Source organism: Rhinolophus sinicus, linkage group LG07 (genome assembly GCF_036562045.2).
Source record: "Rhinolophus sinicus isolate RSC01 linkage group LG07, ASM3656204v1, whole genome shotgun sequence".
In the NCBI taxonomy this organism is placed as follows: Eukaryota; Metazoa; Chordata; class Mammalia; order Chiroptera; family Rhinolophidae; genus Rhinolophus; species Rhinolophus sinicus.
This window is the reverse complement of record NC_133757.1, coordinates 32,557,102-32,664,123: the sequence shown is the minus strand read 5'-3', so window position 1 is coordinate 32,664,123 and position 107,022 is coordinate 32,557,102. Positions and strand designations below refer to the sequence as shown.

The 107,022-nt window shown below is 34.6% G+C and overlaps 1 protein-coding gene across 2 annotated transcripts; it reads left to right on the top strand.

Moving 5' to 3' along the window:
• Nucleotides 1-2,467: 2,467 nt before the first annotated feature.
• On the top strand, nucleotides 2,468-86,806 carry PTEN (phosphatase and tensin homolog). 2 transcript variants are annotated; one of them, XM_019738851.2, is made up of 9 exons: nucleotides 2,468-3,429; nucleotides 27,245-27,329; nucleotides 50,067-50,111; nucleotides 55,822-55,865; nucleotides 57,628-57,866; nucleotides 72,779-72,920; nucleotides 77,453-77,619; nucleotides 80,171-80,395; nucleotides 83,337-86,806. In XM_019738851.2, the coding sequence occupies exons 1-9, from the start codon at nucleotides 3,351-3,353 to the stop codon at nucleotides 83,520-83,522; spliced, it is 1,212 nt and encodes a 403-aa protein (XP_019594410.1). In that variant the 5' UTR covers nucleotides 2,468-3,350; the 3' UTR covers nucleotides 83,523-86,806. The 2 variants fall into 2 exon arrangements, with proteins under 2 accessions (XP_019594410.1, XP_019594401.1); XM_019738842.2 differs by lacking the exon at nucleotides 50,067-50,111 and having other exon boundaries at nucleotides 2,668-3,429.
• The last annotated feature ends 20,216 nt before the right edge of the window (nucleotides 86,807-107,022 follow it).

Genomic DNA, 107,022 nt, shown 5'->3' with positions numbered 1-107,022 from the left:
CTCTAAGAACACTTTAAATATCCCTGGTTTAATTAGTAGTTTTGGAATTAGGTAATGGCCTGTGGCTTCTAAGCTAGGTCTCTTGGGGTTTCTAGTCTTCAGGGGCTGCATGCAGCTATGATGTGCTCATACAATCTTCTGTCTCATAAATTGAATAAAATCGTCTTCAGACTTTCCCAAGCACCTATTCTCAATTACTGCAACACACATGCAAATTGATCCCTACTCTTCCAGATCTAAGGAAAAAAAGAACCAGTGCCTCAGCCTAGATCTCAACTCAGATACTTTTGGACTCCAATTGTCTGTCTCCTTGAGTTCTACTTCCCAGGGGGAAAGAAAAGGAAGAAATTCCTAGATTGGGGCCCATTTTCTCTAAGCAGAAGGTGCTTAGAGAAAATGGGCATCAACTCGCTTTGCAGCTGATCAACGTCGGGATAAATGCGCTCCAGTTCTCAGCATTTCTGAACCAGCTCTCTTACCGAGATAGGTCAACTAAATCGACGCTGTAACCAGATTTGACAGGTTTATTCTGGGCTGACGGCCATTGACTAGGTTCTCCGACTAGATAAGTCACTTGGCTGAGTTTACAGTAGGTGGGGCGCGCTCACCAGCTCATCAGCTCAAGGGTAGTGACTGGAAGTTTGTTGCAACATCGTTGAATCCAAGCAGCGGGCTGCAGCAGGAGATACCCTTTTGCCCCGCGAGCAAGGCACTAAGGAAAAGGTTCGCCCTAGGGAGCATCGGGCACTAGCACGGGAGAGGCACCGGACCCCCGGTGGCCCAGCCCCTTCTCCCACGGTTGGGAACGCGCAGTTGTAGCCGACTCAGAGCTAGGAGTCTCAGGTCTCGGCCGTTTAATTTGTTCTGTGGGTAGCAAGCGGAGAGTGGGACCAACTTGGGAACTCTCGCTCTGTGGTCTGCAAGAATCAGCGGCGGCAGCCACTGGTGCGGGAGGCGGGGGCACGTGCTTGGATGTGGGTGCTTGTGTAACCAACTCCCAGGCGTCAGCCCCGACAGCGCTCCGGTGGGTGGCTCGCCTGAGTCACTGTTTCCGCCGCGACCCTGTAGGCTCTGGGGTCCCTTGTCCGAACAAGGCGGGAGCATCCCGGGCGAAATAAGCGAACCACTCGCCTTGTGCAGCTATCATAGGGGAGTGGGAATTTGGAAAGTTCCCCGACTAGGAACACACGTGACCTCCTCCTGAAAGTAGTTCCGACTGTGGCCGTGTATCCCTCCACCTCCTTTTGAACCCTCCTCTGTCTCTCTGGCCCCGCCTACTCGCAGGGGCTGCAGCTTCCTATCGACCGGTACTTCACACTTGGGCCAGCAACCCCGGCCTCCAGCGTGCACAACCCGGCTTGGGGAGCACGGAACCTGGCCCTGGGGCGATCCCGTCCGGGTTTTCACAGCGGCCCAAAAGGGGCGGGGCGAGGTAGCCTCGGAGGCCCGAGCTTGAGTTCGACGCGGTGAATCGTACTGGAACCCCGAGGGGGGGGAAGTGCTCAGCCCTCCAGGGGGCGATGCACGGTGCAGCCCACCTGGGGATCCGCTTTCAGTCCGCCTGGACAGTTGTCTTTTGGGACCTAGAAATTCAGGGGCGATGCGCTCACACTCAACGTGCTTGGCCGGGAGCTCACTTTTAGGGCAAACGAGCCGACTCGCCTTGGAAGCGGGAGGTGGGGCGGTGAAAGAGAGCCGGATGAGGTGATACACACTGGAGACACAATAGGGGGTTGTTCTTTGTGCGGAGAATGACACCTTGAGAACACGGGGGCGGGGGAGGAGGGGAATGGAGATGGGTTTTCTCGGAAAGGCTGCTGCAGTCAAATCCCTGCGAACGACAGTGATCCAACACCGGTGTAAAAGGACAGAGAGGCTGCCTGCAGGCCGTGTCGGGGAAATCTGGGGGCGCAGGCAAGCGGAGGGGGTGTCATCGCTGCAGGGACCGTTCCTGCGTTTCCCTGTACACTGACCAGCACTGTCACCCGCTCCTTTGCACCTGTACACAGGTAACCTCAGACTCGAGTCAGTGACACCGGCTCAATGCACCCGCTTCAGCTTTCACCTTCAGCCCACCCCTCCCCCCACAACAGCCTACCCTGCCTCTGGCTGGGTTTCTGGGCACAAATCAAGGATTAGCTAGTCCCCCCGTCCTGCGTTGATGAAGAAGCAGCCAAGGCAACTGCTGCTACTGGCGAGCGCCTCGGAACGTGCCCGAGCGAGCCCTGGGCAGTCACACTGGGCATGCTCAGTGGCGCCTGCAGGTTGGGGGCTCGGAGCTCTTACGCGGAGCTGCCGCTCCTGCCCCCTCCCCGCTCCCCCTGCCCTACGCCGTCCTTCCCTCCCCCGGCGCGATCGCGCCTGCCTCCCGCCTCCCCACGGACTCCCGAGGCACTCGGGCTCCCCGCGCGTCGGCGGAGGGGGCGGGCAGGCCGGCGGACGGTGATGTGGCGGAACTCTTTGTGCACTGCGGCAGGATACACGTTCGGACGCCGGGACGCGGTTGCGCTCAGTTCTCTCCTCTCGGAAGCTGCAGCCATGATGGAAGTTTGAGAGTTGAGCCGCTGTGAGGCGAGGCCGAGCTCAGGCGAGGGAGATGAGAGACGGCGGCGGCCGCGGCCCAGAGCCCCTCTCAGCGCCCGTGAGCAGCCGCGGGGGCAGCGCCCTCGCGGAGCCGGCCGGCCGGCGGCGGCGGCAGCGGCGGCGTTCCTTGCCTTGTCTTCGTCTTCTTTTCTAACCGTGCAGCAGCTTCTTCCTCGGCTTCTGAAAGGGAAGGTGGAAGCCGTGGGCTCGGGCGGGAGCCGGCTGAAGCGCGGCGGCGGCACCTCCCGCTCCTGGAGCGGGGGGGAGAAGCGGCGGCGGCGGCCGCGGCGACTACAGCTCCGGGGAGGGAGTCGGAGTCGCCTGTCACCATTTCCAGGGCTGGGAAAGCCGGAGAGTTGGTCTCTCCCCTTCTACTGCCTCCAACACGGCGGCGGCGGCGGCGGCACATCCAGGGACCCGGGCCGGTTTTAAACCTCCCCTCCGCCGCCGCCGCACCCCCCCTGGCCCGGGCTCCGGAGGCCGCTGGAGGAGGCAGCCGTTCCGAGGATTATTCATCTTCTCCCCATTCCGCTGCCGCCGCTGCCAGGCCTCTGGCTGTTGAGGAGAAGCAGGCCCAGTCGCTGCAACCATCTAGCAGCCGCCGCAGCAGCCATTACCCGGCTGCGGTCCAGAGCCAAGCGGCAGCAGAGCGAGGGGCATCAGCTACCGCCAAGTCCAAAGCCATTTCCATCCTGCAGAAGAAGCCCCGCCACCAGCAGCTTCTGCCATCTCTCTCCTCCTTTTTCTTCAGCCACAGGCTCCCAGACATGACAGCCATCATCAAAGAGATCGTTAGCAGAAACAAAAGGAGATATCAAGAGGATGGATTCGACTTAGACTTGACCTGTATCCATTTCTGCGGCTGCTCCTCTGCCTTTCTGTCACTCTCTCTTAGAACGTGGGAGTAGACAGATGCGAAAAATTTTCCATAGTCTGGGTGACTATAACATATAACCCTGGTCGAGTTTCTAGCTTATGTACATTTTGTGCCTCTTTTGAATGCATTGAACGGAGGGTGTGTTCTGCTAGACGGAGCTCTTGCCTGGTTGCAAGTGTCAAAGCACCGATTGGTTTCTTAGCCTATGTATGGGGTCTCTTCCTAAGGGCTATTGTCCGTTAATACAGAATACAGTACGCTGTTAGTGGATTAGTGAGCTCGGTAATCCGGTCTACTAAATGAGCAGAAAAATAGACGCTTTGAGGTTGAGCATATCTCGATTAAATCTTGGCTTTAGGCCCTAGATCAAGGGTATAGATCAGATTAAAATGAAAATTAGTGTTGCACGTACGCATATTGCATCAGAATCTTGCAGTGATTGTTCTTAGTTTTCTGGGTTGCATTGATAGACTCTTAAAATGTGACTTGGGAGCTGATTTGCATAATTTTAGAAGCAGACTCATTTTTAGCATATATGGTGCTCATTGGAGGACAAAAGTAGGGTTTGTATGTTTAAACTAAGTTAATTACAACTTTGACCTGTATTTAGGAGTTTTGTCGTTTCACATCAGTAGTGTCATACCTCATAAGGCGCTTTTATTACATCTTTGTTAAATTTGCCTTTTTCTCTCTTGATGGGGTGATGTAGCATAAGGTATGAAATTTGCAGTTCAAGTAGTATTTTATATTCAGTGCTCGTCACACGTAATAGAATGGAGATTGAGTGGTTTTTGATCCCAATGATAATGTTGTGTAGGTTCAAGAGACTGTAACAAATGGTGATTGCAGAGATTAAATTTCAGTTCTCACTTGAAATTTAAGTATTGTGATGCCAGAACTGCTACTCACCTTTTGTAGACTTCAGGTCCTCTGACACCTTTGGGTTTCCCTTAAGTCTACTCCGAGTTGTGTAGAATGTCAACTATGATTTACCTGCTAATAACCAGAAATGCTGGCAAGAGTGGATTACTCCAGCTTCAGATTGTAGGTGTGTTAGCTTTTTTTCCATAGTGTTAAATTTACTGAGTCAGCTTGTTGAATAAGATAGAAACCCCAGAAATTTTAACTGTACAGTTTTGGTTGTCTAAAAGTTAGGCCTTTGTACTTCAAAAGGTAGTGGTTATTGAAAGGCGTTAGTCCTTGTAGTTTCAGATATAATAAACTGGTTTTAATCAAGGATGGAGAGCTCTCCTTTTTGTAGAATTGGAAGTATCACAGGAATTGAATTATTGGTAGGTCAGTGTATAAGGCATGAAAAACAGAATTAAGTTATTGATCTGAGGTGACTGGAGCACTTTATTAAGGCCTCAAATTTGGTGGTGTGAATTGTAGCAATGGACAATATTTAGTTGAAATTATGTAATTGCAGAAGTATTAATATTCTTAGTAAAAATTATTTCTTAGCAAATATCAGTAAACATTTTGCTTAAAGGTGATACGTGTATATGTCCTAAAAATTATGGGGGAGGTTTCTTTGTTTGTTTGTTTTAAGAAAACTTTATATCTGAAGAGGTTTTATTCCTTTGGATTATGTAGGTGCACATAAATAAATGTGCACAGCTACTGTTACCTGAGTTTTTGTTTTAAAATGATGATAAAAGTTACTGAAGAAATAGCTTTACAACGTACAAAATGTAACAGTTTTCTAAGTTAAAAATAATACTGAAAAAAGAATTGGAAATTTTTGGGGAGATTGCATTAATTGAAAACTTTGCTAAGGCTGAACTTGACCCGCTTGCCTAGAAGATATTAGGTAAAAACTCTTCTGATTTGTAACATTGCAAAAATAGTGTACTACTGGTGTGAATTGACAGTCATCTAGATGTATAAGGACAAATTAATTAAATGCTTATTTAACTTTTTTTTAAAAGCCCCAATTCAAAAAAATTTCTAGAATGCTGTTTGGTAGACAGATTGTTTTAGTAATCAAAGTATATGCATGCTATTTTTACTTTATCCATTTGATTTAAAATTATCCGGGTTATAAGACTAAAATTATTCTGTCAGGTTCTTCTCATATGTGAGTAGTGAAGTAAGTGGTTGGCCATTTCTCCCTTCATTTCAGAGTATGTGTACCTCTATGTGTGAAATTTATGTGACTTAAAACTTTCTCTAAAACTGTATTTTTCGTTATGGTATGCGTAGAAAGCAGTATCAAATATTGCATCAGATGAGTAATAACACTTAATTCCTAGAGTTGTGGTTTTATTGAGCCAAATGTTGATAAGAAAAAAAAATCACTTAGGAAAAAGTCAGTGAAGGACTTGCTTTTTCACACTTCCAATAATTTTGATACACCAAAGCACTTTGGTTTGCTTGGTTTCCCCTAGTGTTTTGTGTTTATTGTGGGGGGTGGGGGTGGGGATTAAAATGTCCATTGAAGACTCTCTGGCAGGTTGTAGGATCTATTTCAATAGTTAGCCTGTTGAAAAGTTAATTTCCTTTATGAAAGTAGTGACTGGAGTATTTTCATCTGTGATTTCTCAAAGGAAAATTGAAGACTATAATTCCGTTGTAAAAGATTTTTGCAAAATTGAATTATTCTAAAAATAATTTGTTGCTAGGGTTTTATTCTTAATGTTAGTCTGGAAAGTAGTGCTGAACATGAGGCTATAAAATATTTAGTGTCTTTAGACACTATTTAGTGTCATGGAAACTTTAGGCTTCTGTTGTATTTTTATCATTTGATAAGTTTATGTCTTCAAATATTAACCTTCATAGGGAATATTTTTAACTTGTAAAGAGTACAGTGACTACTGAAATTAACTGTATTATCTTTTAAGATTAGTGATTACTGAAATAACTATATTTTCAAGTGTTTTTTTTTTTAATTCTATTTGCAATTTTTATTTTACACTGTTACGTATCTGCTAAGTTGTATTTCTTCCCTGAACAACATGACTGGCCCACCTAAATGCTATATGATAATTTACAAACTTCATTTTTATAAAGCTTACTCTAGACTAAACCCATCTGAAAGGAGAGTAATTTATAGTTTATATGACTCTTACTATAAGGAAAAAGGGATTTTATTGCTGTCCTTTGTAAATGTTTGCATAGTAGTACAATCATCAGTGCAGATTTACATTGCTTATAATATACTAAAATACTAAATGAAAAAACGACATAAAATATGTGAGATATAACTATCTTAATTGTAAATTTAGTTTTAGAAAGAAAGTAGAGAAAGTTGCATTTGTGTGTATTATTTTTAGAATTTTAACAATAGGAGAAAGGTAGCTGGTGAGTTATTTTAATTTTTATGTGGAACAGTGTATCTGCTTTTTTCAATAACCACCTACAATATACAAATCTCTTAATGATACAAAATTCCTTACTTTTTTGGAAGTGAAATCTTCAGTTCTTATTTTCAAGTGTTCTCATTTTGAAATTTGGTATTTGTTTATTTGGTGATAGCTTAATACTTTTTAATAATTTTCAAGACACTTAAGTAATCACTTCAGTGACTTGTGATGCAGGAGTATTTGTTATGGGAAAATCAATTCATAAAGTTTCAACATTAATTCACACTCAGTAAACATTCTATTTTAAAATTTTTACCTCGGCTTTTTTAGTAAAACAAAAGTATAGGAAATGTTTTCATATTAATGTCGTACGTGAAGTTGGAGTTTGTAAAGAGAAATTTAGAAGTGTGCATGCATATGACAGGTTTTCAATTACTTAAAATGTTAGGCCTTGGCTGTACTATAAGGATTTAGCTTCCAGAAGATATGTATAAGAAATTTATTTGGTATATTTTTTCCTATAGAGACCATTAGTTCTGAATTTTTATTTCTATTTCATACAACCTTCATTCTTATCTTTTCTTCTCTCTCTCTGTTTTTCTGTTAGATAAATTTGATTTTAAGCAAAGTCAGTATTGGAGAATTCTTTTGTGGCCTGAATTCAATAAGAAAAGGTGTTAGGATTTGTTCTAAGGATAGTGACTTAAGACATTTGTATCATCTTGTGAGATTGGGGTCAATAATGATTTCAGTAAATATTCACTTCTGTTTCACAATTGCTTTTTATCTGGTATCTTTGAAATTAGTGCAGTTGCTATCAGAGGCATCAGTAATGTTGAGGTTAGACTGAATAACCTTAAGTTAGTAAGGATTTGTTGAGCAACCTGGTATCCTTAATTCTTTTACATAGGCCACATTACTGCTACATACATTCTTTGCTAGGTGGTCAGAATGTTTTGGTCTGTGAATAATGAGTCCTTGTAAGTGTTGAATGTATGCACTTACTAACATAAAATACTCTTCATTTGTCAGGAAAAGTGAAATTAGTATATTGGATTTGACTGTATTCACCTATCCCCTAATTTTTCAAATTTATTTTTCATTGGTTACAGAAAAGGTATTAGCAATTTGGGTCTTTTAAAATAATTTGCTCTGGAAATAAAAAGGCTGTTGGAAAAATATGAATCTAAGAAGAATAAACATAATTTAGGTATGAATTAATTTTGGATGGGAAATTTTACTTTAGTTCAAGTGTAGTTAAGGCAGGTTGTCTTCATTTACAACAGTTGGCATTAAAGAGCTGAGTGGACATCTTCAGGTTGTTAGGTATACACTTGTTGATAGTGTTGAGAATATCAGCAGGTGAATACTGTGGCCGCACCTGCCGGCAAAAGGATATTCTTAACCTGTCTGTACATAGTGTGGAAAAGAAGACTGAATACACAGAACATTCAAACACAGTGGTTATAAATAATGTGTGTAAATAAATACAAAGCTAACTACCATAATATTTCTTAAAAAGGAACATTTTTTTTTCTCTCTAACGAAGAGGATACGTTGGTGGATATTAGAATTTTCAAATAAGGTTAATTCTGTTTTAAATTACATTAATATATTGGGTATTTGTTTTATCTACACATTGTGTATACACTGTTTCATTTTAGATTTTAGGATGGCAGGGTAAGCTCTGGAGCCAGACTGCCTGTGTTGGAATTCTGGCTCTGCCCCTTAGTAGTTGGATGACTTTGAAGAGGTTAATTAACCCTCTTAATTTATTTTTATCTGTAAAATGGAGATAATAGTAGCTACCCAAATAAAGTTTTTCTTGAAAAATAAATGACATAATACAAGTAATTCAGTTAGCATAGTACCTGTCACTTTGTAAATGCTATTTAAATGGTAACTGCTTCTCTTAAAAATTATGATTTCAGAGTACCCATGTATGAGAAGTTATTTGTATTTTCATTTGTAGGAAGAGTAGTGATTATGACTGAGTTTCCTCAATTTTTGGTATGTTAGAATTTTAATTGGTTCAAGCTCTGAGTATTTTTTAAACTAGGGGTATTCCTTTAGAAGCTCTGAGTATAAAAAGTCTGTGATTTTGCTGTTTAATCACTAATAGAATGTAAAGCTCTGCTTACTCATACTGTTGACCAAAGAAGTTAATCATGTTAATCAAAAAGTATTTGCTTTAAAATACTAAGGGAAGGTGAAAACTTCCTATTATGGCATACTAAAATTGAAGTTTTAGAATAAAAATTTGTTACAATATTAAATGTTTCTTAGTGTTGAAGATAGGTCAACTTAAATATGTATTTTTAGTCACGAAGAGTAATCTCTGCCTCAAATGAAAGAAAACGTTTAATGTATGATATAAGAGTTATGTAAACTTTTTATCAAAAGGTATATTTCTTAGCATTTCTTTCCAAGTTCAGATTTTGGAGGAGTCATGCAACTTTAAATGTCAGTTACATTTATTACAATACAATTTACACTTAATGTAATCTGGTAGTGCATTAATATAGGAATTTAATTTTAGTGTTAAACTGTTGTATTATTGTGTCTCATTTTCACATTTAATCAAGATTCTCAATACAATTTTAAGCCCTAGAAATGGGAAGAAGGAGCTAAAGGATTTTTCTTCTTCATTTATTCTTACAAGGTATGGAGAAGGATGGAGACCTGCTTAGTAAAGACTATTACGAGTGTATAGGGGTCAGTCTCTTTTTTTTTTTTTCCTTTGCCTGTGCTGGTTTCCCAGCTGTGTCATAGTACCCTCAATAGTGAAGCACTTGATTTCCAGTGAGGTTTTTTTATTTGTTTAGCATTGTGGAATGAACGGTGCCCTGTCTAATTACATATGTGACATCTGATTATGTGATTTTTGAATATTTTGTTATGATGTAAAAACTGGCTATATTTTGATCCATGTCTAGGTTGTAGAATTGAACTGTGCATTTTGACATCTTCTGGGCAAATTGAGTTGTCTGAAACTCTCTCTCTCTCTCTCTCTCTGTCTCTCTCTCTCCCCCCTCCCTCCCCCTGTCCCTCTCCCTCCCCCTCTCCTTCCTCCCCCTCTCCTTCTCCCTCCCCCGCTCCCTCCTCCTTCCCTCCCTCTCCCTCTCTCTAAATGCTACAGGTACTTATGTTTTGCTTTATATCACTACCCAAAGAGTTCATTTATTATTGTTAAAGCCCTTCAGAATAATTTTCAATTTTGGTTCCTTTGATTTTTGTAGATTTTCAGGCTAAAATATGATACGGTTCTCTTTAGTAATAGTTGCAAGGATTGCACTCTGCTATTTTTATATGTTTAATATTTCTGATCTTTTAAAGAAGATGTGATTATTTAAGGCATTGTGATTTGAATTAGGTATTCTTCAAATCAGATGTATTCTTAAAGTGATTTATAAATATAGCATACATGATCAAAGTTGCAAACAACTGCTTTAAAATGTATGCAACTTTTTTCATTTAAAATTCATTTCCTCATGAATTAGTGAGACTGGTTATTCTGAACTGATTGGAGATCAAATAAATAGAATTGAAAACTTTTTTTTTACTTTTAAAATGAAGTTTGGGGGATGTTACTAAGGGTGATTTTAGGTATTTATTTTTAAAATTTGTATTTATGAATTACTTTCAGTTTTTCAGAGGTAAAATGGGATGATGCCTTGGCTTTTCTGTTTTGTTTTTCCTTCATAAGTGAAAACAGTGCTTTTCCAGACTTAATTTAGCCATGTTGTAAAATTTATTTAACATTTTTATTTTATGAAATATGAAAAAATGACTTGGGTCAGAAGGATTTTTTTTCTTTTTAAATGTAATAGAATTAGCTAGCGTGTATCTAACAGTGTCTTGTATTTAATATATATATATATATATATATATATATATATAAATATATATAAATATTTATTATCAAAGCCTTTTCTTAATCATTAGCTTATTTGATTTGGCAAAGAAGAAAAGATACAACCTAAGAGTTAGGGCAAGCATTACTTTTTTTTCTTTTTTTTTTTGGTGGTATAGGGATCATAGGTCCAATAGAGTCAGTTGCTTGTTGAAAGCTGGTAGAAGATTGAGTCCAAAGAAGGATGCAGGGTTTTGGGGCACCTGGTGCAGTATTTCTCAGATTATGTTACATCAGTGGTTCTCAACCTTTAGGGGTTACAGAATAACCTGCAGGGCTTGTTAGACCATAGATTACGTGCCCCACCTACAGAGTTTCTGATCATTAGGTCTGGATTGGGACCTGAGAATTTGTGTTTCTAACAAGTTCCCAGGTGATGCTGATGGTCGGTGATCCCACTTGGTGAACCGTTGTAGTACAGTGTCTCCCATCAAGCAAATCCTCAATGTGTTAGCTCTTTTAGGTTAGTAGAATTTATACATATATTTTCTGATTTGATCTGTAAACCCTAAATAGTTCAGCATGGCAAATGTTACCCTGATTTTGTAGACAAGGCATTGAGTTTAGAAAGGCAATATAGTGGAATGGAAGAAAACTAGATTTGGGAATCAGCTAGGCCTAAAGTCGAGCTTAAATTCTTGCTCAGTCACTTTATCAGTTATGTAATAAAAGATGTACCACTTAACCTTTCTGAACCCTAGTTTTCACATCTCTAACATAGTAAAAATCCTTAGCTTGTAGGTGGTTTTTTCTGGTTTGTTAGAAGAATAGTTTAGATGTTTTTGGATTTGTTGCCAACTGGAGGTGATCCCCTCCCACCTTGCCTGGGCATTTGACAATGTCTTGACATTTTTGATCGTCGTAGCTGGGGAATCAAGCGGGTAGGGATGCTATTGGCATCTAGTGGGTAGAAGCCAGGGCTGCTGCTCAACATCTTACAATGCACAGGCCAGCCCCTCCCACAATAAAGAAATATCTGTCCCAAATTGCCATTACTGCTGTGGTTGAGAAACCCTGGTTTAGAGGTATAAAGTATCTGGTAGATAATAAGTATAATACGCAATAAAAGTCAGTACCTTTGCCCTTAGGTTGTGGTATTTAAGATCAAATTGCCAATAAATGATGGAGCTAGGCTTTTAATATCTAGGTTTTCTGACTGTTGCTAGGCCAGTATTCTTTATAATAAATACTTTGTCCACAAAGGATATCCCTGGTAACAAAAAAGGTTTATTTGAAGAAGTCTCATGTGTTATTAGGCTGATTGTGAAATTGTTGCTTTCAAATTCTGCTAGAAAAGTCTGAGGATGCTTTCAACAAACGTGTAAGTGTAATGCACTGCATGAGTTATTGAGAAGGATGTTGCATAGAACTGCTCTAACAGGATGGGTATGCTTTATGAAAAGAAAGCATGTATTTTTTTTTTTTTTAACTTTTTATATTGCCAGTAGTTTTTAAAATAACCCTTAGCTTGTTTCCTTTAATTATGTAGAGGGGAGATACTTTGCTCCCAGTATACTTGTTTTTTGTTGTTTAATGCATTCCTTAACCTTTTACTTTTTTATTCTAAAGCTGCTTTTGTTATAGTCAGATTTGATGGAATTAAATGTGTTGATGGAAAATGGCAAATTTCGACAAGTTATAAAAACTTCTCATATCTTTCCCAATAAAGAAAGTAGGGTTGACTAAGGCATGATGCATGTGTTACATTCTTTTCTAGACCCTAAAATTGCTATGTCAGCCTGTTGAATTAAAGTGCTTTACTTATTTAAATTAAAAACTTGCATTAATGTGAAGTTTTTAGAAAGGTTTGTGATGGAGTCTCAGATTAGTTCAGATATGAGAAGATGCCAAGGGAGTAGTTTAGTGGATTCAGATTTTTTTTTTTTTTTTTTTGCTTTGTTTTGTTTTTTTAGGGCAAACATAATTACGAAAGTGTTCTAGGAATAGATTGTTTGTTATGTTTTTTTCAGTTTGCTTCATTTTACGATTTACTTTGCCTGTCACTTTGCACAAGCAGAATAAAATGCCAAGGCCTATTTTTAAAATCCTTAATGAAATTTAAGTTTTGACTGTGTTACGATTCTTTCTGAAATTACAAGAGATAGTCAGAGGTACTGATAACCTATTTTAAAACCGAGATTGCTAATCACATGATACCTTCAGATTTGTTAAGAAAAAGAGATAACATCTATTGCTGTACTTTAATTGAATAAGGCTTATGGTGTTTATTTTATTATGAATAAAAAACTCCACTTGCTTATTATACTTAAGAAATTTTTAAAATAAAAACATGATTAATTAAAGAAAATTTTAAAAAGTACCCATTGTTCTACTTCTCTGAAACTTCATGTTTCCATATTAGCTTCTAGTTTTGTTCCTAGGCGTATGTTTTAACATGTAATTTATTATTCTGAACTTAAAGGGGGCGGGGGATTTGTGTTTGAAGAATTTCCAAAGCACAGCTTCATAATTGTCTAAAATAATGATTTTTTCTTTTTTTTTAATTTTATTGGGGAAAGGGAACAGGACTTTATTGGGGGAACAGTGTGTACTTCCAGTCCTTTTTCCCAAGTCAAGTTGTTGTCCTTTCAATCTTAGTTGTGGAGGGTGCCGTTCAGCTTCAAGTTGTTGTCCTTTCAGCCTTAGTTGTGAAGGGCGCAGCTCAGCTCCAGGTCCAGATGCCGTTGCTAGTTGCTAGTTGCAGTGGGCACAGCCCACCATCCCTTGAGGTTGTTGAACCGGCAACCTTGTGGTTGAGAGGATGCATTCCAACCAACTGAGCCATCCAGGAGCTCAGTGGCAGCTCAGCTCAAGGTGCCATGTTCAGTCTTAGTTGCAGGGGGCAACTAAGTGCAGGGGGCCACCATCCCTTGTGGGACTCCAGGAGTTGAACCGGCAACCTTGAGGTTGAGAGCCCACTGGCCCATGTGAGAATCGAACCGGCAGCCTTCGGAGTTAGGAGCATGGAGCTCTAACCGCCTGAGCCACCGGGCCGGCCCTAAAATAATGACTTTTAAATGATGAAATCATCAACAATGTTTTTTCCCCTGAAGTTATGCATTAAACTTGTTTCCAATATTTGGCTAATATTTTTTTCTGCTATTGTCTGATTTTTCTTTGCAGTGTATTTAAGATGGCCTAAATATTACGAAATGTTTTCATGATTTTGAGTCATAAAATTGTAATCAGTTACACAAAAAAATAGCTAAGTGTTTTAGTTTTGAAGTTTTTTTTCTTACTTATAGGAAGCTATTAGATATTTAAAGTTTTAAGCATATTTTACTTAAATGAAATGAAATAAAATTTAAACACTTTTGATCTGTCAAATTTCTTTTTGCTATTGTAGGAATATTGTGTTGAAATTAAAGTGGATATAGAAGTAATTTGAATAAATTGCCACATCATTTTATACTAAAGTAGTTATAACCTGTTGCTTTCCTGTGTTTAATGAGAAAGGGTATATAGCTTTTGATGTTACTGTTATCTGGAGCATATTTTGAATGATATAGTTTATATTTGTATAGTAGCCTCGGTAATTAGTGATATTACTTGATGAAGGTTTGCTCTGTATTTGCATTTATGATTAATACTAATTTTTGTGGTCAAAGTTTCATGCTACTTTATGTCAGATGCTTTTTTTAAATGTCAGATATTATAAAAAAGGGAAATAATTTTAACCTTATTCACTGACAGTTCTTTCTCAGTGAAATTTATTATTGTAGTTAGAATAAAAACTATTGCGGAAGAAAAAAATTCTTCTCTTTTTCAAATAAAATTGTTAGAGTAACATTTTTCCAGATGAGGTAAAGTTGTTTTAATTCTTAAGAAAATTTTGATCTAGGTGTGGTGTATATGCCTTCTTGGGTGCTAATGAAAACATCGTCGAGGCAAAAATATTTTGTGTAGGAGTGTATACATGTATGTTTTTTGAAAACTAGCAAAACAACCTAACATCTGAATAGTTTTCATGGGCTAGTTGTAGGAAATCAATATAAAATAAATAATTTAGTACATTGAAAGTATGATACAACTTTGCATACCTAGATTCTGTCCAATGTGATTAAGATTATATCTAATACTGTTAAATGCGCTAAGGTGCTAATTATTAAGGCTATTTTGGATTCTTTTTAATACTGAAAAGGTCACACAGATTGTGATTATTGTGTAGTGTCCAAGAACTAAGGCTTGCCATCTGTTACTTAAATATAGGAAAAAGTTAAGATAATCTAGTGATATAAGTGATTCTGGCACTTCTGTTTTTGGAATTATCTATTACGATTTTTAAAGACTAATCAAAATTTTAAGCTTGTACAAAAATAAAACTTAACGGCTCTGCCAGTGTTTATATTTTTTACCAAAATGCAAAGATACTGGTTGAGAAGGAAAGATTATGTAATGAAAGTCTGGCTTTTAGTCATTTACAAGATTGTTTAGATATTTAAGTGGAAACATGTTTTAACTTGAGATATTAAGTTATATAAGATTTTGATATTTTTAAACTGGTTTTCTTAACAGTTGATATTTCAGAATTCATTATTGTAAAAATCAGGTAACTGATTTAGTAAGTATTCCTTAAAAATTTGCTTTAAATATTTTTCAGGTTTTCTTTTTTCTTCTTTTATAACTCATTTCTTGTGTGTGTGTTAGTAAATGAATTGCCCCATTTAAAATCTTGCTGTTGTAGTTTCAGCCGCTAGAAAGGGTGTTTCTGTAACTTAATTTCTTTTTACCCCCAAGCACTTGGTCTTGCCAAGTTGCATGAGTCTTTAAAATCATATATTTGGCTTAATAGGATCTGATAAATTTTAATCTACTTTGTTTTATTTATTACATTGACATTTTTTATTGAGAAGTTTGTTTTCATGCCAAATGATTAATACAATCAGATACAATATGTCAGTTTAGATGTGTTTTTTTCTTTTTTTTAAGATTTTATTGGGGAAGGGGAACAGGACTTTATTGGGCAACAGTGTGTACTTCCAGGCCTTTTTTCCAAGTCAAGTTGTTGTCCTTTCAATCTTAGTTGTGGAGGGTGCCGTTCAGCTTCAAGTTGTTGTCCTTTCAGTCTTAGTTGTGGAGGGCGCAGCTCAGCTCCAGGTCCAGTTGCGGTTTTCTAGTTGCACGGGGCACAGCCCACCATCCCTTACAGGAGTTGAACCGGCAACTTTGTGTTTGAGAGGATGCATTCCAACCAACTGAGCCAACTGGGAGCTCTGCGGCAGCTCAGCTCACGGTGCCGTGTTCAGTCTTAGTTGCAGGGGGCAGAGCCCACCATCCCTTGCGGGACTCCAGGAGTTGAACCGGCAACCTTGTGGTTGAGAACCCACTGGCCCATGTGGGAATTGAACTGGCAGCCTTCGGAGTTAGGAGCATAGAGCTCTAACCACCTGAGCCACAGGCCGGCCTAGAGGTGATTTTGAATTTATGTTTTCAAATGCAACTTTGTGTCTGGGGCCTCTACTTTTTGTATGAGAAACATCTTGCCAATTTCAAATTAATGTCTGATGAGAGTAGATTGTTTTACTAGCATCAGTTTATAGAATTTGTTCAGGCCTGAACTGTAGGCCCTGAAAAGAATGATGCCTTTTAGACCTTTTTGGATAGACGGATAATATGTACATAAATTATATTGCTTATATTAAGTGAAGCACATATGTAGGTGAGATTTTTATACAAATACTAAAAGTTTAAAAGTCTTTACCTGTTTTGTTTGCTTTATAGTACTTAAAGGGTGTGAAGTGTTAAGAGTTCCTTTTCCTTGTTTTCATTTCTTTCCCTCCCATCTAACTGTTGGTATTTTTGTCTTTCTATATATTAAATTTTGTTTTTTAAGTTTGTTTACTGGTTGAAAAAGTTGACTCCTTAATTAATTTTTTTCTTTTACATTTCATCTTAATTATTTTCAAAGAATTTTAGTATGTTCTCCTTTGAATATGAAGATTCCACAACTAATCGTGCTTAGTAATTGTGCTTTTTTCCCCCAGTTGAAATAATTGTATTTATACTAAAATGGTATCTCCAGAAACAAACGTTTATAGGTAGCTGACTAAAATTAAGTGTAATCTGTTCAAACCAAGTAATGTAGGTTTTCATCTGTTAGAATATTTTACAATTACTTATTAAATTTTAAAATACGAGTTTTAACTGGTATTTTAGTATATATAATTTCAGATTGCTTCATAAATCACTTATTCAAGTGATTATAAAGTTGATCTAATGATTAAAATATCTTCAGTGGGAATATGAGTCATTTTGCAATATGAGGATAAGGCAATTATAAAATCAGTAGTATGATTTTACCAGTAAAGTAATTAATGCCATTATGTGTACCTTCATATTTTAAAATCCACATGTATTTCTAGTTCTTATTGTTCTTATCCAGATTAAAATACTACACTTAGGCAAATGATTTCCTGGTTTAAGATATAAAATAAAGAGTCTTGGTTTTATTACGTTAAAGCCAAATACAAAATGAAGCAGTGTAAGTGTAGCACACATGTTTGGAGCTTTTCTCTTTTTAAAATGGTTCAAATTAATGGCTTTCTTGGAAATATAAATTTAATTGTTAGAAGTTAAATTTTTTGTAGTTTTGGTTTAATCAGGAAAAGAGAACCCACTTGCCAGAGACACAGTTGTATTAGAACTTTGTTTTCTTAGTACCCTGTGTGTGTAATAGTTTTTTAATATTAGGAAATTAGTTCATGGTTGCATCTAAAAGATCAATACAATTGCAAATCTTGGAATCATTTTTTTTAGAATGCAGTTTGCTAATATTGAGTGAATTGGCACTAAATATTATGAATAGGCTTTTGTTCTCAAATTACTGACACATCCCTTTGGCATCTTCTGTACCTTAACTGTTTGAATGTCTTTTTTTCTGTAAAAGTTAATGCCTTTTTTCATTTTGCATAGCTATTAGACTAGTTAAAACCTAGTGTTTTAGGTAGTCACTTGTAAAATAAGTGATAAAAGCACAGTTTTTGTAATTGAATGATAGTACAGAAGTAACCTATAAATCTAACATTGAATGTAAAGATTACAGGATAAAGATACAATCTTGTGTGCTTTATAGTAATGCTGGATCAATATAATTTTAACTTACAATCTTTCCTGTGCTTTATTATGATTTTGCTGTAGAAAATTACAGTTAGCATTTGGCGCAGTTAAGTATATAATGTTGACAAATATGTCTAATGTTGAACTGGTAATCTTTTTGAAAGTTGTTAGGTAAATTATAGCCATATTTTGATTGTTATTGGTAGTCAAGCTTAGGTTTTTTTGTTTTTTTTTTAGTGGGAGCAAAACGAGAGAGAGAGAGAGAGAGAGAGAGAGAGAGAGAGAATGTGTATGTGTATTTTAACAGCAGCAGTGTTCTGAAACAGGAAATCAGTCTTATCGTATTCATCCAGAGACCTAGGAAGAAGGTAATTGTTTGGTATACTCGTTGAAATCAGTTAGTTGGGCAACCAAAATTTTTGGTTGCACAGATGCACACTTGAACAGTAGTAGATACATTATTTCAGAATTAACAACTACTTTGAAGAAATATTGATTGAATTTGTTGAAGGGAATAATACTTCAGCTAATACACTAAAAAATTGTACTTTAGATTGTAGAGTATTACTAGCCTTTTCAGTGACTTGGTAAGATATTTTTCTGTGGTTGTAATTTGCTTAAATTTAAATAATTCAAGTTTAGAGTGCCTTGTTCCTTTAAAAAAAATTTTTTTTTAACAATCTAATCTTACTATATCTGGCTTGAAAGGGTTTCAAAATGATTCTTAAATTTAAACAATTTAATAGGAAAAAAGTTAATTCTATTTCAAATGTTTGTCATTTGAAATTAGCTTCCCGTTTGTTAATGTCCATGTGCACAAAATTACATACTTGTAATTAGTGTTTTCATACTGTTCTGTGTTCTTTTTTCACAAATTTTTATCTCTCAGTGGGTACTTGTCATTTTTAAAGCTATGGGGGTAATATTTCATCAGGCTAGCTACCATGCTTTGCTTAGGGTACTGTGTTAGGGTTATTTTCATTTTTTGATTTTATAAACTACTATTGTATCTTTGTGTAGTTTACTTTTTTTGTTTTCAAAGTATATTGTTAGAGGGGGATTGCTGGAATAAAAAGTTCAACTATTTCTTATATTTCTTAGCTCTTTGTTACAAGTTGTAGATTTCTCGCCAAATGAACCAATTTATGGTATTGCTACTAAGTGGAAGAATTACTAGAAATTCTTGATGTTACCTTTGAAGAGTGATGTTTTCATTTAGAAAGTAAGATCTAAACTTCTATTTCAAAACAAAAGTATGTGTAAACTTTTCAGTCAAGATGGGTTTGTATAATACAAAAACATGAAAGTTGTGAGGTTCGAATTGTTTGGAGAAGTAGAAAACTTCAGTAGAGTTCGTAAATTATTTGGTAGTCACTTTTCCTTTCTGGTTTGGCACTGCTTGCAGATAATTAAAAAGTGTTAAAAGGAAACTAAAATTTATGCTAAAGTGAATGTAAGTTAATATATTGGAGTTCTTTCTTTATAAAATCATACTGAGTTGGCTTGTAATGAGACATTTAAACTAAAATTAAACAACAGGACATTTCTAATTCTTGCAACCTCAAATAATAACAACCCCTTGTTTACAGTTATAGAGCCCTTTCAATTTTATAGATTTAGAGATATTTCCAGGTATCTCATTTGATCCCTGAAACAGCCAGTGAAGAAGTTGCAGCAAGTGTTATTATCATTATTTTATAGAAAAACAAAACAGGAATATTTAATGCCCAGAGATACTGAGTAGCTTATCTGAAGTCATACGCTTTTATAAAGCTGAAAATGAAATTCTCGTCTTCTCTATTAAAGACTGTGCATTAAGTCCTCCATATAGGGCCTGGCACCGAGTAAATATTTAAATGTTCTGTGTTGTATCTGGCCATTCCTTCTTTTTCTTAAAAATCCCCATTTTTTTGGAGCATTCTTCCTCTTAAGATTTCTGTAGTTCAAACTTCTGTGCCTATGTGTACTTTCACTTTAGAAAATAAAGTTTTAGGATACATTAATTGGTATGTACAGGAATGATTATATGCCTTAGATATTAGGACACATTGTTCCTAAATAATGAACAATCAGCACTTTATCAACTGGAAAATTCAAGGAACTGCTATTTATGCTTTTCTCCCAATATGAATCTTTAATTTAGAAACCAGATCCAAATATTTAGTACACTTAATAGGGAAAATAAAATCTATTAAGAAGTATAAAATCATTAAATGGAAAGCCATAGAAGTCTATGAGAGTGGGTAGTTACTAAAGCATAATTTGATTAGAAGAGATGATAATATGGATGTAACTGGGACATACTTGGAAAGTGTTATATTTAAACTTGTTCAAGTTTGTTGAGAGGAATTGTAAACCTGATGCAGCTTATGAATCAATGACTGAATTTTGTTTCCTCTCACCTCAGCCTTAAATGTCTGTTGGTTTAAAGCACTGACAGAAAACAGAAAAAGCTCCAGAAATTCCTGGAAAATAAAATTAAATAGTGAAGTATTGGTATTTGCTAATTTGCTTCAACTCTTGTTGTCTTCTCTCGTTAGTCTGACTTTATCCCTTCATTCCAGCTGCTGGATTTAGCTCAGTGTTCCTCTTGTGAACCAGGCACCTTCAGATTTGCATTTGATGCTTTTTGAACTCTACTTCTCTCAATTTGTCTCTTTGTATTTTGCTAGTCATGTTTGGTGTATGTTACAGCTTCATCTTGTTATCTTGTTACTGTAACTTTCAGTTAACCAGAATTTTAAGAATAGTTATATGTGATTTATGGAAATAATTTTCCTTAAAATAATTATGGCAGGAAAAAACAGTGGTTATTGGTTTCTATATTGGCACTCCATTTGAGTTTATAAACTGTTGAGGGATAAGCATATCTATATATTATATAGAGTACTACAAAATACTTTCAGTAATCATCATACTTGAAATATTATTCAGTGTATGTCAGGAATACATTCCTGTAAAATAAGGTTAGGGAACTATTTTTGGTTATTCTATTTGAAAATTCTAGGTAAATTTATAGTAGTAAACCCCATTAATTTAGGCGCAAGTAAAATTTTGAGATAAACTCATCAGATCTCAACTTAAGTTGTTTTCTAAAAGGTGTTTTGTTAATTGGCTGTAACTTGGAGCATATTTTTAGTGTTTTATGATTGGATGCTTACAACAGACAATAAAAATGTATCTAGCTCATAAAGTAGCTACATTATTTTATAATAGGTCAGTTATATTATAGGTTAAATTGACTTTGGACAGACTTTAGAACTTAATTATCATTTATTAATTTTTTTCTTTGGTACGGTATTCTGTTATATGAGAAGGGACTGTGTAGCACTTGAATCAAGACTGTCCAAATGATATATATCTAATTTTCAAAACTCATCAACTAATCACTTAAGATCTGTGTATTTTATTGTATGTAAGGTATACCGCAATTAAAACAAAACACATGGAACATGTTTGCACAGGTGGTGGGGGCGAGGCCCGGGAAGACTGTCTGTTGTGTCTCAGATCTCATATAGCTATGGTGGCCATCCAACCTAGGCAAGATAGAAAACACCATCTATGCATTCTTTTTACCTCTCTTACTGAATGTGTAGTAAGTAGCTGCTGATATTATGGGGGGAAGAAAGCTTTTTTTTGTTTGTAGTAATATTTTATGTATATTCTTAAAATCAGTACTTGAAAGACAAACTGATATAGTAAAGATTTGAAAGAATTAAAGTTTCTGTTAGGCTTCGATGCTCTTTAGGAAGAGTGTTATTTAACAAGTCAGTGTCATGGAAAAAAAGCCAAATAGTTATGGTGGGCTCTTATTGTCTAGGCCTGTACCATTGTTCAATTAATAGACAACTATCACTGTTCTAGGCATTGTTTATAAATTAACTCATTTATTCCTCATAACAACCCTATATGATAGGCACTTTTATTAGCCCCATTTTACATAGGAAACTGGGGCACAGAGAGTATGTAACTTGCCCAGGATTACACATTAAATGAAGCTGAGATTCAAGTCCAGGCAGGCAGCTTGGCTCTAGAGCATATGTGTGTGTTCTTAACCACGGTGCCACACTGACTGCAAGTAGATCACAGATCACTCACTAGATGGCAGAAATACTTGGCTTCCTTCAGTGATCTAGTTAGTATAATGACGCTTAGTACTTATAAGTCACTAGATAAAAATTTCATATTAAACACTACTTATTTGAATGTATATCCAGTAAATTCAGGTTAAGGCTATTCTGTATTATAAATCGTGTGTGTGTGTGTGTGTGTGTGTGTGTGTGTGTGTGTGTGTATGGCGGTCTGACTTGGTTTAAATTGTGTAAAAACATGCCATAAAAATTTTAATGTAAGGAGAAGCAAAACAAAGATTTTGTTTGTTGATATAATACTTGGCATAAATATTTGCCTCAAAACTCAGCACTCATTAGTTGCTGACATCGATTTTAGAAACGTTGGTAGATTTTTGTATTGTCTTTTAGATTTTTCAGTTTCAGTGTTTGATTAGTAAAATACTTTCATTTGGACCTGCTTTCATGAAAATTTTATATTTTTGTTAATGACTTTGAAATATAAACCATAATCTTTTGTGAGACAGAGTGTTACAGAAAGCTTGAGCTTTGAAGTTATGTACATAATGGGTTTGAATTATAACTTATTACTTATTGGCTTTGGGACCTTGGGCCAATTACCTAATCTTTTTGACTCTCAATTTTTATCGTCTGTGAAATGGTAATATTACTTCGTAGGTTTGTTAGGATTAAGTGAGAATATATTTGGCATACTGTCTGGCACATGTTCTAATTTATGATGGATGCCAGTCTTGGGTAAAATCTTAAACTATGAAGAGTGAAGGTGAGGCGCTAAGGAAAATGAAACTTCCAAAAGACTGAATTCCTAGATTCTATTTAAAAGGATAGAATTGTGACTCTGCAAGAGATTGCATGCAGGGCAGTGGATTGTTGCTCTGCACGAGACTCGCATGCTGATCCTGGCCTTGTTTGACTCATTTGTCTGATTAAATTGAACTCCCTGCCACGGCATCCTTTAGACCTAATCTGCTGTCAGTCCTGCCGCCTTCTCCATAAAGCTTTGCGGTGTGAGCTGTACTGGACTGCCCGCTTTTTCCTAATATTTTCATATCTCTGCTCTATCCTCTGCTTAGAATGTTGTAATTGCTCGTTTCTTCTGTCTACTGATGTCTGATTTCTTAAGGATTAGCTAACCTATTCCCTACTTTGTGAAGTTTTATCTGTGCCCCTACAGCATTAATCCCTCTTTCTCTAGCTCTTAAAACATCTTGATATGTACCTAATAGGGCCTTTGGCACAGTTGTAGGTCTGTGTGTCTGTCTTTCTGATAGAATAAGTAGCTCCGGAGTGCAGTAGTCTGTTTACTTAGCCTTAAATTCTCAGTGCCCCTTCCACAGAATGTTCTGTATGTATTTGAATAATTAAGTGAATGAAGGAGGGGGCCAGTTGAATTAAAAAGTGTATAACATTCCCATTTATGTATAGTTATAGACAAATAGTTTCTTAATTAAGTTAACCAAGTCTTTGGTAAATTGATTTACTTTATTAGTATTCATAGTGCAAGAGTGAGTTTTGAGTTTAGTCCTGGTTAAAATGACTATTTCAAGGGGCGTTATACTTCTGTGTTTTTCTGTAAGGCTAAAATCTTACTAGCATTCTCATTGAAATTAATGGTTAGGTAAGTTTGATAGTAGTAATAATTACTTCTTTTAAGTAAAAATAGTTTTCTTTTGCATTGCTCTGGAAAACATGGATGATTTGAATTGATATTTTTGACTAAAAGTGTATATAATTTTTTAGATAGGAATTCCGGATTGGTGGTAACTGCCACTGCCTTGGGTTCCCCACTGCTGTCTCATTTTTTTTTCTTCTCCTGACTGTTACTTCTCATTTTCTTATGTTTGTGCTTCAAGACAGAGGTAAAAAGTAAAGATTATTCACTTTCAGGAATTGTACCGCTATTGGCTTCGTTTGAGCCTCCATTTTCTTCAGCTTTTATTCTCACGAATGGACATAATACCCTAAAACATTTCGATAATTGACCAAAAGCTACATTTTTAGGTGGGTCTACTTTCTTATGTGAGCATAATAGATTATAGCTAATATTTGTGACGTTCAAAATGATCATCCTAGTAGTTTTCTTTTGGAATCTTTATAGTAGAAGAACGCTTTGAGGTTTGGGTGAATGTATGTATTTTTTCTTTTAAGTTAAAATAGGATATTAGATTTATGGAGAAACGACTTATACATTACAGGAATTCATTATATTAGGATGATAATAATGACAAATAAGTGAAATTAAATATTACATATTCATATACATGAATAATCATACACTTATATACATACTCATATATAGCCCATTTATTCTTATGAATGTGTTGCAGAAAAGCCAGAACAAAAATTCCCTGTCATTATATGATATTGGGAATTCCATTAGACTCACATTTAAATATAAGACTATTAGAGAGTGGGAATTATGTATCAAAAAAATAAAGTTATTGGAGTTCTGGTAAAGATGTATGTATTCTTCAAGTGACAAAAATCATTCCTGGCACAGGATAAATGCTGTTTAAGCCTTAGGTACTATTATTATTATTATTATAATATTTGGGGTAGAAATTCAGCATTTTTAAAAACTGTATAAAGAGCTGATTCCTAGTCATGCAGGACAAGACAGTAATTTGTAAATGGACTTGGAGATAATTATAAAGCAAACATAATTTTAAAAATCTGTTAATAGAAACACGGCAGGTGCATTGTACCAAAAATAGAAAATACAAAACAAGCAAAAATAAGAAAAAAAAGTATATATATCCCAACAACCTAGAGGTTATACTTTTAGTACCTAGTTTGTTATCTTTTTACCTACATGTCACTATATGGGTATATATGTATTTACCAAAATAGTATCACTTTTGAAACCTTTTTTCCCCCCCAGTAATTAATGTCTGCTTAACCATTTCAGTAAATTTTCATCTCATTCAATACCCAGGTCATATTAAAATTTATCTAGTTGGCTCAAAAATGTCCTTTATGTCTGGTTTGTCGAAAACAGTATCCAGAACAGTATTATACCTGTGAATTTGGCTGTTAGATTCCTTAAGTCCTTTTAAATCAAGGATAGTTACCCATTTCCCCCCTCCCAACCTTTTAAAATGATATTTTGACTTTTTAAAAAGATACTTGAAGAGAGACTGGGTCATGTCCTACAGACCTTTTGAATTTGTCCAGTTTACTCTCTTAATAGTGAATAGTGTTATTTACCTTATTCTTCTATCACATGTATTTTCTTTAAATTAAAATTTATATATTTAAATGCATTGTAGATTCTCAGGTTGAAGATAACTTAGCTATCATAGCTGATACTGTATCCTTCATGTTGTATCACATCCAAAGTTATATGATCTCAACTTTCTTGGTGATGCTGAGATTGAACACTGAAATGAAAAGACCTAGAAAAATCAGATTTTTATAAACATGGATTCATATTGATATTTTCAATGAATAGTTTTATCTGAATTTCTGATTTTATAATGATACCTCTTTTCTGTTACACTAATAAATCATGAATCTTAAAATTATTAGCATAACTTCACTGCTTTTTCCTACAATATAAAGAAAAAAGTTGGAGGATATCAATACTGATATTACTAAAAACAAACTATCAGAGAAAGTTGAACATTTCTTTGTAGTTCGTTTTGTTCTTAGAATACTTCCTACAAAGAGGTACAGTAAAATTACAAGGTCCAAATGAGCCCTGAAATAAATTCTTTCTCCTGGTTACCAATTTCGTATTAATCAGGTATATTTATTTCTGGCTGTTTGCAATGTATGTCTCTCCCTTTCCCCTTCCCTTCTCTACGAAGCAGCCATTTTTATTAGTTTCTCAGTTATCTTACGTGTGTGTGTGTATGTGGTGTTGTGTTGAGGAAGTTCAAATTCAAGCAAATACACATGTAAATATTTTATCCAAAAAGATGTTATTTGTTTTATAACATTATTTCTTTTATCCAAAAGATAGCAGAATGTATACCCTGTTGTGCACATTTTTTTTTCTTAAAGTATTCTGTAAATTTGTCTAATCAGTACATAGTAATTTTATGGATAGAACATAGAGTAGAACATTTTCTTATATCAAAATAAAAGCTTTCTGAACAAAAACTCATAGACACAGACAATAGTTTAGTGGTTACCAGAGGGTAAGGGGGGTGGGGGGTGGGAGATGAGGGTAAGGGGGATCAAATATATGGTGATGGAAGGAGAACTGACTCTGGGTGGTGAACACACAATGGGATTTATAGATGATGTAATACAGAATTGTACACCTGAAATCTATGTAATTTTACTAACAATTGTCACCCCAATAAATTTTTAAAAAGTAGAAAAAAAAAAGCTTTCAGTAATTTGATAATTAATTTTGGATTGAAGACTAATACTGAAATTAGCTCAATAATGCAAATACAGGAGAAAGTAAAGAAAAAATGATCTGGAAAAGGGAATTGTATTTGGTGAATTTTGAATTGTATTTGGAAGATGAATAGGTCCAAAAGTAGGCGGGCGGCAAACTTTAGTGATAGTCTTCAAGGGAGGCTTTAGGCAGATTAGCTTGGCTCCTGTAGAAGATTCGAGGCAAAATTATGAGATTAGAGAGGATTGATGGAGCTCAAGAAGAGAGCTGCTATGATGGACACAGTACATTGAAATGTAGATTGTTGGTGGTTTTTTATAGTTAGTTGCATATACATTCTTCTTGACTGTAGAAGTTTGTTTTTGCGCTAACTATAGTGTGTAACAAGTGAATAAAATAGGCATGTTAAATATTGATTACCTTGGTTAGAAATGAGAATAAGTTTCTACCTCAGTTCAGTATTATTAAGTCATAAATAGTAAGAGTGAGAAGAGATCTTAATGGTTGTCTCTACCTAATTATCATGTGGAATAGGAAATTGAAATCTAAAAAGGTTAAGTGACTTGTCCAAATTGTACAACTGGTTAGAGACATAGCCAGCTCTTAAATCTGATGTTCTGACTCTTAATTGTATCTATTCTCTATACCATGGTGCTTTTTATAACCATAAAAAAATTAGAAGTTGTGTAGCTTTTATTGGTTTTTATTTTGATTTTTGCCCCAGGATACTTTAGTATTTGTGATTTATAAAGTCTGAGGTTTTTATTTTTCACATGTACCTAAATGTTGTAAATATGGAAGCTACCTTTTACCTTGGGTGCATTTTTAATGTACTAAGTAGAGGGATTTGAAATTATTCTGCCAAGTAATCGTTTTGAGGATCTTTTTTAGAATTAACGTATTTATTTGTATTTCTTAATTACACATGGTGGTTTATAAATTAATACATTTGACAATACAGCTGCGGTGGGGAAAGCTTTTGTTTTATTATCAGCTAATATTTTAAAATGTGTACATTTAGATTGCATTGTTGCATGTTTCAGATATTTCCTTAACTTAAATACTCAGATATTTATCCAAACATTATTGCAATGGGGTTTCCTGCAGAAAGACTTGAAGGTGTATACCGGAACAATATTGATGATGTAGTAAGGTAAGAACTCTTTAATTTTCTATTTCTAATGTTGATGTATTATATTAATGTTGTATTTTCATTTAGAAGACATTTCTAAACCACAGAAAAAGATGTACTTTGTGATGTAAACTTTATTTTTATTGTGTCAGTGCTCTATAGCTGCTTTTTTTTTTTTTTTTTTTTTGCTTAATATACCTAATGGGTTTCAATAGGATATAACTCATTTGATAAGAATGGACTTTTACATAATCAGGTATGTCTGGTATGATTTCATGAACTCTGCATAAAATGCCCCTCAGCAGGTTAATGCCTGGATTCCATTACACTTACGATTTTTATTTTTTATTTACTGTGTTTCATGTCACAATTGGGGATTAGGCTTAAAATCCTTGAGTGTATTTATTCACTTAAATGTATGTATCTTAAGGTATAGATAACTGATACCATGAATTTTTACATAGAGCATTTTATAATGGGGCATAAGCATACCAAGCACCTAAAGAATAAAAAAGTGTTTGTTACAAGGGATCTAGAAAGAAATTGCTGCACATACCAAACCCTAACTTTGTCTGTTTTATAGTTTTGCATAATTTTCTTAGTGTAATTATTCAGTTCAGAAGAAGGCCCGTTGAAAAGGCCCACTTAAATAATTTTTAGTATATTTGTGACCTAAAAGTATATATTTTATGAGAGAAGGAATTTTTATCTGCTGTGTAAATCTTAATATATTTTCTGATTTCAGAGCAAATATATATATATATATGTATGAATAAATTAATTTTAAAATATCAGTGGGAACTTTAATGGCTTTTAAAAGTTGAAATTTTGAATTATTCCCGTTACCTTTATTCAGAAGGTAAAGTATCTTTCTTGGAGACTTTCAATTTAAATATTTGGTGGTTATGAGTGTTGAATGTTATAATATATGGTTAGTACTTTATAAAGTGCTTTACAGATGTAGAATCTTTTTTATAGTAGTTGTCTAAGTATATAAGCCTACCTATACCCTAAATGAACTTAGCCATAAGTTGTTGATTTTAAGCAATTTGCTTTGAATCAAAGTATATTTACATTTTTTGCAGCTCTGAGTTGTGTCCAGTTAGATTTTCATAGTGTTTGTATTGTGTTCAGAATTAAATTTCAGTTTCTACATCAACTACATAAGAACCCAAAACTACTTCTTTGCGGTTTTCTATTACAATTATAGGTGGTACAATTATAGGCTGTCAGAAGTACTGTTTAAGAAATTGAAAATAGGGAAATGAATTTGCCTTTTCATAGTTAGGCAGGACACAGTGGAAGAATGCTTAACATCAAAGATCAATGGGAGTAACAGCTTGATATGGCTTAGACAGTGATACTACACATCAACAGAAAATGCAGTTGGTGATAGGAAAAGAATGAGGGAAGTCAATTTTGAATCGAAAGATGTGGAATCTGGGAAATGAGTAACGCAGTCACCAGACGTGTATTCTCTACTATGGTGCAGGAATGTTTATCAGGCCTCTTTATGGCCTTGGTGAAATATCTCATAAGATCATCTACTTCACATTACTATAATTCTGTATTCAACCAACTACTAATTCAACCAAGTCAGATTAGTACTCATATTGGGAAAGATTATGAGTACTTTGGAGTAAGAGAATAAATTGTCTGATTACTGTAAGGACATCTTTGTGGTCAATCTGTTGTGCTAGTTTTTTCATTGTTCTCTTCTGACTGTGAATTAGTCACTGAGGCTGAATGATCATCTTTTAGGTTACTGATAAAGTCCAGTTTCTGGATCTATAAATTTGATTATCAGGCCTTAGATTGTAATAATTTCACCAAGAAAATACTATGCTGTGAAGTATTTTTATCTGTCATCTTCTGACTTCATAACCACTGCTTTTATGCCTCTGAATTAAGATTTCACACATTTAGTTTGTGATTAGTAACCAAGGTTGAAGTTTATTCTGTCTGCTTTAATGTTACTAGTGTATTTTATCTAGCTTTTATCTTTTTCAAATTTGTTATTCCTAAAAATAGTTTTATGTGTATGGATTTTTATTTAGCTAATGGTCGCTTTAGCTGACTGATCTTTTCACCCTATGGTAATGGTAATGGTAATAGCATATAAAAATGAATTATCAGCTAAATATAATAGCTGTGCTGTGTTTTGTTTATCTTTTTTTTTTTTTTTTTTTTGAATCGGGTGATAAATGGCTGGTAAGACTTTGGCTTCAGTTGCTCACCCCACTCCCTTTCTTTTATGAGAGAAAGGATGAACAGTGACTGGAAATGAAGATGTAGTTTTTCCTATGAACTGAAATGAAAATAAATAGTTCCTAAATAATTTGCCTGTTAGGATTAAACTTTCCAGGGTATTGGCTGTCTCCAATACCCGAATGATTGATTTCCTTACTGCTTCACACTGTTTTGGAGACAGTAGTAATAATCAGTAGTGGTTTCTTTTTGGTTCAAAGATGATGTCTCAGTACCTTTTCTGTTAACAAAACTGTTTTCAGTTGGATTTTCCTTTGCTCTCTCTACTGGGATGGCTGAAGAATATTATCTTTTTTCTAATTCCATATTTTTCCTATTATCTTCCCCCAAACAGAGCTCAGACTTTGTTGCTGTTGTACTTCATTGCCTTGAGTAAAGTAAACTCAAATTGCAAATACCTGCATGCTTAAATTGTCCAGTATTATTTAACATTTTTGAGATATGATTTGTTACAGCAATGTGAATTTTATACTTGAAGTACGCAAAGTACTTTTGTGACAAATATTTAACTTCTCCATTCTAGATTACCTCCTAGGATCAGGAATTGATGTAAAAAATAAAGGGAGAGGAGGAGAAAAGTGAATGAAGCTGAAATTTTTTACAGTCATTAATTGCAAATTTTAAAAAATAAGCAATCAGAATTGACAGAGCAGGGCTGGGACTGTTCATAGAAGTGAAGTTTGAAAAGTTAACTCTTCCCAGATTATTTTCTTCTTTTCCTCTTACCACCTTCTCTCTCTCTTTTTTCTTGCCACTAAACTCTTGTTCTGACTAGCTGGTAATACGAAACAATGCTTTATTCAGATAATTAGTTATTTTTTCATATGTATGTCTTATTGCTCAGGCTAATATTGAAGGTATCTAATTTGTATGTTATCGGATATAAATCTAAGCAGTCTTTAACAAATTGATGCTTCATGTGTTTAACAGACATAGCTTAAGAACTGTTTTGTACCAACTAAATCAGGAAAATGTAGGTTTAATAGAGGTGAACTGGCTTTCTTACTGCAGAAACTTTAATAAGCTACTGTGCACTGTAAGTCTTCCAAGAGTGAAATTCTAATATGCTGCTTTCCTTTCTTTTTTTCCTTTCCCATTTTTCTTTCCCTCCCTCTCTTCCCCCTTGTCTCTTCCTTCACTTTTATAGTATATCAAATAACATCTTTCAAAACAGTGTTTTTAGGGAGCACAATTTGAGATATGTTGAAAATGAAAACAGATGCATATAACTCTGAATTAGTAGGAAATAATCTACTTCCTTCTCTTTTATTGGAAGATTTTAGATGTGGAGAGAGTCCCACATTTATTATTGTATAAGGAAATACTTAGAGCTCAGCCCTCTGATACACATTGATTTTACAAAACAGACATTATCCATTGTCTTGTATACTGTCAATTTTCTTACCCATATGTAAGTGGCTGTATTACAGATTCAAGAGTCCATCTTCTTTTTTCCTGTTTTTTATGTACATTTTCTTACTGAAGGAATATTTCTCTTAATTATATGTTAATCTTTTAATCAACCTTAATTATTGATTTTCAATAAAAAAGTGTTTGTTATCCCAACATTATCATTGTTAGCTATTCAGTTAAAAAGAATTGAAAGGAGATTATTTAGAGGATTTAATGTTTAGAGATTAAATATAGATTATTCAAAATAGAGGAAAGAATATCAATTCTATTCTCCCTTTCCAACAACTTTTGACTTCTTCCCTCATCTTGCCCTTTTTCTTTATTGAGATGAAAATCACATAGCACAAAATTAACCATTTTAAAATGAACAATCCAGTGACGTTTAGTACCTTCACAGTGTTTTGCAACCACCACCTCTATCAAGTTCCAAAACATTTTTATCACCCCAAGAGAAAATTCTGTACCCATTAGATGCCTCCCACTTCTTTTGTTAGTCTTGTTTCCTTACAAATAGCAAAGCTTTGATGGATTTGACAAGGTTTGTATTATCTGCACCAGTATAACTTTTGATATTTAGTAACAGATAACGTTTATTGTACATGTATTCACGTATGTATGCTATTGTTATATACACAGTTGACATGTGTGATCTTATTAAATCTCTACAGTAAACCTATCCCCATTCCATAGATGGTTTAAAAGAAGTTAACTTTCCCAAGTGCCACACCGGCGAGTAATGAGGTTGAGGAATGAGCCCAGGTCTGTCCGATTCCAAAGCTCATTTTCCTAATAAATATATATATATATATATATATATATATATATAACCTTATAACTCCTGTATATCAGAGGGCAAAACCTGGAAACTCTTGGACTAATCTAGCCTGTTGTCATTTGTTTGGCCATAAACAGTGTTGGTCCACACATTGTTGGGAAATCACCAAGGAAGGTCTTTTCTGGTATTATTATACCAGAGAATTTCTTTAGGATCTGAGTCTACAGATTGAAAAGACCTATATATTGCCAAGCACGATAAATGAAAACAGACCAATATCAGGCAAATTATTATGAAATTTCTTTGACAATACCAGAAATAATGAGACTGTTTCAAAAGTGTTCAGAATCTATTAGGAAGGATTAGGAATATGAATGGCATCTGATTTCTTGGTAGAACCGTGTTTCCCCGAAAATAAACCCCAGTTAATATCGTCAGCCAGGCGGATACATTTAGGATGTTATGACGATGTTCCAGAAGAAGATGACATGACTGTATTTGAATAAAGGTAGATTGTTGTACATGAAAAAATAAGACATCCCCTGAAAATCTGCCCTAATGCTTCTTTTAGAGCAAAAATTAGTATAAGACCTGGTCTTATTTTCAGGGAAACACGGTAGAATTAAAGATAGAGAATGAAGGAGTAGCACTTGAAAAGTTCTGCCTTCAGCCTAGAATTCTGTATCTATCCAAACAATCAAGTGCAAAAGTAGGAAAAAAAGACACTCAGTTACTAAAAAAAAGTATCCATGCAACAGTTCTTAGCAGATTACTGGAAGATGTGCTCCAGCAAAACAAGGGAATAAACCATGAAATAAAAGGGCTTCAGTAAAGTGAGGACCAACTCAAGCAACAAAGATAAGTCCCCGGATGACAACTGTGTCACAAACTAAAGAGCAGCCAGTTCAGGAAAAAAGAGAGGTTCTGGGGAAAAAAAGAACTGATAGGTTATTATGAAATATTTGGGTGGAAAGATGCAATAGATTTTTAGAAAAATAAGTGAATTAGAAACAGAAGCAATTATTAACATCTGATTGATTTAACCCGCAATTGTGATATTACTATTTAAAGGGGAATTAAAAGAAGTGAAACATATTTGAAGGTAGTACTGGCTTTGTAAGCCTCCTCCATCATGGCAGAAAATATGTAAGTAATTCATGAATCTACAAGAAGCAGTGTTATAGTATATCATAGAGATACTGAATTAAATACCAAGAAAAAGAATCCGACTAGTTGAGTGTGGTTGCTTTTAGGGGAGAAGCAGGAATATAGGCTTGAGGATGAATAGGGCTGGAGATTTTTTTATTGTAGCAAAATATATAGTATAAGATCAAATGTACCATTTTAACCATTTTTAAGTACACTTCTGTGGCGTTAAGTACATTCACAATGTTGTGCAGCCATCACCACTCCATCTATAAAACTTTTTTATCATCTCATACTGTACTGTACCTACTGTTTTCCCCGAAAATAAGACCTAGCTGGACAATCAGTTCTAATGCGTCCTTTAGAGCAACAATTGCTATAAGACTCGGTCTTATTTTACTATAATACAAGACCAGGTCTTATATAATATAATATGATGTAATATAATATAATATATAATACTGGGTCTTATATTAATTTTTGCTCCAAAAGACACATTAGAGCTGATGGTCTGGCTAGGTCTTATTTTCTTGAAAACAGGGTACCCATTAAACAGTAGTTTCCCATTCCCCCTAGTCCCAGCCCCTGGTAACCACTGTTCTATTTTCTGTCACTATGTACCTTATGCATATATAAGTGGAATCATAACAGTATTTGTCTTTTTGTGACTTGTTGCCTTACAGCTGCCAAACCGTTTGTTCCCCCCTCACTCTTCCCAGGATTTCACAAGGTAGTGCTTCAGCAAACTGAGGCTGGATGGAAAGATATCGATAAAGCTCCCTTGAGGGGATGTCTCAGCAAACTGAGACCTGATGGAATAATATCGGTCCCTGCCCTTTAATGGATCCCCTGGACTTATGTGTGTGTGAAGGCACAGTACATGTTGGAGCACAATGGGGATGTTCAGAAAGGCAGCCAGCAGGCACATAATTCACAGATCTTGATGTTAACAAGCTTTACTTCCTGATTTGTTAACCAATAAAAGCTATGCGTTGGCCCCAATTCGGGGCTAAGTCCTTGAGGCTTGAGTCCCTTGGCCCCGCTTGCACTCTATTCTTTCTTAACCCTGCGCCGCCCTTTTCGCTTCCCACAGCTCTTGTGTAGGACACGACAGTGACTTATTTCACGTAGCATAGTGTCTTAAAGGTTCATTCATGCTGTGGTATCTGTCAGAATTTCCTTCTGTTTTATTTATATACCATTCATCCATTGATGGACACTGGCATTGCTTTCACCTTTAGACTATTGTAAATAATGCAGGTATGAATATGGGTGTCACAGTATCTGTTCTAGTCCCTGCTTTCAGTTGGTTTGGCTATACACGCAGAAGAATTGCTGGACCAAATGGTAATTCTGTTTAATTTTTTGAGGAATTACCATATTGTTTTCTGCAGTGGCTGTATCATTTTACGTGTCCACTAGCAATATACAGTGTTTAATTTCTCCACATCCTCGTCAACACTTGTTATTTTCTAGACTTTTTTTTTTAATAGACTTTCTAATGGGTGTGAACAGTGGTATCTCTTTGTGATTTTGATTTTTATTTCCCTAATAAGTGATGTTGAGCATCTTTTCATGTGCATATTGACCATTTGTATATGTTTGAAGACACGTCTATTCAAGTTCTTTACCTGTTTTTGCATTGGATGGTTCGGGTTTTTGTTGTTGAGTTTTAGGAGTTCTTTATGTGTTCTGGATATTAATCCTTTATCAGATATGTGACTTGCAAGCATTTTCTCCCATTCTGTGGATTGCCTTTTTACTAATACTTGTTGATAGTGTCCTTTGATGCACCAGAGTTTTGAATTTTGATGCAGTCCAATTTATTTATTTTTTATTGCCTGTGCCTTGGCTGTCCCATCTATGAAATCATTGCTAAATCCAATGTCATGAAGCTTTCCCCTGTGTTTTATTTTTAGGTCTTTCATTTCAGTTTTTGATCCATTTGAGTTAATTTTTATACGTGGTATAAGATAAGGGTCCAGCTTAATACATTGCATGTGGATATCCAGTTTTCCCAGCACCATTTGTTGAAAAGACTATCTTTTCCACATTGAATGGTTTTCGCACATTTGTCAAAAATCATTTGACCATATATAAAAGAGTATATTTTGGGCACTATTTTGTTCCATTGGTATATGTCTGTCTGTATGCCGGTACCACACTTGGTAAGTTTGTAGCAAATACTGAAATCAGGAATTGTGAGTCCTACAACTTCGTTCTGTCTCAAGATTGTTTTGGCCATTCAGGGTACTCTGAGAGTCTATATGGATTTTAAGGTGGAATTTTTATTTCTGGAAAAAAAACAAACTGGGATTTTGGTAGGAATTGCGTTAATTCATAGATTGCATTAAGTGGTATTGAAATCTTAATATCAGGTCTTCCAAACCATGAACATGGGATGTTTTTCCATTTATTTAGATCTTTAATTTCTTTCAACAGTGTTTTGCAGTTTTCTATATACCAGTATATTACCTCCTTGGTTAAATTGATTCCTAGATATTTCATTCCTTTTGATGCTATCTTAAGTAGAATTGTTTTCTTAATTTTCTTTTTTGATTGTTCATTGTTGGTGTATAGAAATGCAGCTGAGTTTTGCATGTTAATTTTGTATGCTGCTACTTTGCTGAATCTGTTTATTGTAACAATTTTTTGTGTGTGTGGAATCTTTAAGGTTTTCTACATATAAGAAAGATCATCATGTCATCTACAAACAGATAATTTTACCTCTTCCTTTCCAGTTTGGATGTCGTTTTTTCCTTCTTGCCTATTTGCTCAGGCTTGAATGTTTAGTACTATGTTGAATAGAAGTGGTGAAAATAGGCCTCCTGTCTCATTCACCTTAGAGAAAAAACTTTGTGTTTCACCATTGCACATCCTATTACCTGTGGAGTGTTGGGTTTTTTTAATAGAACTAGTTTTTATAGCCAGTTTGTGTTCACAACTATATTGAGCAGAAGGTACAGAGATTTCCTGTACACCCCCTGCTCCCACTCATGCATAGCCCCCCTCATTATCAGTGTCCTCCCCCAGAGGGGTGCATTTGTTATAATTGATGAACCTACTTTGACACATTATTATCATCCAGAGTTCGTAGTTTACATTAGCGTTCATCCTTGGTGGTGTCCATTCTGTGGGTTTGGGACAAATCAAATATATAATGACATGTATCCACGTCATTATCGTGTATCCACAATATTATAGTATCATACAGAATAGTTTCACTGACCTAAAAGTGGTCTGTGCTCTGCCTCTTCATCCCTCCCTACCCCAGCCTCTGACAATCACTGATCTTTTAACTGTCTCCATAGTTTTGACTTTTCTAAGAATGTCATATAGCTGGAATCATCTAGTATGATAGCATACAAAAATTCTACTTCTATACAATATAGCAGTATATAAAAAACCCACAGCATGTAAAATGATACAGCCACTTTAGAAGACGGTTGTGTCGTACAAAACTAAACATACTCCATACACTCAACTTACTCAAGAAATTGCATCCGTTTGGGTAGTTACCCAAAGGAGTTGAAAACTTATGTTCAAATGAGCACCTGTACGTAGAAGTCACACTTCTTAAGTGTCTGGCTCCCAAAAGAAAAAGAGGGAGAAAAATGTAAGAAAAAAATAGGCTCTGGATATAAAAATCCCCTGGAAGCTGTGTCAGTCATTGGGGATTGCAACAGCAGTAGCCTGCTTCTGTATCAGCCCATCTGTAATCAGAAGCAGAAGTTAAGAATCGGAACATAGATCCCTGATATTTGGGGGACAGAGTCCCACAAGTTGGTATGGGCTTTTCTAGGAATATGTGCATGGCTGCCTGCAGGTGGGGGGTGAGGGTGGGACGTTTAAGTGGGTAGCTGCTACCACACTAAAAAGTTGAAATTGAATGAAATTAACTGCCTTCCCCTGGAACCTACAAGCTTTTAAATAGACTCCAGAGTTCTGAAATAATTAACCAGATAGGTAATGCCAGCACAATTTTTGTCCAAGTGGGGATATGGATTCCTGGTCCTTCCTGCTTTGCCATCTTTCCTTGACAAATTTTTTAATTGCAATCTTTTGTGTCTTTTGAAATATCTATGTTTACATATTATTTTTACAAGAATAATTTTAATGTGCACTTTGGCAGCTTATTTAGAACTGTTTCATAGAATTTCTTTGAGGAAAGTAAAATCTTTAAAAAATGACTTCTCACTACTGTGAGAATTCAGATTTTAATACTTTGAAATTAAGTACAGTATAGTTGTATTAGAAAGATTTGTATTCTAGATTTTCCAAGTTTTGTGGGTATTACCTCTCTGCTCTTAGATCTAAGTTTTTGTCTCTACTTTCCAAATATCTACAGTTAAATTTTCCCATTTCCCTTTGGAAATGCTGTTTTCTTGTTTTTCCGCTTCTCCATTGTATCAAACTTATAAGGCAATGAGCCAGTTATGGGCATGAAATCCTTGGGAGGAGAGAAGAGGAAGTGGGAGGGGCAGGCATAGTGAATGTTTCTCTAAGTAATATTCAAGTTCTTTGAGAGAACTTACCCTCCCCCCTTTTAAAAAATGCTGTGATATTTTCTTTTAAATAGATTGTTTATTCTTCTGCTAGTCTCACTGTTGCCCATAGTGCTAGATAAGAAATTGTAAAGTTCAAATATTAAAGGGAACACACAGAAAAGTATGATTTCACCAGCCCTCACAAAAAATAACAAAGCAAAAAAAAAAAGACAAAAAACCACACACAAAAAAAACCTATAGGAAAATACTGTAAAAAGAAAGAAGTCAGGATTCTTGGTTGCACATGACTGAAAGTAACTCTAACTTAATCAGAAAATAATTTTTTGAAAACTATTAGCTCATAGCTCTTAATTGGAGAACCAGGCTAAGATTACAGAAGCTAAGGGAAGCAAGACATGGTCAGGAGGTTATAATAAGAGTAGTCTCTGCTTAAGACATTGCTGTTTGGACACTTGCTGTCCAGGTACTGCTGCCATTACTGGATATTGGTGACTGTTCATAAACTTTCAGTTCCTCTGGATATCTCTGAATAATCTCTGACTCCATTGTTACCTTGTTCTCACTACCTAGGATTCAGTGTCCAGAGCAGGAGGACCTAATTGGTCTAAGTCTGCACGTGTGATAAGAGAAAGCTGGGGAAGGGAGTATTTTCTTCTCACCTCTTAAAATTCTCTTCAACTTGGAATGGTTTTGAATACTTAGCAACCTCAAGATGACAATATCCCTTACAAATTTCTTCTTTATGCCTCCTGTACTCAGACTCTCTTCCCAAAGATACCTACAGTTAAAAGCTTCATATATTCTTTAAAATACTGTTTTCATCTTTACCCACGTTTTAAGAAAAACGAATGGGAACGAATATACTGCGTACTTTTCTTATCTTGCTTTTTAAAACATACTTAAGAATTTTCTATATAATAGATTCTTTTATTTTTTTTTATTCTGTTTTATGATCATACCATAGTAAACAGGTCCCCTCTGATACATATTTAATTGTTTCCAGGTCGTTGCTATTAAAAACAGTGATCTAGTAAACATTTCTCTTGTGTCTTGGTGTCCTTTTGCAAGTATACCTTTAAGGTAAATTCTTAGCAATGGAGTTGCTGAGATCACATTGTCTGGTTTAAAACTTTTACTCTCAAAAATGGTATTTTATATTCTCACCAACATGCGAGAGAGTATTATTCCTCTCTCACAACCTTGGCAAACTGAATGTTATCAAACTTAAACTTTTTGCAGTTTTTGCAGTTTGTTGTAATTTGATTTTTGATTGCATTCCTTTAATTGCAGGTTATGCAACTTTGTGATATTTATTGGCCTTATATATTTTTTCTATGGTTTGTAGGTGTGTACTGACCCTATCTTCAATTTTATTCTTTTTGTTTTTTTCTTTAGTGATTTTTGTGAACTCTTTGAAAAATAAGGAAATTAGTGGTACTCTTTCTTCAGACAGGTTTATAATGCCCTGCATCTCTTGACGTTTCAATTATATGACTACAAGATTCATTCAGATGAAACAGTGATAAAGAGCTTGGTGGATTACCTCTGTTTTGAATTATTGATTGCTTACTATCTGCTTTACTAAGATGTGTAATCACAGAAATCACGGAAGGTTTTTCCATTGATAGCTGTTTGTTAAGAAATATTCTTTACAAAACAGCCCTGCTTAAATCTAGTAAATTAGAAAATGCTTTTAATCTAGAGAAATGTCATGCATTCACACTCGTAGTTATTGAATCAGAGCAACACTCCTCCTGGACAGAGAAAATGGAAGTGAAAAGGGAGTTAGGAGTTTCTGCTTTATTTCTGCCTCTAGCATTATACAGCTGTCTAACTTGTGGAATTCTGCCTTATTTATTGTTCTTTTTGGTCTAAACATTTCCCCCCACTCAAGCCTTTTCTCTTGTCTTTACCACTTTTATGTTCCTTTATATGCACTACTCTTTTGTATTCATCTGTGATTATTTCCTTTTTTACCCTGGTTGTTTACACTTTTAAAGCTGAACTTTGTGGGTAAATTCTCTGCAGCTACGTTGACTGGTCTTGGATAATTTTTGTTTTTCCTCTTTTGTGGATTATTTGTAATTGTTCGTACAGAATTTTGGTTTGTAAAGCCTCTGTAGTCTTTCCTTTTTGATTTTTGAGTTATGAATTCATTGCCTGTTATTTAAATGAAGCTTTTGAAATCCGTTTTACTGATCTGTATCATATCTAACTATGCCAGTATTTCCTCCCTTGTCTGACGTGAACTCTAAAATTATATGAACACTTTCTCCCTGTTTCCTGGCATTTCCACTCAAACTTGTTCTTCATTCTTAGTTAGAAATATGTTTAGAGTTGTAGTTCCCTCTTTATTAATTTACTGATAAAAGAAAATTAAACAAGCATTTCAGAATTTGTTAGAAAACTGCATATTGTTACAAATATTTTTTCAGTAGATAATTTGACAGTTGTGAAGTCCTAGTTATTATTGTGTCTTTCCTTTGTTTCAATTTTATGCTCTTTTCCAGGAATATACTTGTTTCTGCTACCTTACTAAGAGGTATATGTATTCTGTTCCAGTGGATTTTTTCATACCTATATATAGTATCTTTTAGACTTAAATGCTATCCATTATAGTAGCCTCTAGCCACATGTAGCTATTTATGTTTAAATTTAAATTAATTAAAATAAAATAAGTTTACTCATTCATTTTCATTCGTATTAGTCACATTTCAAATGCTCAGTAGTTACTGTGTTGGACAACGCAGATACAGAACATTTTCATCATTGTGGAAAGTTCTGTTGGACAGTGTGTTCTTCTAGACAGTGCCATTTTGCTTTTCATTTGAAAAAGTTCTCATTTCTGAGGATGATGTGCTACTTCTGCTATCTCTGGTTAATCAAGAGAAACTTGAGATTTCTTTTGAGATGGGTTGCATTTTACAAATTGATAGTTATAATCATATTGCTCCTAAATAAACTTTATTAAGGTATAATTTATATGCAATAAAATGTACCCTTTTTAAGTGGACACTTCAGTGAGTTTTGATGTATACGTATATCATGTATACCATATAAACATCACCACAATCAAGACTTAGAACATTTCTGTTACCATAAAAAGTTTCCTCTTGATCCTTTGTAATTAATCAGTCCCCAACCCTGGTTCCAGGCAATCTCTAAATCTGCTTTCTCTCACTGCGGATAAGTTTTGCCTATACTAGAATTTCATATAAATGCAATCATATAGTGTATACTCTTTTGTGTCTCGCTTCTTTCTGTTAGTGTAATCTTTTTGAATTTCATCCCTGTTTTTGCTGTATCAGTAGTTTTTTATTGCTGAGTAGTATTCCATTGTATGCGTGTGATATAATTTATCCATTTACCTCTGATGGACATTTGGATTGTTTTCAGTTTGGATTTATAATGAACAAAGAAATGCTATCAGCATTTCTGTACAAGGCTTTTGTGGACATATATTTTCATTTCTGTTGGTTAAATACCTATGAGTAGAATTGCTGGGTAATAGGATATGGACCAGTGGAACAGAATAGAGATTCCAGAAGAACGCACATACACATTTTTTGACAAAGGTGTCAAGATAATTTACTGGGAAGTGATACTTTTATTAACAAATGATACAGAAACAACTGGATGTTGATATGAAAAATAAACTGAACCTTGAATTATACTTCTCATAATAGACAAAAATTAACTTAAATTGGATTGTAGATAGAAACATAAAAGTAAAATGTAAAAACTGTGAAATTTCTAGTTAAAAACACTGAAGACAATCTTTATGACCTTTGGTTTAGTCAAAATTTCTTAGCGCATGCAAAATTAACCACATAAGAAAAAAATGGACAAATTGGACTTCATCAACATTTAAAACTTCTGTTCTTTGAAAGACACCATTAACAAAATAAAAAGGCAACCACAGTCTGGGAGAAATATTCACAATGCATATATCTGACAAAGGACTTGAATTTCACATAGTATAGAGATGCTCTTACAAATTCATGAGGACAACCCCATAAAGGGCAAAAGATGTGAACAGAAGCTTTACAAAAGAAGATATATAAATGATCAGTACGCATATGAAAATATATTCAAAATCAGTCATCAGGGAAATGAAAATGAAAACACTATGAGATGCTGTTTCATATTTGTTGGGATGGCTAAAGCTTAAAGGGCTATAGGGTTGGCAAGGAACTCTAACCCATGTTGGTAAAAGCACAAAATGATACAACTTCTTTGAAGAAATGTTTGGCAGTTTCTTACTCATTTTTATTAGCCTTCTCTATTTTTTTTTTAGTGAGTTATGGGTTACTTCCTCCATTGTTTTTCTTTTTCCTCTAGCTTAATACCTGTTGAAAGAGAGTAGATTTGCTTTAGTACTGGGGATTACAACCTGTGAGCAGAATTTAATAATAAGCTCTTATTTTTGCTTTTCTATTTAACTTGAATAAAGTAGGAAAAAGCAGTACTGTGCAGTTAAAGAGCTAAAAGTATATTTGCAACCAGATACTACTTACTTTCCTTATACTGAATATATGATTGATTTTAATTCTGACAACCTGAAGATGACAAGAAGACAGTTAAGGACTAGAATGTTTGGGACTTGACTGTCTTAATGGAATTAAGACAGAGATAATTTGAGTGCTAAAAAGTAAAACAATCCAGTTTCATGGAGCAGTAAGCAAGCAACTACAGGTATATTATGGTTCTAAGAGCAAATGTTGATTTAACATGAATATAGCAGAGGAAATAAATGTGGTTAACAAACAGTGAGTTAGCTACAGAAAAATGTAGCAGATAAGTAATTATTTTGCTGTTTTGTTTTCAGATGTCATTTTTCTTTTTCTTTTTTTTTAACCTATTTTCAGATTAGTAGGAGCTGTCCAATGTTCTTAGGCTGTTTTCTGAACTGGAAATCTTAAAAGAGGGTTTGCTGCTGGTTTCTCTCAAGCTGCCAGGAATACTTGTTATGATTATGAGTTGTCAGCACTTGGAGTTTTGTTACCACTGTATCGACAGTAGTGTTTGTCACATAGCAGGTGCTCAATAAATATTTGTTAGATGAATTTTTATCAATTCCCCAAGCACTATAAAATGATATACTGTTCTAATAATATAAACTTTAGTATCAGTATGTACTGACACCAAGCAAAGACAAACTAATTCACCTTTAAGAAACACGGTGACTTTCGGTCCTTACAGTAAGATTTGAATTTAATGCAGTAGAATATATCTGCTTTGTCTTCATAAAACCTTTCAGTGGAAAGAAGGAATGATTAGCTATTGGAATGTGGAAAAGGCATGGCCGAAAGGGAAAGGAAGCCTTAGTCAGTGAACTTCAGATATTTTTGGCAAGACCATCCCTCTTGTGGAGATGGAAACATCAGAATGTCTTAGTCTTTTAAAAATTGTTTCATTTTACTAACTTCTGTTAGATTCTCCATTTAATCAGCAGAATTCTGATTTCACTTCTCTGAGGTCTGTTTCTCTGAGGTGAGATACTGAACTAGTCATAAAGATGGGAATAATTTAGTTCTTGTGGCAGTTGAGTGTTTCAAGTAAATTAATATCATGCCATTATGATCATTATGATATTTATAAATCAGTCATATGATGTGAGTTTGAATTTGTCCCTGAAAAAAGCACAGCTCAGTGTGCTGACAGGCTCATATCTGAAGAGGTAGAGGACCGTGAACCACCACAGTAACTTCACCACAGTAATTACTGAATTTCTGAGGCCTTTTCAGGGTCAGTATAAAGTTTATCTTGCAACCCAGACTTTCTCCTCTATTGGAGTGAGTTCAGTAGTGTGGTATTAATGTATAGAAAAGCCAGACTGAGTTTTGCATTTGATTTATGTAATCTTGCTTCTTCAGAGTTGAATACATCATGGTATATTAATTTGCCCGTAGAGTGCTCCAACTTGTATAGCAAGTATATGTAAACATATGTACTGTATTTCATGAAGAAATATAATGGTCAATTTTGAAGTTGCTTTGTAATCACTGACTTTCTTAGTTGGAGTATTTAATCCATTTATATTTAATATAATTACTGACATTTTGTTTAAGTCTATCTTTCTATTTATGTTTACTTGTCATATTCATTCATTCACTCTCATTTTCTCTCATTCGTCTTTCCCTTTCCTCTTTGAAGTTAATAGGATATTTTTAAGTATTCCATTTTAATTCTTCTATTGAATTTTTAGCTGTACCTCTGTGTGTATGTGTGCGTGTGTGTGTGTGTGTGTGTGTGTGTGTGAGACTGAGTGTGTGAATCAAGAATTCAGATAGGCATGGTGGAGATGGCTTGTCTCTGCTCCACCATGTCTGGAACTTTAGTTGGAAAGACTCACTGACTATAGACGAGTTAACAAGTTGAGCAAGTTGGGGGCTGAATCATCTGAAGGTGTTTCACTCACATGTCTGGTCAGTGCTGGCTATTGTCTCGTTCTTCATTTGGGTTGTTGGTCAGAGCCCCTAGACTTGGCCTTTCCGAGTGGTCGCTCTATGCAGGCTCTTTTAGACTTCTTCATAGCATGGCAACTTGGTGCCCAGAGGGAAGATCCAGAGTCCAAGGTGGAAGTGCATGGCATCTTTATCATCCAGCCTTAGAAATCACTTAATGTCACTTCTGCCGTGCTTTGTTAGTTGAGGCAATCACAACGGCGTGCCTAAGTTCAAGGGGAAGGAACCACAGACTCCACCACTTGATGGGTGAACTGTTAAGGTTATGTTGTATGAAGAGTATGTGGGATGGGAGATGCAGTCATTCTTGGAAAATACAATCTGCCACATCTTTCTTCTGCAGTCACCTCACCAATCTTCTGTTAAGACCACGTGGTAGATTTTTCTTTTCAGATATTGTACTTTTAAGGCCTAGAATTTCTTGTCTTTTATAGTTTCTGTATCCTTTGAAAAGCTGAGACGTTTAAACTTTTCACTTACTGTAATAATTTTCCTTTACATTCTTGTATATTTATAGTAGCTGCTTTAAAGTCTACCACTGCTAATTCTAACATTTGGTTCATCTTGGAGTTGGTTTCTATCACCTGCTTTTTTTTTTCTTGGTCATGGGTCATGTTTTTCTGCTTTGCATGTCTAGTAAATTTTAATTGTATGTTGAATGTTGTGGATGACATGTTGTAGGGAGTCGGGATTGTTACTCTAAGGGTTCTGGATTGTTACTTCCTTTAATACCTGAGTTTTATTTCAAAAGTCATTTAAATTAATGGTTAATCTTCTGGTATTGTCAGGCTTGGTTTTCTTTTTTAAGGCAGTCTTATTTCAGTTTTGTCTTTTGTCTTAGGGCACGGTCCCTCTAAGGTGTGGCCTTTCTGGGGTCTCAGCTAAATACTGGGGTTCTCAGTGAAATCTGTCCACTCAGGCTGGGCCAGAGCTCCTCCCAGGATTGTGCTACCTCAGGTGTCATCTCCGTTCTGCTTTCAGATCCTGCTCATAACGCAGCCAAACTGTTGGCCAAGGAGCTGAGGTGCATTTCCACACAGACTTCTGATACCCTCTTTCTGTTCCCTTTTTTCGGCTACCCAGTTCTACAAACTCTGGCTTCCTTAGCACCTCAGAACTCCAGTTTCTGCCTATTTACCTCAGTGAAACCTTTGTTCCATTCGTTCCAGTTCCTTCTGCTGTGTCAGAAAAGAGCCTCCAAGCTGAAAGCAAGGCAATCATTGGTGTTACATGTTGTTTCTCTTAACGATCATAAGCCTGTGATGCCTTTTGTTCAGTGCCCCAAAATGGTTGCTTCATACATTTTATCCAGTTTTGCAGTTGTTTATAACAAGAAGAAAATTCTTGTACCAAGAAGAAAATACTCTGTAATGTTCAAAAGTGTATAAATGCTACTGTCAGAAAATTTTTAAGATGGCCCCTTTAGATTGAAGACCAATATAGTAAAAGATTTTTAGAACAAAGTTATTAAAGGCCTATTAGAAATAGGACTTTAATCTGGTTACAATAAGTTTGCTACTACATAATAATTTATAATATTCAAATATTAGTTTTTATTGAATTTTACCCATAAATTTGTCTTGCGTTTCTCTATAAATGGCAACTAGAGTGAACGATAAAAAGAATGAACTATTGATACATGTAACAACATGGAAAAATCTGAAAAACCTTAGATTAAGTGAAAAAAGCCACTCTCAAAAGGATACATATTATATGATTACACTTATATGACATTCAAGGCCAAACTAATCTATGGTAATATTCATAGCTACCTGGGAGTTTGGTGCTGTTGGACTGCAAATAGTCATGAGGAATTTTCTGGGATGGTGGAAGTATTCTTTATCTTGATTGCGGTAGTTGTTACAAAACTCATAGAATTGTACATTTAAGATAGGTGTATTTCACTGTCTGTAAAGTTTACCTCAGTTTAAAGAAAAGTCTAAAAGTACAAATTGGAAAAGGTACAGGAATGTAGAAGATTAAGAGAGTAAAAGAGACAGGAATGAACGGTTGTGTAACATCCTACTTTTTCCTGTAGAATGTTTATAGTTCAGTAGATGTCTTCTTAACAGAATCAGTGTGATTGGTTGAAGTAGTCAGTTAAAACTAAGACTCAACTTTCTGTCAAGATGGTGGAGTAAGTAAATGCTGTGCTCCCACAACCACATCAAAATTACAGCGGAACTACAGAACAGGCATCATCGTTGACAACCACCTGAAGACTAGCTGAACAAAAGTTCTATCAGTAAGGACATACAGGAGAAGCCATGTTGAGACTGGTAGGAGGGGCAGAGATGTAGGACAGGCAGGCATCACACCCACAGAATGGCTGTTAAAAATCGGGAAGGATATCTGGGCTAAGGAGGATCCCCATGAGGAGTGAAGGGTCCCAGCCCCATACCAGACTCTCCAGCCCAGGGTTCCAGTGTCCTCCTAACTTCTGGCTGTGAAAACTAGCAGAGATTGTGGCCGAGTGAGATGTAGGGCTGTTGAAATCCCAGGCTTTCCTCTTAAACGGCCTGTGAGTGGATTTATTTGCTGATGGACTCACTTGCTCTGAGCTCCAGCGCAGTTCAAAAGAGACATAGGAGGAGGAACTGAATTGTCTGGCTGCAGGGTGAGGGCTGGGGGTGGGCAGCTTTCTCCCAGACAGAAGTGCTGGCAGAAGCCATTGTTCCTTTGTTGAGCCCTCCCTGCACCCATACATAAGCTGCCCACAAGAGACCCACTTCAGATTGAAAGCCACATACAGACTGAAAAGTAAAGAGATGGAAAAAGACATTTTGTGAAAATGGAAAGCAAAAAAAAGGCTGGGGTAGCAATATTTATATTAGACAAAATAGTCTTTAAAACAAAGGCTATAACAAGAGATAAAGAGGGACCCAGCAATTCTACTTCTGGATATTTATTTAAAGAAACCCAAAACCTAATTCTAAAAGACATAAGCATTCCTATGTTAATTGCAACATTATTTACAATAGCTAAGGTATGGCGGCAACCTGGGTGTCCATCAGTGGATGAATGGTTAAGGAAGAGGTGATACGTACTCATATATACAAAGGAATATTATTGAGCCATAAACAAGAATGAAATCTTTCCATTTGCAACAATATGGGTGGACTTAGAGAGTATATTCTAAATGAAATAAGTTAGACAGAGAAAGACAAATTCCATATGATTTCACTTATATGTGGAATCTGAAAAAAAATATGAACAAAACAGAAACAAACTCATAGATACAGACAACATTTTGATGGTTGCCAGATGGGGGAATGGGGTTAGGGCAGATGGGTGAAGAAGCAGAAGGGATTAGATGTGCAAATTGCCAGTTATACAAACAGTCATAGAGATGTAAAGCATGGTAAGGAATATAGTTGATAATATTGTAATAACTATCCTGTTTCCCCAAAAATAAGACCTAGCCAGATAATCAGCTATAATGCGTCTTTTGGAGTGAAAATTAATATAAGACCCGGTATTATAATATATTATGTAAGACCCAGTCTTATTTTACTATAAATTTTTACTATATTAATTTTTGCTCCGAAAAACGCATTAGAGCTGATTGTCCGGCTAGGTCTTATTTTCGGGGAAACATGGTACATGTGGTCTCAGATGGATACTAGACTTATTGGGGTGATCATTTTGTAAGTTATATAAATGTCTAATCACTGGATTGTACACCTGAAACTAATACAATATTGTATGTCAACTGTAATTAGAAAAAAAATTTTTTAATTAAAATAAATTTAAAAAAATAAAACAGTCATAAAAAGTGACACATACCCTAAATATTTACCTTAAAAAAAAAGGAGTTGTACACATGAAATGTTAGAATCAAACAGTTCTTCACAGTTTGTTAACAGCCTCCACCACAATAAAGTATAATAGTTACTTTGTTTCCTTCTGCCCTTTGGCAAGAATTCTTAATTTTTTTTTTATACTGTGTACCTTTTTGACAGTCTGATGAAGCTTATGAACCCCTTAGAGTGATTTTTAAATCCCTAATGTAAAATTCATAGGATTACAAATACATTAGTTTTGATTATAGTAGTTATGCTAATGTTTAAAAACCAAATATCTGATATAATAATATAGTTATTAACACAGTAAATAAAAAAAGTTTAGGCAGGTCTAATGACTTAAATTTGAAGTGTTGATTGTAAATAATATTTTGATATCTGCAACAACTGCAGTATGACAAAAATATTTCAATTAGTGACAGTTACAAGTACTGCTTATGTTATTACTGTGTAACGTAAATTGTTCATATCCAAGTTTATGGACTTTTTTCCCCTACCTCAACCACACACATATTTTCAGACTTCCTTCCTATTCTCTCTCTTTTCCAAAGTTATATGTATTGCAATTTTGGTTATATCAATATTGGGTTTTTCTGTGATTATGACTAGATAAATGCCATTCACAATTAAGTAACATGGTATGTTATGACTGATTTTTTTTCCTGCACATTTTGTTTTCCCTGGAGTTACAAATCATTCCCTCCTCCCCCGCCCCCTCTTTAATTTTAGTTTCTATGTTAACTTTAACTCATCCCTAAACTTGCCCCCAGTTGTATAAACCTCCCAACATATTTGAGCATATTTGTTATTATATCAATTTTATTTTCTCCAGGAGTCTTCTGGTCTCCCCTAATGTGGATTAGTTGTGCTCTAGGCTTGCTGTATGGCTGTCTGTGTGAGATGTTCCTTAACCATCATTCTGGGATTCTCTTTTCCCTTCTCATGAGTTGGATTCTTCAGTTCCTGGAACTTGTTAGCATCTTTCATGGTTTCCCACCCCTGTTGTGGTGGAGCACCTCTTTTGGTAACTCCCTGACAGAGAATAAATGGGAAGCAAAATTATTTGAAACTTTCCTTAATTAAAAATGCCTTTATTATATACTCACATTTGATTTATAGTCTCTCTTGATATGGAATAATTTTCCCTCAAAGTCAGAAAGTTTTGCCCAATTGTTTTCTAGCTGCTAGTAACCATTAAGAAGGGTGATGTCATTATGATTCCAGACTCTTTTTATGAAACCTGTTTCCTCTCAGGCAGCTTCTAGGGTCTTATGTTTATCTCTTCAGTATTCAGAAATTTCACTAAGATATGTATGCCTTTATTTGGGCCTATTTTTATTTTTGCTGGCTACTCATTCTGTCCTTTCAGTTTGGAAAGTCATGTCCTTCAGTTTTGGCTATTTTTCTTGAATTTTCTTCTGTGTTTTCTGTTCTTTTCTCTGGAACTCCTATTCATATGTTGAACTTCTTGGACTTTAAATCTCTTTAGTTCTTGCCTTCTGTTTTCATTTGTCTTTTTATTCTGTTTATTCTGGTATTTTCTCAGCCTTATACTTTTCTAACTCCTTTAATTACCTACCTCATAGGATTAAATAAATTTATGTAACATAAAGTACTTAAAATAGTGCCAGCATATAGTAAGTGCCGGTGTTAGCTGTAATTGTCGTTTTTGTTTAATTTCTTAACTAATTGTTTTGAGGGAGAAATCTTTGGTCTTGAATCTTTGACTTATTAGCTGTATTACCTTGGGCAAGTCCTGTAATTTCTTTGATACCTACTTCCTTCATCTGTAAAATGTGAATAAGCTCTACCTCAGATGTTTGTGAGTGTCAATTGAGAATATTTATGTGAAAATGCGTAATAAACTTTGTACAGAGTTAATAGTTACCACTTAGATCTTTCAGATATCACAAGTTTTTAGTTTGAAAGAAAATAATGACTGCCTTTTCAGAATTATTTTTAAGATTATTTGATTGCATGTCATTTTCTCGCAAATCTGTATGAGCTCCTAGGTGAACTTTAGCTAAATGCCAATGCTGCCTTTTAAAGAAGTTATTTCTTAATACTCGACCTCATTATGTTAGGCTGAAGAGAGAAGATTATGAAAATATCCATCCTATGAAAAGCTCTGGCTTTACTTCAGATTGTATAAATCTGTGTAATGTAATAATTATTTAAGAATGACCTGATTACTAGTTTAAACCCATGGAGAGAATATTTATTGGAGTTTTTTTTTTTAATTATTTTTCTTAAATGGTATTTGAGATTAGGAAAAAACAGATTCTGTCTTTTGGTTTTTCTCAATAGTATTAATGTAATTTCAAATGTTAGCTCATTTTTGTTAATGGTGGCTTTTTGTTTGTTTGTTTTGTTTTAAGGTTTTTGGATTCAAAGCATAAAAACCATTACAAGATATACAATCTGTAAGTATGTTTTCTTATTTGTATGCTTCCAAATACATCTAAAATAACTATTAAGTGAAAGTTATTTCCTTGTTAGAATGAGGTAGAGTTAAAGATATATTTGAACAGAACTGTCTTCCCAAAACAATTAGTTCAAGAAGTCTGACTGAGAGCATTGTTAGGTCATTTAGAAAGTGTAGTGATGAGGTAAAACAATGTTGGCATAGATTCATGTTACTTGATCGGCTTTAAATGACTTGGCATGTAGCCCATCTTTGAGCCCATAACCATGTGGTAACTTTTGAAGTGTAATTCACAGTAGAGCTTCTGTGAAAGCATTAATGACATCTTCCATGGAGGTATGCTCCAGAATGGATATAATTTTGTTTATTCTGTGTCTCTGGGTCAATTGATTGAAACAGCTATTAGGGCAGTCTCTAACTGTATATAACATGAATAAGTTAACTAAAGTTGTTGAATTGGGTGGTTTCCCTTGTCTGGGACAGAGATATAAGGATTGCCTGATTGATACAGCTAGCCACCTTTATCTTTAACCTTTTATTTTTTTAGTTTGTCTTTGTGAGTAGAGATGTGAAAAGGAAAAAAGGGATAAAAGAAAGGTGGAAAGAGAATATTTAACCATTTTTGCCCTTGAATAGGTTTTCTTTCCCCAAATATAGACCATTTTATAATTTTTAGAAAATAATATGTAAAATGTGTTATTTTTCTACCTAGCTTTTATTTTGCCTATGTGATATCTGTAAATTATGCAACAGGAAAAATTTTAATCTGTATTTATTTATACTAATTCAGTTACAATTTCTATAGAGTTTATCAAATGTAAGATTTCTTTTCTACCTTCAATGGAAATTTAAATCTTTACCAAAAAAGTTTGAAAGAGTCTCTGTGCTTTGTTGGCTTGTGAGACGTTGCTTTTTTATCTTTCATTTGGTGATCTTTCTGTTCTGATAAGACCTCAGAAGACCTGAGAGTGAAGTAGACACTAATACTTTTTCTCCTAGTGAATTTCCTCAGATTCATAAAGAAGGAAACATTTATCGCGTGCTTGCCACATGTTAGACATTATAAAACATGTTGTCGGTACAGAGGTGAATAAGATGTAGTTCTAGTACTCAGGTAATTTGTAGTGTAATATGAGAGGTAAACAAGGTATTGTAGAAGAAATAACTCATGTCTAGAACAGAACTAGTAATGGTACCCCAAAGGGAAGGTTTCACCAAAAAAAAGCATGTTTGAGCTGGGATGAAAAGAATCAGTAAAATCAGGTCTAGCAGGAGGGGGAAAGGGCATTGCAGGCAGAGAATGGCATGTAAGAAGCTTGTTGGTATAATAGTGTTTAGAATATGGCAGATAATTCATTATGGTCAGATTGTGTGTGTGTGTGTGTGTGTGTGTGTGTGTGTGTGTGTGTGTATGTGTATGCTTGCTGTGGTAGAAATAGATAACAAGATTGTAAGAAAGTAAAAGGTTCTGTAGAAACTTAAGTATAGGTGGGCCCCATCTTACAAATGACCTATACATATATATATATCTTCCTCTTTTCCCGATTTACGTCTACAACAAGCCTTGTTTTAGATGCCAGAGTGTTTCTGTGGAGGAAAATTAAAACCACAAAGCAACTGGATTTAGAAGTTAAGTCAAAAAAAAAAAATATATAGGACAAGAACTGTCAATGGGTTACTTTAGGCTTAGATTCTCAGGATTAGGCATTTAGAGAGTCCCAGAAGGAAGGTAGAAAGATACTAAAGACAAATTCTGCCTCTTTCAAAATTTTATTCGCGTTTAACGTTATATCCAGAGAAAGGGAAGGAAATGCTTTTCATTCCTGTATGCAGAGGCTTCCTGCTTACAGAATTTAGGACTTAGGCTTGTACTGTCAGTTCTGTGGGGCACTTATGTTAGTTATTATGGTTCAAGTTGGTGTTGGGAACTAGCCTGGGAACTTGACTGCCTGTTTGTTTTGTATTTCCAAATGTTGGACTCCCAAGTTAATGAACTGTCTTGTTATTAGTTGAGAGTAGCTTTTGGTCCATATATTTTAACTCCTGTTCTCTATTCCATTTAATGGAATCATAGACTTTCAGAACTGGAAAATACCTGAAAGAGATCGTTTAGTCCAACCTTCTCATTTTACAGATGGGGAATCTGAGGCCTAGAAAAGTTAAGTGAGTTGAACAAGGTCACACAGGTACATATGGTAGCAGACCATCCACCGTTTATGACAGTTTTACTTTTTTGGGTTTTTTGTTTATTCATTTGTTTTGTTTTTTACCTCCACAAATTTTACTTACTTCAGAAATTTGTAGAACTACCAGGTTGTGGCATATTTTGATTTCTGATGTCACTTTTCAATCTTCTTCACCTTCCTTCTACCCATTTATATTTCTGGCTCTGGGTAAGTGAGTCTGGCAAGCAGTAGATGTTTCTATTTTATTTCTTTTATTTTTAGGATATTAGTTACATGTGATATATATCTTTGCAAACATATATAAATTGAAAGATCTTAAAATATTTGCATTTAACATACCTCTATTTAATAGTTTAATATTAAACATTTTGTGGCAGTTATGACATAATGTGGATGAAGAAGAGTTCTTAATGTAGACTTTCTAATAATTGACTGAATCTGTTTTGTCTATATCAGGCATTCAATAAATTATTTTAAGAAAGGACAAAATTAGCTCATCATTAACAAATTCAGGTATACTCGTACTTAGTAAATGAGTTTGTTTTGTGCAAGTGTGTGTATTTCATTTTTGTAGTTCCTCTGTATAATCTGTACTCTGGTGGAGATAAGTGGAGGAGTGGAGTATAGAGGGAATAAAGGCATAGTAGAGTTTTTGCCTCTGAGGAACTTTTTTTTACTGGATACTGTATTTTTGTTTACTGGATACTGTATTTTATTGTATATTCTATTTGACATACAACTCTCCACCATTTTGTTGGAAAAATTTAGCTGTTAATTTTTATCTATTAAGTTTTCTTTTGTGAGATAGGGGTAGCTTCATTGAAGAGAATAAAGAAGACACCTACATGCCTAGCTGATTCCATGGCAAGTCTCACTTTACTACTGGAAGCTTTTCCTATTTATCTCTTTTTCACTCTCTGTCTACTACTTCATTAAAAACTCTCTCTTTCAGTGCCTCTTCATTTCTCTTGTCAATATGAGGTGATGATTAAGAAAATATCTTTTGAGTTTTAGTTACAAAGAAGTATAAATGGTTAATTTTATCTAACACTTGTCTTAGTCAAATCCCATTTGCTGTTATTTATGTATCTTCATTTTTGGTTTATTGCGAGACTTAATAACAGTGCAAAAAAGTTTCAAGAAACTGTATGTGTGCATGCAGTTATCAGAGAAAGTTTTAATTAAGATGAGGGTCTTTATTCTTACCCCACCAACCCATTCCCAGTCACTTTTATCACTACCAGTGCTGGAATATGTTCTCACATAAACGCCCTATCCATACCTGTATAGATTTTCATCACTTTTTCATGTTTTTCATTATCGCTGTTTGTCGGTTTTATCCTCCCAAATATTGCTCTTATAAGAAGGCTGGCTTTGGCTAAATCTTGTTTTGCTTTTGTTTTTAAAACTGTTTTCGATTTTTTTTATTGTAAGTGACATTATGGAGCAGTACTAGAAAAAGTTTGAGTTTTGTGATCAGAGATACTGAGCTTGATTCCTGGTTCTTCCATTTACATGTTGTGGTTTGGGGCAAGTTTTTTAGTGTTCTTCTAAATCTTAGCCTTTTCATATGTGAAATGAAGATAATATTAACTATTATATGGTTATGAAGATGAATCAAAAACATGGAAACTCGTTTGTAAGGTGTGTGCATCTAGTACGCATTTAGTAGCTCATTATTTCCACCTTTTCTCCATTTCTTCCTCTTAACAGTAATATTTGAGAATCAGTATACAAAGGTAGTTTTAAGCACTGTTTGTCAAAGCATACATTTTGAGCTCCTGAGAAAGCATGAGAATTTCAGAGAACTGAATCTGCATGAATCTCAAAACGTTTATTTTTTGTTGTACTGTCAGTGAGATCAGCTTCTTAGAATTGTTTCCTAGCCTATATCTCCCCTCTTACTTCCTATGCCCTATCTTTACATGATTCTTTATAAAATACTTCATTATGGAATCTTCATAAAGAAATGACCATATCACTTCTTTAATTTGTACCAAAGAAAGTACAAAATGACTATTTTCTTGGTCAGTAAGTCTTTATACCTATCATGTTTTTTTATATGAGTATGAAATTATTTAGCAGGGATGCATATATGTGTATATGTCATTACTGAATAAATTTTATTTCGAGCAAAACTCAGTATACTCAATTATAATATGCTAAAATGGGAAAGCTTTGTTTTGAGCAGTAATATAAAAGTTGCTTATTTCAGATCTGACCAGTTAGAAACTAGTGAATTGCAGTTTGTTTATAATTAGTTCAACCTTCATGTGGACGTGGATTTAAAATTGTTGACAGTAGAGGAACTATACAGACATTTGCAGGATTTTTAAACATAAAATATAGATCCCCAATCACTAAATTTGAAACTTGTGGGTCCAGTTGTTTCAGCATTCAGAATTTTTCTGTTGTCAGAAAGATAACATGGAAGCGTATACTTCGTATTATAACACCCCAGTGGGGTTTAGAACAGTACCTAGAATTTCAGGTTGACTCTTCATTTTAAGTGTATTAATGAAGGACTACATACAATCTCATGTATTCAGATTAGGTTCTGCTGCAGTTGAGTTTGCTGTAAATGTAAGAAAAAATGTTAGATGTTTCAAACTTTGGGGATTTTAGAATTATGGATTAAGGGGCTTTGTTTTAAAATGCTGTTTTTATTTAAAAATTTTTTTTTTTTTTAATCTGGTTTGGTTAGTAGTTGGAGTTACCATGCTGCTGCCGACCACAAGCTAATATGCAGAATCCTTTTCTGAGCCAATTGATGTTTATAAACATGGCCTATTAATCATGAGTAAGCCAGTGCATGATAACAAATGTGTCACTACTATTAAAAAGACAAATTTTAGCATGCTTTAAGTAGTGCTAAGTCAACATTTTACTATTCTGTATTGATTTTACTTACTACTCTTTCATTACTCTAAGACTTTCATTAAAATTTATAACATGAGAGGTTATTGAAAAAGATGACCTTTCGCTTATCTAAAGAAAGGTCTGGTTTAAAAAAGTTCATGAAGTGTTGTGTCTGAGTAGTTTAGCATCATTTAGTTTCTTTTCCTTTGCTCTTACAATTTCACTATTTTTAACATATATCTTTAAAGTATAATAGTTTGGGAAAACTGTGTGTGCTCAACTGTGAGGAAAAGATAATATTAAAACAAGTTAGTTATTAAATTCCATTAGCATGCAAAAATTTCCATAAAGGAAATTTGAAGATACAGATGCAGCTGAATTTGCAGTGTTGCGTATTAGTGGCATCACAAGTTTTGTTAGCAAATGTATAAGCTCTAATTGCATACACTTAACATTTTAAGCTTTGGTTTCCTTAATTGTAAAATGAAGCTATTAAACAGGACCTGCTTCATAAGATTCTTAGGGTTAAAATAAATCGTTAATATGAAACACTTAGCATAATACCTGGTACATTAAAAAGGTTCAGAAAATGTTGTTACTACTATATACTTTTTTCTCAATTGTAAAAGATAACTTTATATGACATTTAAACTTTTCTTTTAGATGTGCTGAAAGACATTATGATACTGCCAAATTTAACTGCAGAGGTAGGTATAAATGTACTGTATTATGTTATGTGACTTAAAACCAGTAGACTAAATCTTACTGTCATAGCAATAATAATCTCGATTATTAAGTGAGGTAAATATTTATCTCAAAGATGGTCTTAGAAAATTTGAAAAATATAATTTTGCTGTTGTGTTTTAGGAAACAAGTTCCATATATACCTGCCAGTAATATTAGGAAAACTAAGTTGCAGAATGAACTTAAGAATTAGGAGAAATTTCTAGACGAACAATAGGATAAGCGGGGAGTTACATCTACTTTTTGAGGCATTTGGTATAACACCGGTAGCAAGAGATTATAGGGAGAAAGCAGAACAACTTAACTATCTAGGAGTATGAGCTGAAAGGTGGGGAAGGGTATAACAAATAGGTATAAGGGGAGCATGATAGGTGAGAGCAGGGAACTGCTTTAAATGAGTTATTCTTCAGGCACAGTCAATTCTATATCAGAGCCCGCAAAAACTTTCATTTGTATTTACGAAACCCCTTGAGCCATGAGAGAACTGGAGACTTGAGAAGTTTGCCAGATGCTGTTAAGAGAAAGTGAGTGCCAGAAACTACAGATTGATGTGTTTGTCATTGACCCCACCTGAAAATCTAGAATGGACTTTCAGTTGGTTTGAGAATTCAGAAGTACTGATGGTGAGAGTCGGTATAGATTCACTAAGAATGTTTCTTTTTTGGTGAGTTTAGGCGACTGATGACTAGGCAAAGCGTGTTTTAGTCGAGGTTTGTCTAGATTTAGACAGGTATTTAACAGGTTTTCCTAGATGTTTTTGTGTGCCACTGAGGAAATGATGATGGAATGGTAGCATAGTTACTCAGATGACTAAGTGAAAGCTGCCCTGATGACTCCTAGTAATGTTAGTCATTGTCTATCAGGAGAGCTCTCCTGTTACAACGATGACTTAAATTGATTGTATCCTGTCCCACATTATGAGTGACTTGCTTGAAGATAGAAGACACGATTTTTACATATTTAGAAGACACAGAGGATAATTAGGTACATTGGATGTCAGCCTTTTTTAAGGATCTTAGTAGAATGGAACTGAGGCAGAGACCAATAAGATAAAATTTAATAGTGACATATTTAAAGTCCTTTTTCTAGACAAATTTTAAAAAACTCAACTCTGACTATAGGGAGCAGAGAACTTTTGGGTTAATAACTCAATACAACTTTACTGTTGTATACTTTTATAAGTAGTTTTTCTAGTTTCTTTTGTAAATAAATGCCTTGAAAGTCCTGTATATATAACACTAACATTTGCAACAAACAACATACTCAGCATTTTTATTATATGCAGTGTAAAATGTAATCCTTTCCATTGTCAATTTATTAGTAATCTATACTTTCTTTTGAATATGTTTTGTGTGATGCAATATTACTCCTTTTGTTAGAAAATTCATTGAGAGTCCTGATAAGAGGCCTATGTGACATTTCATTTTGAGTTCACCTCCACCTCTGATATATTGGACCTGTGCTACCTCTCTATAGCAGTTTCCTCTTTCATAAATTAGGGGAAATAATACTTGGCCTCCCTGTCTAATGGACAAGTTTAAGAGTTAATGAGAGGCTGTTTTATTCAAAAATTAGAAAATTATCAGACAATAAATTGTTTTTCTCTGGAGTTCAGTTTTTCTTTTAAACATCTGTTGAGTTTATATGCAGCATTTCTAAAGTTAACTTTTAATAAACAATTCACAAGAGATTTTTTTCTTACTCCGAGTTATCTTTTTACCACAGTTGCACAGTATCCTTTTGAAGATCATAATCCACCACAGCTAGAACTTATCAAACCCTTTTGTGAAGATCTTGACCAATGGCTAAGTGAAGATGACAATCATGTTGCAGCAATTCACTGTAAAGCTGGAAAGGGACGAACTGGTGTAATGATTTGTGCATATTTGTTACATCGGGGCAAATTTTTAAAGGCACAAGAGGCCCTAGATTTCTATGGGGAAGTAAGGACCAGAGACAAAAAGGTAAGTTGTATTTGATGTTTTTTCTTTCCTCTTCCTAGATCTAAGAATTTATTGGAAAATAGATTTTATAAAAAAGAAAGTTGGTAGCCCTTATTTCTTCTAAACATTACGGCATGAATCAATTATGCCGTAACTTTCATATTTGCAAATGACTGATTCAATTTTCTGTTCATGCTAGCATTTTCATGTCATGCTAACAAATCTTCCCAATTAACTGTATTGCATATTTGGTATCATGATACACTTACAAAGCATTTTAAAAAGCGGCACATTGATCAAAAGTAAGCTTAATATTTTTGAAGCTTGATTGAGAATAAAATGTCTTTGGATAATAACTTGGATGCCATTACCTAGTAAAGTATGATCTTTGCTTTTATAATACATAAAGATTATTCCTTGATATTAATATTGATATGTATAGTTAAGATTAGTCATAGTTCTTCTCTTATTCAGAAGACTAAAGACTTGAAAATCAGTGACAAATTTAATTTGTGTAGTACATTTGAAAGCAAAAAGTGAACTCTTGCAAGAACTTTTACAGTGATTTTCAAGAGATTCATTTCTTTGGGTGGTAAATATGGCAAAACATGTTTACATTTCTTGCAGAGATTTTGTAAATTTCTCCTGTCTCCAAAAGGAAAAAAAACAAACCATTCTAGGTAGATGAAAAAACTCATTTAAAGAACTCTATTTAGAGAGAGACATGTTAACTAACCTATGTGAAAATTTTATTTTAGTTTTAATAATTTTTGCATCAGGAAGATTCTCTTCCAGTTTAATTTCTTTTTAATTCAACTTCAAAGCAGAATCATAAGTGATCATATCTATCATTTTGAACTAGATAGTTACATCGATTCCTACTTCCTTTACTCCTTCCTCATTTCTTGTTTTGTCTTTGTGACTTTTTAGAATTCCATCTAAGGATGCCAAAGTACTGTTTATTGATGGTAGTTTAAAAAAAATTGAATCTTATATTAGTGCATGATTTTGGTGAATGTTGATTATGGTAAATTGTCTTACTTTTCTTTATATGGTGTGCATCTGGGTTGATAGCACTGGAATGATTTCCAGAGCAGAGAACCAGAGATATTTACTTTGGTTCATCTTCTTTGTCATCTAGAAGGAAACAATTGCTTTTGCTAGTTAAAAATATAGAAGGTAAATTGTTTTACACTTAAGTGAATAAATGCGGGGCAGCACAGGAAAAGAAACTGAATGGGAAGAAAACCATGCAGAAGTAGGTCAAATTATAATATAATCCCAGGAGCAGTGGTAGAAATGTAAAACAGGGTTGCTGAGCAGCAGACATTTTGGTAGTAGAAAAGAAATCAGGTGAAAACAATTTAAAATAAAAATAGAAAAGTTGTGTAATGTGGAGCCAGAACACTGGATTTAAGTTAGAGGGCTCTTAAACTATTTATGTTATATACCTTTTAAAAATATGATGAAAGCTATAAATATTCTTCCAAAAATGTGCATGGTGTACATGAACGTAAAATTGTTCTTACAGTTTTTAATTGCACTCAGAACTATTTTTTAAACATAGAATGTAAAATAAACCTTTCTAAGAAATGTGTCTCATTTGTTTTTCATGCAAAAATCTGGTCATTCCTTGACAATGATGAATAAATCTAAGTGGTACAAATTAACCAAAATTAAGCTTTAGTTCTGCTCAATAGTACATTTTAATGAAAGGGCTGCTATTATGTAGCTTTTAAACAACATGTTGAAACTATTTCATTGTCTTTGACTTGGCAACCTTTATGTCATCTCTGATATCCAGTCAATTTTGACTTTTGTTTTTGGTGAAAACAAGTGCTAAAAATCCTTTCTCGCAAAAGAATGAAAGCAAATGGAATCTGTAGATTCTTTTGCCAGATGAGAGAGTAGGCTTGTGTCAAGAAATGAGAATTCTCTAAGACTCTTCATATAAATTCATGTTGCATCATTTTCTTTGCCTTCTAGGTAATGAGATCATTTTTGGCAAGATACTGACATAATGCTATATTAGAAAGGAAAGGATTATGACTCCACCATTTAGTTTTAAGGTTGAAGAGTTAAACTGTATAAACGAGTTTATATTTTATCCAGTTAATGGCTGTTAAAATTGTGGCTGTAGAATTTGTCTTCTGAAGACCAGTGAACTTATGTGTAGCAAAGAATTTCATAGTTGCTCCTACTTCTTGACAAAACCTCTTGAGAAGCCTGATTGAAAGTCTTGGCTTTTATGAGTTTGGCAACTTTCACAACAGTAGACTTTTCATGACAAATCTTGCACAGGCTATGATTCCAGGCTTGGCCCTCACAAAGCAGGAGAATACTTTCACAATAATAGATAAGGTTTCTCTCAGGACTGATGGTAGAGTTGCATCCCAGTGCGTACTGATGAACAAAGCAGTGAGTCACAAAGACACGCAAAACTTCTATGTGTCAAAGCAGCAAAACCAGATATTTTTCCAGGCATAAAGATGTACTATCTGTCTATAGAACAGTGAGATTTCTTCAGCAGCGTTTTGGGGTTTTTTTTCTTGGTTTTGGGGTTTGTCTTTGTTTTGTTTTGTTTGCAAAGAAACGTCACCATTTTGAAAATGTTAATGTCCCCTGAAGTTTCCAAAAAGGACTCTAAAATAAGAGTTATTCTTTGATTGTGTCATCATGCATATATTTGATGAAACTAGTAGCTGGCTTAAGCTAAGAAGTCACATGCTAAAGGAAAATGGTATTTCCAATTCTTTCATGACCTGCTTCAGTTTTAGGGAAAAAAGTCAGGTGTTTTTTTTAAAATGGATAAAATTGTTTGATAGAGACACTGCAACAGTCTTACTTTTCTGTTGTAAGGTACAGATATGTTTGACCATTTCTAAGGTATTTGTCTTTACCACGTTCAACTGTGACTTTTTTTGTTTGTTTGGCATTATAGCTAACAACAGCCTTTTATAGTGTTTTAATCAAGGATTTTGAGTTGGGGACAAATAAAGGTTTTGTAATGGTCTAGCCTTTTCTAACTAAGCTCTCTCATGCAGTCTCTTTTTCCCCTTCTTCCCTCTAAAACATACCCACCACACACACAGGCGTATACACCCTTTCTGATGTAGGTACTTTTTCAGGATGGTTGACTAAATGCTTCTGATAGAACTAACCACATAAGCACTTGGAATATTTCAATCCATCATGTTGAGAGAGAAAAGTAAAACCCAAGTATACTTAACCTTGATTATACATTATTTTCTCTGTTTCCAGTTTAACTTAGATCCAAGAGAAGTCTCCATAGTCAAAAACTGAGGACATATTTTAATTTGTCAGTTAGAAGGTATTTTAATTATCACAATCTGGCAATATTGTCATTTCTGTTTCTCTGTAGAGGTGAGGAGAGATTTGATGAAATGGCAAGACCCATGGGATATTGTTGTGAATAGGGTTTCCAGATGGGAATTCCCATTCTCGTGAAATCTTTTTGCTTTCCCGTTCCTGAATCCCAAGAAAAGTTGGTCGGGAAATCGGGAAAATCGGCTCCTTGAACCCTGTAATACCCACAGTAGGAAATAAACGTACTACTCACAATGTAGCTCTTAGACACTTTTCCTATTTATCCTAGCGTTTCCGGGTGGGAATTCCCACCCATTCTCGGGAAATTTTTTTGCTTTTCCTTTCCCGAATCCCGAGAAAATTTGGTTGGGAAATTGGGAAAATCGGCTCCTTGAACGCAGGTGGTTGGTAGTATAGGCCGTCACTTTGTGGAAACTATTCATCGTGGAAAACAGTTTATATTTCAGGATTCGTGAGCGGGAAAGCAGAAAAGATTCCTGAGAAGTGGCGGTAATTCCCTCCTGGAAACCCTAGTTGTGAAACGGGCCAGAAGGAAAAGATGAAAATAGAATGTAAAGTTTTTAGTGTCATGTGGAAGAATTTAGGAGTATCTACATCATCAGCAGAACTGCTCTAAGCATAGTATATTCTTCACCCTCTTATAGGTTGGACTGTGCCTCAACTGAAAGGTGATGGGCTGATAGAAAATAGAGTTTGTACATACTGTTAAGGACGGATTCAGTACAATTCTTCTGTATAGCTATTACATGGTGTTAAGATTCAGAGTTGAATAATTTAGCCAAAATTGATCACTTTTAGCATCTTGGAATCAAAATAAATCATTGAGATCTATGCTTAGCTCATGATTTATTAATATACCTACACCATTTCTTGGGTGTATTATTCACAGGGTCTAAAGGAGTATGCTAATATGCTCCTACCTTTATCCCTGTGTATATTTAAAAAGACAGAGAAATTTATGAACAGATGCTCTTGACGAAGATGTATTTTACTAAATAGTGCCATTTGATTTTAGGTTGCAGCAGCATTAGAAAGCTAGATACAGTGGATAAAAGTCATAGGATTTTTTCCCCCCAGGAATGTTGCTTATTTTATAAATGATAAAACTGGGTGCTTTGATTAAGGTCATCCAGTCAGTGACAGCATTCAGAGTAAAATTTGAGCTTGGCACACTGTTGATTTCTTTCTACACTATTAAATCCACAAATCCTGGAACAGCAAAAGAATTTTGAGGTTGTTCAGAATTTATTTTTGTACAGGGTCAAGCTCTCCTGAAAGGTCATGTAAATTCTGATGAAATTGACCTATTTTGACAAGGCTCCTCTGTTTATACCCTTCTTTATAGAGAAGCTAAGGCACTTAATAACCCCTGATTTAAGTAGTTAAAAACATTCAAATATATTACATGTTTACCTAATGGTTGGAGTATTAGTGAAATGATATATTTTTAACTTTTAAAGACTGTAATTTCATCATAAGAAAATTCAGCTGACCATGGTAAAGCTGTTGATATACAACTGTGGAATTCTTCCAGAGAAGTATCTTATAGTAAAATAATTGATCATCCAAAGTAGTTTTATTCTTGAAACATCTGCTAATAGATTTATCCTCTTTCTAGTATTTCCTTTTAGGTTGAGTCTGTAGGTTTGCCTTTTTGTAATTGTGAACCACTATTATAGGAAATACATGCATTTTATCAATTTTCAGTTTGTGTGTGATTAATTTTATAAGAACTGTCTTTAATGTTGTTTTGCTTGTATCATTACTTTTAATTATAGAGAAACATTAAGAAGCTGAAGAAAGTTGTATTCTTTGGACATTTATGTAGGAGCAAACTGTTTCTTCTCTCCCTCCTCTCTTTTCCCCTCTTTCTCCCCCTCTTCCTCTCATCTTTCTCCTCTTCATCACCCTGTTTCTCCCTCTCCCCTTTGTTTTAAAGAAAAAGGAGCCAGTTGTCATGTTTTGGTGAAGAATTCCTAGACTTTGCAGAGACTTTCTCAGAATAATCCAGCAGTCTATACATTTCCTCAGCAGACTTGGTGCAAATTAGATGGCAGAGTGGTGGGTGCCAGCTTACCGTAAAATGTGCCATTCTGTTAGTAATGCCCAAATAATATTTCAGGTTTTGAATGTCTTGTGAAAGTCAAAGTACAACTAATAACCTCCTATAAAGAAAAAATATTTTCTGAGAGTGGGATTAACTTCTTGAGGGAAGGAAGACTCCTATCTTTTATTCAGTAATTTATACGAATGCAACTACGTGATGCTTCTTTTGCATAGTTTATCCTTTTGCTTTTTGAGCATGTAGCAAATTATTCCCAAACAAGCTGTCAAAAGTTTCTCGACCCCCCTACCCCCACAAGAAAGCATGGTACAGGGCAACTCCTGGGGATGGTTCCCATCTAGTCCTATGCCTCACAGTCTGCATTTGCACTTAATGTTTCAGAATTATAATCCATAACTCATAATATTTATTATAAACTATGAGTAAACAGTTAAGACATCCTGTGAGTGCTGGTAAGTATGTATTTTGAAAAGATTCCCAAATTTTCTGAATTTCAAAAGGCAAGCTTTTATTATGTGACAAACTTACCCAGAATCTTTTCTACCCCTCTCTCTTTCCCTTGCCTTCCCCCTTCTAGATGGTGGCAGGTAATGTAAGCATTAATATTTTTTTTTTATTAAACTTTTAAGAAAAACATTTGAGCTTTTGATTTTTTCCCCAAAGCAATTATTACAGATAAAGTTGCTATATATTATGATCTCTGTGAGTTCATTAGCTTATTTTTAATGAAGACTTAAGTCTTCTAGTAATAATAAATACTAACGTTATGTGATCCCAAGAAGATGGAATTGTCTAGTTTCTCTAGACTAGGAATTTTTATGTCCTTTTATATATAATCAGATTATCAGGTTATTTTTTTCTAGTCTATTTACTACTAAATTTTCCCATGTGGTTACCTAATGAAATTTTCTCATTTTCTTCACTTAAAACAAAATAAGCTATAATTATCCTCTTTTTCAGCTTTGAAAAACAATATAACATTTTTATTTTTTCTAACATTAATTCTCCTGGGCTAAATTGTTTATTTAATACATGGTATGTAAGCCTGTTGTCCAGTTTATATATTCATAAAATTGTAAGATTTTTTATACCTTGAAGGACCTTAGTAATTGTTTAATTCAGACTCATTCTAATGTGAATGATAAAACAGATTTGCAAAAATCAGGTTGTCCTCGGTCATTTAATCTCTGTAACCATACCTCCTAACCTCAAATCCAGTATTCTTTCTCCTGTACTATATTCTCCTGTCCAAATTATTTTTCTTTATTATTTTGATTCCCAGAGTAGAAACTCGAAGGGGGTGGGGTGGGGGGCAAGCAGTTGTATTATAATGTATTAGAACTCTTTCAGTTCAAGTCACAGCAACCCACCTCAAAATAGCTTAAACAAAAGGAGACATTTGTTGGTTTATGTAACACTAAAAAAGCTCTAGCCTGGATCTAGGTGATTAACAGATGCCAAGAATCTCAACTCTCTTCTTTGCTCTCTATATACTTTATTTTCAGACAGGCTCTCTAATGTAATGGCAAGGTATGACTCCTAGTAGCGCCAGGTTTCCATTTTGTATGCTTCAGCAGTTGCAGTGGAAAGAGAGCTACAGTCTGCTCAAAAATGCCTCAATTAGGGCCTGATTTACCTGGATTAGGGTATGTACTCATCTCTCAACCATTCTGGCCAGCGGCTTGGGGCATACATCTGAAGCTGAAGGAACCCCATCCCCACTCCCAAACCACAGGGAGGTTGACAGCTCCCCAACGGGAAAGGATGCTGTGTAGAGAGAAAAATACCAGTTGTCTGCTTCATATTATTTTCAAGGATTCTGTGGTTCATGCACAACTATTTAATACATTACTTTAATTAGTTTCACGGAATTGAAGTTCTATAGTACTCCACTTCGGAGATTCTTCATAGATAGGAAAAATAAGAGCTCAAAGAGGTCTTAATTTTAGATGTAGTTAGTAGGGGTGGTATTAGTAAAATCAGGAAATGGGACTAAAAAGTTTTAGAATCAGATTCACATTTAGGTTCTGGTTCTGGTTTTTAACAGGATAATTAAATGCACTGGGACTGTTTTCTTGTCCTTAAAATAGAGACTATATTAATTCTTAACTTTTAAAGACTGTTTAAAAGTTTTTTTAACTTTTACAAAACTTTTTTAAGTTTTAACAAGATAGATAGGATATCTGTCTTGTAAAGTTGTAGTAGGGATATATGTAAAATGTTTGGCATGTAGCTTAAGATACAAAAGCTACTGTTACATGCTGTCATTTTAATAATAGCCATTCTTCAGAGCCATATTTCTTGATTTGTTGAACTACTTTACTGTAATAATTTTACTGTGATCATTCTGAAAAACAAATTTCCAAACTTCAAGCAAACACTATTATGTTAAAACATCTACTTTATTTCTAAGTTTAGAAGTGCCATTGAAAAGTCTACTGAAATAGAAAATTACTTCTTTACTGAGGAATCTAAATTGTGAATTCATCATAGAGAAGGTGATCTGAGTATTGATACACACACAGAATATGAACAAAACATTACATATCTTGTGCTGTGGTATCTGGGTGGTATTCTGGTCTGGTAATATTATGGCAGTATTCTAGGTCTGAAAGATGTGCATAACGCGTACTTTTAAGTCTCTGGTTTTTAAGAGATTAATCATATACAAGAGATTTGCATAAAATAACTCAGGTTAAAAAAATAAATAGTTCATTAAAGATACATCAATTAAATGTAAATTCCAAAGCAGATGACAGGATATCAGTATTGGAGTACAGTCACAGCCAAAATGCATAAAACTGGATCAAGAATGTCACTTTATATTAACAGAGGGTACACTCCACAATGAAGACTTAGAAATTAAGAACTCTTATGTGCTAAACATAGCATCAAAATATATTAAGCAAAAGCTAGAAGAAATGAAGGAAAAATTGATAGAAAGGCAACTATAGTAGAAATCTTTAATACACTTTAAGATCAAGAAGGCACACAATGAGATATATAAATAGCTTGGTTAATATAATAAAAATGTAGCCCATAAAATTTTTTTTGTTGTTGTATTTTTGTGAGCCATAAAACAGTTACCAAGATTAATAATTCACTAGGCCAACCACAAAGATAATCTCACCTCCTAGTAGAAATATATAAACCCATTCCTTGGTTACAATTCAATAGAACTAGAGTTTTTTTTGTTTTGTTTTGTTTTGTTTTAAATTGGGGAACAGTGTGTTTTTCCAGGATGTCAATTTGTTGTTTTTCAGTCTAGTTGTGGCGGGTGGGGAGTGGGGGAACGCAGCTCAGCTCCAAGTCAAGTCGTCGTTTTTTTTTCAATCTAGTAAGAAGGAGTAGCTCACTGGCCCATGTGGGACTCGAACCGGTGACATTGGTGTTATGAGCACCGGGCTCTAACCACTGAGCCAGCTGGCTGCCACCAGCGGCTCAGATCCAAGCTGAAGCCGTTGTTTCCCACTGGCCCATTTGGGAATCAAACCAGTGACCTTTGTGTTAAGAGCTCGCGCTCTAACCAACTGAGCCATCTGGCTGCCCCGAGATGACTTCTTTTCTTTTTTTTTTTTTTTTTTAAAGTTTAACCAAATTGAATCAACCATTTGGAAATTTAAAGTCACTTAAATGATTTTGGGTCAATGAGGAAATACAAATTCATATTAGAGATTATTAATATAATTAGGAGAGAAGTATTAAGATAAAAATATAAATATGTAAATTAATAAACAGTAAACCATTTCAACTAATAAATCTGAACACACTGACAATGCCAATAAAATCAGTGTATCTCTTCTAAAGCCAATCAAAGGAAAAAAGTGAAGAGGGAAAACAAATATTAGACGTTAAATTTGAGAAAGGAGATATAACTACAGTCTAGAGGTAAAATTAAAAATTACATTTAAGTCTATGCTAATGAGTTTGAAAATTTCAATGGGAAGGGAGCAATTTTCACTGAAAATATTATCATAAATGCTTCTAGATGAAATACAAAATCTGAATAGACCATCTAAGAATGAAAATGTTTAGGAGCCCCCCACTACCTGGTCTGAATTGCATTTCAAGTGGCTCCTATCAAAGCTGGAAGCTTCAAATAATTATATTGTCTGAATTGGTCCAGGTGTTAGAAAATATGTAAAACTTCCCAGGTGATTCCTTGCGTAGTCCTTCTACTTTAATATCCAATAAGATAGTATATTTAAAAAACCAGAATGTACAGTATGGGGGAAATTAAATACTTCTATCCGGCCAAAAGCAAGAATACACACAGGAAGTTGTGAGAGTTAAGAGTGGTAAAAGAGGGGTGGTGGGATGGCTCAGTTGGTTAGAGCATGAGCTCTGAACAACAGGGTAGCTGGTTCGATTCCCATGTGGGCCAGTGAACTGCGCCCTCCACAACTTGGTAGAAGACAATGAGCCGTTGCTGAGCTTCCGGAGGGGCGGCCAGGTGGCTCAGTTGGTTAGAACGCAAGCGCTCAACAACAAGGTTGCCAGTTCAATTCCAGCGTGGAATGGTGGGCTGCGCCCCCTGCAACTAAGATTGAAAACTGTGACTGGACTTGGAGCTGATGGGCCCTGGAGAAACACACTGTTCCCCAATAGTCCCCAATAAAAAAATAAGTAAAGAGAGAGAGTGGTAAAAGAGGTTGGGCTGTGTTTTTATGTTGTAATGGAATTACCATGTGTGAAAAATTTGTTCTTATTTGGGTAGACAGAGGGAAATCTTTAACATTTTGAATTAATTGGTAATATGATTTATCTTATATTTTTGTAAAATTAGTCAAAGAGTGGTATAAATAAAAGATTGGAGAACAGATAAATCAAAGACTGATCATCAGTTGGCTATTACAAAATTGCAGGAGGTGGCTGAACTAGAATGGCCACAGAAAACCAAAACTCATATTTTGAGAGGTAATGTATTTCAGAGTCAAAAATCTGGATTTTAGCATCTGAATAGATGTGTAGGAATCAGATATGAATATTTTAAATAAGCTTAACCTCTTGTTTGCCTTCTATTTTGGGTGTAGTGTGTGTATGCCAGATAGTTATGTGCTCACTGATAGACCAATCTCTGCCTCCACTCTGCCATATTGCTGGGGTTCCCTCACTTCTCTTTTCTATAACCCTATATATGTCACCACTGTCTCTCAGACTATCTGTTTCACTATAGCAGGAAGAAAATGGCAGAACAGTATAGTGTTTGCAAACTTGAGTTGGAGTGCTATGGTGAAATCCAGTTTCATTGCTTATAAGATGTATGACTTCATCTTGTCTAAAGTGGTATTGCCAATAATACTCACTTTATGAGTATTAAATTACACAGTTATGTAAGCATTTAGAGCAATGCAGAGAATTGAGGTGAGGGCTCAATAAGCAGCAGTGGCAGTGATATTAGAAGAAGTTTTGGGATCAGGTGCTGAAGAAAATAGTGAATATCATTCACAGAAAGAAGTTGGTCTATGCAAGACTATGAAAGCTTCAGTTTTTGGACATGTTATGTGTTAAGTGCTTCTGCGATTTCCAGCTAGAAATGTCCAGCCAAGTGTTGGAAATTCTGGACTGCGAGTTGGGAATAAGTCATATTGAGAGACACAGGTTTTGAAGTTAATGCCTGAAATTGATAATTATACTACTGCAGTAGATAGGATTGGCATAAAGAAGGGACAGCTAAGATCAAATTTTTGAGATATGCCTATATTTAGGGAAAAGAAAACAAAGACAGCCAGTAAGGACAGGAGAAAAGCTTTAGAGAGTATATCCTATGACAGACGCAGGGAATTTTCAAAATGGCAGCCAAAACAAGCCAGGATAGGACTAGGAAAACAGTAGGAAATGATCACTGGTTAACCATTAAGAAAGCCTCATAATAACAGATTTCTATGGGTTAAAGAGTAGAGGTTTCTTCTCAAGAGTTTATATAGAGAAAGAGGCTGATAGTTTGAGAGCGATACAAGATACGGGGAGAATATGGGATTTGGGTCTTTGAATTATTGTGTGTTTTGAGTAAAGGTTAAGGGTTACCTGAGCTTATTATTAGGAGGAGAGAATAAAGGCAAATGCCAGAGAGGAGATAATTAATAGAGTGCTTGCCAAAATGGAACTTATGTGAACATGAAGAGCTACTTTTACAAAATAATCAGGAATGAAAAGATTTTAAGATGGGAGAAGAAAATTTGGAGAGTGCTCACATTGGATGACCTCAGGGTTCCCAAGTAAGGTAGGAGCTGAATTCACTGAGGATTATGTCTGAGACAAGATAGAAAGGTGGGCTGAACAAAGTGCTAAAATCATTGTAGTCAAGAGTTTAATAAGTGCATACCAGAAGAGTTATGGAATCGTCGAGATTTGGAATAGGTGAGCGTAAAGGCAGTGAAAAAGCGGGATGGAAGGGATAGTGGGAGTAACACCAAATACAGTTGTCCCTGGTATCCCTGGGGAATTGGTTGCAGGAATCCCCGTGGATACTAAAATCTGCAGATGCTCAAGTCCCTTAGTCAGGCTTCTGGATCTCTGGTTCTGTATTCGTGGATATAGAGGGCCCATTCTCTCCTCCCGAGTCCTCCCTCCTGGTCTGTGAACATAAGGGAATTGAAGAAGCAGTGGCTGCCTTTTGAGATGATGGCCAGGAATGTGGTGCTAAGTTGACCTGAAGAATGCTAAGTTTAGCTAAAATTAGAATGTTCTGAAAGTTACAGTTGAGGAAAAAAGGTTAAGAATATAAGTAATTTTCTTCACAATTAGAGTGGGAAAGGAGAGTGATTAGTAGAAGAGAGTTGAACTATATACTTTTGGGATATAGTTATAGACCAGTTTAGCTTAAAAGTTCTTGGTTAAAAAATAAAACAGATTTTTACTAGTCTTAATTGAAATGAAACATGGAAATTTTGAAAATGTATTTTTAATTTCCAAGAACTTTAAAGGTCAGCCCTCTTTTCATAATGCATAAAACAAATTTTTGAAGATGAGTAAAATGTACATAGGTTTTTAAAAAGATACATATTTAAAATTAAATCTTCATATTCAAGATGTTATAGGTAAAACATGCACATAAATCGTTGTTTTCCGTTTATGCATGCAGGAAATGGGTTACTTGAAGTATTACAAATTCATTGTGAATTTAGTGTGGAAGTTTTATTCATTTTATTTCAAATCCTAGATTACAGCATGATTCATTATATTATTAACCAAATGTTAATACGTATACGTCGTGGCTATGAGAGATAAGAGTGAGGAGGACACATGGTCCTCCTCTCTGGTCTACACACATTTGAACTTTCCGACTATATTTCTCTTAATCTGGACACATTGAATTTGAGGTCTTGGAAAGCTAACAAGTAGATAAGAATTGCAAAGTTAGGATATAGAAGCCAAATTGTACATAATATAGTAAAATAAAAAAATGAATGAAATTTACAGTTGTGGCTTCTCAGAGTTTTTCTTTGAATTGTGTCAGTAATTTTGGTTCAGCTTGTACTTACATATAAATTATTTATCCAGTGTTGACAACTAGTAGATTTATATATTCTTACTCTACACATTTACCTAGTCCTTACTGGTAAGGATTAACTCGGTGCAAAAACACCTGCATTAGAGATACGCTACTGGTCATTTGCTACTTGAGAAAAAGCTTTGAAAACTTTTTAATTATTGCATACAAGCTTATACAAAGAATGGAGCTAAAGAGAAAAATATCTGTAATTTAATTAAACCTCCCAAAATAATTTGGTCTTCTTAGATTGGTTTAAATCTTCAAAAATTCTATTTAATTTTATTTAATTTTTAGACTAGATACTAAATTTACATGACTCAAAAAAGATTCCCTTCCACTCGTCTTTCGTCTGCTATTTTCCCCCAACCTGCTTTGCAATTCCAAGTATTTTATCTTGATGGTATGAATGATAAGTTCTTGGCTAAAGTGGCATTAAATAACGTGGTGAACTATTTTAAGTGTAAATACTTTTTAAACTTTAAGACATTTTCAAATTAATAAATTTTACATTAATTTTTGTAGCAGCTCTTCAAAGTAATACTACTTTACACTATTTCTTTAAGAAAATACACAGAACTGAAAGTCTTGCCATTCCAAAATGATACCTTAAATATGGGTAGAATTTCTAAAATATTAGGATTTGTGTAATATTTTGTAGTTTCAGCATGTTTTGTGTAACTTCATTTAGTGTTTAATCCTTACAAGAATATTCTGAAGAAAGTACTGCATCTTATTGTTTTCATTTTCCTGAGGAATCAAATCAGAGTTTGTGTTTTAACTGTCAGCATGCAAATCCAAGTCTTCTGATTTTATGTATGGTTTTTGCACCATAACCAAAATCTTAAAGCATTTGTCCTGATTTGAAATGGCTATTTTTTGACATTTATATATTTTCAGTTGTCTGTAATAAAATTTATGCTAACCTTTAAGAGAATACTACAGTGAATACCTACATACCTGTCATTCAACATACCTGTCTTTAAATTTACATAAATGTACTTTTCATTAGAGGGAAGAAAAGTATTTATGTTCAGAGTTTTTAACACACTGGGAGATTTAGATTCCAATACTAACTTAAAGAGAAATATTGCAGGTTCTTTTTTCTCTTGAGTATACTTTTAAGTTTTTGCAAGTCACTTTTAACTGTCAGACTTCTTAATGTTATTATTTACCTTATATTTCTGGGTTAAATGCTTGAATGTTCCTAAAGTCACATTGTGTAATAGGAAACAAGAAACCTTAGATAAATGGCCTAAAACCTCATTTATTTATTCAGTATTGTTAGTGAATGCATTGCTGCACACCTAAGATTTTTTTCTTTCGATAAGTCACCTTTTAGATACTACATGAATTATATATATTTTTTTAGCTTTTGTAATACTTAAATTTTCTAAAAACATTACTTATTTCCTGATTTCTTCAACAAACATATATAATATGTAGATCAGGGACATTTCCAAGTACCTGTGTTATCTATTTCATACATTTATGTCAACCACATACTCCTGTTTTTGTTGGGCTCTAAGGCGAGCATTACTTTTTGCTGCTGGTCTTTTTACCTTTTAAAGGCAGTATACCTTTATCTGGTTTGCTGATTCTGATATGCTTTTGCCCGGAAGATAGGTAACTAAGTTTGTGAGGAACTGAGGCCATAAATCCTTGTGGGGAACCTATGTGTACAGCTGTAGTGCAGAGGCCTTTGACAGTTATTTTGGATATGTAGTGGCCTTTGCTTATTGGGTTCATGAGTCAGAGCATGGTTGTGAGCATTGACCAAATGGGGGTGTTGTGGTGTTATGATCATTGTATTTTAAGGGACAAAAGTTATTTTGATATTTTCCTTTGTATTGATGTTGCTCTGATTTACCCTATTATCGAGCTGAATTAAAATATTAATCATTTAAAGTCAAATATCTGTATATGTGTTCTTTAGTGACTACAACCCACTTACCATAACAATTTAGTGAAATAACTATAATGGAACTTCTCTTCTGAATTTGGCTTTTCTTTTTTTTTGTCCACCAGGGAGTAACTATTCCCAGCCAGAGGCGCTATGTGTATTATTATAGCTACCTGTTAAAGAATCATCTGGATTATAGACCAGTGGCACTGTTGTTTCACAAGATGATGTTTGAAACTATTCCAATGTTCAGTGGCGGAACTTGCAGTAAGTGCTCTAAATTCTCATTCTTCCATGTATTGGAACACCTTAACATACCTAGAAGTTTATATAAAAATGTAGAATGATATTTACTACATGTAAAATTTATGCAATAGTGTATGTATTTCTGAAGCATCTAAACTAATTAATTAGCTCAGTTGTTCAGTCCATTGGGCTAAGGAAACCAAGAGCAATGGGTTTTAATGTCTTTAAAACCAAATTGTATTTATGGGGGGCGGGGGGGGAATCTGTATTGCAATGACCAAATACAGCCTAAAGTCTGAGCAGATGACTAAAAAATCTGTCCCGTCAGATCCAGTTTGAGAGTAGCAGTGGGTATCATCAGTTTACTGGGGTTGAGGTGAATTCCTTCATATCTTAGGAAGACAGATACTGATAATAACGGCGACAAGGGCAATAAAGAGCAAAGGAAAAATGATAAGACATAGCAACAAGCTGAAATATATTGACTAAATAGAGCTGAGTCAAAGTGTGAAGTATTAGAGAAAACCGAGATTTAGATCCGAGTATTTAGAGTGCAATTTTGTAGACTCTAGATAAGATACTACTGCATTATTTCTTTTAACACCTCTAATAACATCTCGGTGATATTCAACAATTCATTCGTGGTTTTTGTTTTTAGCTTTAAGTATTGCTTCTTGAAAATATTTATGTAATTTAAAACAATTTCTATCTTTAATTTAATTTATATCTAGGAAATTAATTACTTGATGTTGTTTATCTTTGTCAGATAAGTGTGGTCACCTTCATCAGATATTTCCTGTATTCTTAGAGCAAGGCAACTTTATCAAAGACCACAGTTTTATTAATGTAGCATGTTAAAGGCTTCTGAGAGACCTCATTGATGCTTTTGTCATCTCAGTACAATTTTAAAAACTGCTGAGTGCAAGGCACTAGGCTGTCAGAGGTGATTGACATAGGAACTTAACAGATTCATAGAGGAGAAGAAAAAGGAAGAAAAAAATTCATGTTCTTCCTGTAGTATAGATGTCAGTATAAGAGCCATAAGAAAGGTATAACATATTAGGGAAAGAGAACAATCATTCATTTCAGTAATCTTATTTTGCATAATTTTTTTCACTAGTAAAAATCTCATCAGTTGGTCTGCTTGCCTACATTTAAATGTTGTGTTTTTTTGTTTTTGTATTGGTCTCAGTATTATAGTTAAACTGACTACTGAAATCTTTCAAGCTTTACTAGTTTTCAATGCACTGTGATTTAATACTACCGTGTTTCCCCGAAAATAAGACCTAGCTGGACCCTCAGCTCTAATGCATCTTTTGGAGCAAAAATTAATATAAGACCCAGTATTTGATTATATTATATAATATTATATTAGACCCAGTCTTATATTAAAATAAGACCGGGTCTTACATTAATTTTTGCTCCAAAAGACGCATTAGAGCTGATGACCCAGCTAGGTCTTATTTTTGGGGAAACGGTATGTAGTGAAGCTGTATATAAGTAATATATAATGGGAGGTTGTATATATAAATTATAAATGATTCAGAAAAAGTTTTAAGGGTTGCCAAATAGTGTCATGAAGGAAGCCCAACTCTTTACTGAACACAGTTTAGACTGGCATTGCAACTGAAGGAAGTATTACAGCTAATGAGAAATAACTTGAAGTACAACAGAAGGATATGAACTGGACAAGAAATGTAGAGACAGAGAATAAAACGGGAATGGAATGTGTGGTTGACTGTTAGAGGACCCTGAAGGGGGATATCAGACTTGACTTGCTAAATAGTGTGGTGCCAGTAATAATACTGGAGGCTTAAGCTGTGTTTTAAATAGAGTTGTATAGCAAGTGATGATTACAAGAGGAAAAAAATGGTGGAAAGGAAACCAGTTATGTGACTTGCTCTAATTCACATGTGCTTTGCTAAGGCAAATGGGGTGAGATTAGTTTTTCTTTTGCCATTTATAGCTGCAGATTTTGTTGGAGTTTTGTCACCTGATATTGGTCAGGTGAATAATTCACAGAAAAGAGAGGAAAGAAAAATATATTTGAGCCTTAGAGACATGAATGTTGATATTTTGGTTTAAACATGTTTTAAATCAGTTGAAGGTGAGCTGTTTACATAAAGATATTCAGTGAGTACTTGAAAGTATGGGTTTGAATCTTTAGATGAAAGATACATCAGCTATTTGGGGAAGCATCAGGAAAGAGACATAGTAGTTAAGCCTTTCGTGTAAATGTGGTGTGGGGCTGTAGGATGGGACACCTCAGAGGAAAGCAGGGTGAGGACTGGAACAAGGGGAATTGCAACAGCGTGGTTTCAGGAGGAATAAGATAGTATCAGGGAAGAAAGAAAAACTTGTGAAAATAGTGTCTTCTGCAAAGTTGTCAGGAGTTAACTTTTTCATATTTGATTATTGTCTTAATGTTTCTAAATAAAGGAAAAGTTACTATATTCTGTACATCTTAAAGAGTTAAAAATGTTAATAAAAGATGATCATTGTGATTATCTGTCAATACTCTCAATATACATATATTCAAGAAAATTTAATTCTGATTTTTTTACTAGTTATCAATATTTAGAGCATAGTCAATTGTATCAAATAATATTAATATATATTGGAATTGTATCTAGAAGTCAACAGAACTATACTAATGTTGGACTTGTCTTATAGATCTAAAATGTGAAATTCATATTGTAAAGAAAATTATTTTCTTTAGTGATTTGAGGAAATCTTTTCCATTTATTTTTATTAAAACTTTTTAGCTTAATTTTTGAGGGAAATTCTAAGTAACACTGTTTTTTAATTGGTTTGTGGATTATTTATATAATTCTAAAATTTTTGTAGATACATATTTTAGATGTAGTTATACTGAATCTGGCTTATGTACTTAATTTGCTTTTTAAAGTTCTAAAGTCAGGATTATCAGAATCTGAATTAGTGCAGTTTGAATTAATAAGGTTAGAAGGCATTTTCATTCTGGTTGATTTTCATCATAACTTGAAATCATACCTTGTGTGTTTTTTCAAGCTAGATTTCCGCGTCAAATATTCAGTATTATATAATCTTGATCATGTAAAATGGCTCATTGTTCTTTGAATCTAACAAGGAAGTGAAAATTATTGACAGATTGTTAGTGTCATATTTCCCTTTTTTGAGAATCTTTTTCTCATGGTAAATGTCACACAAATCCATATTAGAATAGCCCCACATGCTTTTATCAAACCCACTGTTTATTACGTAATTGTTGATTGTTTCAGATATTGCATAGATGAGCCAATAGATGTTTATTAAACTGGAAAATTAGTTTAGCTTGGATAAGCTTTTTGCCTTGTTCTCAGTTGTGGGTCACATTGATAAAGAACGTGATACTTATTTTTTCATCTTTAAGGCTGATGCCTTTTGGTGCTGAGAATTTTATATCTCTGTGTGTATGTATATATGTATACATATATATGTGTGTGCGTGTATATATATATTTCTCAAGCACTTTATGCAAGCTTGTTTTTATTTCTTGATTATCTTGGCATGTTTCCTTCAAGACCCACTTCTAACCCTCCTAAGGTTAGTCACTTTCTTTTTAATGAACTTCTGTTTTTGAAGTAAGTGTACTACAAATGAATTATATTTTGTCCAGTTATTTAGATAAAGTTTTTAAAGTCCTAGAATCTTAACATTCATGTCTTAAACTAATTTCCATCATTAATGTCATTAGGTATAAATGTATTTGAGTAGATTTTAAAAGCAATATAATCCCTTTTCACACTACATTTTAGTTGCTCTGCTAATATATATAAGCATGATATATTTTGAGAGGTCATATTTCACTAGTTATTTTAAAACAAACATAGGCCAAAGCTAAAATACTTATTAATGAATATGGAGTGTGTTTTAGAGAGAAGGAGGTGTGCTACAGTTTGTACTTGATGTCTGTCACATTTCTTTGCAGACATTTCAAGTTTCTTCCTGTTTCTCATCATGGTGGCTTTATGTATCTTTAAAAATAAAATGTGAGCTATAGATGAAATGAATGATGGTAATATTTTTATAAATATCGAGACTTACATTTATGAAATTTACTGTTTTGTTATAGATTATATTTCTTTCTTCTTGTGAACATGTAGTGATTTGTGTTTTGTGTATTTTGTTACATGGTAGAGACTTTAAAACACTGCAGCAAATAACTGTTTTAAAAAGTTAACCTTTTAGGCAGTTCATAGACTTGCCAGAAAATTATTTTAGCATTTTAATGATAAAGTTTTTATGTTATTATAATGCTGGAAGTCTAATCTTGGGACTTAATATTTATGAAATAGAATTGACTTTCATACCAGTAGTAGAACCTTATGTTGAAGGTTCAAATTAGGGAATATCTTGTATTGATTGTATTTTTGACCTAATTTATTTCCATTGATTTGTTTTAGATCAGGGTTACAAAAGCAGAATTACTGTTTTGTATATATTGCTAATATTAATCATAAAATAGTTTTTGACAGTTTGACAATCAGAGGCATTTCCTGTGAAATGATACTTATATGTATTTAACCATGCAGATCCTCATTTTGTGGTCTGCCAGCTAAAGGTGAAGATATATTCCTCCAATTCAGGACCCACACGACGAGAAGACAAGTTCATGTACTTTGAGTTCCCTCAGCCGTTGCCTGTGTGTGGTGACATCAAAGTAGAGTTCTTCCACAAACAGAACAAGATGCTGAAAAAGGTTTGCACTTTACTTTTATTGGGAAAAATATCCAAAATAGTCATACCTTTAATCATAACCTCAGATCTTTTGCTTAAGGCATTTGGTTAGGCAGAAATCAATCTGTAAGGAGTGATTAAAAGGTATGTTTTATTTTAAGACTGATACCTAATTATATAATTATTTTTTCTGTTAAATTTGTACATGCTTTGCTTACTGTGGCATTGATGAGCCATTATAATGGAAAATAATCCGATAAGAAAGAAAAGGCCGTATAGCACTGTTAATTTGAGATGAATTTTCTGTAACTTGGGTTATGCAAAGAAATTTTGTAAAAATATTAAAGATTGTATACATATCCAAGGAAATCAGTTATAATTCTCTTAGAAGGGATGATTAATTAACTGAGAAGTTAGCATGGGACATAAGTTTCAAAAATCTTTGGTCTATATGTATAAATAAGCTCTGTTTCATGGTCTTGTGTAATGACACAAACCACTTTCCCCCGTTTTGGTTTATGTTTTTTGCAACTGGGTCATTCTATATTTAGTTGCCTTAAATTTACTGAGTATTTTGATTTTTAGCTAGAAGAGAAATAGGTATGAAGAGGAAGTAATAAAGAATGAAAAAATGTGGTATTTAAATACGCAGGTTTAGAAAAGTTAGTGAGGTTTGCTTAACTGAGCTATATTTAGAGAACGCAAGAGCTCATTTCGAAACAAAACTATCTTGTTTTAAAATATGAAGTGAACATTTAAGGTGAACCTAAGGTACAAAATTTATAGGTGGTAATGAGCAAAAACACTAGTTTTGGTATATTGTCACTGCCTCATTAAACATAGTAATAGGTAGCGTATTGCCAGTCTTTAGACATTCTCAGTAATAGTATTGATTTTTAGCTTTAGTTTTGAAAGAAAATGGGAGGAAGTTTCATTTACTACAAAAATTTAAAACTTTACTCTGACGTATTAGAAGAAACATGATTTCCTTTATTTAGAATTCAAATCGCTGGAAAACCACAAAATTTTAAATTGATTTTCCCCCCCATTTCCTACCTGGTCTGTATAAATATTAGGTTGGTGCAAAAGTAATTGTGGTTTAAAGGTTAAAAATAATTGCAAAAACTGCAGTTACTTTTGCACCAACCTAATATATCTCAGTAACTTTGAAAAATTATTTTTCAGTACTCTAAGACATGTTAGCAAGTGTTCTAAAATTGAGGTGAGTAGTTTTTTTCTCTCCTATTCATTGTAAGATTGGTACACATAATTTATATTTTGCTCTTTAAAACAGGCACCTAAATCACTATTTCCCTGTACCTTTAGGAGTGTACTAATTTTTATCATTTCAGTTGTTACCATCTGTACATTACATTAACACATGTAAAAACTGAAGATTAGATTAAGTATTTATAATATGTTTGTGTATCTTGGATTACTTTGCATATATTTCCATTTTATGTGATTTTTTTGCCCTTTTATAAATGTTTACTATGATTTAAACAATAGCTTTAGTATAATCTGTATATATACAGGAGCCACATTTTTAGAAATTTAAATATTATTAGCTTATTTTCTTCTGACTAAGTAAAATATGTGTGTGGTTACTAATTCAGTGTCTTTGCTAAAATAATTAAAATTAACAAATATTTTTTAAAAGATACATATAAAATTGCTTTGCTAGGTAGGTACTGTTAAAAGATATAAAGACATTTAAGATATAAAATATTTAAGAGTTTTACTATCTTCCTGGGGAAAAAATATAACTTAAAGATAAATTAAAAGATTTAAATGGCAGTGTAGGCACCATATAAGATGTCACAGGGCTATACATTATTGTCAAATGATCTATACTAACCAAAGTCCATTAATTAAGAGAGAACATTTTATTTTTTGGTCAAGAAAGGTTTGAAGTTATGAACTTCCATTGGTTTTGGTTAACAAGACCTCATATTATTTAATAAGTGATTTTTGAAAAATGGACATCTATAACAAGAAAAAAGTCAAGTACTTACCTTCTTCTCCCCCACCATATTTTATTATGAATGTTTTCAAACATACATTGGCATTTAAGAAACTAGAGCCACTTAATGTTTGTATTCCTGTAAGAGTAAAAATACATTTGCCTTGCTTCATCACGAAGTTGTACTGAAATGTCAAGAACTTTTGTTAAAGTAAATTTTGTTAATAGATAACTTGTTGAAACATAGAGAAAATTAAATCCATTTTCTGAATTTTTAAATACACACATGTATACAAACTCAACATTTTTAAAAGCTAATGTTAGTCCAGAAAGGAGATATTTTAATTAAGGTTTTAAAACAAAAGTAAGTTATCTTAGAACTCGTGGAATTATATTTTTGGTTTAAAATTTGAATAAAAGAAAAATCATGCATAAATTAGATGCAACAGATAACCCACACATTGCCAAGTACTAGTCCTTGTGTTTACCTTTATTTAAAATATGAAATGACACATGGCTTATTTTTTTGACTTCTTGTGGCAAATGTTGAATTACAGGTAACATATTTTCTTTTTAAAAAATTAAAAATATGTCATTTTTATTTTTTTAGGACAAAATGTTTCATTTTTGGGTGAATACATTCTTCATACCAGGACCAGAGGAAACCTCAGAAAAAGTAGAAAATGGAAGTCTATGTGATCAAGAAATTGATAGTATTTGCAGTATAGAGCGTGCAGATAACGACAAGGAATATCTAGTACTCACTTTAACAAAAAATGATCTCGACAAAGCAAATAAAGACAAAGCCAATCGATATTTTTCTCCAAATTTTAAGGTCAGTTAAAAACATCTTGAGGAGTTGGTGGGTGGCTCTGTGTGTGTGTGTGTTATTCTAGGTACATAGCTGATGAAGTACTTGACTAGTTTTTAAATTAAGCATTATTTACAAGTAATACTTATGTAGCAGCAATCTGAAAGTTTCTAACGAAATCCAGGATGTACAAAAAGTCATGAAAATGGCATTTTCCTTTCTTTATTCTTTGTTGTTGTTTGGTAAGATTTGGGGCAAACGTTGGGGAGGGGAGTTAAATTAGGATATGAAATAGAAATGGTGGGGGAAGGTGGAAGAGAATTAAATCATTTGGGAATGATTCACATGGGATGGTCTCAGTAGTTTTACACCCCTCCAATTTATTTTCAGCCCCTCAAAGTCATCTTGAAAATAGACTTGATTGTGTCACTCCTATTTACAGTTTTTAAAGATGTTGTGGTTTTTAATACGACCTGCAAGAACTTGCATAATTTAGCACAGGCCTGCCTCCTACGTCAGCTCTAACCACATTCTCTCCCTGTTCCTGGAGATGAACCCATACTGGTCTCTCTTCATTTCTTCAAAATGCTAAGCTCTTCTGCCTCTGGTCTTTCCAGTTCTCTTCCTTCTCCCTTTACCTCTCCACCCTCATTCTTTCCCGTATCCTTTACATGGTACCCATCTCATATTCTAGTTTTAGCTTCAATTTCATGTGGTCTGAAAGGCATTCTCTGATCATCATCCCGTTATTGCCTTTCTAAAAATCTTTCCTCCTGTTACGGAATTATTTGATTCATTTTAAATTCGTGTGTGTGTGTGTGTGTGTGTGTGTGTGTGTGTGTGTGTTTCTATGTGTAGGTAAGAATTCTCCAGGTTTAAAAATCTGACTTACGAAGATTCCTAAATGCAGGTTTGACATTTTTTTTCTTTCCCTTTCCTATTTCTTGATTCCCTCCCCTTTACTTTCACCATACCCTCCTCCTTTCTCTTTTTAAAAATTCTCACTTTTTTTGCTTCATTCCATTTTTATAACGTAACCTAACCATAGCTTGTAAATATAAGAATATTGCAAGAATAAAGATAAAGGGGAGGGCTATATATTTTAAGCAAAAATAGATCCAATATTAAGTACCTTTAGAGCTTATATTTCTTTTAAGTGTTTAGAAGTGTCTTTTAGAATCAACAGGTTTCCATTTACTTTCTTTAAGTCTGCAAATTCCTCAGTCACTAGCTTTTAAAGTGTGACTTCTAGTTTTATTGTTTTCTATTTTAATGTTGCAAGAGGTTTTATATTTATTATTACAAATAAAAGCTTTTAATTATCAGTAAATAAATACAGTATCATATAATGGTAAGTGCTATGAAAAATAAAGCAGAGGTGGGATAGAGAATGATCTTGGTGTATTTTTTAGCTGGATGGTTAGAGAAGGCCTCTCCAAGCAGGTGACATTTAATTAGAGGCCTAAGTGAAATGAGTGAGCTATACAAATATCTGGGTAAAGAGGGAAGAGCAGATGCAAACGCTCTGAGACAGGAATGAGCTTGGTATATTTGAGGAGTGATAGATAAGAAGTCATTTTGACTAAAGCACACCAGTCGGAATATGAAGAAAGAGTGTTTTCAGCACAGAAAAGATGTAATCTGAATTTTGTCTGAAAAGTTCATTCTGTTCACTCCCTTAAAATAGAGACTGCAGAGGAAAGTAGGGAGAGGAGATAAGAATGGAAGCTGGGAGATTAGTTAAGAGGCTTTTGCAGTGGTTTAGTTCAGATGAGAAGTAGTGGTTGATTGGACTAGAGTAGTGGCAGTGAGGAGTAGTGAGAAGTGGTCAGATTAGGTGTACAGTTGACCCCTTAGTGACATGGGTTTGAACTGCACCAGTCCACTTATATGCAGACTTTTTTCGATAAATGTACAGTCGACTCTCCACATCCCCAGGTGTCACACCCATGGATCCAACTAACAGGACCAACAGTGTGCATTTTTCTGTGCTATTTTACATAGGGGACTTGAGCATTCGTGGATTTTGGTATCCAGCAGAGGGTCCTGGAACCAATCCTCCACAAATAGTGGGGGACAACTATAGTTAAGTTTTTGGGGCATCAAAAGTTACACAGATTTTCGACTGCATGGGGGTTGGCACCCCTAACTCCTATGTTGTACCAGAGTGAACTGTTTATGGTATTTTAAAAGTAGAACTAAACGGATTTACTGATGGATTAGATGTTGGATGTAAGAGAAGGAGAAAAATTGATAATGACTCTTAGGTAATTGGGGAAGGGCTGTAGATATAATAGAATGGGCAAGGGATTTTAAGTCAGATCTGATTCAAGTCCCACATCTACTACCTATTACATAGGTGACCTTCAGCAAGTTTCCTGACCTTTCTAGTTCTTAGCTTCGTCTCATTTAAAATGGAACTACCTGCCTTGTAGAATTGTTTTGACAATTATTTCAGCTAAGCCTATAATGGCTCTTGATCCACTGTTTAGACAACTTTTCTTCCTTCAAGTGTTTAGAGCTAGTATTTTATATAGTATAATATAGTATTTGTATTTGTTTAGTGTTGTTTGTATCAGAGAATACATTGAGTTTTAGACAGGTAGTAAGTGCAGCATTCTTTTGGAACTCAACTATTTGTGAATTGAATTTTTTGATTGAAAATATATTATATGAACTATTGATGAACTTCAGTCTCAGTGTATTTCTTTTGTATATTTAGTTAATGCTTGCAGCTTATGCTTATTAAAAAATGTTAATATCCCAGTTTATCTTTTCAGCATATAGCAAGAAACACAATGTAGGAAATCTTAAGATAGGTATCATTTAAAAGGCTGCTGCCTTTTAAATATCATGTTTGTCATAGTACTTAACAAGGAATCTGCTAAAAATATATATTGACTAAGGAATTTAAGATTAGTCAGATTTATGGGTTTTCCATTTAAACTTTCTCCTTTTTCTCTAGGTAAAGCTGTACTTCACAAAAACAGTAGAGGAGCCATCAAATCCAGAGGCTAGCAGTTCAACTTCTGTAACACCAGATGTTAGTGACAATGAACCCGATCATTATAGATATTCTGACACCACTGACTCTGATCCAGAGAATGAACCTTTTGATGAAGATCAGCATACACAAATTACTAAAGTCTGAATTTTTTTTTATCAAGTGGGATAAAATAACATGAAAACAAACTTGAATAAACTGAAAATGGACCTTTTTTTTTTAATGGCAATAGGACATTGTGTCAGATTACCAGTTATAGGAACAATTCTCTTTTCCTGACCAATCTTGTTGTACACCCTGTACATCCACAGGGTTTTGACACTTGTTGTCCAGTTGAAAAAAGGTTGTGTAGCTGTGTCATGTATATACCTTTTTGTGTCAAAAGGACATTTAAATTTAAAATTCAATTAGGATAAATAAAAATGGCACTTTCCCATTTTATTCCAGTTTTATAAAAAGTGGAGACAGACTGATGTGTATACGTAGGAATTTCTCATTTTGTGTTCTGTCACCAACCGAAGTGGCTAAAGAGCTTTGTGATGATATACAGGTTCACATCCTACCCCTTTGCACTTGTGGCAACAGATAAGTTTGCAGTTGGCTGGAGGAGTTTCTAAAGGGTTTTGCTACATTCTAATGCATGTATTTGGGTTAGGGAAATGGAGGGAATGCTCAGAAAGGAATATATGTTATGCTGGACTCTGGACCATATACCATCTCCAGCTATTTACACGCACCTTTCTTTAGCATGCTACAGTTATTAATCTGGATATTTGAGGAATTGGCCGCTGTCACTGCTTGTTGTTTGTGCATTTTTTTTTTTTTAAGCATATTGGTGCTAGAAAAGGCAGCTAGAGGGAGTGAATCTGTATTGGGGTACAGGAATGAACCTTCCACAACATCTTAAAAATCCACAAATGAAGGGATATAAAAATAATGTGGTCATAGATAAGAAACACAGCAACAATGACTTAACCATATAAATGTGGAGGCTATCAACAAAGAATGGGCTTGAAACATAAAAATTGACAATGATTTATTAAATATGTTTTCTCAATTGTAATGACTGCTCCATCTCCTGTGTAATCAAGGCCAGTGCTAAAAGTCAGATGCTATTAGTACCTACATCAGTCAACAACTTACACATATTTACTAGTTTTGAATCATATACCTGCTGTGGATGCTTCATGTGCTGCCTGCAAGCTTCTTTTTTCTCATTAAATATAAAATATTTTGTAATGCTGCACAGGAAATTTCAATTTGAGATTCTACAGTAAGCAGTTTTTTTTTTCTTTAAAGATTTATGATGCACTTACTCAATCCAATAGCTGTCAGCCGTTCCACCCTTTTGACCTTACACATTCTATTACAATGAGTTTTGCAGTTTTGCACATTTTTTAAATGTCATTAACTGTTAGGGAATTTTACTTGAATACTGAATACATATAATGTTTATATTTAAAAGGACATTATTTGTGTTAAAAAGGAAATTAGAGTTGCAGTAAATTTTCAACACTGCACAAATAAGGCATTTACTTTTTCAGTAGAAATTGTCCCACATAATGCGTTTATCAATTTGCTATTGAAAGAATAGATTTTTTTTTTATGTGCAGTGTTGAATTATTTCTTCATAGTGCTTGAGTTAGGACTAGGGCTTCAGTTTCACTTCTTAAATGTCATATATTTGATATGCCCAGACTGCATATGATTTTAAGCAGAGTACAGCTACTATTATAAAGCTAATGTGAAGATATTAAAAAGAATTTTTTCCCCAGAAATTTAGTGTCTTTCAAATTATACCTTGACCTTGAAACATTTGAATATCCAACCAATTTATTTCTTAATGGTGTAAAATCTCATTTTCAATAACTTATTGGTGCTGAAATTGTTCACTAGCTGTGGTCTGACCTAGTTAATTTACAAATACAGATTGCATAGGACCTATTAGAGCAGCATTTATAGAGTTTGATGGTAAATAGATTAGGCAGAACTTCATCTAAAATATTCTTAGTAAATAATGTTAACATGTTTTCCATACCTCGTCAGTTTCATTCAACAAAATTTTTAAATTTTTAAAGCTCTTAGGATTTACACATTTATATTTAAACATTGATACATAGAGAATTGATTGACTGCTCATAAATTAAATTGGTAAGGATAGCGACAACTATTCCTAAGATCTCACCATTGAAATTTATATGCCACCTTGTCTTTCATAAAAGCTGAAAATTGTTGACTAAAATGAAAACTATTCATGTTTTGAAGATAGTTATTAATACTGTTATTTGTTACAGTTTTTGGGCACAGTATATTAAAACATAACTTGTATTGTTCCAATATGTAACATGGAGGGCCAGGTCATAAATAATGACATTATAATGGGCTTTTGCACTGTTATTATTTTTCCTTTGGAATGTGAAGGTCTGAATGAGGGTTTTGATTTTGAATGTTTCAATATTTTTGAGAAGCCTTGCTTACATTTTATGGTGTAGTCATTGGAAATGGAAAAATGGCATTATATATATATATTATATATATATAAATATATATTATACATACTACTCTTTATTTCAGTTACCATCCCCATAGAATTTGACAAGAATTGCTATGACTGAAAGTTTCGAGTCCTAATTAAAACTTTATTTATGACAGTATTCATAATTCGCCTGAAATGCACTCTGTAGGTAATCTCTTTGAGTTTCTGGAATGTTTTCTTAGACCTTTTGGATGTGCAGCCGCTTACATGTCTGAAGTTACTTGAAGGCATCACTTTTAAGGAAGCTTACAATTGGGCCCTGTACCATCCCAAGTCCTCTGTAGCTCCTCTTGAACATTTTTTGCCATAATTATTAAAGGATAGTTGAATAAATAGCATCACCATTCTTTGCTGTGGCACAGGTTATAAACTTAAGTGGAGTTTACCGGCAGCATCAAATGTTTCAGCTTTAAAAAATAAAAGTAGGGTACAAGTTACATGTTTAGTTCTAGAAAATTTGTGCAATATGTTCATAACGATGGCTGTGGTTGCCACAAAGTGCCTCGTTTACCTTTAAATACTGTTAATGTGTCATGCATGCAGATGGAAGGGGTGGAACTGTGCACTAAAGTGGGGGCTTTAACTGCAGTGTTTGGCAGAGTTGCCTTCTACCCTGCCGGTTCAAAAGTTCAATCTGTTTTCATATAGAATATATATACTAAAAAATTTCAGTCTGTTAAACAGCCTTACTCTGATTCAGCCTCTTCAGATACTCTTGTGCTGTGCAGCAGTGGCTCTGTGTGTAAATGCTATGCACTGAGGATACACAAAAAATGTGTACAGGATAATGCCTCATACCAATCAGATGTCCATTTGTTATTGTGTTTGTTAACAACCCTTTATCTCTTAGTGTTATAAACTCCACTTAAAACTGATTAAAGTCTCATTCTTGTCATTGTGTGGGTGTTTTATTAAATGAGAATATTTATAATTTAAATTGCTTAAATTTGTTGAAATTTTAAATAATGGGCAGGCAAATGTGATTAATAAGTTGTTGGGTTTTTTTCCCCCCCTACTGTCCTTCAAAGCCTACAATTAAAACATGGGTGGGCTTTTGTCAGATTGGGAGTAGAGTATCAGTCTACTCGTGTTTGAGAAAGACACTTCTTAGGGCTTTAGTCAACACTTAATAAATTGTTTCCAGCACGTTACATAACATTCTAATCTTGAAAAACTTCAAGATTCTTGAAAAATTGTGCTTTTCTTTTTTTTTTTTTTTTTTTTTTTTAACTAAGCCAGATGTCTAAAGATAATTCCCCAGAACGGATTTGATACTTCAGATTTCACTTTTCTGGCTTTTCCATTCTTTATGATTCTGTAGTTTGCCATCAACATATGGAAAACTTCATTTAGCCATTGTGACTTGTGCCATTTAAAATTTGATATTCCAGAATAGTTTAAAGGACTTCGTGTACTTGAATTCAATCTTATTTCTAATATTCTTAAAAGCTTAGACTAAGGCATATCCTTTTAACAAAGCATTAGTAAGGTAATAAAGTGTAGCTGTACAAATGTTTTGAAAATAAAGCAGATCATTTATGTAAAGTGGAATTTAATGTTATTTCAAGTTTACATTTTCTCCATGTGACTTTTTAAAAATAAATGTGAATAATGTATAATAATGTAAAGAAGTATGAAAAGTATATACACACATTTCTTTTAAGTATAGTTGAAAACTATGATTTACAAGATCTAGGTGATTTCTGAAAAATAGGAATTCACTGGCAATTTTGATTTTATTCATGTTGTCACTTCGCTGTAATTTGAGCTAGCTTGGTTAAGTAAATGCCATCACCATTTCCATTGAGAATTTAAAAAATCACCAGTGTTGAACATGCAGGCTTCCAAAGGTTTCCAAAAAAATCAAGACCCTTAAATCTAGTTAATTTGCTGCTAACGTGAAACTTTTTCTTTTATTGCCAGATAATTAACAACACATCTAAAACATCTCTTAAATGGGTTACGTATGTTTTTTGTTGGTTTTGTTTCATATTTTAGTACATCAGTGGTTTGAAATTTTTTATTTAGCTTCGGCAAATATTGGAAATAGTAAAATGAGTTTTGCAGAATTTCACAAATTTTCCAGTCTCCACTAACAAATTTATCCAATGGCTAAGCAAACTTAAGTATAAGTTTTGATTAGCAGTGCTGTTACTAGTACAGAGAAAAATGTTTGTGAATAGAAACAGTAATAAATACTCAGCCTTAACTGGTGGAGTACCTAAAAACTAGCAAAAAAAAATAGAGAAAAATATTTTAAAACTTTTGAAAATGAGATGTTAGACTGATTTTCCTATAGGATTATATAACTGTAGGAAGCCTAATGAATAAGTTGCTTATCAGTTGTTTTCAACTTTAGAACAAATTGATTATTTTATGGCCATGATCTTACTATTTTTCCTCTTTCAAGAATCTTACAAATATAGGTAGCCACTCTGACAAATTCATATTGGTTGGCAGCTTTAAAAGTTTGTAACCTGAAGACAGGAAAGGACAAAATAGTTTCATTGGTGGTAAAACCTTTTGTTCTTAAGTTATTTTGAGAATACTTTCCCATAACAAAATAATCACTCATAATCCCATCACCTGGAGACATAGCCATTATTAATACTTTAGTGACTATACAATCATTTTTTTTTGTATATTGGTGTATATATTTTCTTTAAAAATATAATTTGTACCATGCGTACTCTCAAAGCCTTTTAGCTTAGCATTTCTCTCATAGGTTTGTAGACTGTTCACTTCAGTTATGTCAGAAAATGGATAGTGGTTTGATTCTGATACTACAGATGCAGATTATGTGTAGTTATTGAGAGCCCTTTCCAATTTAGTGGGTTAATCATGAGTGTTTAAATATTGTTGGCATCAGGATGATATGTCTCAGTAAATAAAACCATTACATTTACTTAGCATAGACAGCTTAACATTGTAGATAGTTCTCTTCAAACACCATTTTAAACATTTGCATTTTGGAATTATATGTTAAGTAGTTAAAACATTGTGTGAAACACTATACTAGTAGTTAACTTCATCACATGTCTATTTCCCTTATAGGTTGGAAAAGAAGGATGAGATTTTTGGTTTATATAATTCCCAGTTGCTTAGAGTGAGTTAATTTAGTTTTAGTTTAAAAAAAAACAACGGTGCTGGTTCATCACTTAGTTGTCTTTAAATCTGTGTGCTCATGTGACTTCCATCACATCAAAAATAACACGAATATTTTACCTTTAACTCTAGACCTTACCATGTTTAGGATAATGGTGGGCTTATAACAGAATATACAATTTATGACAGTTATTTGAGAATTTTGGTGAAAAATAATTTAGCTGGAGGGCAGTACATAACTTATAAATCAATGTATTGATATTTTAAGAACATTTCTACATATATGAGTGAAGCCAACTGCCATATTTGAGCATTACCACATTTTAAAATAAAGCTGCATATTTTTAAATGAAATGTTTAACAAGGATTTATATTTTTGATTTTTTTTTAATTAAAAATAATTTATATCTCCCTTGTTGCATGTGAATTTTCATCTGTCAAAATGGTTAGAGATTTTGTTTGGAGTGGAGCCTTGTAATCATGGCTCTCGTGTTTCAGTTTGTGAAATTCGTTTACTGTAGTGAAAATTCTTAAAATATTTAGGTATGGCTTCCTGTAGCCTATCATTTATTGGGATTTTATTTATGTGCATCTTTAGGATTTTCTGCCTGCTCCGTACAGTTGTCCAGATGATATCCCATATTTACAAATACCCTTTAAGTTTCTCTTTTACCATTAAATTGCCCTAATGCCCTAATGGGCAGTTTATAAGTGTGTGTATGTGTGTGTGTGTGTGTGTGTAAGACAGAAAGAGAATTAGATTTTTGAGAGTGCTAGACTCCAGCTGTAGAGATTAAAATAGTTCGATTCATGCAACCATTTCTCACTGGAACTTCACAGTTCATTGTAATGAAAATGTTAACCCTGGATGACCTTTGACATACAGTAATGAATCTTGGATATTAATGAATTTGTTATAAGCATCTTGATGTGTACATTAATGAGTTATTTTCAAAGTTGTGCATTTAACAAAAGTTGGTGTATTGGAAATGTTTAGACCAAATTCCATTTGGCTAATGATGGACATAAAAATAGAAATGCTTTCCTTTGGAGAATATTTTTTTCTTTAAAAAAATTAAAATGGATAATTTTTGAATAATTGGTTTTAAACTTTTTATTGAACAAGTATTTATCAAGTCCCTGCTATATATAACAGATGCTTGTAATATATTAGTGATCAAAGCAGACACCTGCCCTTAAGGATTGTCCACTCTAGTAGAGGAAATACTTTATTAAAACAATTATGAACTGTGATATGTGCTGTGAAATATGAGATGCATGTGTTACAGTAATTATCACCAAACATTCCATATGCTCTCTGAAATTTCTACCCCCTTAAGGTTAAATGGCACCATTGTAACTAGTTTATTCCAGTGAAATAACAGTGAAAGTTATGTGGCATTTCTGAGGAAAGTATTAAAAATAAAATCCCTCGTACCCAGCTTCTCTCTTTCCCTACAGTGGTAACAAAAGGACTTGACGTGTTCTGCATGGTGCAGCTCTGTCAGCCTGGGTCTTGAGCGACTATATGGAGCGGAACTCCCTCAAATTCTTCCCCCACATTGAATGTGTTAGACGTTAGCATAAGCAAGAAACAAATACACAGATTCTGGAATAATTTGTTACCATAGCATAATGAATTATATTCTGACTAATGCTTTGGAGGGATCAGGGAAGGATTTCTTGAGCCACCACCAGGGAGGTAAGAATGAAGCAAAACAAAAAAATGACATCTGTAAACAACATAATGCAATAAAGAAACTATAAATCACTCAATAGTTATTGACACTTGATATATGTCAGACACGGTTCTAGATGCTTGGGATACAAATGGGTGAAAAGCAGATCCCTGCTCTCACGGAGCCTACATTCTAGTAAGGGGTAATAGATGATAATAAGCATACCATATATAAGGTAGTAAGTGCTATGGGGGAGAAAATGGAAGACAGTAAGGAAGCTCGGGTTTGCAGAGGTGAAGAGCATGCAGTGTTGAATAGGGTAGTCTGGAACAGGCCTCACTGGGAAGGTGAGAACTGAGCAGACCCCTGAAACGGTGGTGTTAGAATTTTTTGATCCTTTCAATTAGCAAGAAGCACTCATTATCCCCTATAAAATTTCATTCTCATCTTTTACAACTCTATATTAATTCCTGACTTTATTAGATTATTATTGGGATACCTAGGGGGAAATTTTAAGAATATCACCCCAAATAGAACGTTCTAAATCATTTTTTCTAAGTTGGTTTGACAAAAGGTTAATTTGTCCCTCCTGATTCTCAAAGTTAAGTTCATTTTTCAGTTTTTCTTACAATCTTGCTAAATGTATGTTTGTGTTTTGAAAATATAGAATACTGCTTTTCAGTAGAAGTTATGTTACAGCCTGAATCATTTCTGTAAAACTGAAAGGAAATGTCATTTATGATTTATTGATGGGAAACAAGTTATAAATTTCGAGTTACTTGAAAAACAAGAGGGGTGAAATTTATGGCCTAGTGCTATATGTTTTAATTCTTAACTCATAAGCAAAAACCTCTGTGAAAGTACCAACATCTAAATAGTAAAAAAATTTTTTTTTCCCCCACAAAGAAGAACTCATCACCTACCCCATTTTAAGATTCAAGCAGTTTAACTTTGTGATCAAGGGAAAATAGTATAAGTGAATTAATTTGATACAGTAGAAATTTACAACTATCAGGTCATCATTACTGGTATTTACTAGTAATCAGTCCCATCAGAGCAGGTACTTAGAATTGGACATGAAATTTTGAAAGAAAATATTAACTATTAGCTTTTCCTTAATTTTAAAATAGGATTCTAAACGGTTTTAAGACATTTTCCTTGGTAATTTTTCAAAATTCTGTGTTTAATGAAGCTTTCTTTTTTTTTTTAATTTTTTTATTTTACTTTGCTTCAGGAAAAATTTAAGATTGCTTAATGGATTTCACTAATGTGAGAAAAATTGTCATGTAAATTCAGAAAAAAATATTGTGTATTTCCTTTGGTCTTGGCCTAAGGGTTAAACTCCACTTACTGGGAATTTCTCCTGAACTTACCACATTGGAATTTGAAAGTATTTTCCAATAGTATTGTGATTGCTCCTTTAAACATTGATAAATAAGCCTCAAACCTAATTTTAAAGAGAATAAGCCACGTTTTTACAGTAGTGTTTACTTTTCTTGAAATACCTTACACTTGGAAAAAATTTAGTGAATTATACTTTTTGATTTAATATTTGCAGTTAAATGTGACCTGTAAATAGTGTGAAACTTATCAAAAATATCTATAAAAATGCTAAGTATGAAAATGCTATATGTAGTAAAACTTCTAGAGAGCTAAACTAGTTCAATTCACTGACATTAGAACACTTCATGACATGTAAATTAGGAGGAAATAGCAAATTAGTCATGTTTATGCTTCTCTTTTCAATTTTAATCATGTTTTTGAAATTAAAGATCTAATTTTCTAGTCCTTATCTATAAAGAAATGTATTAAAATTTCACAGTGGATGTGAAAATTTGCAAACTTCTTAGTTTATTCAATAATTCCATGAAGATATCATTGGCGAGAAAGCCCAACATTTTACATCATTAATTCTCAACAAGGGATCTCTAAGTTTTATTTAAGTAATTAGCTAATATTTTGTTGACTGTGTACAGTCATCACAGTTCATATGAATAATGCCTGAGCTTCTTAGGATTAATAGTACTATATATTAAATGATTATTGCGAAGGAAAGTAACTAATCTGTTGTAAAATAGTAGGCATAAGGTAAAATTTCCCTTTTGCCAGACTCAGCAGACACCATGTAATGTGTTTAGCTGTCCTTGGAGAAGATTGAAGTCATTGTTTCTATAAAAAAAATCCAGTAAGGTTAAAACAAAGATATCACTATGAACATGATTTACTGAGGTAAAATCTTGGCTAAGAGGTGCTTGAAAGCCTCAAGCAATCTGAATCTTTCTCAAGAAAACTGAACATATTTCTACCTCAGAAAGCCTGAATACCCATACTTAAAATTCATGGGAATTCTGTGATAAGTCAGCTACCTAGAAACCAAAATAAAGAAGCACAGAGAGAAAGAAAGCTGGAGTAAGAAAATAAACATGGGGAGAGCTCAAACTAACTCTAGATACTAGAGGGATAGGAAAATAATAATCATTTTGAGCCTGCAGTTTATGCTAGACACTGATAGACATTTCACATGCTTTACCACCCCCTTCAAGGGAGGTGGTTTTATCTCATTTTATGCACAAAAACTGAAAGTACTTAAATTACCCAGGTCTCAAAACCAGTAAGTAGGGAACTGGATTTGAATCCAGGGCAGTCTGCTACCTCTTAAGCAGAATCAAATTTACAAAGCAAACAAAAAGTAAAAGCCTAAACAATTAATGGGTAATGAAGTCATACCAGTGTTCTTTATTACTGACAGAAGAAACACAAACTTTAGTACAAGGCATAAGTACTGCAAAATGAAAAGCACAGAGAAGTATTTAACAATTGTTCGAGCCATAAAAGAGAAAACTATGTATCTTGCAAAGTTCTTGACAGGTAAGATGATAAGATGTTGGCACATATTTTTATATCAAGACTCAGCATGAGAGCTCTTTTATTTGCTAGTTTAGTGTTAAATCCATTGAATAAACTTGTACTTTATTTTTGCTTGAACTAGAAAGAATACTCAGTTTTAAGTAATTGGTTCTCAAGCCAAACAGCCACCCAACCAGTACATTGTTGCCTACCTCCTGTGTCCAGTTGATGTTACTGGACAGTAGTGTAGAAGTCAGAAGCACTTACGTTTCTGGGGAAACAGATTTTACACAGAGGAGAGAGCAAGTGCAATGGCTTGGCATAGGAATAAACTTGGCCATTTAGGAAACCATAAGAGAAGAAAAAGGCTAGAGCAGAGTGACAGGACAGTGGTGGAAGATAAAATTTGAAGTAGGCAGGGGATCTCTGATTCTAGCAAAAGTGGAATAAAACCACTCAAGCCCATCTCTTTTGCTGATGACAACCAAAAATGTAAAAACAAAAAGCAAGTACCGAAGAACTCCGCAAAGTAAACAGAAGCAGGCAGATTGTGAAGGAGAGTCAAAACTTTGAAAAGTCATACAAGGATGTTCTCCATTTTCCCCCTTTATCTCTTATGGCTTTGCCCCAAGGGTGGGCCCCACTTGTAGAGCTGCACAGCAGTGGAGAACATGAGTAGCTGAAACTCTGAGAGAAATCCAGCTTTCTGGCCAGAAGAACCAGGAAAAAGAGTTTTCTGGGGGCCAGAGAACAGAGTTTGGGGGCTATGGGAAAAATCCTGAAGAGGAGAGAGCTGGAAAACGGGGATCCTGTAATTCTGTGTGTGAACTTCCACAAGTTCTGGGCTCTCTCCTGAGCAGGCATGCACCATAGCAAAGTCCTAGAAAAGGAAATGAAATGCATCAGAACCACCATTCATAGAAGGTGAGACAGAACTTGCAGTCTGAGCCTTACTGGGTTGATTGCCTGCTTAAACAACAACAAAAACAAACAAAAAATATTTCCTAGAAAATTTTAACAAGACTCAAAATTGATACAACCTAGTATCCAAAATTACTTCTAGGAAGAACCAGGAAAATGTGACCAATCCATAAGGGAAAAGACAAGAGATACAGGTCTTTTACAGACAAGAGATAACCCAGATGTAGAATTATGAAATGTTAAAGCACCCTTTATAATTATGCTCCATGAGATAAAAGTAAGAAAGAAAAGAGAGAAATTTTCAGCAGAGAAATTATGAAAAAAAAAGAACCACATGGAAATTTTATAGCAAAGTACAACGTCTGAAATTAAAAATAAAAATCACTACATGGGCAATAGAAAAAGAGGTGACAGAAAAGAATCCAAAAAATATATATATTAATAAATGTCCAATTTCAATGATGACTTTAAAGTCTTAAAGGTGGATGACGCTTTGAAAAGCAAAATGTATTTGATTATAATTAGCTACAGGAAGTTTAATAAGATATTAATCCAAGTACATTCATGTGGTTCCCTCAGATATATATGAAGAAGTTTCTGCTATTTGTCAATTACATTGAGTAAAGAATTAGCTTTATCACAGGTCCAACCATGAGGATTATGAGAATTTTCTATTACAGTGTTTTATACAGGCATAATATGTAAAAAACATGTTTCAAATGGTCTACGATTTACAATGTCCAAGGTGAAGAATGCATTGACAAAGAAAAGTTTTCTGATCAGATCCATTAACTTGTGTACCTGCAGTAAAAGCAATTTTGACACATAATAGACTTATCACTAGATAATGAATGCTAAGCTCGTCCTCCGAGTCAGTGCCTGATAATTGCTTTGCTCGCCTGCTCATGTTAATGCTTTGATTCAGCCTTTGCAATCAGGCCCCGATATGACATTATTAGAGAGATGCCATACAAAAATCAACCTTTCATGTAAGCACAATACATGTTTTTCAATTTTATAACAGGAAATGCAATTTTTAATGCCACTGATACCTAGAAATCTGTTATGAGAAATCATTAAGGTAAGTTTGGGGAAAAACTGAACTGGTAATATGTTTGGAGAAATGACTTTCTGATGAAAGAAAAGAAATTCAAGACTTTAGAATACCTCTTATTTTTATAGTAGCACGTTACTCTTAAAAGGTAATAAAAATTATTGTAGTGGCGATGATAATTCTGGATTTAAGAGTTTGACAAGCATTGCCATTTAATTCTCATAAGGTAGTAAGTACAATTATATCCATCTGATATATGAGGAATTGAGGTACAAAAAAGTTCGGTAACTTATTGAACATAGTAAGTTGTAGAGCCAGAATTTAAATCCAAGTCAAACTGATTGCCAAGCCTAGGCCATTAACTAGTGTTATATATGTTATATATGTTACTTCCTATAACAACTTACTGAGACCTTTCATTTTCTTTGAAGAGCATAGTCTTCAAACTGGAAAGGGTATAACAGTGGTATAAGAAGCAGTTCTCAAGGATTTCTTCACACTCTTAAAATGTATTGAGGACCTCAAACAGCCTTTGTTTGTGCGGGTTATACCTATTGATATTTACCATATTTAAAATTAAAATGGAGACATTCCTTTTTACCTGACAAATATCAATTAATTAAAAAATAACAATAATCTCATTACATATTAACATAAATAACATTTTTAATAAAAATAACTATACTTTCCACCAAAAAAAATTTAGTGATAAGGGTGGCTGTGTTTTTTACATTTTTTCATCTCTTTAACACTTGGTTAGTGAAAAACAGTGAATTCTCATATAAGCTCTTGCATTTAATTTGTTGTGATGTGTTGTCTTTGTTGTAGTATATGAAGAATATATGGCCTTGCAGAGATATGTATTTAGAAAAGGGAGAAGTATTTTAACAGCCTTTTCAGATAATTGTAGATAATTTTATTTGATACGACCAAACTCATCAAGTTGTAATTCTTAAAGGTTAGTTGCAGTGTGGAATTGGTAACCCTCAATGGACTTTCTGTACTCTGTTTAATTCAGCTCCATTGATTTATGTTGTTCTTTGAATGAAATTTTTACCCATGCATGATTTTGTAACATCACACATGGGTTATTTGGAAAATATTGGTTCACTGACTTATGTAGATCTTCCAAATGTTGACATATTTCATTATAAAATGTAAAATAAAAAAATCATGTCTGTTAATATCACCCTGAGCTCAGCAGATAAGTCTTTATATATTGGGAAGCTGTCAAGTTCCTGGTGGCAGATACAAGTTTTTTAAAATGTTAATTTTTACTTATAAGCTTGAATTTTATTTTATTTTTAAAATTTTTATTAAAATATGGTTAACATACAATATTATATTAGTTTCAGATGTACACCATAGTTACTCAACAATCATATACCTAAAGAAGTGATCACCATGGTAAGTCCAGCAGCCATTTGACATTGTACCACACTATCACAATATTATTAGTCAATAATTAGTCATATTCCCTATGCTGTATGTTACATCCCCATAACTTACTTGATTTATACATGGAAATTTAGACCTCTTATTCCCCTTCACCTTTTCCCTTTCTTTTTAATTTTTCAGTTAACAGTTGACATTCAATATTATTTTATATTCATTTCAGGTGTATAGCACAGTAGTTAGACATTTATATAATTTAAGAAGTGATCCCCCTGACTAGTACCCACTTGGCACCATACATAGTTACTGCCATATTATTGACTATGTTCCTTATGCTGTACTTCACATCCCCATGACTATTTTGTAATTACCAATTTGTACTTCTTAATCCCTTTACCTTTTTCACCCTGCCCCCTACCTCCCTCCCATCTATCACCCCAACAAATCTAGTACCCATCTGACACCATACATAGCTATTACAATATCACTGAGTATAATCCTTATGCTATACTCTACATCCCCATGACTACTTTGTAAAAACCAATTTGTACTTCTTAATCCCTTCCCCTTTTTCACCTATCACCCCAACTCCCCTCCCATCTGGAAAACAACAAAATGTTCTCTGTTTCTATGAGTTTGTTTCTGTCTTGTTTGTTCACTTTGTTCTTAGATTCCACATATAAGTGAAATCACATTGCATCTATCTTTGTCTGTCTGACATACTCCACTCAGCACAATACCCTCCAGGTCCATACATGCTGCTGCAGATGGCAAGAACCCATTCCCTTCCATGACCAAACAATATTCCACTGAATATATGTACCACCTCTATCCATTCATCCATTGACAGATACCCAGGCTGCCTCCACATCTTGGCCATAGTAATCAATGCTGCAGTGTACATATGGATGCACATGTCTCCTCAAAGTAGAATTTTGGGTTTTTTGGATAAAAACCAGGAAGTGAGATTACTAGGTCTTTGTCTCTTGTTATACCCTTTGTTTTAAAATCTCTTTGGTATAAGTATTGCTACTTCAGATGTTTTGTTTGTTTGTTTCCATTTTCATGAAATAACTTTCCATCCCTTTACTTTCTATCCATGTGTGTCTTTCTATCTAAAGTGAGTCTCTTATAGACAGCATATGTAAGGGCCTTGTTTTCTTATCCATTCAGCCACCCTATATTTTTGATTGGAGCATTTAATCCATTTACATTGAAAGCAATTACAAAGCGTTCCACAGTTGGTCGCTGCCTGTGCTGTACCTGGAGGTGAGTGAGAGAGGCCATGCTGCGAACTGAGGATGGCTGCCGCCTGTACTGGGTCTGGGGTAGCTCCACAAAAAGCCAGGTCATTCCAAGGCCTGCTACCACCTGCCAGCTCCTGTAAGGTTCAGCCGCTGATAAAAACCTCCTGTGGTAAGGAGTTGGTTGTGGTGGGGGTCTCAATGAGTCAGCAGGGTGAAACAGCGGAGCTCACCAAGCCAATCAGATTCAGATTTGGCCTGTGGGGGCAGGCTCGACACAAGAAAAATGGCGCCTGCCTGCCAGCTCCACGGAAGAAGGGCCTCACAAAGGGAAAATGGCAACTGCCCCTCCAGACCTCCCCGCAAGGTTACACAACTCAGTCTCTCCCTGTATGTCTCCAACGCCCCCAGAATCACTGGCCGTCCACTGGAGCCCAGGGTAAGTACCTGTGCGGGCCCTTTAAGAAGATGTCTGGGTTTCCTGTAGCCTTCCCACAAGGTTCCAGATAGTCAGAATCTCCACTGTTTTTCACAGTCAGATGTCATGGGGGCTTGTCTTCACGGAACCAGTACTCCGGGCTGGGAGCCTGTTTTGGGGCTGGCATCCCTAGCTCTTCTGGGGGGAATCTCTGCGACCGAAATATCCCTCCCGATTCTCATCTGCCTCATACAGGTGTGGGGCCTGTTCCTCGTCTCCGCCCCTCCTACCAGTCTCGTCATGGCTTGTCTTTATATCCTTAGTTATAAAACTTCGGTCCAGCCAGATTTCAGACAGTTCTTCAGGTTGATAGTTCTATAATTTAGTTGTAATTTTGATGTGTTCACCACATGAAGCAAGCACAGTGTTTATCTATTCTGCCATCTTGTATCTCCCTTGAATTTTATTACTAACAACAAATACTGTTAGTTGTTTTCCTGAAAGGGTCTCAATATGTTACAGGAGCTGCAGGCCACACTTTGAGGGTGACTGGTGTAAGAGTTTAGAGGGGAATAAGCAAGTAAGAGAACATTTACCTACAAGGCCCAAACAAATTAATTTTCAGGGAGCCGAAGGTACTTGAGAATGAGGTCTCAGAATCACTGGTAGTGATCTATGATAAATTAGGGGAAATGGGAGAGAGTTCAGACACACAGAAATGAGAAAAGATTGCCTTAATTCCCCAGAGGGATGTATTCTGGGTAACAAAGGCCAGTATGTTTAACACTGATTCCCAGAAAAAGACTATATTTTGTTCTGTAGCAGGTAGTTTAAGGACATTAGAAAATAATTTAGCAATTACCACCAGATATCATGAAGGCTAGGTAGGTCATCTCAAAGTTCATTTTCCCTTTTTGATCATCTGACACAATGCTTTACATGGTATACATACTAAAATGTTTGAATAACTACACAAACACAATTGAATAATAATTTGTATAGGTACTGCTTATGCCAACTACACAAATCTCATTTGGTTAAAAACCATTTATAGAGTACCTACCATATGCAAAATGCTATTTTAAGTAAATGGCAGGTCTGAGAAGTACATATGAAGAAAACTGAAAACAGAACACCCAGGGTATTTTCAAATATAAAATATTTGAAGTCTGCCTGGTGAGAGAAAGTAACTTGGTGCTATGGGAAGAGCACAGCATACGAGTTAGAACACTGGAGTGCTCGTCTTGGCTTTTTCACCAATTTAATGGATGACCTTGGACAAGTTACTTCAATTCTAGACCTATGTTCCATATCTGTAATATTAAAGAGGCTAAGTCCCCTAAAAGGGATGGGGTTGTACTCTCTCAATCCAATGGAGCATATGCTGAGTTTATGGGTGGAATTTTGGAGAGGCCAAGTTTGCCTCACAGTAAGTAACTTTCTAGCTCTGTGCTGTCCAATACTATAGCCACTAGCTCCCGCTGGCTATTGAGCACTTGAAATGTGACTATTGAGCACTTGAAATGTGACTAGTCCAAATTGAGATGTGCTATAAGTATAAATCACCAGATTTTGAAGACTTAGCATGAAAAAGAATATGAAATATCTCATCAATAATTTTTATATTGACTACATGTTAAATGATCATTTGGGGGTATATTGGATTAAATTATTATTAAATTAATTTCACCTGTGTCTTTGTACTTTTTAAAAGATATGGCTACTGGAAAATTTTAAATTACATATATAGCTTGCATTATATTTCTACTGGACAGTGCTGTTCCAGCTAACAGAGTTTTCAACAAAGAATAACAAAGAATAAAAACTAAATTTTCTTTTAATTTTAATTTTTGATGTACATAAGCAGAGGTACATAAGTCACAGTTTCGACAATAGAACCTCGCAGAAGACTCAATTTGCTATGCATTTGGTCTATATTATGTTCTCAGTTTGTATTCAGATGAATGCTAGAGCTCCACCAGCTCTCCTCCCAGGATTTGTCAGTGGCTGGTAAGGAAAAGGACCAAGAGGGATACCTGATATGGAGCATGAGGGACTTTCTCTCCTCCCTTCCTTTATTCAAGTAGAAAATGGTTCAGTATGTATTAATTGAGTTAATGTATTAGCATACCAAATATGTGTGTGTATTTCAGGTAAAACAGATGATGGTTTAGGGTTCAGGCTTTGGACCAGGTCAGGCCACCAGTTTGACTCTCAATGCGACCGTTTGCTAGCTCTGTGACCCTACTTACCCACTCTGTGCCTCAGTTTCTCCATACGTAAAACACGGAGTGTGCATGTGCAATTTTGAATAGAGCATAGTAGATTTCCCTGGAAGCACGGCATGCTACTGAACATATTTGTCAATGCTATCATGTAAATCACATCTTTCACTAGAAAACAACACACAAAAACAAAAAACCTTTTAAAAAATATCTTGCCTGTAAACAAGTTGTTAAACATGTTCTCACTTCCTTGCCTCTGTCACCACCTGTGCAGCACGTTTTTGAAGCAATTCCCCAGTGCTTGTGATTAAAGCAGATGTGTACACTACCCAGACACCCTTGGGAACTTGATTTTCTGGTGGGAGGGCCCTTTGTGGGGAAGTGGAAACTTCATACTCATTAAAGACCTGTTAGGTGCAAAGCAACCCAAGGTGCTCGCTCTCTATTTCTGCATTTCTCATCCAAACCTGACCCTGACCATCCTGGCAGCATGGAAAAAGGAAGTAAAGTGTTGATCTCACATGCCTTCTATCTGACACTTAGGATTCTAAAAGTTAGAGCTAGATGGTGAGTCATGATTATTTATTGGCAATCCCATTATACTCCTCTGTCTGCCTCTCTCTCTCATTCCCCAGACCTTCACTGCCCTGCTCAATCCATCCATTCCACCTCCTCTATTCTCTCTCTCAGAACCGGCCCCTGCCCCTTGCCTTCTACTGAATAGAAGAAATAAAAGCTATCAAACTGCATGGACTTCCTGACCTTCTTATTTCTATCATCAACCAACTGTCTACCTCCTTCAATCTGCCTCTCTTTCATTTTAAAGGAAAAATATTTCCGCTTTTGTTTAAAGCTAATTTTCTATTCCTCTCTTTCCTGGGACCAAGATCCTGTTTTATAGAATTATCTCCTTTTCTTCCTATTTTTGACATTTAACATTTTAGTCTCTTTTGGATCATTTCTTGGAGTCTATTAATATTCTTTAATCCCTCTTTTTTTTCTTTTTTGGAAAGGAAGGGAAAAAAAAGAAAGCCTTTTCTGTCTTGCTTTCTATTTAGTTATCACTGCTCTCTTTTTAAAATCAAGTTCAAGAAGAAAATTTCTACCCTGTCTCTACTTCCTCACATCTCATTCACTCGTTTTTCTATTTATAATATTTACTATATTGATTTAGTTACAAATGCACATTCAAAAATCACATATGTAAGATATTATATTAACTTAGAAATATTCTAGACCTCCTCAAATTGTCAATCAAGTATAAAGGTAGAATATACAAATTTTCAGATATTTAGGGATTCAGAAACTTCATTTTCTTGTAATCTTTCTTGGGAAGGTATGGGAGAATGTGTTCTAGCAAAATGCAGAAGTAAACCAAGAAAGAGGAAGACATGGGATCTGGGAAAGGGGAGGGGGAGCAGCAAAGGGAAGTCCTAAAAATAAAAGTTATGCAGCAGGCCTAGAGAAAAACCAGTCCCAATTGAAGCAGAAACGTGGAGTCCTGGAAGAAAGGCCTCCAGGGGGGAAAAAATGGAATCAGTGTGTTTGAGTGTATACAAAAATTTATCAATAAGTGGTTGACAGAGATGTTGCAGCATTTTGGAAAAATATGTTAGTGTTAGAGGTACATTGAAAATCAAACAAATGAAAAGATGGGGTAATTATCAACTCTAAGAAAAATGAAGGGTTGAACAAGACAGGTTGTATGGTTACAAAAGACTATTTGGTTCCTTAGAAGCATCACTGTACATTGTTATAATTTAAACACTGATGAACGATTTTACCAAAAATTGTTGAGATGGTTGGTGTGGGGTGGTGAAGTGAGGAGAAAGGTAAAGTGTAACAGGTAAGTCCTCACCCACCATAATACGAAGTCAACAGCTAATACCTAAAATCTAAAATTCATGAATAAAGAGATAGAAGCACAATTTTCAGTTAAATATACAAAAGCAAATACCAAGAAAAACAAGAATAGTTGAGAATGAGTTGAGACATTGCCTTTGGAGTGTAGGGCCAGGGCATGGAGACGGGTGGAGATAGAAATCTGTTCTTTGTCATTATAAAACTTTTAGCATTATATGAAGTTTAAAATCAGGCACATGTATAGTTTTAATACAAAATAATTACAAATTAGGCATAAGATTTTGATGTCAGTGTTTTCCAGGATCGTAACCCCTTCCCTCTTCCTTCACAACCGAATTGGGTGATTTCTTCTATTTCATGATATTCTCTGTTATTAGTACTCTATAGATGATATCTGGCTGCCCCCCCAAATGTACTGCTTCCCTAGTAGCCCTCTTAAGTGGAAACTGATTTTACCTTTGCATTTCAGATTATTCAAGGTTTGGTAGGGTGGAGTGGTGAAATAGGTATAGATCTTGCTCTTCATTGTTACCTCTCTCGTCCAAAAAATATAAAACAAAAATAACACACACACACACCCCACATGTCCATCTCCTCTGAAGTTTATGCCATTAGACTTGACAATACGATACTCCTTACTGCCGTTTCCTGGTCATCTGTTTTTCTCTAATGACTTTAGTGTCTGGCTTACTGTTTTCCTACCCACCTCTTAATTCTGCTGCGATTCCTAAATCAATACAGGACCAGGTGGTGTGAACTAGTATACATTAAAACATAATTCACTTTTAGGTTGTGAATTTGAATAGGTCAATTTTTAATACATTTTACAAGAATATTTAGATATGAGTTAAGCATATTTAGGAGAATCAAGAGACCTTGCCAGTTGCCACAGACTCCTGGGAAAGATGGTAGCTTATGTATAAGTTTCTGAAGTTTTCTCAGAATTGGAAATAGCCAAGAGACATTAAAGAAACAAAAGCAAAATACCTCCAACTAATTTGTTTTGAAACCAGGGAATAGTGCCAATGAAATTCCACAAAATTCAAAGAATTTCTATTAGATATGGTGCAATGGGGACAGACTGAAATGACAGAGAAGAAAGGAAATCCTGGAAACCCTATTGGCACCCCTTAAAGTGATCAAGGTTAAGAGTGAGGGTGGGAGATGTCGCTATAATAAGAATATGACGCACAGCTTATAGCAACAAAAAGCAAGTTGGGAATTTTCTTCAATCCATCTTTTCAGTAACTTCGGCCTTTCACATCAAGGCAGATAAGGACTTTCCCAAACAGGAATAGTATCAATGCCTATTTTTCTCAGCAAGAGGATGGATGAGAGACTGTTCCAAATGAGTGGATGTACCAAGTGGCTACCAAGCCAAACAATAAACTGGACATGAAAAATCGCCTTCTTAAGACCGAATAAAATATGGAAGTCAAACAACAAACACAAATACACCCACTCCAATCTGACCTCTGGCCTCAGTTCTCTCCAGCCTTCTGTAGATTCCGTTTGGAATGGTTACGAGAACATGTATCATCAGCCTTCCAGTTGGATCTAAGAGGAAGTTTAAAGGGTGCCCAGGATCAGTGAGGAGACTCAAGGAGACTTCAGGTATACTAACTATCTGTGGCAAATATCTGGTCTGGTATTTACCTCCACATTTCTAAATAATATGTCAATACTCAACCTCTTTCTTTTTTAATTTTAGAAATTGTATTTAGTGCACATGTCCCCCAACCTATAATTCTTATCCTTTTCCAATCCTCCAGGTACAGTTATGTCACAGTTTTTAGTTAAATTACTATATAGTGTTTACATCACTGGACTAGATAAATATTGCTCTCTGGTTTGCCAAGCAGTATACAGATTGTTTCTTATATAACTTTTGGGTTTTCCTGTAGTTTGTAATTGCCCAATTTATTTTCACTTGTCCATTTCCTTGTACCTTGTACCCTTTGTTAATTTTTCTTCTTCCTTTCAATATAATGTTCCACATGGTCAAATCTAGCCACAACCTACCCATTCCATTTATTTTCCTGGAGACATTTCTTTGATCTTCTCTGGTTGCCTTCTGGGCCTGCTGCTATACTCCTGTGATCCTGGGACTTTTCTCTTGTATTTGATTCCCTATTTTCTGGCTACTGTGTCTTCCTCTTTCCTGGTTTAATCCCTCTTTTAGTGATGCTCGTAATTTTGGAGATTCCCAAGAAAAATGTGCAAAGGAAGTAACATTTTTTGAGATTTTGCTTGTCTGAAAAGATGGTTTCTCTATTCTCATACCACTTTAAGAGTTTTAATTAGGTATTGACTTCTAGGTGACAACTCATTTTCCCTTAGAATTCTGTAGTCTTGGTCAATTTGTCTTCTTTAAATTTATTTGGAAAATAGTTAAATAGGAAATATTTAGGTGCTAGACATTATTCTGAGCACTTACAAACATTAACTCATCGAATCCTCATCATAACCCTATGAGGTAGATCCATTATTAATGTCATTTTTCAGATGAGGAAACTGAGGCACAGAGAGATTAATAACCTGGGCAAGGTCACTCTGCTAGTAGAGAGTGGAGCCAGGATTGAAACTCAGGCATCAGATTCCCAGCTTTTACACTATGTCACCACATCTGATATAACTGTTATAAAGTTCAATAGCGTTTGTATTTCTGTTCCTTTTATGAAACCTGTTTCTTCTCTCTGGAAGATTTTAGGATCTTCTTTTTATTTTGGTGTTCTAAAATTTCATGATCATGTGTCCCGAGAACCTTGTTTTATTCATTTTGTGTGATAGTAGACGCTTTTACTTTATAGTTTTATGGTTTTTAATCCTGGGAATTAAGTGTATCTGTGTGTGTGTGTTTGATAATTTCCCTCCCACTGTTTTCTCTGTTCTCCCTTTCTGGAACTCCTCTTAGTCATATGTGAACTTCTAAATTCATATTTAATTTTGAAAACTCTTTTCTCTCCTTGTTCAATTTTCTGGGATATTTTCTTGGCTTTCTCTTCCAACCCTTCCCCCCCCACACCCCCTTTTTTTAAACAAGAATTTTGGTCATAGTTTCACTTCCAGGATCTTTTTCCTTGTTCTCTGAATTTTTCTTTTGTCTGGATTTCTAGACACAACATATTTTCATCATTCCAAGGGAACAATAAGAGTTTAAAATTTTTTTTAAGATTTCTTCTGCTCTTTGCATTGTTTTATCCTTCTTCAAGTTCCCTTTTACAGTTTATTTCTCTGTTTTTCACATTAGTGGGATGTCTTTCCAGATATTGCTTGGTTGTCCATTCATATTGAGGAACAAGAGGTCCCAAGTCCCAAGTCTTAAGACTCCACAGTCTTCGAGTTCTTCTCTCACCTCTTTCTTCTTTGTAACAGGTCTAATTTGGGAGTCCCTCAGCCTGTAGGTTTATCTCTACCTGCTCATCTCTCTCTATACTTTTACACAAGGTGCTCTAATCTACTCACATGATATTAAATACCTTCTGTATCCTGATGACTCCCAAATTTATATTTCCATCCCACATTTCTCCTGAGAGTCTCAGTCTTGTCTTAACAGATTTATTTAAATATGTAACACATTTTATTCCTTGCAGAGAAAAACTCTTCTTTTTAATGTCCATGGAACACTAAATGACAAAATTTTAATCAAAATAACTTATCTGTATAATATAATTTTATTTTAAAAATCTGTATACATCTACACAAATATATTTATATGGATAAAACAAAGCAATATGGCAACTTCAATAGTAATAGTGTTTTCTCTGGATTGTGGGATTTTTAATTATTAATATTTTCCTTTCATTTATATGTATTTTCTAACATTTCTGCAATAAAGATGTATTACTTGTGTAATTAAAAAGTGAAAGGAAGAGCTAGCCAATTTATGCTAAAATGAAATATTAGAAAAAAAATGGACCATAATAAGAGAGAGGTGATCAGTAGGAAGGAGGAAGTGTGCACAGAGACCAAAAAAACAAAACAAAACAAAATAAAAAAAACTTCAGTGTGTTTTAGGACGCTTTATTAAGCTACAAGAATTGAGAGAAATCCAAAAAAAATACATTAGTTCATATATAGAAAAGGAAGCCAGGACAGTACAAAACTAGAATGAAATCTCTCATCATAGGCAGAACACTTTCCCAAGCGGAGCATACCACGAAGTAAAGAACAGAAAGAAAAATACATCTCAAAGGAATATAGATATTAAAATTAATGCGAATCCTGGAAGGATTATATTACTATGCTGTTGATTTTGGAAAGTGAAGAAAATTTCAAGCCTCTTGAAATGATAAGAGACACTGTGGTGCAGCAAAAAGAGCCCAGTGGAATTAAGCATGTTTGAATTAGAATTCAAGGA

Coding starts and splice junctions, on each gene's coding strand:
- PTEN (XM_019738851.2), top strand. CDS start 3,351: ATGACAGCCATCATCAAAGAGATCGTTAGCAGAAACAAAAGGAGATAT. Junction 3,430..27,244: donor ATTCGACTTAGACTTGACCT/GTATCCATTTCT, acceptor TTAAATACTCAG/ATATTTATCCAAACATTATT. Junction 80,396..83,336: donor ATTTTTCTCCAAATTTTAAG/GTCAGTTAAAAA, acceptor CTTTTTCTCTAG/GTAAAGCTGTACTTCACAAA.